The sequence below is a fragment of the Adiantum capillus-veneris genome, chromosome 17 (assembly GCF_014529385.1).
Source record: "Adiantum capillus-veneris isolate H3 chromosome 17, ASM1452938v2, whole genome shotgun sequence".
Lineage (NCBI taxonomy): Eukaryota > Viridiplantae > Streptophyta > Polypodiopsida > Polypodiales > Pteridaceae > Adiantum > Adiantum capillus-veneris.
Window position 1 is genome coordinate 150776650 of NC_140947.1, and position 139767 is coordinate 150916416.

At 42.2% G+C, this 139767-nt stretch overlaps 1 protein-coding gene and 1 pseudogene across 3 annotated transcripts; one reads left to right on the top strand and one right to left on the bottom strand.

Moving 5' to 3' along the window:
* Positions 1–10104: 10104 nt before the first annotated feature.
* On the bottom strand, positions 10105–12021 carry LOC147438322 (scarecrow-like protein 9; annotated as a pseudogene).
* Positions 12022–12954: 933 nt separating this feature from the next.
* LOC147438323 (uncharacterized) lies at positions 12955–69074 on the top strand. 3 transcript variants are annotated; one of them, XM_086487607.1, is made up of 19 exons: positions 12955–13187; positions 47871–47981; positions 48066–48230; positions 48302–48364; positions 48756–48845; positions 48955–49069; positions 49151–49260; positions 49349–49446; positions 49586–49621; positions 49733–49853; positions 49934–50173; positions 50308–50403; positions 50483–50548; positions 50666–50704; positions 50787–50921; positions 67029–67405; positions 67507–67600; positions 68458–68628; positions 68723–69074. In XM_086487607.1, the coding sequence occupies exons 2-19, from the start codon at positions 47871–47873 to the stop codon at positions 68819–68821; spliced, it is 2226 nt and encodes a 741-aa protein (XP_086343733.1). In that variant the 5' UTR covers positions 12955–13187; the 3' UTR covers positions 68822–69074. The 3 variants fall into 3 exon arrangements, with proteins under 3 accessions (XP_086343733.1, XP_086343732.1, XP_086343734.1); XM_086487606.1 differs by having other exon boundaries at positions 48955–49260; XM_086487608.1 differs by having other exon boundaries at positions 48143–48230; positions 48955–49260.
* Positions 69075–139767: the final 70693 nt, after the last annotated feature.

A 139767-nucleotide genomic window follows, 5' to 3' on the forward strand; every position in this document is an offset into this window, starting at 1 on the left:
TGAAGGACATGGATTCCAACAAATTGCCATGATCCTTTAAACAGTAAACAACATTTTTTGAATGGTGGGGTCATTAATCACATTTAGATCACAAGTGCATACATGCTTGCTTAAATCACCAAAATCTTTAAACAAAGTGTTATACTTATCACAAGCAAAATGAGGGATAATATTGTATCTCGGAAAGTCATTGTTGTAAACTAGACTTCTGACCGGCTGATGATATGTCCAGCCAACGAATACATTATCCAATAATTTATGGTTGCCAAAAAGTAAGTCAAAACACTCAGAATATTGCCTTGGGTGAAAACCAATAAGTTCATTTTGGAACAGACAATGTATGTAAAGATCCGATGTAAAGGTCTTCTTTGAGAGCCGCTCCTTCCACAAGGGCCAAAAATTACCTGCAAGGTACATATGATTACAAGTCAAGGAGGTGGCGGATGGGAGTAACTCTTCCTCTTCCCCTAGTAAAGCTACGAGACCTTCCTCTATTAAAGCTAGAAGAAGTACTAGGTGTAAGGAAAGAATTGAATGAGTTACGGTTCGGTCTTTTCAGTGAGGGAGAATCATCATCATCAATGCACGGCTTGAGTAGACCATTAATGATTTTTAACACCTTTGTAATTAGCATAGGTAGTGAGATACGTGCCCGGTTCTTCATATTTGAGTTCCTTAAGAATATCAAGCATGAGGCCTTGAAAGATGTTAAAAGCAATTTGAGCAATAACAAGCTCCTTGACTTGCCAACCCAAACAGGAGCAAATAGGAGAAAGATGAAAATCTACAAATTTCTTTGGGAAGAGCTTTTCTAGGTGATTGAGAATATACTAGATCACATAGTCAAACCACATGATACTAGAATCACAAAATGCTTTAGGGTCCACACATTTACATGCACGCTTAGGTAAGGCCGAAAAACATTCCAAATAGATTCAGTGTAGAAGTCTAGATTTCTTTTGGCAAACTCCATATTTTCTTTTCTACGAATATATAAACATGCATTAGATGAACACTAAGAACGGTCAACAAAGTTGAGGATGAAGGGAGCCTTAATGAGTTTTCCTTTGTCCAAGAGTTTTCCTCCTTTTAAAACCTTGCGTCTACAATCCTCTAGAGTGGAAGCAGGGAGATTGGCCAGATACACCCATGTTTCATTGAGAATAGGTGCCAAAAAGTATTTATTGGGGGGACCCAAAGCTGACGGCCACACCAAAAGACTCCACCTCAATTTGTCATACAAGTCAGAAAAGGGAAAACTTTAGAAACTTTAGGCACCATTTCCAACAGGTTGGAGTCACTGAGAGAGAAAAGGTTGTTTTGAAACTGACCGCTTCCAAAGTACCACTATCTCTCCAAAAGATACCCCCAATTTGTGGGATGGCAGGAATAGTAGGGGTACTAATAAAAGTTTGGATTAAGTCCGTATAACTTCTTAAGAAAGTTTGATAAGTCTGCCCCTGATGAAGAGAACTAGGCTACCTCTTGGTTGCATTGTAAAGAAAGTATAGGCGATTGAGCAATGTACTGGGAGATCATAGCTACACCATCCTTATTATCCCTGTCTAAAGTGGCCAAGATTTTGACACAATCATTAAAAGACATCATGTGAAAAATAGAAGACTGCTTATCCAAAGCTAAAGCCGATTCATAAATAAGTTGTGATGCTTCCAAGCTTCTTATACATCTCACGGCAAGGGAAGTTGCCAGAGAAACAGGTTCAAAGGATAACTCTAGGCCTTGAGAAAGAGCAAGGGCTTGTAACAAATGATTTAAAGAGTTAGAAAGAGTTTACTTAAGGTAGGTAGCTAAGGGCAAGGGCTTTTTTTGGGGGGCGATCTTTTAAGTACAATCTATTTTTTTCTAAAATTCTTGCGTGCCTTTCCGGGTTCGAGACGACTCTCACGTGAGCCATCAATTTATAATGAGTGTGATCTTGAAAGATTATATTAAAATCAAGGTTAGTAATGTTGGATAAACTTGCAACCCTAAAACCGGAAAAGTCATGGGACTATGATAGCCGCGAGCAGGTATCCACAATTATAGTCTAAGAGGGACCACCTAGCACCAGCCAACCTAAACAAGAATTATAGATAGTGGGTCCAAATTAGCTCTATAATCCAAACAAGTCTCTAAAGCCAACGTCCTAGTTCTCTCAGAAAACTAGGATAGCCTTGTGTGTAGGACGTGTGTGTTGCTGTTTTACTTTAATAAATAAACACTAATGAACATAAGAGTTCAAAAGACAGTTGGCTTTAGACAAGTGACTAGGGTAGCACAAAAACAACTCTGTCTTATAATTATTCTTGTAAATTGCTCATTCCAGTGCATAACTATAAAGGATGATTTGTGTTGTTTGCTCCATAAATTAGAAAGAGTCTGGTACATGAAGGACGGACAAGAGCTAAGTCAAAAAAAATTCAATAAAGGAGTGAGTCCTCACCTGCATCTGTTCAAACAATACAACAAATATGTTAGCCTTGAATGCATTTAACAGTTGTCAATAGTCTATATCAGTTGTTATTCATGTCCAAATTACAAACCTTTTAACTTAAAACCATTGTCCAAAGTAATCATTAATTCCAATTAGTATTAAAAAAAGTGTATTTGTTCTTTTAGTGTTCATTTTAAGATCCTGTAGTAAAAAAGGTCATCACTCCTTCAAGACCTAGGCGGATTTTTGTAGTTGGTATAGATAAGGTTATTACATATTCTAATTTTTTAAGAAAAAACCCTTAAATTGCTATATACATACATATCATTCTGATCAAAGGCCACCACCCCTTCCGATCCAAGTGAATTAATCCCAATATGAGCCAAAAAAAAGTACCTTTTCAATAGTCCTACCAAATGTATAATTTATCATGCAGCCATAATTAGTCCAAAAACACATCAAGGCCAAGCTAGAGCTCGCAGTCCTATTCATACTTCCTCTATCTCACAAATTCAACCCCTTATTTTGCGTTTTTTCTCCATAAAATTAGCTCGATTTTGGTAGAGGCTTCAACCACATATATGAATACCAAGTCATTATGCCCAATCGAGGTCCCTTATTTTGGAAACTAAAAAAATGTAGTACTCCCATCAGATAACCAGCTACTATAGCGATGCTATGCGCTACATGTAAGATGAAAGCCTTCTTTATATAGGTCGTTCAGCCAAAAAAGAAACCCATGTAGGTGATATGAGAACCCTCACTAAGCACCTACAAGATTAAAAAAACCCAAAACCATAGTATGCAGTAAAACCATTAGCCAATTGTACAACGTGCAGCAGGGTTAAAAAAACAATAATACCACCAATATGCCAACCTAACCAAAGACCCTTGGGCAAGGAACCATCCCCTTTGGTGTTGCAACCCACCTAATACCAATGCTCATATAGCCAGTACCTGAATGTGGCATCAGAAAAACACAAATCAATGTATGACGTCTTAGATGGTGCAACTTACTTCAAAGTACCACTAGAAAATTGCAACCAGTGTAAGACGCCTTAAATGGTGATGGTATACAAAATCGTGGGCCTATCTCTAGCATTTACAGGCTCCATCAAGCCCACATGTGAAGGGCATGGATTCCAACAAATTGCCATGAGCCTTTAAACAGTAAACAATATTTTTTGAATGGTGGGGTTATCATTTAGATCACAAGTGTGTACATGCTTGCCTAAATCACCAAAATCTTCAAACAAAGTGTTATACTTATCACAAGCACAATCAGGGATAATATTGTGTCTCGAAAAGTCATTGTTGTAAACTAGACTTCTAATCGGCTAATGATATGTCCAAGCAACAAATACATTATCCAATAATTTATGGTTGCCAAAAAGTAAGTCAAAACACTCACATAATATTGCCTTGGGTGAAAACCAATAAGTTCATTTTGGAACAGACAATGTATGTAAAGATCCAATGTAGAGGTCTTCTTTGAGAGCCACTTCCTTCCACAAGGGCCAAAAATTACATGCAAGGTACATATGATTACAAGTCAAGGAGGTGGTGGATGGGAGTAACTCTTCCTCTTCCCCTAGTAAAGCTACGAGACCTTCCTCTATTAAAGCTAGAAGAAGTACTAGGTGTAAGGAAAGATGTGAATGAGTTATTGGGGGTAGTTAAAGAGTTCAGTCTTTTCAGTGAGGGAGAATCATCATCATCGATGCACGTCTTGAGTAGACCATTAATGATTTTAACACCTTTGTAAGTAGCATAGGTAAAGTAGCGAGATATGTGCTCGGTTCTTCAGATTTGAGTTCCCGAAGAATATCAAGCATGAGGCCTTGAAAGATGCTAAAAGCAATTTGAGCAATAACAAGTTGCTTGGCCTGCCCACCCAACCCATAGTAAATAAGGGGGAGATGGAAATCTACAGGTTTCTTCAAGAAGAGATTTTCCAGGTGATTGAGAATATACCAGATCGCATGGTCAAACCACATGACACTAGAATCACAAAATGCTTTAGGGTCAACACATTTGCATACACACTTTAGGTAAGGCTGGGAAACATTCCAAATAGATTTAGTGTAGAAGTCTAGATTTCTTTTGGCCAACACTATATTTCCTTTCGTACAAATATATAAACATGCATTAAATGAACACTTAGAATGGTCAACAAAGTTGAGGCTGAAGGGAGCCTTAATGAGTTTTCCTTTGTCCAAGAGTTGTCCTCCTTTTAAAACCTTGAGTCTGCAATCCTCCACAATGGAAGCAGGGAGGTTGGCCAGATACACCCATGTTTCACTAAGGATAGGTGCCAAAAAGGCTTTGTCAGGGAGGACCCAAAGTTGATGGTCCACACAAAAAGACTCCACCTCAATTTGTTTGACAGCTAAAAAAGGGACTTTAAAAAACTTTAGGCACCATTTCGAACAGGTTTCAGAGTGAAAAGATTGTTTTGAAACTCCTTGACCGCTTCTAAAGTAGCACTATCTCTGCAAAAGATATCCCGAGTTTGTGGGATAGCAGGAGTGGTGGGGGTACTAATAAAAGTTGGATTAAGGCCACATAACTTCTTAAGAAAGTTTGATAACTCTACCCCTGATGAAGAGAACGGCGCTACCTCTTGATTGTATTGTAAAGAAAGTATAGGCAATTTAGCAATGTACTTAGGAGATCATAGCTACACCATCCTTACTATCCATGTCTAAGTGGCCAAGATTTTGACACCGTCATTAAAAGATAGCATGTGCAAAATAGAAGACTTCTTACCTGAAGCTAAAGTCGATTCATAAATAAGTTGTGATGCTTCCAAGCTGCTAATACATCTCAAGACAAGGAAAGCTACCACAGAAAGAGGTTCAGAGAATAATTCCAGACCTTGAGAAAGAGCAAGGGCCTGTAACAAATGATTTGACGAGTTAGAAAGATTTTACGTAGGGTAGGTAGTTACAATGCTCTTGCCCTTTTGGGCAAGCAAGGGCCTAGTTCTAAGGACAAGGGATTTTTTTGGGGGTGATCTTTTAAGTAAATTCTTTTTTTTCTTCTAAAATTCTTGCATGCTTCTCCGGGTCCGGGATGACTCTCATGCGCTGCCAATTTATAATGAGTGCGATCCTAAAAGATTATATAAAAATCAAGGTTAGTAGTAACGTTAGATAAACTTGCAACCCTTTAACCGGCAAAGTTAGGAGACTATGATAGCTGTGAGCAGGTATCTATAATTATAGTGTAAGAGGGGCCACCTAGCACCATCCAACCTAAACACGAATTATAGACAATGGGTCCAAATTAGCTCTATAATCCAAACAAGTCTCTAAAGCCAATGTCTTGTTTCTCCTGAAAACTAGGATAGCCTTGTGTGTAGGACGTGTGTGTAGCTATTTTACTTTAATAAATAAACACAAATGAACTTAACAATTCAAAAGACAGCTTGCTTTAGACAAGTGACCAAGGGTAACACAAAAACGACTCATCTTAGAATTATTTTTGTACATTGCTATGAGAATGAGGTCTCATTCTAGTGTATAAGTATAAAGGATGATTTGTGTTGTTTGCTCCATAAAGTAGAAAGAGGCTGGTACATGAAGGATGGACAACAGCTAGGCCAAAAAAATTCCAAGAAAGGAGAGAGTCTTCACCTGCATCCATTCAAACAAGACAACGAATATGTTAGCCTTGAATGCATTTTACAGGTTGTCAATGGACTATATTGGTTGTTATTCTATGTCCAGATTATGACCTTGTTAACTTAAAACCATTGCCCATAGTAATCGTTAATTCCAGTTATGTCAAAAAATTATGTATTTATTGTTTTAGTGTTCATTTAGGTGCATGTAGTCAAAAGGTCATCACTCTTTATAGACCTAGGTAGATTTTTGTAGTTGTTATAGATAAGGTTATTATATAACCCCATTAGAAAAAAAAAACGTAGCTATATACATACATATCATTCTGATCGGAAGGCCACCACCCCTTTTGATCCAAGTAAATTACTCCCAATATGAGCCCAAAAAAAAAAAGTACCTTTTCAACAATGCTACCAGACTGTATAATTTTTTATAAAGTAGCCAAAATTAGTCCAAAAACACATCAAGACCAAGCAAGAGCTCGCGGTCCTATTCATACTGCCTCTATCCCAGAAACTCAAGCCCTGTTTTTTTGTGTGGTTTGCTCCATAAAATTAGCTCAAGTTTGGCATAGGCTTCAACCACACATATGAATACCAAATCATTATGCCCAAATGAGGTCCCTTCTTTTGGAAACTAAAAAAATGTAGTACCCATCAAAAAACCAACTACTGTAGCGATGTCGTGTGTTGCATGTAAGGCAAAAAACCTCTATATATAGCTCCTTTAGCAAAAAAAAAAAACCCCTGTAGATGATGTGAGAACCATCACTAAGCGCCTACAAGATTAAAAAACCCAAAACCATAACATGCAGTAATTACATTAGCCCATTGTACAACGTGAAGCAAGGTTTAAAAAAACAGTAATTCCACTAGTATGCCAATGTAGCTAGAACCCCTTGGGCAAGGAATCATCCCCTAGGTGTTGTAACCCACCTAATACCAATGATCATACAACGAGTATCTCAATGTGTCATAAAAAAAACGCAAACCAATGTATGTCGTCTTAGATGGTGCAACTTACCTCAAAGTACCACAAAAAAAACACAAACCAATGTAAGCCGCGTATACAAAAATAGGGGCCTATCTCCAACATGTTGAGACTCCATCAAGCCCACATTTGAAGGGCATGGATTATAACAAATTTCCAGGAGCCTTTGAATAGTAAACGATAGCAATCGAGCAGAGGTTTTTCTAAAACTCTTTTACTTTTAACGGTATGCACCAATTAATAGTGATGAATACATCCATAAATTCTAATAAACCAATGGTTTGTGTGTCCCTAACTATAACACCTAAACTCTTAAGTAAAGCAAAACAGGTGTTGAAAACCCCGACAAAGTATGCCTTTCGAAAGAGTGAAATATTGTGATCAAAGCGCTACATCGCATAACGAAACCAAGGCAAGTAGTTCCACAAACCTGCAAAGGTTGCTCTGTGAGTTCCATATCCACACAGTAAGCGGCAATGAGCACACCCCTTTCTTTCAAATACACACACTAAAACACAATCAAGGGTAAGTGTAGGGCAAAAAGTGCCCACACCTCTTTAAATCGAAGCAGGTTGAGGTTGAAGCATCATGATGAGCCATGATCAATATCTCCCATCATTACTTGCACGATCCGATAGGGCACCATTCCATATGGGTCACAAATGTGAGCGTCTCAGTGAGGCTAGGAGTATGTAGTTTTAGGTTAAGGTGCACTGGGCAACCTGAGAGCAGGATATGCGGCAGAGGGGGAGCGAGGGGGGAGAGACGACAAAAGGGGCGTGAAGCGGACATTGGTAGAAGGAGGAGAATTAAACCTCCACGTTTAACCTTATCGTCACGAGGTTACATTTACTATGCACCCTCTATAAGGGTAACTTCCCACGAGGAAAATGTATAAGAGGTAACCAAGTGCAAAAAGCAAAAAACTAGCCACCTTTGAGTGGGTACGTGTGCCCACAGACCCTTGCCGGTCAAGGAAAAAGAAAGAAAACGAGATTAGTTCCAGAGTGATTCTAGCCGTAAAGAGGGTGAGCGAGTGCAAGAGTGACTTTTGTGTTCCATAAGGTGAATTGGGGTCAATTCATTAAGGAAAAAGACCATGTTTTAACCAATGAGGGCATGTAGCAATAGTAGTGTGCGTGTGCGTGCGTGTGCGTGTGTGTGTGTGTGTGTGCATGTTTGTTTTGGGTGAGTGAGTGGAGCATGGTTTTGTGTTCTTTGTTGTTTTATTTGTAGTCTCAAGACTTGCTTTTGGGTGTGTGTATGTGGGAGTGTGAAGTTTGTATTTTGAGTATGGTTTTTCGTTTGCTTTTTTGGTTTTGGTTTTGTGTTTTTTGTTTCTTTTTGTTTGCTATTATTGTTTTTGTTTTGGGTTTTCTTGTTTTTCAGTTGTGATTGTGCTTTCTTATTTGTTTGCTTTGTGGCACTCTTCTCTCTCTACGAGGTTTTCTAGGATCTTATATGGTGGTCTTGAGAGTTCCTTCACTACCTTCTTGGAGTTCCCTCCGCCTTTAGGAAGTGGATTGTCCTCTATACTAGATGATATCTTGTTAGTATGCATCTCCTCTTAGGTGTCGTCTACGAGTTGCATACGGCATGATTCCATAGAGGGAGACAAAGCAAGTGTACTCCCATTGAGTAGGGGGCTATTAGGCTGTTGGGCTATCGAGATTTGTTGAGGTTGTTCTCTTGGATGGTTGATTCTAGCTAAAAGGGAAGGGGAGCGTGCCCACACACAACAAGAAGGAAGGTAGGGGTTTTGCTAGAGGGGGAGGAGGAGCCATAGGGACATAGAGTGATGAAATGTAGACAATGTAACAAAAGGCCGTAGATGAATTTAGACCTTAGGTAGCACTTTACTTTGAACAAGCCATGCTAGTGGGTTTTTGAAACAAATGCTCACATAACCACGAGGTAAATAGTGGTGAAGACAAACCTTGTTACAACCCTGTTGGCTTCAATTGTAGCCCCTTGTTGGTCTTCTTACGGTCTCTTATGGTAGATTTCTAAGTGATGCCACTTGATTCTTCTCTATCATCTTTACCATCGACTAATCCCTCCCTTTTGTTTTTCCACAGCCCTTGGTTTTAGATAGTATCAGTTTGCGGGCTTTGCCTGTCATTGAGCTACTGCCATGGTAGCCGTTCGTTACTCCACATCACTGCTAGTAGCTATTTGGTGGTCTCGGTCTTTGGTATGTAGTTGATGAGTGAGCTTTTGGTGGTATCTTTCATAGGCTATTGTCATCTTCTTTCCTCTTAGCTTGCCATGGCACTTTTAACTCTCTTTAGGAGAGAGGTTTTCTCTTAGCTTTTTAGCTTTTAGTTTGCCCATGTGGCCAGTTGTATACAATTTTGAGATGTTGCCTTTGATCATGCTTCGTAAGCAGTTTTGCACTTTCCCTTAATTGACGTCATGAGGGGCTCTTGAGGGGCTTTGCAAGTAATAGAATTCAGCCCCTTCTCCTTGCGTGCATGTGCACACACACACACACACACACACACACACACACACACACACACACACACACAGAGAGAGAGAGAGAGAGAGAGAGAGAGAGAGAGAGAGAGAGAGAGAGAGAGAGAGAGAGAGAGAGAGAGAGAGAGAGAGAGAGAGAGAGAGATCACATTGTACGAACGAGTGCGAGGGAAGAGAAGAGACGGTTTTACCTTTATGTCTCAAGGCTCTTCTAGTGCATACTGTAAGGAGAAAAAACGAGACAAAGCCCCTTTAAAAAAAAGACACCAAACAAAAAAAACAAGCCTAATATTAGAAAAGAAGAGGCGGATGTCACTTTTACTAACTACGTGTATCCGTCTCACTGACACTTTTTAGAGCACTCTTAAGCGAGAGACACATAGTAGGCAAGGCACTACAATAGTAGGTAGATTAGAAACAGAGCAGGTCTGCACCTAGCTTAATTGCCAAGAGGAGCACATGAGAATGTTAAGTAACAAACCATTAGTAAAGTTCTTGTGTGTTGGGTTGGGGCTAGGTATGCAGGCAGAAAGTTGTTCCCATAAGTCGTGTTGGGATCCCGTATGTAGAGGCAAACTAATGGGACTGGAGGCGAGGTAGGCATGAACATGCAAAACACTCGGGTGCGATCAATGCGATGGATCTGATAAGAGTGTGTAACATGTAGCATAGGACCCGCGGCGTCTTCCCTTCTAGCAAACCTTCGCATGCCACTACACTCACAATGGCCTTGCCTAAAACCTCACTCTCAAACCAACCTACCTTGATTTTTCCTTCCGATGAAAGTGTCAAGCACGTAAAAAATACAGGTAAAGTGAAAGAGAGCCTCCTTGAAGCAAGCTGAATAGAAGGAAGTACTGTAGGCAGCAGACACAACACCCTTTTATGAACACATCCATGTAGGTGTCACATAAGTTCTTAAATCCAGTTAGCCTTATGGGTCGTGGATCCAATATGACGTCCATCATAAACTGCAAAAAGGATGTAGCTGTAGCCACAAATACCTCCCCTCGAAACCTCTTTGAGCTCACAAAATCTTGCTAGTATTTCTTCCCCGACATCCCAACCCATGGACTAAATGGAAGGGAACCTTGAACAATGATGCACACTTTGCTAAACGTTGACCGGTTTCCTCCACTGTCACAAAGTAGCATCAGTTTGGGCATGGGACATTGAATAATGTGCGATCACAAGTGCAACTACCTAAACTTGCAGACAAACAAATGAATATACAGAAGCAAAAGAATCACAATTTTGATTTTGATAACCTTGACATGGAAAGACACATCCACACACAAATATTTGTATTTCCATTGATAATCGTTCCTATAAATATATTATAGGAGTTCAAGTTGTGAACTCAAGGTGGGCTCATCTAGAAGACACTTAGGGGGGCACATGCAGCTCGATAGTGCTTGGTCAGCTAAAAAGGCCCAAGGAACCCACCTCTTTTTTGTTAGCATCCCCAACGTCTCTTGAATGATCCTAACGTTTAGTCACGAACGACCCATTCACTATCGCACCAACGCAGAAGAAGACCTCTATGCACACAATCTTGTAGCCTTTTAGACCTTCAAATTTCTTAGTACTTGAGTCCTTCGGCTCCTCTACTAGCCAACACACTAGCTTCATCCAAGCCGACAACATTGTGCGCACATGTGTGGAGAGAATTCACTTTATTGACGGAGACTGTGATGTCCACATCACATTACAAAGCATGTTGTAGGAACCCAAGCAATGCTTTCTAAGATCTATTTGTACATGCCACATGTATGATTCGTGTACTGTGTTTTCTCTTTTTGCTTCATGTACTATTTTCCATTAGTATACAATGTCTGTTGTTAATTTTTTTGTCCTTCCAGTAGAGGGATGTCAAATAGAAGATGAAAGATTGATGTGTTGTCTGTAGAAGTGGGAAAAACGATGTGTGTGTGTGTGTGTGTGTGTGTGTGAGAGAGAGAGAGAGAGAGAGAGAGAGAGAGAGAGAGAGAGAGAGAGAGAGAGAGAGAGAGAGAGAGAGAGAGAGAGAGAGAGAGAGAGAGAGAGAGAGAGAGATCCATCTACTAGGAGCTATTAGACTGCCTTCTATCAAATGTCTAGAATCCCCAAGCCCAAAGCAAAGAAGAACACACACACAAGGGCCCGTAAGCCCACACACCAGTCCACTGTATATACACTACTGAAACCTGGAAATTTTGAGCGTAATCAAGCCCAAACAAATCTAAAAATTTAGTCCTTATATCTTGCCTGCACCAATGTGCATTTGATGAAATTTTGATGCCAAAACAACTCGCATCCAGAGATAGCGCTCGCGGTATCCACTTCCAATTATGTCATGCATGAGTAACTATGTGTGCATTTGTATGGAAGAGAGTTCCTCCTTCATAGTGTTCAAACAGGTTGTGTTAGCGGAGATGAAGTAAATAGCAATGTATTTTGTCGTTGGGAACATACCTGCCATCCATCAACATAGCTAAAGTTTGAATTCAACATACATTAACGATGTAAAAGTCTTGCATTGGAAAAAATATGATGAAAAAGGTCATCCTCGGACACCAGAGATGAGCATATTGCAACTCCAACACCAGGGTACAAAAAAGGACAGACGGGGGAAAGACACATCCCTATGTATTATATAAATGGGTGAGAACGGTGCCACCTCCCAGCCATATTTGTGTATTGTCGTGTTTCCCATGTATTCATTGGATTTTCATGACTTTTTTTTTTTGCTTCCTTTTTCAATTGTGATATTTGGGCAGAAGCATGCGTGCACATATTACATCGACTTGTATATCTGTTAAATGATGACACGATGACTAGAGCTACAAACAACAAATGCACAACACGGAAAAAGCACTCATTCATAAGAGCGGCTTGTATACCAAGTTGTGAAACTCCCATAAAGGATTAATATCTCGATGCAGGATGAACACAACTCGCCTCCCCATAACTCAAAAAAGAAGAATATGCATATGAAAGAACGAACAACAAACAAACAAAGGAAGGCATTGCAAGTAGTAGCCTCTTTATAGTTTGAAATAGACAAGTTGTCACAAAACTGGAAACAAGGTTGTAAGGTAGTCAACAACAACATAACGATTTGCCAAAACTTGTGCAACAACATCGTACTCCAGAATCATACTACTCGTCTTTCATTTGTATGCTGGCATCCTTGATAGTTTCTTTAGTCTCATACATCCGAGCTAGTATAAATTTCAGCATACTCTTGTACATGTACACCCTACACTGTTTCATAAATATGGCCTCTATGATCACAACTCATGTATCTTGTTCAAGCTGTAAAACTATACCTAAAACAAGATATGTCGTTATCTCCCCTAAAAGAGAGAGATGCGGCAGCTACGTGTACCTTGATCGACTTTGAAGTGACGTGGCAGTCCACCTCGGCTCTTCATTTCAACCCCTACTTCAACCCTTTATTTTCATTGCCACACGCAGACAATCGGACACGCAGCAGCTTAAGCTTCCCCGCTAACGTTTTTCTTCAGCGCCCACCTTGTCAATATCCTTGCGCAAAGCTCTGGGCCGCCCTCTTGCGATCGAGCGTTTTAGGAAATCAATTGGGTCACTGTTGCGCGCATCTAGCTCATGAAGGCGATGCTCTCCTTACCAAAGCAGCGCTTTTCAACATATTTTGAGTAAGTTCAGACGTCTAATTTAGTGTTTGCCTTGATGTCGATGCAGACAGTGGTTAAGTCCAAAAAGCTAAGTAGCATACAATTTCAGGCTGTGTAATCTGGCAGGGAAGGGGCTATACATTTTCTCGCTTTTTGTGTGCTATCTCTGCATTTAAAGAGCGCTGAAATATGGTTTCTAGCATTATGCACTTAAAATGCAAACAAGGCCTCTGGCTGTTGGTGCAGCATGGTAGGGGTATGCTTGCTAGAGGGGCTGTTATGTTTCAACAATTATGGAAATCTTGGCTAGTGTCCAGCTGCTACATCAGCATGTAATCTCTATGTCAACTGACCATTGAGTCTAGTGAACATCCTGTTTGTCTTACTTCATGTTTTTAATGCATACTTATGATTTATTAACGCTTTTCTTCATCATGTGGCTATGTTGTTGTTGCTGGCCACTTTGCCTTTTCTTGAAAGGTTTGATCAGAGGCTTGCAGATTTTGTTTACTGAAAGCATTTGAACGATCTAGTGGAGGACAATGATTTAAGTGCTACGCGACCACTTTTTTAATCAAAGGATTGTAGATGTCATTTACTGGAGCAAACTTTGAGTGAAGAAGTGAACTTGAGTTTTGATATCACTCCATACTGGCATTTCACAACCTCAAATGTCCCCCATTAACAGGAGGTCATAAAGTCAACATACAACTAAGGGCTAGAATGCAATGCAATGTTTTCCCTGTATTGCTCTCAAAGCTGTACGTTGGGCAGCTTGGAGAGGTACACTGTACACAATAAATTTAAAGAAGAAGTTTCAGGCATCACAAAGGTAGTACAAATTGTGCTCACTTGGTGGAAACGTGGCTCTTTGTTGAATTTTGAGATTGATTAGTACAGTATGAAGTTTCTGAGAAATTGATCAAGAAGTATCTCTTATATAGCCACTTGGTACATAGTGAATAGGAGGTTGGGCCATAGGTGCACACACTTGTTTATGTTAGGTGGCTAGCATTTTTTGTCAAAATAGCACAATGTTGAAGCACATATGGGATAAACACGCCGTCACAGACAATTGCCAGAGAGAGAGAGAGAGAGAGAGAGAGAGAGAGAGAGAGAGAGAGAGAGAGAGAGAGAGAGAGAGAGAGAGAGAGAGAGAGAGAGATGAAATGAAATGTTATATTAACGTCTTCAAAGGGCCAAAGTGACCTATGAGACCAGAAAGTTACAATGTGGTGGATCTGATACAAAGTCAGAGTAACAAGATGACAAAATAACAGAATGACAAAATAAAATACTATGGAATCCTAAACTGCTAGGTGTGAACTAAGCAGCTAGCTGGATCCACAGTAGATCCAACATCGGTCGCTGGCAGATCTCATCAATCTCCTCTAGCTTACGTAGGATGGTTTTGTGACAAGGCCCAGATACATGGACACCCACTTGTCTCATGGGACACGATGTGCTATTGGCCAGATACGCACATCTTCACACTAGCTGCGGATCGAGACGCACATCTTCACACCAGCTGCGGATCGAGACTGGGAGATACAACGGAGTACCAGCAGAGGCCAGGACATGTCCCTTGTGTGACATCGAGCCTGAGACAAAGTTGCACTACACATGCCATTGCCCCGTCTACTACGAGATACGAGGTCGCTTCCATTGCTTGTTTAGAGAGGGCTTTTGACCATTCTCTAGAGTCATGCGGTACGAGGATCAGAGATGCCTGGGTTTGTTTTTGCTAGAGCTGCGCAGACACAGAGAGAGCCTGATGAGAGGAGAGGCTAGCCAGTCTCAGAGACAGATCACAGACTTCTTTAGAGCTGCCACTGGACACTTGGAGGAGTTACGAGAGAACGAGAGAGAGAGAGAGAGAGAGAGAGAGAGAGAGAGAGAGAGAGAGAGAGAGAGAGAGAGAGAGAGAGAGAGAGAGAGAGAGAGAGAGAGAGAATTGGCGAGTCAAGCTTGAGATTGCACCAATTAACTATAGTTGGATTTTTGCCAGCAGGACACAGTTTTCACCACGATAGGCAGCATCACGCTTTGGACCATGTGGAAGGCTCGATGTGCCCACATTCTGGGCTCACAGTCCTCCCCTACATCCACCATTTTGACAGCCATTTGGACTGAGCTGCTGCATGCTCTTCGCAAACAGAGTGATTCATCAATTGGCTTCTCTACTCAAATGAAGTTGCCGAAACGCAGCTGAACTACATTATGTCAAATATGAAAATCGCCTGCATCAAAAGTCCCATCTTGCTTAGCTTCTTGCTCTACCAAATTCAAGGAGTTATATTGAGGGGTGGAGCTAGTCGATGACGCTTTACTAAATCAGGATTGAGAGGATGCTTCAGAGCGCTTGGAGAGACAATGGAGCATGAGGATCAGCAGTTGGAGCAGCCTAGGATCAGCGTGAGGTGCCCGAGGATAGGCCAGTTTAGTAGCTTCTTGATTCTTTGGAGATTTAGTCGCACGTGCCCCTTACAACAAACATTAGGGAGACTAGGATAGTGAGTCTCCTCATGTAGCTGAGGAGTTAGATTATTTAGTAGGTTTTGCATCACCGGTAGAATCCAAATGCCTTTTTATTTATGTATTTTCCTCCTCACTTCTTTGCTTGTGGTCCATGGAGATTTCTAGAGGACACTTCCTAAACTTATTGAAGCCGATTGAGGGGCCTAAAATTTAACTGAAGACTTAGGGCTCAGGATCAAATCCGTACCCTAACAACTTGCAGATCAGTGGCCGAGGGGCCTAAAACCCTTTAAAGACTTCTCAAAGACAAATTAGCATAAAAATTGATGATGTGGTAGCATGTATGAACATTCTCAAAACATCCTCAACAAATCTCCCAGTTTTGTAGAGTTTTCAATAGTTTCTTAACTTACATTTTGCCACCTCTCTTGCCTCAAGTTGTCATGTGACACATCCAACCCTATGTGTCCGTGGACAAGCTACAGCATGATCAGGGTTCAGTACAGCATGATCAGGGTTCAGTCAGTCCAGTCAGTCTAGATTTAGCAGTGATCTGGCACTTTTGTGAGTCTATTTGTAGACCGTGCATGCCCAGTCACTTAGCATAGATGCATATCCTCTGGTTGCACACAGCATGATCATCAATATTTCCTTCAGAATCCATCAGATTCAGTTAGGGGATTTTTCCAATGCATTTAGCCTATTTTCCCTATTTTTGGTATTTTTCACTTATTATTTTTAAGTGACTTCCCAACAAAAGTAGGTAGGGCAATTTTGCTAAGTTAATATATAAGCAAACCCAAGTTAGCACTTTCTGGCAGAAGAGGCAGCAGGAGCACATGCTCAACAGGCACCTTCTCAGCAGAACCCCAGCAGTACCCCCAGCGTTTTTGGTCTCCATCCTAGCTACACCCTCAGCACCCTAGCGTTTTTTGTTCCTAGCAGTTTTCCACCGCATCAAGCACCAAGCCTTGGCGTTTCCAGCTTTCCCAAGATCGCCACATACTTTGCCTCTGTGGTGGAAGATGACGTAGAATTTTGGAGACATGATCTCCATGACATGATTGCTCCAGCAAAAAGAAAAACGTAGTTGGACGTGGATCTTCGATTATTTAGAGTAGGGGAGCCGAGAGAGATTTTGGAGGGAGCTTTTGAGGAAGCTTTTCATGGAAAATGGACTAGTTGGTAAATTTATTGAAAAAGCTTCCTCGACCAGATCCTTAGCGGTTGCATCAACATGCACTAACGCCAGCAGCAGTCCCAGATTTTGCTAGCGTTTTTCAGATGCAACAGCGTTTTCATTTTCAGCCATAAATGCAGCAGATGCAGCAGCGTTTTCAGCATTCCCCACAGTAGCAGATTCAGCCCTTGAAGCATTGCAGAAGACCCCCATTTTCAGCCCTTGAAAACGCAGCCAAAACAGTCATTTTCAGCCACCCAAAACAGCCCAAAGATTAGCAGATTTTTAGTAGATAGAAGACCACAGATTTCAGCCATAAAGTCGTCGTCGTCATCACCGGCATAGTCCCAGATTGCATCAGTCCATTGCATCGTCATTGTACCACTTTGTGCAATCAATAAGTAGACCACTCTCGCCGACGAGAGTGGGGCCTTCGGAGGAGGGTTTTACGTCCCTGGTGTCGTATCTCTCTTCTCTCTATCTCTCAGTCTCATACACTCGCACGCACAGTGTCCATTCACTTTGTTTGTGATCATAGCACCTTCCATTAAGAACAAAAGGAACCTTGAGCACAGTTGGGAGCACTCATCTTGAGCAAAGCGCAAACAATCATTCCGCTGCACCTAAGACAAGTAGTTCCTCCTTCTTGGGCACTAGCAAGCACAAGAGCCTCTTGACAATTTACTCAGCCGTGGATTCCGATCTGGGCAGTTTTCAGGAACATGGTTCAATCACTTGATGTGTACCCAGTGCAACCGCCTTTGCCATCGCTATTGCCACCATCTCTCCCACCTCCACCCGGATACAATGATTGGAGTGCTTATGGTTTCTACTATTATTATCTACATCCTCGCTTTGCGGCGAATCAACCAAAGGACTTCAAGGATGGTGGATCTAAGATTTTTTTTTTAAAACCTTTTCCTCTGTGAAAAATAGGAAGAACGCCTCACAGTTCCTGCTGCAATTTGATACCATTTATGCCTTGGGGAGCTACACAGAAGAATCCAAGATTACTTGAGCGACGGGATTTCTCATAGATAATGTTATGCAGTGGTGGAGTTCAATAGCTATCAAGCCGCATGCTCCAAGGACTTGGCGAGCTCCCAAAGATATTTATGCTTGGAGCCACATGACATCCCTATTTGAAGTACAACATTTGACAAAATGAGGTAATGTGAAAATGCTTGCCAGGAAACAATGGAAGACTAAAACCAAAGGTTCCTCGCCGTTTACCTTCCGGTGTCTTTCTTCAAGCTCATCACCTTGGAGAACCAATACGAGCTCTATACCATTGGATCGCCATCACCTCTTGTAACAAACTTGGACACCCCAAGTTTGGAATCTGTTGCGACATGAGAGAGAGAGATTTACTTAAAACCTTTATAAAATTCAATCACAAGTCAATTGAGTCGACACGGCCCGATGTAGTTCCGTGTCTCGAATTAGACGTAGCTAAACCGAAAGCCTCAAGGTAAAGTTCACAAATTTGAGGAGTATCTGCTAGGTCCTCCTCCGTCCACTTCACATTCAACACTGAATAGTTCTTAAATTTCACTAAGAACTGCCGAATCACTTTATCTTCTACTTTTCTTTCCTTATGAGCCAAAATCTATTCTTGAACGAGTAGCGCCTTGCTCTCTTCCACTTCGGGTTGCTCATCAGGCTCCCCATCAAAACTGGCACCTCACCCTTAACGGGTTTCAACAGCTTCACATGAAATGCATTGTGAATCTTCCAAGTATTTGGGAACTTGAGTTTGAAGGATACATCATTTATCTCTTCTTTAATCTGGAAAGGGCCATAATACCTCATGCTAAGCTTTGGAAAAAGCCGCTCCTTTCCCTTTCGTTTCCTTAGGTGTGCATCTTCCTTCAACTTCAAGTCGCGTCGATGTTGATCCGCTGCCTTCGTTTGCTGTGCTTGAGACTTCTCTAGAGCCTCGCAAACCTTGACAAACGCAGTGTCCAGGTCCCTCGTATTGATCCGATTCAAAAATCTTGCCTTTAGTGCTTAGGAAGGGAGGGACCTTCTTAGCACCTTCGATTACCTCGAATGGCGCCTTACCCATCGAGGAGTGAACCGTGTTATTGTAGGCAAATTCCACCAAAGGCAAATATTTTTCCCATTGAGTCTTCTGATTAGAGATGTAAGACTTGCATAAACCCAAAACCACTGAATTGGCTATCTCAGATTGCCCATTTGTTTGTGGGTGGAAAGATGACGAGAACTACAACTGCGTGTCAATGTTCTCCCAAATAGCCTTCCAAAACAAACTCGTGAATTGGGGATCTCTATCAGAGACTATGGTCTCAGACATGCCATGTAACCGAAATATCTGAGCAATGAACAATCTCGCTAAATGACCAGGCTTGATTGTTTTCTTACTGGAATGAAGTGAGCTTGCTTGCTAAATCTGTCAATGACACTCCAAATGCCATCATGCCCACTTTGAGTCTTCGGGAGATCAAACATGAAATCCATTGCAATGTAGGGGCAGGTGGGAATGGGTAAAGGCTGTAGTAGTCCTTGTGCCTTATGCTTGTGAAACTTGACCTTTTGGCATACTAAACAACTGCGAACAAAGTCGTCCACATCCTTTTTGAGTTTCGACCAATAGAAGTAACTCTCCACACCCTTCAACGTAGTATCGATGTCGCGGTGACCCGTAATAGGTGGACAATGGCACTCTGTCAAGACCTTTTCCCTCAAAGGCTGTGTAACACATAACATCCGTAAAAGGATTCAAACTTGACTGACTGTCCACCCTCTTTAATTCCTTAGTCTTCTTGCCCTTGTCTTCGAGAAAAGCATATTGGTTGGCTCTGTAAAGGTGTTTCTTCTTTGCATAAAACATGTGATCATCGGAGTCCAAACTGGAGGATGATGACTCCGCAGTAGAACTACCGGGTCGGGGTCTTCTCGTATTTGCCGCCTTCTTGTTCTTTCCAAAATTTTGATTCTTGCTTCGCTTCTTACCCTTTCTGTCCTCTTACTCTTTCTGTCCTCCTCGCTCTCGCTGGAGTTGGAAGAGGAAGAGCTATCCGAACTGTTAGAAGAAAAAGAAGAACTGGTTAGTCCTTCGAAACGTACATGCGTCTTCTATTTCCGTGCAGTTGCAAAAGAAGATCGACGGCCCAAGTAATTGGGGTAGTCAATCCCCTTGTTGCGCTTCTGCAATTGTTTCTTTGATGGCTTCTTTGCGTCTAGAAGTTGATTGATTCGTTTTTTGATGACATCATCAAGTTCATCTTCAGTAAACATCCTTGGGGTAGGAGGTTGCTTGAGGACCGGTTTTATGGGTGACTCAATGGCTTTCTGCCAATGAGTATGTACTTCATCCATGGGGTGCTGGGTCAAAAATTTTGCATATTGTGGATCCTTTGCAAATTAAAGCATCGGCTTTGCACACTCATCAACCTGCTGTTAAGGTTACATCTCCATAGGTGGTACTCCATTGGCCGAGGTGGCCCGTACTCGTGCTTTACTAATCCACTGGAATTCTGCCTCCTGTTCCCGAGGTGGCAGGAGTCGTCGTTTGATTCTTGCCTTAATCCATGTGTGCCACGAGAAAGGGATCGGATTTCCTGGTAGATGAGAAATCGACTGACCTCTGATACCATTGTAACAAACTTGGAGAGCCCAAGTCTGGAATCTAGTCACAAACTGTCGACGTGTCAAAGCCCTGAAGAATGGAACCAACTGGCAGAAGAAGAAGCAACAGAAGAAGAAGAAGTCCTACCAACTTATGGGACCTCGTTTGTTGGGGCCCAAGAGACATAAAGGAATTAAAAATAAACCTGGACTCTCACTTGCGTAGAAACTGATGACATGGTAGTTCTACGGAAAACCTGAAATTTTGCCGAGAGTGCCAACGTGGCAGATTTTCGCAAAACGCATTGTCAGTGCTGACGTGGCAGTTGTACGTAATTCTGTGATTTGCGTTGGCAGCTTTTTGGTATTGCTTTTGGACCAAAAGCTTTTGAGTTTGAAGGTTTTTCATATAAACTGCTTTTGGAGCCTAGGGCCTTTAAATATGAGGCCATGGGCTCATTCTCTGGCGAGCTTCCTGTAGAAAATGCAGAGTCTGGAGTACCGGCTTGTATAGTGTTGATGCAAATATAAAGAAATGCCGAAAGGGGCGCCAAGGTTTGGTGCCTCTACTCTTCGGGGTGGAATTCCGCCTCCGTGTTGCGTGTCGTCTCTCTCTCTCTCTCTCTCTCTCTCTCTCTTTCTCAGTTCAGTTGTTATTGAAGTGCTAAAAGTCTGTTCAGTCTGTTCTTTTCTATTGGCACGTAGTGCTCGTCTTGTGACAGTGGTATCAGAGCATCAGGCTTGTGCTTTTCTGAAAGCATAACGGTCCTACAAAAGAGTAGACAGAGCAAACCAGCGGCTACTAGAAATTGATATTTGAAGTATCTTTGTGTCCCGACCCCGGACTTATTAGCCACTCCCACCCTTACTTCATCGCGCATCGGGCGGGCTTTTGTCTTCGTCGCTCTGTCTTACAGGGCATAAGCCATAAAGTACCCAAGACATGGAATTCATGGATTCAACAGAATATTTGCAGTTTCTGTTTGACGAGCTTCACGACATTCTTTTGCATCCTCAACAGAATCTTCCGACGTTGCAAAGTTTTCAACAATTTTTGAACTACATGTTACCCCCTCTGATGCCACAGGTGGTACCTCCTTTGGCACCAGAAAGTACGAGAGCTTCCAACCAGCAACCTTCTCAACCATCTTTTCCGATCGGGGAGGGGAGTCTTCAGCAATATGGTGCAACCATTTGACCCTGATCCACTGCAACCGCCTTTGCCACCACCACCACCTCCACCTCCACCACCACCACCACCACCACCACCACCACCACCACCAAGCTACAACGGCTGGAGCCCATATGGATACCCTTATTATCCATATGCGGGATATGCGCCTAACCAACCCAAAGGTTTCAAGGATGGCGGCATGATAGTCAAATTTTTCACTTTTTCCGGGGTGAAAGATCGGAAGAAAGCATTGCAGTTCCTACAACAATTCGACAATATCTATGCTTTGGGGAACTATATAGAAGAATCCAAGATTTATCGAGCAGCAAGATTTCTTAAAGATAATGAATGCTATGCAATGGTGGAGTTCAATCGTGGCACAACCGTATGCTCCAAGGACTTGGCAAGCTTTCAAGACAGTTTTTGCAGGCAGTTACATGACTTCCATGTTTGAAGTCCAGATTTTGGCAGAGTGGGGCAACTTGAAAATGCTTGCCACCGAAACCATGGACGACTATAATCGAAGGTTTCTCGACGTGTACCTTCTCGAAGTTCATTTTCTTCGAGGACCAGTGCGAGTGCTACACCATTGGACTACCATCATCATTGCAGGAATATTGTCTTTCCAAGCAAGTCTCTACCATGCAAGAGCTTATGGACCATGCTGCGGTCGGCTACAAAATGATGAAGGGAACGCTAGAGTTTACCACAGAAGAACCTCCGACCACTAACCACAACTCCTGCCAACAAAGAACAAATTCTCGAGAGTCTCGTGAAAGCCAACCGCAAAGGCCTCGTTTGACGCCTCAACAACGAGATACCTTACTACAAGAAGGCCGATGTTTTGGATGCTTTCAAACAGGACATAACTATTTGGGTTGTGCCTAACGCACTGACAGCGAAGACGACGCCTGTGCCGACGGTCGACAGAAACCCAGGACCTTCTCTAGCCAAATGAGCTAAGCCGACCATTGTATTAGTACCTGACATCTATGGCATACGCCTTGAAAGTACAAATGAATTGTGTCAAGGATATGGCAAAGTCAACGGTTTGAAAGCCCTAATATTCTTTGACCCAGGAGATACAGAGAACTTCATCCACCTAGAATTCTTGAAGCAGATGCACTTTGATTATGATGCGGAGGGTGGAGAAATTGAAGCTGAGCTAGCCACAGGGCAAACTTAGAAAGTGGTACCGCTCATTGGTGCTCTTCTAGTGACTATCCAAGATTATTATGGACAAGCCGATTTCCACATTATGAAGCTGGGCAACTGTGACGTTGTCTTGGGCATGCCTTGGCAGAAAATACCGTGAAGTCCTAGCGATTAGGAAATCGGGTCTTCAATGAAGGGGTAAATAGTAGCCTCAGGTTTTAGGCTAAGAAACATACGCGTGTCAGTGCGAGCACAGGAATGAGATTGGTTCCTTAGAACAACAGTAACCCTAAGGACTGAATTATTTTTACGGACTTAGGATAAGTCAATTAAATTATTTAAATGGTTTGTGCTGGACCAAATGGCCGGACAAGTGCGAAAGGTGATGCCAGAGCAGTGTCGGTATGGCATTGTGCTGTGGAGCAGCTAACATTTCATTGTAGCATCTGTGTGTGCGCAGTTGTGAGTGAATTTGCACATTTCATTAATAGCCTAATGACTTTTAAATGTGAAAGTTGAATGGTTTTAAAATTATTAAGTAAGTGTGCCAAGTGGCACACTTACCAATGCAAAACTAGCTCTCACTCTCACTCTCACCCTCTCGCTCTTCCTAGCGTCCCCTCTTCCTATTGGCTTGATAAGAGCACCCCTTCCCCCATTTCTCAATGTTGGTAGTGCTCCTACCTCCCCTATTGTGAGTATGCTCTACGCATTGGAGCCCTCCATGGAAGCTTGAGAGCAGCCCCTTGCGACATATGTGGTGGCCTCGTGCTCCCATTGTCTAGAACAAGGGTTCTCATAGCCATAGCCAACTTTTGGTGAAGTTTCATCGCGAGAGGTTGCAGTAGGCACTCTCTTCGTAGAGTGTGGTGTCTGTAAATTCTCTGTTTTCAGTCTCTAATCATCTCTTTTAGGGTGAGTTTCAACAAAATACACATAGAATCTAGTTCTTCTCTACCTACACTACGTGTACACAAAGTTTGGTGCGATTTCATCGCGAAAAAGGTCTCTATTTCGGCATTGGAAGGTGCTCAGGTAACATTTTCAAGTTATTTACAGAAAATTACAGCAAGCATGTGTGCGTGCATTTTGCGTGTTTCTCCCTTGTTTTTATTGCAGGAATGATTATGCAGAAAGGGACACTATTAGCGGAACGTAGACTCTCATTTTCGAGAGCTTCCGTTCAGTTTTGTGGAAGATAGACTCATTTTCGAGAGCTTCTCAAAATCTCATAGCAGAGGGAAAATCCTCTTAGTATTCAGAGAGTAGCTTTCACACTCTCTCAGTCAGAAGCAGAAAAGAAAGAATAGAGGACGGGCTATTGCCCCGGTCCTGGGCTTGTAAAGATTCTCCCTTAGTAATAAAGATAATCTCTTTAATGGGGGGGGGGGGGGGGGGGGACCATCCCATCTTCTGGTCCCCAATGAAGTGTCAAGCTCTCTCTCTCTCTCTCTCTCTCTCTCTCTCTCTCTCTCTCTAATTCTCTTGAGTATTTGAAATACAATTAAAAGTGAGTTTACGCTTCCGTATTTCTGTGACAATGGTATTAGAGCAAGGTCATCTCTCTCTATCTTAAGGGATTGACGACTCTTGGCAGACTAGAGAAATGGAAGGACGCGAGATAGAGTTCTTTATCCTTCAATAGCCGGTGGCAGAGTTGCAAAAAGCTCTCTCCCATCCAGAAGTCCCGAAGATTCTCCATACCCTCGAGAAAAGGAAGGAGAAAGTGCCGATGGGATCGGGGGAAATTCGGCAGAACCCAAAGACGCAAGAACCAAAGAAAGATCCTTTAATTGGAACCTACGGCATGCACGAGAGGCAGAGGAAACCTCCAGAACATCATGTGTGGTTTAATCGAAAGGTTCAAGAGCAGGATCCTCCTGATTCTCCTCAATTTTCTTTTATGAAGGATCTGGATGACATAGTCGCTCCAGAAGACATGTTTCTTGACGATCCGTCGCAGCAGGAAGTGCATTCAAGGGAAAGGACTCCTGTCCACAAGGAATCTAAGCATAGAAAGGAGGAGCATCATAAGAGGAAGCACCACAAGCAGAAAACATTCAAGTCAGGTGACAAAGATGTAAAATTCGACACCTACAATGGACGGCGTGATAATGACAAGGCTTTGGCTTTCATCCGCCAATTTCAAGTTGCATTTGCAGAAGGGAACTTTTAAGAAAGATCTAAGCTTTGCCATGTCAGTATGTACCTGAAAGGCACCGCCAGTAGTTGGTGGTTAACCCTGATCCTAGAAAAATGCAAACCCCAAGATTGGATTGCTTTCACGAAGGAGTTCTATGCACAGTTCCTTCCTCTGGACTATGAGGAAGAGGTAAAGAAAGAATGGGATCGACTCTCACAGTCAGAGAACGAAACTTTGCCACGCTATGTGGATAGGTTTTGGGACGTTCTCTTGAAAGGCACTCCATTCAAGAAGAATGAAGATTCGGAGAGAATGCGCAAGTTTGAAGCAAGATTGCATGAAGCCTTGCAAAAGTCTATGAAGCTTTACCCTCGAGGTAACTTGCAGATACCTATGGAATCAGCTCGCATAGGTGATGGAATACATGACAAGGGTACTCCCAGGAAGATAGAACAAAGCACCTATCATGCCAAGCAGAAAGCTCTCCATGAACAATCTACCTCTACTTCTTCTTCTCAAAAGAAGAAAAGAACTGCCTTCGATGCGGAAGCAAAGCCAAATCAGCCCAAGAAAGGGAAATATCTCTCTCCTGCTGAATTGAGAACCTACATTAGCGAAGGAAGATGCTTCAAGTGTGAACAACTTGGACATATGAAGGGTGATCGCCCTACCAAAACCCCGCAACCACCTTCCTCCAATGCAGTCCGAGATGTACAAGGGAATACAACCAAGATGGAAAAGAAAGAGCTCTTCTCAAAGCATGGGGTAGCATCAACAACCAACGGGCTCTCATTTTGTTTGATCTTGGCAGTACAGACAATTTTATCTCTACAAAGCTAGCGGATGACCTGAATTTACAGCCCAACCGTTTTGGAGTTTCTATTCAAGCACAATCTGCTTTCAAAGGCCAGAACTCAAGTTCTACTCCAATCGTAGGGAAGCTGAATTTGAAGGTCGACAGCTACAAAGATCAAGAGTCTTTCTTACTAGCTTCACTTGAAGGGTGTGATGTCATCTTGGGAATGCCTTGGCACTACAATATGCATCCCATTCCTGACTATGTTCAAAAAACTTTATCCTTTGATCATAAAGGAAAGCAATATATCGTACTTGTAGATGCAGGCGATTGGCATATTCCCATCTTCAATCACATTGCAATCACGAAAGTAATGAAAAAGTGTGTTTCAACGTACTAATTTTTTGCAAGAGAGAGATGTTTCTGCTTCACAACTTTCTTCCTCTTTAGAGCAAAAAAGATTTAAGTTATTAGAAAGTTTTAAAGATTGTTTTGCAGACGAACTTCCAAATGAACTCCCACCTTCTCGACCTGAGGATCATACAATTGATTTGATCCCAAGAAGTTCTCCTCCAAATCAGCCCCCTTATCGAGTTAGTCTAATGTAGCAAGAGGAAATCCTCAAGCAGGTCAACGAACTTTTGGAGAAGGGCTTAATAAGGCCTAGTACTTCTCCATATTGTTCACCTGTTTTGCTAGTACGAAAAAAGGATGGCACATTCCGCATGTGTATAGAGTAAAGATCTTTAAACAAGATCACAATCAAGAATCGATTCCCAATCCCTCGGATTGATGACATTCTTGATAAGTTACAAGGAGCAAGTGTCGTTAGTCGTGTAGACTTGAAGAGCGGGTATCATCAAATCCACATAGCTCCTCAGGATGTGCAGAAGACGTCATTTAGAACAACCTTCGGGTTGTGTGAAAAGCAAATGAGATGGGCCAACTTTCTTTTATTGTTCAATTTTCAAATTTTACATACTTCTGGAACAAAGAATGCGGTTGCAGATGCTCTCTCCGGTCGTCCAAAGATCAATGCAATGACAACTATCTATCATGAGGAACTAGAATCTCTTAGTGAGATGTATCCTCAAGATACAGACTTCGCTACAATTTGGGCAAATCTTCAAGCTGGTCTTACTAATGCACTAGCCACATTCAACATCATTCTTTCACTGATATAGAAGATATACAGGCGTTTTCTTTGATGACGTCTTAATCTTCTCAGAGACGGAAGAAGAACACTATAAGCATCTCGCATTAGTGTTTGAAGAATTACGCAAACACAAATTATTGGTGAATGCTAAGAAGAGTGAGTTCTTTCTAAAAGAAATTCGCTATTTGGGCCATATAGTATCTCACAACCAGGTGAGAATGGACCCTGATAAGTTTGTAGAATCGCCTACGTCAACTACAGTACATGACGTACGAAGTTTTCTCGGCCTCTGTTCCTATTATCGGCGTTTCATTCGAGCCTTTGCCGCCATAGCGGGTCCTCTCCATGATCTGACAAAGAAGCGGATTCCATTCCATTGGGGGCTTGAACAATAACAAGCTTTTGAAAAGCTTAAGTATCTACTTAGTCACGAACCTGTTCTCACCGTCCCTGACCTTCGCAAATGTACTGTGATGCATCTGGAGATTGTGTAGGAGCAGTTTTGAACCTAGAGGGTCACGCCATAGCCTACGAAAGTCGACGCCGTATAGATGCAGAATTGCATGCTTCCATATATGAGAAAGAGCTAATGGCAATAATTCATGCTCTTTCCATTTGGAAGCATTATCTGTTAGGAGCTGATTTTATAATCAAGACAGATCATTAGAGTCTTTGCTACTTTCTCACACAAAGAAAGTTATCAGAAAAGCAAATGAGATGGGCCAACTTTCTTTTATTGTTCAATTTTCAAATTTTACATACTTCTGGAACAAAGAATGCGGTTGCAGATGCTCTCTCCGGTCGTCCAAAGATCAATGCAATGACAACTATCTATCATGAGGAACTAGAATCTCTCAGTGAGATGTATCCTCAAGATACAGACTTCGCTACAATTTGGGCAAATCTTCAAGCTGGTCTCAAGGCCAACTTATTCCATTAGGGATAATACGCTCTATCGTTAACAAGCAATATGCATAGCTCAGCCCTTATGACAAAAGGTGATGGATGAAGCACATAATTCTCTTTATGCCGGACATCGGAAAAATTGCTTCTACCACTAGTGCCCTCGAAAGATATTTCTTTTGGCCAACACTCCGTGCGGACATTTAAAAATATGTACGCGAGTGTTTAGTCTGCCAAAAAGTGAAATATGACAAACATAAAGTTTATGGCAAGCTTTAGCCACTTCTGTGTCTAACACGCCATGGAAAAGTATTGCCATGGATTTTATTACGGATCTTCCTAGATCCAAGAATGGAAATGATGCAATCTGGACTATAGTAGACAGATTCAATAAGCGAGCACATTTCCTTCAAGGTAAGAAGACGATCAAGGCTGATCACATGGCTCGAATATTTCTAGCCCATATTTTTAAACACCATGGATTGCCAAAGACTATTGTCAGTGATAGAGATCCTCGCATGACTAGTTTATTTTGGCAAGCATTGTTGGAGAACTTGGGAACCAAGCTTGATTTTTCATCAGCTTATCATCCTCGAACAGATGGTCAAAGCGAAATCGCCAATGCCACTGTTTTAGACCTCCTCAAGTGCTATGTTTCGGAAAGACAATCCGAATGGGAACAGTACTTACCGTTAGTTGAGTTTGCGTATAATAATACCATACATTCCTCAACTGGTAAAGCTCCCTTTGACATTATTTATGGGAAGCAACTCTTACTTCCTATTATGGTCACCAAAGAAAACATCTTTGTCGCAGATGAATTTGTGCGCAATATTGATACTGCCTATCAACAAGTAAAGCAAGCAATCCTTCGTACTCAAGAGCAACAGAAGAGAAAAGCAGACAAGCACAGAAGGAATCTCAATCTTGAAAAAGGACAATATGTCCTACTAAAGTTTGAGAAAGCTAGATTGAAAAAGCGGGTTGAAAAAGGAAAAGTTGTTAAACTTTCCTATAGATTTTACGGTCCTTTCAAGATTATAGATAAAGTCAATTAAGTGACTTTTAGATTGGATTTGCCTTCTCATTGGTGCATCCATAATGCTTTTTATATCAGTTTTCTCCGACCATATGTTGGACCTCCTCCAGTGGCGCCAGTACAAGAAGATCCTCCAGAAGTCGAAGAGATTGAGGAAATCCTTCAACCTGAACAGATAATACATCACTCTCCCCGAGCCTACATCGAAAGTATTTAGTCAAGTTCAAGAATTACACCCCTTTAGATGCAAAGTGGATGACTGAGTTCGATCTCCAGGACTATCCAGACATCTTGCACAGTTATGTTGACGCTCTACAGTTGAGGTAAACTGTTTAGAACCAAGAGGGATGTAACTATGTGAGACTTTGTAAATAATTAATTTATTTACAAGGAAATAATTATCTAATTAGTTGTGTGCACATCAGAATTGATCTAGCAGTTCTGGGGTCTTAGGTGTGCCCAAATTTAGGCCAGAGCACCTCAGGGAGACCCTAGCAAAAAATACCCTGAAGCCCTAGTGATTGGGAAATCGGGTCTTCAATGAAGGAGTAAATAGTAAGCCTCAGATTTCAGGCTAAGAAATATATGCGCGTTAGTGCAAGCACAGGAATGAGATGGGGTCCTTAGAACAACACTAACCCTAAGGCCTGAATTATTTTTACGGCCTTAGGATAAGTCAATTAAATTATTTTAAATGGTTTGTGTTGGACCAAATGGCCGGACAAGTGCGAACAGGTAATGCTAGAGCAGTGTCGGTACGGCATTGTGCTGGGGAGCAGCTAACATTTCATTAGTAGCATATGTGTGTGTGCACTTGTGAGTTAATTTGCACATTTCATTAATAGCCTAGCGACTTTTAAATGTGAAAGTTGAATGGTTTTAAAATTATTAAGTAAGTGTGCCACTTGGCACACTTACCAATGCAAAACTAGCTCTCTCACTCTCACCCTCTCTCTCTTCGTAGCGGCCCCTCTTCCTGCTGGCTTGATAAGAGCACCCCCTCCCCCATTTCTCAGTGCTGGTAGTGCTCCTATCTCCCCTATTGTAAGTATGCTCTACGCATTGGAGCCCTCCATGGAAGCTTGAGAGCAACCCCTTGCGACATATGTGGTGGCCTCGTGCTCGCATTGTCTAGAACAAGGGTTCTCATAGCCATAGCCAGCTTTTGGTGAAGTTTCATTGCGAGAAGTTGCAGTAGGTACTCTCTTCGTAGAGTGTGGTGGCTATAAATTCTCTGTTTTCAGCTCTGAATCATCTCTCTAAGAGTGAATTTCAGCAAAATACACAGAGAATCTAGTTCTTCTCTACCTACACTACGTGTACACAAAGTTTGGTGCGATTTCATCGCAAAAAAGGTCTCTATTTCGGCATTGGAAGGTGCTCAGGTAACATTTTCAGGTTATGTGCAGAAAATTACAGCAAGCATGTGTGCATGCATTTTGCGTGTTTCTCCCTTGTTTTTATTGCAGGAATGATTATACATAAAGGGACACAGTTATCGGAAGGTAGACACAGTCAGAAGTAGAAAAGAAAGAATAGAGGACGGGCTATTGCCCCGTTGCTGTGCTTGTAAAGATTCTCCCTTAGTAATAAAGATAATCTCTTTATGGGGGGGATCAACCCATCTTCTGGTCTCTCTCTAATTCTCTTGAGTATTTGAAATACAATTAAAAGTGAGTTTAAGCTTCCGTATTTTTGTGAGAGCATGACAATAATGATGCGACTATCTAGGTTTGGAACCGAACCATCACCGTGATGCAGAAGGGTAAGCCAGTCGTCCTCAGAGTTTGGTTGTCCGAACAAAACCTTGAATGAACTATCTAGTTGTTTTTATAGTTAGATACTTTTGAACTTTGTTTGAGAAAGTATTGTTTGAAACTTCGTTTGAAATGGATGGTATCTGTTTTAAAGTTGTATCGGTGCCAATTTGAATTTTCTGACTGGTTTTAATATTGGTTTCAATGATTGGTGATTTTTACTCTCGACTGGAGTAGTGAGAAACAATGTTTGAGAATGCTTGTTATACCATGGCCCGGACCCTTGTGGTTATTTGTGGAGGGAGTATTGAATGATTGAAAGGTGTTGTTTTTACTAATGGTCCGTACGTGGATGGTTATTTGCGGGGGGAGTATTAAGAAGTTTGAGCAGTCCTTACTATCAACACCTCCAAAGGACGCAAGCTGCGGTTTGGGGGGCGTTTGGTTGTAAAAGGCCTGAGGATGTTAGTGGGGATGTCGTGGTATTTAGTCAATACTATGCATGAGGTAGCTGATGGTTATATTGTCTTGTGGGTGACTACCATGGGTCTATACCTTGTGTCACAAGGCGGGCACCACGTGCCAATAGAAAAGAACAGACTGAACAGACTTTTAGCACTTCAATAACAACTGAACTGAAAAAGAGAGATGACACGTGACATGGAGTGGCGGAATTCCACCCCAAGAGTATTGGCCCCAAACCTTGGCGCCCCTTTCCGTATTTCTTTATATTGCATCATCAAAGTACAAGCTGGTACTCCAGACTCTGCACATTCTCCAGGAAGCATGCCAGAGAATGAGCCCTAGCCTCATATTTAAAGACCCTTGGCCTAAAAAGCAGTTACAGTAAAAAGCTTTTAAAACTCAAAAGCTTTTGGTCCAAAAGCAAAGCCAAATAGCTGCCAGTGCAAATCACGGAAATGCGTACAGCTTGCCACGTCATCATGCCATCGCAATTTTTGGAAATCTGCCACGTTGCAGTTTTAGGGTTAGGGTTTTCAGAATTAGGGTGCAGGTTTTAGGGTTAGGGTTTTCAAAATTAGGGTTCAGCAGCTAGGGTTTTTGTAATTAGGGTTTCAACAGTTAGGAATTAGGGTTTTTGGTAGAAATTAGGGTTAGGGTTTTCTGCTCTCGGGCAACCACGTCATCAATTTATGACACTTCTTCTGTTACTTGTTCTTCTTAGGGTTAGGCCCCTCGGCCACATCTGTAAATTGGCTCCATTCTTTAGGCAAGAGAGCTTTCTCTTTTTTTTTTTAGCTTTGCTTTATTCACTCAAGAGAGAGCTTGTGAGAGCCAGAGAGCTTTTGCTTTATTTTTTGGCAAGGCTTTTGATTGTGAAGCTTTTGGGCTCTGCTTTTAGCATCCCTTGTAAATTCATAAAATAGTGGTTTGGGCTCTCACTTCTCAGAGCATCTGGATGCAGAGTCTGAGAGTGAGTCCCGACCACTCGCTCGTACTTTGAGTTGCAAATTAATACAAAAAGAAATATCGAAAGGGGCGCCAGTCTTTGGGGCCAATATCCCTAGGCATGGAACTCCGCCAGGCCAATGTCGAATCAATTGTGAACTCTGAACTGTTTTGAAGCGTATTCTTGTGGTGTCGCGGTAGAATCTCGATTTGGAGTGTCCAAGTCTGTCATAGTGGTATCAGAGCACCACCGATTTCTCTTGTACGGGAAATCCGATCTTTTTTACGTGACACTTATGGCTTCAGACAGAGATCAGTCGACTTCCTCTGCATCCGGAGATGCGGGAAGAGATCACAACGAAGATTCATGCGAGGAGTACAGCCCGCCTTGGCCTACTAAGACGGAGCTCGAAGAGATGGAGCGTTGACGATTGATCTGCGATGCAACAAAGATGATGTGAAATTTTGTGAAGGACCCGAAATTTGCAAAATTTATGAGCCAGACCTCCTTTGATAAGGTGCATTCACAAGGGTGGCAGACCATAGGACCACCCCTCAAACTGGTACTGAAGAAACCTCCTACTCCAAGGTTGTATACAGAGCAAGAAGTGGTTGATGCACGAATTGCTCAGCTTTTTGACTCGCAGAATAAAGTAGAAAAGCACGACAAAAAGCAGAAGAAAGGAACTGACTTCCTGGGTTATTTGGGTCGTCAGTCTACATTTGCGTCGGCAACAAAACAGAAGAAGCGAGTACCATTTGAAGGAGTACCCAGTTCTTCTTCTTCTTCTTCTGACAGTTCTTCTAGCTCCTCTGACTCGAGTGAAGAAGACAAAAAAAGTAAAAAGCGAAGCAAAAAGCAAAGCTTCGGAAACGGCAAGAGAAGGCAAAGAAGCCTAAATCTCGCCCAATGATTGACAGTTCTACAGAGGACTCGTCTCTAGATAGTTCGGACTCTGACGACAGCAGCTTCTACGCAAAGAAGAATTTTGATAAAGCCAACCAGTATGACTTTCTGGAAGATAAAAGCAAGAAAGTCCGAGAGTTCAAAGAAGGTGGACAGTCAATTAAATTTGACACGTTTTCTGGTTATAGAGATGCCTCGAAGGCTTTGTCTTTTGTATTCCAGTTTGACATAACTTTCTCAGGAGGGCGTTACTCAAAGCACTCCAATATTCGGAGAGCTGTCTCTTACTCTAAGGGAAATGCTCAAACTTGGTGGTCCACGCTTCTATTAAACAAGACAGCGCCAATTAAATGGCTGAAATTTAAAAGGCTTTTTATTTCTTCTTGGCTGACTCGAGAGTACGAACGCGACGTACGAACTGCTTGGAACCATCTTCGGATGACCAAGAAGGATACAATGGACACTTATTGCGAGAGATTCTGGAGCTCTTTTCTACCCGCCTCTTCATTTAAGAATATCTCGTTTAAAGAACAGATTGAGCGTTTTACCTTGGGTCTTCCTACAGAGATCCGAGATCACTGCTTTGAACAAAAGTCAGCTTCCATTCATGAGCTGATGAGTCATGCGAAACGGGGTTTTGCCATTTACTCAGGCTGTTTGACCTACCCCACCGATGAAATCATGACGCAAAGGACCGAACAGACTTCGAAAAATGAAAGTAGAAAGAGGAAGAGAAACCCGGAAAAGAAAGAAAAGGATGCACGACCCAAACTCACTCCTCAAGAGAGAGCTCTTTACATCAAGGAGGGGAAGTGCTTTGGATGCGGAGAAACTGGGCACATCTCCGCAAAGTGCCCTAAGAAGGCACTTGAAAGAATAGAACGACAAGGACAAAGAAAGGCTTGAGAGTTCGAGAGCAGCTGAGGAACGTGGACGAAAAGGCAAGATGAAAACAGGACTAGTTCCAGATTGCGTGGGTACCGATCCCAACACTTTGGACGAGAGTACAGATCTTTGCCGAGCTTGGGGCAAAGTGAAAGACCAAGAAGCCCTATCTTCTCTGATGGAGGAGCCAAGGACAATGTCATATCACGGGAATTGGCGGCGCGGCTCGAGATCACTCCCGATCGGATGGGACCACTTGCGGATGCAGTTGTAGCGGCACCTGGCAGGGACGTAGCCATTACACGTGTCATTGGCAAACTTCGGTTGCATTGTCAGAGGTATTTGGGGCATGAGGACTTATATATAATGCCTTTGGAAGGTTGTGATGTCCTCTTGGGAATTCCCTAGTACCACAAGAACAACGTTGTGGTCGACTATTGGGTGAGGAAAGCGACATTGACCACAGAGAAGGACAGAACCATTGTGCTGGATAGTAAACTTAAGGGCGAGTCTGTCCCTATTGTATCTGCTTCGGCCATTTCAAAATTAATGAAATCCAGTCTGTTTGTTTAGTCGATCTTTATGAAAGAGGTGAGTGATGAGGATAGGACAAATATGTCTGAACTTGATAAAGAACGCCAAGATTTTCTCCACTCTCATGCCGATTGCTTCTCAGAGGGCCTGCCAGGCAAGTTATCACCCGCTTGTCTTGAAGATCATACCATTGATCTAATACTTGGTAGCACACCCCCGAACCGGCCACCTTACTGTGTGAGCCGAGCCCAAAACGAAGAGATTATGAACCAAGTGAAAGCTCTCATGGAAAAGGGTCTTGTCCAGCCTAGTACTTCACCGTATTGCTGTCTAGTGTTGTTGGTTTTGAAGAAAGACGGATCTTGGAGAATATGCATCGATTATAGAGCTCTCAACAAAATCATTATCAAGAACAGATTTTCGATTCTAGGATCGATGATATACTCGATAGATTACAGGGATTCTCTCGTTTCGACAGGATCGATTTGAAAAGCGGATATCATCAGATCCGAATCACGCCGGGAGATGTCTACAAGATAGGCTTTCGGACGACTTTTGGGTTATTTGAGTTTTTGGTGATGCCTTTTGGCCTAACCAATACTCTTGCGACATTTAATCGGATGATGGACAGGATTTTTCGAGAGTACAGACTAGTTGTTGGCACTTTCTTTGACGACATGATTGTTTTCTCCGAGGATAAGGCAGAGCATAGAGAACATCTGCTTCAGGTCTTTCAGGCATTACGAGATCACAAGTTGGTGATTAATGCGAAGAAAATTGAATTTTTCCTACCAAAGATACACTTTTTGGGACACATTGTCTCAGCAGCGGGAGAGCAGAGGCACCCGGCAAAGATAGAGACTATTTCTGATTGGCCCGATTTGAAGAATGTCCCATGAAGTTATAAGCTTCTTGGGATTGTGTTCGTACTACAAGCGGTCATTAGAAAGTTTGCAGAGGTTGCTTCCCCTTTGCATATCGTGACACAGAAAGGAGTCTCTTTCTCGTGGCGACTCACAGAAGTGACTGCCTTTCAGACATTGAAAGGGAAATTGACTATAGGACCAATTTTCACTTTGCCGAACTTGCAGAAGTCATTTGAAGTATATTGTGATGCTTGTGGTCGTAGTTTGGGTGCGGTCTTAATGCAAGAAGGCCATGTCATTGCCTATAAGAGCCGATTGTTTTCAAGGCCGGATTTGACAACACAGATTTATGAGAAAGAGCTTTTGGCAGTTATCCATGCTCTTACTCAGTGGTGGCATTACCTACTCGGAGTAGATTTTACTGTCTTTACAGAGCATCAAAGTTTACACTACTTCTTATCACAGAAGCAACTATGGGAAAAGCAGATGCGGTGGGCGAACATCTTGTCACAGTTTCACCTCTAGATTGTCCATGTGAAGGGATAGAAGAATTTGGTGGCAGATGCTTTGTCTTTAGATTTATTGAAGTCTTACATCTCGGATCAGAAGACTCAATGGGAAAAGTATCTACCTTTGGTGGAATTTTCCTACAATAACACGATACACTCTTCGATGGGGAAGGCGCCATTTAAGATTATTGATGGTGCTGCGAAGGTTCCACCCTTTCTAAGCATGAAAGACAAGATTTTTGAAGCCGATGAGTACACGCGAGACTTGGACACGGCTTTTGCCAAGGTCCGCGAGGCTTTGCAAAAATCTTAGGAAAGACAGAAAAAGACAGCAGACCGCCATCGTCGCGATTTGAAATTGAAGGAGAATGATTGGGTGCTCTTACATTTTGGCAAGGCACGCCCGAGAAAGAAAAACGGAAAGGAGCGGTTTTCTTGAAAGTTTAGCATGAGATAGTGTGTGGACCTTTCCAGATTTTCTGAAAAGATAAATGATGTCTCTTTTGGACTGAAGCTACCCGAAACTTGGAGGATTCACAATGCTTTTCATGTGAGTCTCTTGAAGCCTTTTTTCCTTTCTGCCCAAGGATGGGGAACCTGATGAGCAACCCGAAGTGGAAGAAAACGAGGAGATCCTTGTTCCAAAACAGATATTGGCACATAACGACAGAAAGACTAAGGGTAAAGTGAGAAGGCGGTTCTTGGTTAAATTCAAGAACTATCCTGCTTTGGATGCGAAGTGGATAGAGGAGGACCTAGCAGATACTCCTCAGATTGTGAAACTTTACCTTGAAGGTTTTGGTTTAGCATAGTCTATTCCAAATGGAATCCCGAATTCAGCTTGGTTGGATATCTGGTGCAGTGGGTATGCACAAGAGGGGAGTTACTCCGCTCCTTTATGAACAGATGCCTTGATTTTTGATACTAGAGTCACAGATGTCTCTTTGATCTTCAGGGATACTGAGAGCTGACAGTATTCTGTTGTATAACTTTATGAACTGGAATTCCCGAACATGATACTGGCTTGTTCTTGACTTGTTTAAGTGAAGGAACTAATAGACGAAATGAGTGGAGCATTTTTTTCTGAATGATCTCGATAGACATGGGTGCAATAGGGATTAGTTTATCTAGCATCTACGAGGTCCTGAGTTGATCTAGATGCGATTGCTAATTGTATTGCCAATAAATCATGGTCTGAGATCCGAATGAATGTTGAATTTGATTTGTCATGTGATGTTTTGTGATGTCAAGTGATGTCCTGTGATGTGATTGTCGATTGGTACATGTGCTAGATGTGTGTTCCTAGCGCATCAGTACTAACAGTCAATGTCTGCTAAGATAGTTCATGGCTTTTGTCTGTTTTGCAGGCGTAATCGAGGGTGATTACGATGCTTTCAAGAGGGGGTTGTGTCACAAACTGGTGACTTGGCTGCTGGCTCCCCAATACACACACACTCCTTTTGGTAGATAGTCTCGCTTGTTGGAATGCTGACGTGATCAGGGCAGAACGTTGACGTGTCACTGTTGACGTGGCATAGCTGTACGGTAGGCCGTCGGCAGCCCCGTGCCGCAAAATGCGGCGCGATTCACAGCAGCAGTACGGAAAAGCAGATGTTTGCGTGGCTAGTTTTTTGGGCTACTGCTTTATTCTACGCAAGAGGAAGAAAGAGAGAGAGAGCTTTGCCTCTTCTTTTAGCTTTGATTTATTTTCTCAAGAGAGAGCTTGTGAGAGACAGAGAGCTTTTGCTTTATTTTATGGCAAGGCTTTTGATTTTGAAGCTTTTGGGCTTTGTTTTTAGCATCCCTCGTAAATCTATAAAATAGTGATTTGGGCTCTCACTTCTCAGAGCATATGGACGCAGAGTCTGAGAGTGAGTCCCGATTACTTGCTTGTACTTTGAGTTGCAGATTAATACTAAAAGAAATACCGAGAGGGGCGCTTTCTCTAGGGCCAATATCTCTAGGCACGGAACTCCGTCGGGCCAATGTCGAATCAATTGTGAACTGTGAAGTGTGAACTGTTTTGAAGTGTATTCTTGTGGTGTCGTGGTAGAATCTCGACTTGGGAGTGTGCAAGTCTGTTACATGGCCTCTGCTGGTACTCTGCTGTATCTCCCAGTCTCAGTCCGCAGCTGGTGAGAGGATGTGCGTATCTGGCTAATAGCACATCGTATTACATGAGACAGGTGGGTGTCCATGTATCTAGGTCTCGTCACAAAACCGTCCTCCGTAAGCTGGAGAAGATGCTCTCTGTAGAAAGCCATCTTCGTGCTTAGTTCCTGTGCTGGCTGTATCCATGTCCTCCTGGTGTCTAGCTGAGTCAAGTCTTGGCGGATGAGCCTGGTGATCTCGGATTGTGTAAGAGCGAGAGATGGTGCATCCATTGAGTACTGGAAGGGTGGCAACCTGTCTATGCTAAATCCATGCGCGTGAAACCATGATGTCATCTCTCCATACAAGCATGCTGTATCTCCCTGCCTGGCTAACTGTGAAGAGGACTCAAGTGCAAGGTGGGCATATCTGTCTCTGGGAAGTTCCCACATGCGGTGTATGAAGGAGACTGATCTGGTGAGCGCCTCAACCACTAGCAGGGGGGGGGGGGGGGGGGGGGGGGGGGGGGGCTAGCTGTGCTCGGGTAATGGCATTGGTACTGAAGCCTTGGCTCTAATGAGCCGCGAAATCATAGAGACCAGAGGTTTCTCCATGCTCCCCCATCCATCAGTGCGACCCGACCTCCGTGATGATCCAATGAAGGTCCCCATATCTCAGCTCCATAGAGCAATGTAGAAGCCACCAAAGTGTCAAAGAGCCAGAGCTTTGTCCAAGGCTCCTGAAAGTGAACCTGTGAACACATCCTCTCCAATCTACCAATGCTGCATGGGCTCTAGTCAATCTGGTCTCTGCTGCTCTCCTCAGTGAAAATGCAGGTCCGCTAAAAACCACTTCAAGGTAAGTGTAAGCATCTCTATACTCCACAGGCTCATGGTCGTATGTGAATGTAGGTGCTCACCTCCTGATCCACTGTAGGGTGGTATTAAACACCATAACCTTGGTTTTACCAAGGTTGACAGACAAACCATTTTCGCGGGCAAACCTGTGCAAAGCATCCAAGTGACGTTGCATCCCCTCTTGAGAGTCTGAGATCAACACAATATCATCGGCATATAACAATAGTGGAATCCATGTCCCTGCAAGCTGTGCACCTCTATCACCATCGCTCTCAATGTAGTTAGAAACCTCATCTACATACATATTGAAAAGAGTAGGAGAGAGGGGCAGCCCTGCTTCACCCCAATAGTGGAGTGAACCGGTGTAGATAGACCCTCAGAGGTGCGTACATGCCCTACTACTGATCTGTACAATGCCATGATCCCCCAAATGAGCTCTGTGGGTACTCCCATCTCCTGTAATCTGCACATCAATCTAGCTCTGGGTACTTTGTCTAAGGCTTTGCGGAAGTCCACAAAGCTACAATAGATCCGTCTCCCATGAGATCTGGCCTCCTCAATGATGGCCCTGAGTGTCAAGATATGGTGAAGGGTAGAAAAACCTCTCCTGAACCCTGCCTGCCTAGCTGCACGCATTCCTTCACTCTGTTTATCTACTCAGCTACTGCTCAAGAATGGATGCGTACAACTGTGCCAGTGTGTGTCCAATGATGATAGTGCAATAATTCCAGGCTCCATAGGGTCTCCTGACTTGAAGATAAGAATAATCGTAGATAGGCTCCAAGTATCAGGCAAGCTCTCACACATGGCACAGTTAAACATAACTGCTAGAAGCTCTGCTAGCAGGTCTCTGGCATGCATGAAATGCTCAACCACTAAGCCATCATGATCATATGCTCTCCTGATCCTCATCCTGTCAATGGCCTTCTTCACCATCTCAACGGTGAAAAAAGCACATGTGTGTGGGCATGGATCGGGGGCGTCGGGAAGGGGTGGCTGTCCAGGTACTGTGTACAAGGATAACGTGTACTGACCCCATGTTTGAGTAGAGGTAATGGCAGGGGAGGGGAGGGGGGGGGGGGGGGACTGTTCATGAAAGAGCCGCCACGCCTCACTCGAGTCCTGGCTCAAGAATAGCTGGTATAGATCTTGCTCTAGTGGAGCCAAAAATGCCCTCTTCTTCCACCTCATTATGCGTCAGAAGTCAATCTGTGACTGTCTGTGAGTGATGTCCCCTAAAAGCACCTCCCTCTGAGGTCTAGCTCTAGTCCGGATCATACCAGCTGTTCTGAGGCATGCTCCCTGAACGGTGTCTCTGCGCAGGCTGGGTGTGTGGGTATGCTTCTGCTGCGCCATCATGTAATGTGTGTGTCAATATAGTAGTAAGCTCCTCTAGAGGGTGCCCTTGCTCCTCGGTGGATAGGCGTCTCTAGATCCTGTATATGTATATAGAATCCGTCTCCCGCGTGAAGGTGTAGCGAGTAGGGGCTGCTACCGGTGGTTTGTGTGCTACATTGAACTGGAAGGAGATGGTCAACGACACAAGAGCATGATCCATTGCCACCCCAATTGGTCTGGGCCCAAGTGTGAGATCCTGAATACTAGAGATGAGACTCGGCTGTGCCATGACATAATCCAGTGTGCTGGCTCCATGTCTGTGTGGAAAGCATGTGAAACCTGCCGCAACGGGAAATCTCTGTAGGCCATTCAAGATGGCGAGTTCATGTGCAGTACCCATGCTTATCAAGTGTCGCCCATACTAAGTATATTCCGCATCCTGTGATAGTCTGGACAGGCTCGTCTCTACAACATCTAGCTCTCTCAGCATCTCCTCTGAAGTATCATAAAATACTGTCTGGTGATGGGCAATCCTAGCGTTGAAGTCCCCTAGAATGATAATGTCACCATCTCTAGAGAACTTCCATATGTCATCATCCAAAATATAAAAGGGGGACTGTCCTCTGGGTGATGCATAGACTGACGTACTCGAGGGGAAGTAGCAAATAGCAATGTAAAGATATCTGCTTGTCTCTGCTCTCAATCTCACCCACATGTACCTAGCCTGCTCATCCCTGCGGGCTATATGTATCAATGGCTGCAACTCCTCTCTAAATAACACTGCCACCCCCCCTAAGCTCCGTCCTCTGTGCTTTGATCGCGTCTCTTGTCTGCAAGTTGTCTCCCATCGGTATTCATTGATGTGATGCATAGATTGCCCACGGGCCTGAATGTTGATGTGTCTCAGAGTAGAAGATGATGTCTCTTCTAGTAAAACTATCCTCAAAAGCACCTACATCAAGACGCGTAGATCCATTACGATTCCATGCGGCAACTTGGAGTGTGGTCCCATAAGTCTCGCACCGTCATGTGGAGCGTCGCTCCAGTATTACCACTCTTCCATCACAGTAAAAGGCAATCTTGCCTTTCCCCCTTGGCGCTCTAATCTCCGGCATTACCTCCTGCATATGAGTGATCTGCGAGAGGGTAATATCATCCCCGAGAAAAATGCTTGTCGGCTTTTCTTCAAATAGACCTTTTTCGCTTCCATGGAGGGAAAATGAAGAATGAGTGCCCTTTCTTTCGAGGTTTCCCCATTGCTTCTATTTTTCTTGTTGCCCACTCTCCAAGCTCTTGTGTGCATCGGCTCATGAACCCCCATCAAAGCCTGAGTTCTTTTACCTCTTCGTCCACATTATCTTTGTCTTTAAGGCCGCAAATTCTCACATGTAAAGCGTGCACACGTCTTCTTTGCTCCTCCTCTAGTGTAAGATTAATAATAGTGGGTGTGGACGTGGACATTATTTCCTTGTCTCTTCCTTTCTTGGCCACCTCGATCCATTTCTCGTTCTCGGCTTCATCCGCCTTTGTTGAGTCTTTGTAACAACATCTAGCCAAGAAGTCGTCATCTCTTTGTGTTTCTCTTCTCCCTCTTTGATGGCCCGTACTTGCTCCTTGATCGTGTTGATTTCTTCGATTACTGAGGGTTGCAGTTCTCCCTCTTTAAGTGTGTTTGTTGATCGTGCTTCAGCGAGATCTATCTTGAGAGATGCAATCTCTTCAATCTGAGCTGTCACACTTCCAGTGCATTTATCTTGCTATCTTGGATCAACACGCGTCCTTCGAGCATTTTTATTGTGCCCAATACGTTGCGGTTCATCTTGGTGATGGTCTCTGTCATTTCCTCTTTGTACTTTTGAATGGCATCCTCTAAGGGGTCGGTCTTATCATTCTGCTTCCCCATGCTTAATCGCTGCCAAGAAAACGAGAGCCACTATGTGCACATATATTTCCACACTATGCATACATTTCCTCCCGCATCATACATACATTTTGCGTACCCTTGCAATTTCTGCAAAAAAGACTGCAATCTGAATTTTCTTGAATTTTCTGAATTTTCTGAATTTCTTCAGTTTCTGCCTGCAAACTCTGAGATTTCTGAGAATTTGAAAATGGAAATTTCTGGAAATTCCCTGCAGTGTGATTTCTGAGAGTTGTGAAAATTTGTAATTTTCAAAATTCCCTGTTGCAGGTTGATTGTCGGACCTCTACCTGCCGGGGGGAGGGGGGAGTACAGGTGCAGCATGAGGGGGAGGGCGGGGCTGGCTGGGTGAGTGGGGAGCGCGACAGGGTGTGGTAGGGGATGCAGTGCGAGAGAGCCTACAACCACTGGGCGAGGGGGAGGGCGGGGCTGGCTGGGCGCGCGCGAGAGAGAGAGAGAGAGAGAGAGAGAGAGAGAGAGAGAGAGAGAGAGAGAGAGAGAGAGAGAAATGAAATGTTATATTAACGTCTTCAAAAGGCCAAAGTGACCTATGAGACCAGAAAATTACAATGTGGTGGATCTGATACAAAGTCAGAGTAACAAGATGACAAAATAAAATACTATGGAATCCTAGACTGCTGAGTGTGGACTAAGCCGCTAAAACAGCTAGCTGGGATAACTAGATCACAGGAGATCCAGCATCGGTCGCTTGTGGATCTCATCAATCTCCTCCATGGTCAGTAGTTTGACCGGGCGTCGTGCATGTCGAGCCAAAGTGACCCGGATCCTCTGCTGCAGCCTTTGTCGATGTTGTGTAGTCCTCCGCAGTCGTGGGCGTCTGGATCTCCCCAGCTTAGTTGCTCGGTCGATCAGTATGCCTCTGGTGTAAAGCGACGAGCTCTGCTGTGGTAGTAACTACTCTGGGTGTCCAGTGGCAGCTCTAAAGAAGTCTGTGATATGTCTCTGAGACTGGCTAGTGTTTCCTCTCATAAAGCTCTCTCTGTGTTTGCGTAGCTCGAGCAAAAACAAACCCAGGCATCTCTGATCCTTATACCGCATGCCAAAGCCCTCTCTGAACAAGCAATGGAAGCGGCCTCGTATCTCGTAGTAGATGGGGCAATGGCATGTGTAGTGCAACTCTGTCTCAGGCTCGATGTCACACAGGGGGCATGTCATGGCCTCTGCTGGTATTCCGCTTTATCTCCCAGTCTTGATCCGCTGCTGGTGTGAAGATGTGCGTATCTGGCCAATAGCACATCGTATTCCATGAGACAAGTGAGTGTCCATGTATCTGGGCCTCGTCACAAAACCATCCTCCGTAAGGTGGAGGAGATGCTCTCTGTAGAAAGCCATCTTCGTGCCTAGCTCCTGTACTGGCTGTATCCATGTCCTCTTGGTGTCTAGCTGAGTCAAGTCCTGGCGAATGAGCCTGGTGATCTCGGATTGTGTAAGAGTCATAGAGGGCGCATCCAGTGAGTACTGGAAAGGAGGCAATCTGTCTATGCTGAACCCATGCGCCTGAAACCATGACGACAGCTCCCCATACCAGCATGCTGTATCTCCCTGCACGGCTAATTGTCGAGAGGACTCAAGTGCAAGGCGTGCATATCTATCTCTGGGAAGTTCCCACATGCGGTGTATGAAGGAGACAGATCTAGTGAGCGCCTCAACCACCAGTGGGAAGGTAGCTAGCTCTGCTCCTATAATAGCACGTGGTATTGAAGTAATAGATCCGTCTCCCACGCGATCTAACCTCCTCAATGATGGCTCGAGTGTCAAGATATGGTCAAGAGTAGAAAAACCCCTCCTGAAACCTGCCTGCCCGGCTGCGCACCTCTCCTCTCTCTCTGCCCATCTACTCAGCTGCTTCTCAAGAATAGATGCGTACAACCGTGCCAATGTGTGTCCAATCATGATAGTGCGATAGTTCCTAGGCTCCATAGGGTCTCCCGACTTGAAGATAGGGACAATAGTAGATAGGCTCCAGGTATCAGGCAAGCTCTCACACATGCCACGGTTAAACATAACTGTTAGAAGCTCTGCTAGTAAATCTCTGGCATGCATGAAATGCTCAGCCACTAAGCCATATGTGTGTGGGCATGGATCGGGGGGGTCGAGAAGGGGGGGCTGCTCAAGAACTGTGTACAAAGATGATGCATACTGGTCCCAGGCCTATGTAGAATTGATGGCAGGGGGGGGGGGGGGGGGGGGGGGGGCGGCTCATGAAAGAGCCTGCACGCCTCACGTGAGTCCTGACTCAAGAATAGCTGGTATAGATCTTGCTCTAGGCGAGCCAAAAATGCCCTCTTCTTCCGCTGCACTGGGCGTTGGAAGTCAATCTGTGAGTGCCTATGAGTGTTCCTCCCCAAAAGCACCTCTCTCTGAAGTCTAGCTCTAGTGTGCCGGCATTCCTCATCATACCAACTGTTTTGGGGCATGCTCCCTAAACGGCGTCTTTGCTCAGGCTGGGTGTGTGGGTATGCCTTTGCTGCTGCATCATGTAGTGTCTGTGTCAGTATAGTAGTAAGCTCCTCCAGGGGTCGCCCTGGCTCCTCTGTGACAGGCGTCTGTAGATCCCATCTATGTATACAAAGTCCGTCTCCCACATGAAGGTGTAGTGAGTAGGGGCTGCTGCTTGTAGCCTGTGTGCTACACTAAACTGAAAAGAAATGGTTAGCGATACAAGAGCATGATCCACTGCAACACCAACAGGTCTGGGTCCAACCTTGAGGTCCTGGATACTAGAGATGAGGCTCGGTTGTGCCATGACATAGTCCACTGTGCTGGCTCCATGTCTGTGTGGGAAGCATGTGAAGCGTCCTAAAGCAGGAAACCTCTGTATGCCATTCAAGATGGCCAGTCCATGTGCGGTGTCCATGTCTATCAGGTGTTGTCCATATTCAGTATATTCCGCATCGTGTGATAGTCTGGACAGGCCCGTCTCTACAACATCAGCTCTCTCAGCATCTCCGCTGAAGTATTGTAAAACACTGTCTGGTGATGGGCAATCCTAGCATTGAAGTCCCCTAGAATGATAATGTCACCATCTCTAGAGAACTCCCATATGTCATCATCCAAACTAGAAAAGGGGGACTGTCCTTTGGGTTATGCATAGACCGATGTAGTCGGGGGAATGTAGAGATATCTGCCTGTCTCTGCTTTCAATCTCACTCACATGTACCTAGCCTGCTCATCCCTGCGGGCTATATGTATCAATGGCTACAAATCCTCTCTAAATAACACTGCCACTCCCCCCGAGCCCCTTCCTCTGTGCTCTGAGTGTGTCTCCTGTCTGTAAGCTGTCTCCCATCTGTATCCACTGATGTGAGGTGTGTCTCAGAGTAAAAGATGATGTCTCTTCTAGTAAAGCTATCCTCAGAAGCACCTACATCAAGACGCATGGATCCATTACAGTTCCAGGCCGCCACTTTGAGTGTGGTCCCATAAGTCTCGCACCGTCATGTGGAGCGTCGCTCGAGTATTACTACTCTTCCATCTCGGTAAAAGGCAATCTTGCCTTTCCCCCTTGCCGCTCTAATCTCCGCCATTACTTCCTGCATATGAGCGATCTGCGAGAGAGTAAGATCATCGCCGAGAAAAATGCCCGTCACTTTAAGAGTTCGCCTTTTCTTCAAGAAGGACTTCTTCGCTTCCATGGAGGGAAAACGGAGGATGAGTGCCCTTTCTTTTGAGGTTTCCCCACTGCTTCCATTTTTCATCATGTTGCCCACTCTCCAGGCTCTTGTGTGCGTCGGCTCATGAACCCCCATCAAGGCCATGAGTTCTTTCACCTCTTCGTCCACATTGCCTTTGTCTTTAAGACCGCAAATTCTCACATGTAAAGCGCGCACACGTCTTCTTTGCTCTTCCTCTAGTGTCTAATTAATGATAGTGGGTGTGGATGTGGACGTTATCTCCTTGCCTTTTCCTTTCTTGGCCACCTCAATCCATTTCTCGGCTTCATCCGCCTTCTGTTGAGTTTTTGTAAGAACATCCACCCAAGAAGTCGTCATCTCTTTGTGTTGCTCTTCTTCCTTTTTGATGGCCCGTACTTGCTCCTTGATAGTGTTGATTTCTTCGATTACTGAGGGTTGCAATTCGCCCTCTTCCAGTGTGTTTCTTGATCGTGCTTCGGCGAGATCTTTTTTGAGTGACGCAATCTCTTCGTCCTGAGCCGTCACTCGGTCTTCAAGTGCGCTTATCTTGCTTTCTTGGATCAGGACGCGTCCTTCGAGCATATTTATTGTGCCCAATAGATTGCGGTTTATCTTGGTAATAGTCTTCGTCATTTCCTCTTTGCACTTTTGAATGGCATCCTGTAGGGGGGTCGGCTTTATCGCTCAGCTTCCTCATGCTCAATCAGTGTCCGAAAAAGAGCCACTAAGCGCACATATGCATCCACACTATGCATACATTGTCTCCCGCATCAAGCATTCCACGGCGGGTAAAGATACAACCACAGCCCACTGTGGGCGTCATCCTTAAAGCCAAAAGCCAAAATAATGGAGGGCCTTGCGCCCAATGTCTTGTCTAACGCTGTCCTGCATACACCACAAATACAAACCTGTCCAAGCTGTCCCACACAACGAAAACAGCCCTGGGTCTGCTCCTGTTCTAGCACCTATAGTACTAGAATCGGCCTTTTTGATTTTGTGATTTTCCTTTTTGCTTTTCGGTGGGCAGTGCTTTCCGCAAGGAGAATTGAAGCAAAGCAAAAATTAAAAATTAAATAAGAGCAAGCAAATTAATTAATTTGTGTTTTAGTCAAGGTGGAGGCCACGGGCGAGGGCGATGGGAAGAGGACGAGGATAGGTTCAATGTTGAGAGAGAGAGAGAGAGAGAGAGAGAGAGAGAGAGAGAGAGAGAGAGATCTCAACGTCTTCTAGACTCTAGAGGCCGAACTTGGCCTATGAGACAAAACCATGTACATGTGTGTATCCTTTGGGTATCCAAAAAATGATAAAAGTGCTGAAAAAGAACTGAACTAAAGTGATACAAGACCAGAGATGAGGTGGTATAGTGCTGTAGTAATCAGATAAGAGGTGGGGTAATACATGTACGAGTATATTGAGGGGATGGAGCTCTATCTCTAGTAGATGTGAAACTATATGCTCAGGGGGCACAATGATGAGATGCAGTCTAGCTCCATCCGGTAGAAAACTAAGGGTGTAGGATATCATGCATAGGAGGGTAGGGTGTGAAGAGCTCCTGTAGTATGGCAGTTGGGTCGGAGAAGACTCGCTGTATCTCTCTTTGTCTGGCCTGCTCATGCTTTGTTCGAATCTGGTAGATCTTCCTCTTGTGTGCTCGTCGAGCATGATATCCCTCTGCTCTGGGTGGTCTCCTGGCTCGGATCACATCTGCCTGCTGGAGAGCGACCCCTCTCTGTGTAGTGGTGCTGGAGTCACTCAATGAAAGAAACCTGTAAGTTGGGACTGTCTACTCCCACTGGTTGACTGTAGTATCAGGTCTCTATGTCTCTTAAGGAGAAAGCGCCCAAGCTGTCTCTGGTCTGTGGACTCCATAAGCTCTCTGAGTGTAGGTTGCCGTGAAAACAGGGCAGGGTAGTGGCAGTGAAACATGTAAACATCCATGTATCTAGGCCTCTGGAAGAAGCCATCCTCTTAAGTAGTCAAGAACTGATCCTTGTAGCAGTACATCTTCGGTGGAAGAGGCTGTCTCAGAGTGATCCATGTCTAAGGACCTACAAAGGCCAACTTGACCTATAGGACAGATCATGTATCGCTGTCTACTGTATTGACTTTGAACCGATCATATTATTAACTTCATTTGTCCTTTTGAATTGGTGTGTTCATAATAAATTACATCAATTTGCAGTGGATGGCAAAGGTAGGTCCACAGTTAGCGTATTGATACAATTTATATGGGTTTAATTGCCCTTTTTATGATTAAGGCTTCGTTGTTTGGGTCCCATCCAATGTTTAATTTGTCATGCACCAGGATTTCATTTTTATTACAAGTAGCATCATTGTCTACCACTTATTTTTGTGTAGATGATGGCTGGAATGCACCGTGTGGGCAGTGCAAACAATGTGGCAAATTCAACGCGGCCCCGAAAAGAACGTCGTCTAACTTATGTTCTCTGTGATTCACAGGGGCCCAAGGTTTTTAGCAAAAAATCTATTGTGCAAATGCATGGGTTTATTTTATTGAGTAGCATCTAATTATTTGTTACTTCTCTTTTGCAGCATTGTTCTGGTATAAACTGCCTAACAGCTAAATCCCTTCCTGCTTCTGATGGTGGAAACATTGTTTCTGTATTTAGTGGTAGCCGTGATGGTACTGTTAAAAGGTGGGAAAGCAGAGATAAAGCAACCATTTGCACTGGAACATTTGAGTCTCATGTTGACTGGGTACGTTTTTTTGGACAGTTTGTCCACTTTAGCCAACCGATATAGCCTCACCTTATGTCTATTCTTTTCAGGTAAATGATGTTGTTTTGTCTGGCGAAACATTAGTTTCTTGCTCATCAGATACTACAATCAAGGTATTAAAGCTTTATTCTCCATTCCAGATCCTGGTCTGAGTTACATGCAATTTGTGTAATTTGGTTGGCATGCGGATTCTGGTTTGCAAGGCTAGTTTATCCCAGGCCCAAATTATTCATTTCAAGTTTTCAACTGAAATGGAAGATAATGGGGTTTTTCTGCTTAATTTGAGTTGATGAATCATGGTGGGTTAAAACTTATCTAATGGGTGTGCAATTTGAAAGAGCCCAAGGGGTTTTAACCTGCAAAAGAAGCACACCTTTAATACACGGAAATCGTTACTGTCCTTTTATGATGGTTTATAAGTGGGCTGGCCATTAAGGAAGTACAAAAGAGCTCTTGACTGAACTATTGAAAGCAGGCTGTTTTATCCAGTTTTTTGTTGTTTAGACTTGGGGAGCTTATTCAGACGATGTGCACTGTTTAAAGACATTTCATCAGCACTCTGATTATGTCATATCCTTGGCAGCAGCAAAGCATGTGAGCAAGTTGGTTAACTTTACTCCATCTGTACTTAAAAATATCGGGCTCTTGCCTTTAAAACTGTGTGATAATGAGCATGGATGTGGTTTTTGTGCATGCATTATAGAGCAATTTAGTTGCATCAGCTGGACTTGGCGGTGAAGTGTTTGTATGGGATCTTGATGCTGCAAATTTGCCGCTATCAAAGGCAACCGTTGAAGGGAACGGATGTGAAACAAATGGTAGCTCTGTGACTTCAGCCCTACTGACAGCTGGGGACTGCTCTAATGTGACGGGCTATAATGCTGCTGTGCCAAATGCAGGGGTCCCACAGGGCTATACCCCAATAACAGCCAAGGGACATAAAGAATCAGTTTATGCATTGGCTATGAATGATACAGCTACCATTTTGGTCTCTGGAGGCACTGAGAAGGTTGGATATCAATACGCTGTGTACCATTTTTTTCTGGATTATGCTCTCCTTGGCAATCATTTGTTCGTCACTGTTATTTATGTGATAGGCAGTCCGAGTGTGGGATCCTAGAAGTGGAGCAAAGACAATGAAACTAAAAGGACACACAGACAATATAAGGGCCCTTCTGCTGGATCCTACTGGCAGGTAGATTGGTTAGAGAGGCTCTGTTGATATGCTATGGGAAACATGATGTGCATTCTTTTGTAGAAGTTCTGTTTTGACAGGGTCTTTTGATTTTGTCCTGTTTGTCTTACAGACAGTTGTGATTTGTGCTTTTGCGCAGGTTTTGCTTGTCAGGATCTTCAGATTCAATGATCAGGTATGCAGTAAGTGTCAAGGATTTTTTATGTAAACATTGTGCGCTGGCATTGGGTACACATGTGTGTGCCTGAGTTTTTCTGCTGTATTGACATCATAACATAAACTACAGGCTATGGGATCTGGGACAGCAGCGATGTGTGCATTCATATGCTGTCCATACTGATTCTGTTTGGGCCCTTGCAACCACTACTTCATTCACCCATGTTTATAGTGGTGGGCGTGATCTTGCAGTAAGTTTGGCTGATTGTTGGATTGTTTTTCAAGGACTGCCCTAGGTGTTTCTTGATCACAGACTGTATTGCGATTACAGGTCTATTTGACAGATTTGTCATCCCGCGAGAGCTTGCTTGTGTGCTCAGAGGAGCATCCTATCCTTTCTTTAGCCTTAGAAGGTGATGAATGGTTGTGGGTTGCGACATCAGACTCTTCGTTTAATAAATGGCCTACCAAGGAGCGGAGCTCTGCCAAAAACTTGTCAAGGGCAAGCTCTTTTGTGGCTGGAACTCTACCATTTGCCAGAGCAAGGGCTTGCCTCGAAAACTCACCCCCTGTAAGTAAAGTTTTTGCTCATTTGCCGTTAGTTTGCCTTGTCTCTCTAAATAAATATGCTAAGATCGCCAACCCAATTGAAAGAACTTCACATTTCAAAAAATTTCTCTGAATTCATGGTGGATAATACCTCAGACTCCATTAAACACAACACCGACATGTACTGTGCCTGGAACACCAGCAATTGTTCGGCACACGGTTCTTAATGACAAGCGTCATGTTTTGACCAAGGTTTGGCTCTCTAAAATTGTTAAATCACAATTTATAATCAAGCCATCTGAACCTTGTTGTTTTTTGTGCAAAAGAACAGGATGCTGCAGGAATTGTAAAGCTTTGGGAAATAACCAAAGGAGCTGTGATTGATGATTTTGGCGAGGTGAATTTATCTCTAGCTGGCTCTGAACAATTTGATTGCATAATGTAGGAGCTCTAGCATTATTATCTTGAAGCCTTAGTTCTTGAATGGATTATATTTACCTTATTGTTCTGATAGGTTTCATTTGAGGACAAGGAGAAAGAGTTGTTTGAGATGGTATGAATTGTGTTCTCATAACATCAGTCTAGAGTACTTGGTTTCATGGGCCCAAGTATTATAGTTAATTTTCTGCTATCAGGTCAGTATACCTTCATGGTTTACAATAGATACACGCTTGGGTAGCATCTCTGTGCATCTCGAAACACCTCAGTGCTTCTCAGCGGAAATGTATGCTGTCGATCTTCAAGTTCCAGGAGCTTCAGAGGAACAAAAGGTGTGGACTGCTTCAAACTTTAATGTTCTTTATAGAAAGGATGAAGTTTACACATTGAGCTGAAGAAGCGGCAAAAGGTCATGTCTTGCTGTTACTTTATAGGAAAAGGCCATCAAAATTCCTCTCTTTTTACTATAGACCGCACTACTGCCTCAGAAGAGAAAAATTATCACTGTCGAGAAAAAGTTTTCTTCCAGAAGAATAATATGTAATATATGTTTAGGTTCACTAGAATGAACACCAAATGTTATAATTCATTTTTTCAAGTGTAGATTCAATACTGCTTTGTCTAAAATTTTTACCATGGGTTCTTTGTTAAATGCATGAGCTTTTGCTTTGATTTTGGGCTAGTTGGAGTCTGGTTTGAAAGATTAACAAGGCTCGCTTTAACAGACAATCACAAACCATCCTCATACAACATTACAGGACAAATCTCTTAATCTTCAATAAGCATATTAAGGTTAGCATTGGCATGTGACGGACCAAACTGTAGAATGGTGTTCATTTTGTGATGCCAGGTTTAAGATGCTTGGTGAAGAGGTTTAAGATTGATTTTCTACTTTTCTAACAAACAAATATGCTGCTCATACCCTGGAACCATAGAGGGGCACCGCGTGCCAACTGAAAAGATGGAGTGGCGGAGCTCCACTCCCAGATGCTCTGGCCTCAAAATCCTGGCACCTCGTTTCAAGTGATTTGCACAAGGTACAACTGTTGGGGAGAGAACTCTCTGCAAGTCTGAGCAGTCAGAATCCCAGAGATCTTCCCCAAGGTTCATATTTTGAGGCTGTAGGCTTGCGTCCAAAAGCATCTAACACAAAAAATTGACGTCCAAATTGCGTAAGCAATGCCATGTTAGCAGCCCTTAAAACACGAAGCAAATTACGGGATGTCAGTACGGCCTGCAATGTCATCATCTGCCACGTCAGCACTTTTGTGACATGCCCCTTGTCACAACTTGGTGACATGGCATGACACTAGCTAACCAGAAGAGTGTCCGAATAGGCAGCGGGTGATGCAATGAAGACAAGAACTGGCCTCCGATCCGATGTACATATCAACTCTGATCTGTCTCAACTCTTATAAGATCCTCGGACACTTGTAATGCTACATACATGAACAAGGAAACTGTGGAGAAGAGAGATCACTGAGGTAGAAAGAGATAGGACATCTGTGTGTGTGTGTGTGTGTGTGAGAGAGAGAGAGAGAGAGAGAGAGAGAGAGAGAGAGAGAGAGAGAGAGAGAGAGAGAGAGAGAGAGAGAGAGAGAGAGAGAGAGAGAGAGAGAGAGAGAGAGAGAGAAATGAAATGAAATGAAATGAAATGTTATATTAACGTCTTCAAAAGGCCAAAGTGACCTATGAGACCAGAAAGTTACAATGTGGTGGATCTGATACAAAGTCAGAGTCAGAGTAACAAGATGACAACAATGACAAACATGAAATGACAAATGTCACAATAAAATACTGAGAGAGAGAGAGAGAGAGAGAGAGAGAGAGAGAGAGAGAGAGAGAGAGAGAGAGAGAGAGAGAGAGAGAGAGAGAGAGAGAAAGAAAGAAAGAAAGAAAAGAAAGGTTTTTAACGTCTATGTCAGGCCGAAATCGGCCTATGAGACAAATCAAATGTACAAGGTGTGTATGTCATCCGTCTATCGGAAAGACAAATGAAATGAAACAAAACTGATACAAAACTGAACTGAATGTAGGTAGTGGGGTATCTGAGGAGGGATGGAGCTCTATCTCTAGGGGTATATGCATGTCTATATGCTCAAGGTAGTACAATCATGAGAATGCATCAAGCTATCTAGCTCCATCCTGTACTAATGGGGGGATGTAAGAGAGAGAGAGAGAGAGAGAGAGAGAGAGAGAGAGAGAGAGAGAGAGAGAGAGAGAGAGAGAGAGAGAGAGAGAGAGAGAAATGAAATGAAATGTTATATTAACGTCTTCAAAAGGCCATAGTGACCTATGAGACCAGAAAGTTACAAGGTGGTGGATCTGATACAAAGTCAGAGTAACGAAAATAACCTAACAACAGTACAAAACAAAGATATATACTATGGGATCCGAGACTGTATGTGAGCTAAGCAAAACTGGGCGGCTTATCACAAAAAATCTAGCATCGGTCGTTGGCGAATGTCATCAATTTCCTCCATGGTTAGTAGTCTGACAGGGCGTCGTGCATGCCTGGCCAGCGTGCTCCGAATCTTTTGACGTAGCCTCCGTCGGTGCTGTGTAGTCCTTCGCAGTCGTGGGCGCCTGGATTTCCCCAGTTCAATCGCTCGGTCGATCAATGTGCCTCTGGTGTGAGACAAGGGGGAGCTCTGCTGTGGGAGTGGCTCTTGCGGCTGTCTCGTGTCTGCTCTGAAGAAGTTTGTGATCCGTCTTTGAGACTGGCTAGCCCTGCCATTCATCAGGCTCTCTCTGTGTTTGCGCAGCTCGAGCAAGAACAAACCTAGGCATCTCTGATCTTCGTATCCCATTACTCTTGAGAGTGGTCCAAAACCCTCTCTGAACAAGCAATGGAAGCGGCCTCGTATCTCGTAGTAGGCCGGGCAGCAGCATGTATAATGCAGCTCTGTCTGAGGTTCCATGTCACACAAGGGGCATGTCCTGGCCTCTGTTGGTACTCCGCTGTATCTCCCAGTTTGAATCCGCAGCTGGTGAGACGATGTGCGTATGGAGAGATCTCTTCTGGGGAATTGCTTTTCGAGAACGGAGTTGCGTTTCGAGCGTCGAGACTTTGAAGGTAACGATTTTCATGTTCTGATCTTTGAGTATTTGATTGCAGGTGTACTTCCTCTTCGTGAGGGAGTAGGAGCAAAGGAAGGCATGAGCCTTTGCAGGAGAAAAGCGCTCTGAGGAACTAGAGCCAAATCAGCCCAAGGGTTTCGTACCCGAGTTTGGGAAGTAGATCCACGGATCAGAGAGAGGTAGTCTCTCAAGTTGTGATCCGGAAGTTGGGATTCCCAAGTAAGGACTTCGTGTCCGAGAAAGCAGAGTTGTTCTGCGGGAAGCGGACTCTGGAAAGAGAGTTGGAAAAGAGTTGCAGGGATGCCATGCCCCGAGTCTGGAAGGTGAGATCCAAAGGCGAGAACCTTGATTCTCGAGGAATTGGAATAAGGAACGGAAGTTCCTTGGAATAGGGTTTTGCCCTAGGAATCGGAAGCTGAGGCTTCCGAGAACCATCAAGTCTTATTCTAGAACGAACGTGGTAATACGTTCGGTTCAAGTGCTTGTATAGACTTCTCCTCAGTAATAAAGATACTATTACAGGGGGGGACCAACCCATCTTTTGGTCCCCAGTACTGTGTCGATCTTCTCACTCTCTATCTCTCTCTCTATTTATTTCTCTCTATATCCTCTGGCTTCAGTAATAAGTGATAAATCCTATTTATCCGAATGTATTTTATATTGTTATGCGCTCCCGTTTGTGACAGTGGTATCAGAGCATGGTCTCCTCTCTTTCTCTGTAAAGGAGGACGACTCTGGGCAGATACGGGAAGAAGCCATGACAAGCCAAGAGAGAAGTAAGCAGGCGGAAACCTAAGTCCTGCAGGAAAAGCTCGCAGAGTTGGGAATTTTTTTTTTTTTTCTCTCTGCAAGAAGTCGACACAAGACTTGGGATTCTCTGAGAAGGCGACAAGAGCATGATGCTCAAGAACGTAGAAAATCCAAGGAGCGGAATGCTCAAGATCCTTAAGAATCCTCAAAATATTCATGAACATCAAACCATAACCATAGCCAAGAAATCCCGTCATTTCGGGAAGGATATGAAGAAGGTCTCTAGACCTAGGAACACTCCAGTGACCAGTCAAGTTTGATACTTTTGACGGAAGGGAAGATGTCCTGAAAGCTACTGCTTTCATTCGACAGTTTGAAGTTGCCTTTGCAAACGGCAATTTTTTAGAAGCGTCGAAGATGAGGCATGTGATTAAACACCTCAAGGGGATTGCAAGTACTTGGTGGTATACCAAAGCTCTGCAAGGAACTTACAACAAGACTTGGATTCAATTCAAGACTGAATTTTTTGACAAATTTTTTTACTCTATGCTTTGAAGAAGGCATCCAAGAAGATTGGGATCAGTTTGCCCAATAGGAACACGAGTGAGTCAAAGCAAGTAGTGGTTCACTCTTGCCAAGGTAGCTCCATTCTTGATCCTCTCTGAGGAAGGAAAGATGAACAAATTTAACGAAGGACTTTTGCCCGAATTTGTAAACCCATCTGCAAGATACTTTGTAGCAGATGGTGGAGTCAGCAATACAAAGCTGAAAGTGTACACCTTAGTGTACATAGAATCCAATCCCCGTGGTGGGACGGGAAACATTGAACACAGAAAGTTTGGAGTAAGGGAATTAAATCTAACTCCTGAGTTCTTGAATAGAAGACCCTTGAACTTTAAGTGAGAGGCAGGTTTTTAATCAAAGTTACATCTTTGAGGAAATCATAAAGTGCATTATGCTTGTTTACTCTTTTGCACGAGGTATGGTTGTGTCTAACCAGGACAATCACTCTCGAGTGTTTATGAGAGTAAGGTTGAGTCAGAACATTGTTTATACGATGAACTGCTTTGCTTAACCATCCGGAAGGTCCATGATTGATCTGGTATCCGGTAGTTCTCCAGCAAATTACCTGCTATTGCGGGTAGAGAATTATGAAGGAACCATTCTGAGTTTTCAAGCAAAGAAAAGCTTTCATGAAGCTTGAGTACTCTTTAAGCCCACACCCCCTACCCGGTAAGGGAAGACATGGTAGATCCACGGATCGGAGAGAGGTAGTTTCTCAAGTTGTGATCCGGAAGTTGGGATTCCCAAGTAAGGACTTCGTGTCCGAGAAAGCAGAGTTGTTCTGCGGGAAGAGGACTCTGGAAAGAGAGTTGGAAAAGAGTTGCAGGGATGCCATGCCCTGAGTCTGGAAGGTGAGATTTAGAGGCAAGAACCTTGATTCTCGAGGAATTGGAATAAGGAACGGAAGTTCCTTGGAATAGGGTTTTGCCCTAGGAATCGGAAGCTGAGGCTTCCGAGAACCATCAAGTCTTATTCTAGAACGAACGTGGTAATACTTTTGGTTCAAGTGCTTGTATAGACTTAAAGATACTATTACGGGGGGGGGACCAGCCCATCTTCTGGTCCCCAGTACTGTGTCGATCTTCTCACTCTCTATCTCTCTCTCTATTTATTTCTCTCTATATCCTCTGGCTTCAGTAATAAGTGATAAATCCTATTTATCCGAATGTATTTTATATTGTTATGCGCTCCCGTTTGTGACAGAGTGGGAGCCCAATCCACCTATTTATTGATTACAAGGGATGCCCAAAAGCAGAGCCCCAAAAGCTATCTTTTGAAAGCTTTGAAAAATAAAGCAAATAATCCCCCAAAAGCTCTTCAGCCTTGCGTAGAAAATCAGCCCACGCAAAAGCTTGAATTCCGTTTAGCTTTACCAGCGTGAAAAGCAGGATCCGTACAACCAGCCATGCCAGCCTTGTCAGCAGATTTTCCGTCGCAAATCATGAGGGTCCGTACACTGCCACGTCAGCTGTGTTAGTGGATTTTCCGAGATTGTTTTCCGGCCAGCTTAGGTGTGTCCGGTTTGCTACCCACTGGATGTGATGTGTCTAGGGCTATGCCACATCACTGGTTTGTGATAAAAGTGGATGGAGGAGGACCTAGCAGATACTCCTTAGATATTGGAACTTCACCTTGAGGCTTTTGGTGTAGCTGCATCTATTCCGAGAGATCCCGCAGATCAGCAAGGTTGAATCTGGTGTAGACGAGATTGCACAAGAGGGGAGTTACTTTGCTCCTTTGTCGGATATTACCGAGATGGAATAAAGTCACTGATTTCCCTTTGGATTTCAGGGTACTGATATGCTAACACTATTCTGCTTTATGACTTTATGAATAAAGTACTTTAAAATGGGAATTCTCGAAAATGAATCTGATTTATGTATGCTCTCTCATGTGATTTTGTTTGAGTGCAGGTTTGAAAGACGAAATGACTGCAACATTTCGGTCGTGGGATTCTATGGACACGATCGCAATAAGAATAAGTTAATCCAACATCAGTGAGGTCCAATGTGGATCTAGATGCGATTGCTAAACATGTTGCCGAGAGATCATTGTCCTAGATCTCAATGGATTTTATATTATTTGATTTGAATGTGATGTGGATGTTCAGTGAGTGTCGTCTTTGTGCAAGTGCTGGATTTGTGTTGTCTAGTGCGTCAGTACTTAAGAGTCACTGTCTACTGAATTGGTTTATGGCTTATGTCTGATTTTGCAACGGTAATCGAGGACGATTACAATTCTTTCAAGAGGGGGGTATGTCACAAAATGATGATGTGGCATGGCCACTCGGACAAATCCTCGACAGAAAAAAATGAGTTAAAAGTTATTCCAGCTTATGACTACTTTCCATCAGGGCCCAAGGGACACTAGAGAAATAAAATATGCCAATTGCGTAGAAGGTGCTGACGTGGCAGACTGTACAAACAGCCCTGTGTTTTACATTGATTGTTGATGTGGCAACGTACAAAAATTCCGCAAATTCCGCTAGCATCTTGGAGCGCCAGTTTTTAGGTCAAGATGCTTTTGAGTTGAATCTTTTCTTGTAATTGCTTTTGAGACGCCAAGGGCCTACAGATATGGTACCTAGAGGGCCTATTGTACTCAGATTTTTTGACGAGCAGTGAGCAAAGAGGACCCTCGGATTTTGTAACTTTGCTCAAGTATTAATATAAAAATAAATACTGAAAGGGCGCCAGACTTTGGGGCCAATACCTATGGGCATGGAACTATGTCGGCCGTGTCCAGTCTATTAATTTGTGATAAAGTTTGTGAAGTGTTTAAGTGATTCTCTTATATGTCGTGCGAGATTGCCGACTTAGGGTGTCCAAGTCTATATTACATGCCGAGTGGCCTATTTTTTCCCACCTAGTTCCAATCAATGGAATAGATCACTGCCGAGGGGCCTAAAACCTAGAAGAAGAAGTAGAAACAGAAGGAATGTCTGACCAACTGACAGATCAGCGGCCGAGGGGCCTAAAACCCTAAAAGTAAAGAAAACTTGTTTAAAGAGCTTGAAAGTGGCCGAAACGAAGCCAGACTAGTTTATGTGTTTTATGCTTTGGGCCTTTAAATATGAACCTTGGGGGCCCTCTCTGGCACTCTTGAGCGCGCAGGTTACAGAGGAGGTGCTCCCCGACTGTTGTACTTTGCGAATTAGCAATAGTAAAGAAATACCGAAAGAGGTGCTAGCGTTGGGGCCAGTGCTCTCTTGGGGCGGAACTCCGCCGCTCCCCGTGTCGTCTCGTGCATCGCTTTCAATTCAGTTGTTATTTGAAGTGCTTAAAGTTGTTCAGTATGTTCTTTTTCGTTGGCACGTGGTGCTCGTCCTCGTGACAGTTGTATCAGAGCTTCAAGTGTGTGCTTTTCTGAAAGCACCTATCAAAGAGCAGATAGAGTAAGATGGTGCTTCTAGATTTTATGGAAAATTTTATGAAAGAAGCTTTGTGTCTGACCCCGGACTTATCAGCCACTCCCACCTTTACTCTATTGCGCATCGGGCGCGTTCCCGTCTTCATTGCTCTGTCCTATAGGGCCATAAAGATCACTTGCAAGAAAAGGATCCAAGATTTTTTTGTGAGCCGTTGTTTTTCTTAGAGACAGTGCCATATAGTGGTGGATGTCTACAGCTACCAAGCCGCACACTCCAAGGACTTCGCAAGCCTTCAAGAAGTTGCATGCCTTCAGATATCTTCCTTCGGAGTGCAACTTCTGGTAGAGAGGGGTATCCCAGAATGCTTACAACTTGAAATTTCTCGACATCTCTCAGTTGGTGTCTCTTCTCAAGCTGGTAACCTTGGAGGTCCGGTGTGATCGCTGTCACGGGACTGTGACAACCACTATATATATTTGTTGGTTTCTTTTCCTTAATTTTTATTTAATTTTTGGGAACCTCTTGTTAAAATCACAAATGTCAGACATTGCATGTCAAGTGTGAAATGGCCGTTGGCCAAGAGTCTCACCGGCAGGAGTCAAGGCTAGTCAGCCACGAGATGGTTGGGCCGATCAACAATGGAATCTCACTAGTAAAGAAGTGGCTAGGCTCGGTTAAAGTCATTTAGGCCCCTCTGTAGGACTTTATAAGTTGGTGGGTACTAGGAATTAAATCTAAAGGGAGCAAACTGGACACATGGTAGTAGGAGAGCAACTTGCAGGTCAACTCTCTCCGGAAGGTCTCATCCAAGAGGGGGCGCCCATTTTTGAGGCTGGAGGCTGATTTTGAGTTATTGTGCTACATAGAGTGTGTGAGTAGTGGGTGCAGGTGATCACAGCTTTAATAGAAAGCTTGCCTTCTCCCTTGTCTCATGCAGCGCAATGATTTGCTCTGGCGCATCTCTCTCTCCCCTTTGCACGTATGGTAATGCCCCACTAGTAGGGCTTCTCAGATGACCATGTACAGTTTTGGGGCCTTTATGTGTGTTTGCCAAGCCAAGAGCCTTCTGTACAGGAGTCGGATTAGCTAATTGCTAATCCCCTACAGGTTCGTACAGTTCCATCGTTAAGGAATGCGAAAACGGAGAGTTTTCTTGGGTGAAAACTTGTCCAATTTACAAGGGAACAGTCCCATTGCGTGTGGGAGTACCTAAGACACGCGTAGACGTGTTTGCTCCGCTCAAAATGATACGAAACAAGGAATTACAGCCTGCTGTGTTTTTTTGCAGGTTTAGGGTTTCGCACCTAAACTGCAAGGTAATGCCAGGGGAGCGTGGGAAAAGCCTTGGGTGCTTGTATAGGCTGAAATTTATTGCAGGTTTAGGGTTTTGGCCAGTTTTGATGACTACAAGGTGTCGTTGTCTGCTTGGAAGCACTCTACTTTCCAAGCCGTGGTTTGTTTGAAGTGTAATTCCTAGTCACAAGCTCATTCGTGAAGTTCCTTTGTGTTGTAAAGTTCAAGTGATGTTAATCAGTGTAAAGATTGGGTGAAAGCCAAAGTCTATTGCCCTATGGGTTGGTTTCAATTGTTATGTCTTGTCACTACCATCACCGCCAAAGGAACAGTGTCTGTCCAAGAGCTGATGGACCATGTTGTGGTCGGCTACGACCTTATGGAAGGAACCTACCTGTAATTTTTTGTGTAAGTTTCAGGTTGGAAAGTCACTCGACTTTTCGAGCTCGACTGATGTCAAGTTGCTTTTGAAGTTTGAATCTGTTTGGGAAATTGTTTGGTGATCTTATTGGAAATTGTTTGAAATGGGTGATATCAGTTTTGAACTTGTATTGGTGTCGATTTGAATTGTTTGACTCTGGTTTTAATTCTGGTTACAATGATTGGTGATTTACTCCCGTATGGAGTAGTTAGAAATGTTGTTTGGGTATTGTCTGAACCTTGGAACGACGCAGATGGGATGTCTGGGGAGCGTTTTGTTGTGTGCTGGAAAACTCCGCACGACGCAGACGGGATGTCTGGGGAGGGTTTGGTTGTATGCTTGAACCTCCAAACGACGTAGGTTGCGGTCTGGGAGGCGTTTGGTTGTAAAAGGCCTCTGTATCTCCCGGCCTAGACTTTTTTAAGGTTATGCAGGAGGAGTGATGAGGGAGTCGTTGAACAACTCATGGCTCGGATGTGGATGGTTATTTGTGGGGGGAGTGTTCATCGGCGACTTTATGTTTCTATGTCTTGTAACATCTATATGTGAGCTTTTGTGTTGCATTGTGATGTGCAACCACTGAAAATATTCCTTATTGGATGAGATTCTTTTGGGAAGCCAACAACCCAGAAAATCAAGAGTTGAGATTTGGAATGAGGATATACCCCTTATCGCAAGAGATTCTTCTTGGAAGCCAACGACCGAGGAAATCAAGAGCTCCGATTTGGAATGAGAAAATTGATTGTCTCTCAGAGTGTCCCTCAAAAAATTTTGAGCTAACTTGGGTTGTTTTGCATATATGCTATGATCGAGGACGATCACTTTCTTTCAAGAAGGGGGGATGTCACAAATTGCTGACGTGTCAAGTTACTAAAGAATGGAGCCAACCTGTAGCACTGATCGAGGGGCCTAAACCCTAAGAAGAAGCAAAGATGTTTTACCAACTTATAAAGCCTTGCCGAGTAGCCTATTTTTAAAGAAGAGTTCCCACCAAGTTCCAACCAATGAAATAGATCCTGGCCGAGGGGCGAAGAAGAAACAGAAGGAATCCTCAATCAACTCACACATCAGTGGTTGAGGGGCCTAAAAACCCTAAAAGTTAAAGAAAACTTATTTAAAAGCGCCCGAAAGTGGTTGAAACAAAGTCAAACAAGTTTATGACCTCAAAATATGAAGATGTGGCACTTGTACGGACATCCGAGAATTTGCGGCGGATTTTCAGGGAAATCCAGAAATTTTAGGAAAGATATGGAAAGGGGCGCCAGACTTTGGGGTCAATATCTCTGGGCATGGAACTATGCCGAACCATGTCGTCTCTCTGAATTGTGATGAAGTTTATTAAGTGGTTTTCAATTCCTCTCACATGTGTCGTGCCAGATTCTCAACTTGGGGTGTCCAAGTCTGTTATACAAGAGCCTCTTGCACAGGTACCGGATTAGCTAACTGCTAATCCCAAACAGGTATAGGTTGATTTAGAGAGATTCCTCGTGAGAAATCTCGTCTAAATCAAAGGGCAGTTAGCCCTACAGGTGCGAGGACGCAAGGGCTACCTACAAGTGCAGTCGGCACGCAAATCTTAGCCAAAACAGAGAATTACAGATTGCTATAATTTTTGCAGGTTTAGGGTTTTGACCTTGTTTTGTGCCTAAAGGTCCTAGGAGCTTCAAGGTAGCTAGGGAACCGCCAAATAGGTGTTCTGTGAGGCCTTCTACTATTGTCATGCTGTCGAAATTGGGGGAATTTTCAAGCCAATAGAAGTGGGACAACTCGTAGAAGTCTACAAGTTTTTTCCAAGTTCAATTGGAATAAAGAAATACCGAAAGGGGTGCCAACCTTTGGGGCCAACAGTGTGTTGTTGTCTACGTGGGAGCGCTCTAGCTACCAAGTCGTGAAGTGTTTGAAGTGATAATTTCAAGTTACAGGTTTATTCGTGAAGTTACTTTGTGTCGTAAAGTATAAGTAAAGTCAAGCAACTTATAGATCGGGTGAAAGCTAAAGTTTATCGCCTTTAAATGAGGCTACAAGCCAGTTTCAAAGGATGTGGATGAATTTTTACGCACTTGTTTGGTGTGTCAAAAGGTCAAGTTTGACAGGGACAAATCTATAGGACTCCTATAGCCTTTATCTATTCCAAACCAACCTAGGAGAATATAGCAATGGATTTCATCTTCGATCTTCCAAAGACTTAAGAGTCCGCGTGATGGTAGTTGGATCTTCATCGACATATTTAGTGAGCAAACTCGCTTCACATCGGTAAAGAAGATAGTGAAAGCCAATCACTTGGCCAAAGTGTTTGTCTTGTAGATTTTCCGATTACATGGCATGCCTATATCTGTAGTGTCGGATAGAGACCCCAGATTCACAAGCTTCTAATGGAGGGTAGTGTAGAAGAATATAGGCACTCAACTTAAATTCTCATCCTCGTTTCATCCACAGATAGGTGGCAATCAGGGAGAGCCAACCTTGTGGTTTTGGACTTGTTGAAGTCCTATATCTGTGATCTCAAGACTTACTTAGAGATATTTTTCCTAGTGGAGTTTTCTTACAACAGCAACATTCAGACATCTATGGGGAAGGTGCCATTTGAGATTCTCGAGGGTGTCAGAAAGGTCCTATTGATTCTAGGCACCAAGGACATGATCTTTGAAGCAGATCAATACACGTGGGATCTAGATATTGCTTTTGCCAAGGTAAGGGAGGCTTAGCAGAAGTCTCAAGCACGGCATAAGAAGGCAGCAGACGAGCATCGACGTGACTTGCAGTTGAAGAAGAATGATTGGGTGCTACTTTGGTTTTTGTAATGGGAGGGCACCACGTGCCTACTAAAAAGAAGAGACTAGAAAAGACTTTTAGCACTTAAAAACAACTTAAGCAGAGAAAGAGCAAGAGAATCCACGTGAGAGACACAGAGTTTTGGAGTTCCACTCCCAGAGTGCACTGGCTCCAAAACCTGTTGGAAATAGGGTTGCAGGGAAGCACTCATAGATTGGAGAACATGAAGAAGCTCAAGGCACACAATAGAGAGTAGTATTACTTAGTGTTCAATGGAAAGATAAGTTAGCCCTAGAATGATGGATGTATATACAATGCATGGGGAAAAAAACCTCCTAGCGAGGGAAAAAATGCCTTGGCGGTTCTAAATGTGTTGACACACATCACTATTTTTTTGTCGTATAGCGGACATGCAAACTTCACATTGTGAAGTTTTCGTTCGGGTTACGACCAGTTGATATTGTGCTAATTCTTTCTATCTTTTGTGGTGCGTATGCCCTATCAACTACCTCATTTTTGTACTAATTTTTCCGATTTAATGCTTCTATTAGTGCTAGGCTTCATTATGGCTGAGTCTGCCCTTGATCTCCAGAGTCATGATAGAAACTCAGTACGTTGAACTTTGTGTTGATGTATGCTCGTGTGTGTGTGTGTGTGGTGTTGTGTTTGGGAGCATATGTTAGTACCTAGTTCTACACCCACTATTGGGCACTGACGACATTAGTGGGGATGTCGTGGTATTTAGTCAATACTATCCATGATGAAGCTGATGGTTATATTGTCTTGTGGGTGACTACCTTGGGTCTATACCTTGCACTTTCCTTTATGGGTGAATCTGGGCTTATCCTGGATTCATCTAGGTATATTTTTTAGTCGTATAGCGGACATGCAAACTTCACATTGTGAAGTTTTAGTTCGGGTTACGACCAGTTGATATTGTGCTAATTCTTTCTATCTTTTGTGGTGCGTATGCCCTATCAACTACCTCATTTTTGTACTAATTTTTCCGATTTAATGCTTGTATTAGTGCTAGGCTTCATTATGGCAGAGTCTGCCCTTGATCTCCGGAGTCATGATAGAAACTCAGTACGTTGAACTTTGTGTTGATGTATGCTCGTGTGTGTGTGTGTGTGGTGTTGTGTTTGGGAGCATATGTTAGTACCTAGTTCTACACCCACTATTGGGCACTGACGACGTTAGTGGGGATGTCGTGGTATTTAGTCAATACTATCCATGATGAAGCTGATGGTTATATTGTCTTGTGGGTGACTACCATGGGTCTATACCTTGCACTTTCCTTTATCGGTGAAGCTGGGCTTATCCTGGATTCATCTAGGTATATTAGTCCACATATGTATGGTGGTAACAAAACCCTTCGGTATTTCTTCATATTGCTTCAACTGGTTACACCTTCAGGGCTCTGCTCTGGTTTTCCTCAAATCTTTAAAACTAGAGTGAGACCCCCCTTCTCATATTCAAAGGACCATGGCCTTGAAAAGCATGATTTTGAAAAGCATGATTTTGAAAAGCTAACTCATCCAAAATCTTAAGAGCAAAATTTGGCGCCTAGAGGGCTGCGAGGGCAAAACACGAGTTGTACGTATAACACTGCTATGTCAGCATATTTTTTTTGTGATTTTCAAGCTGGTCCACGTCAGCCTCTCTACGCAATTTTGGAGGTTGTTCTTCTTTAGGTTTTAGGCCCCTCAGCCATAAACTGCAAGTTGGTAAGGTCCTTTGGATTTTAGGCCTCCCGGCCAAGCTCTGGAAGTTTGGTATGGTTAGGATTTTAGAGTCCCAACCCTCTTGGTCTCAGTGAAGTTCCAATCAGATTCTTTAGTTTGATAACCCAAGGGTCAATCCGAGGGTCATCCAATAATTGAGTGATCTCGTCCATATCAGAGCTCTTGATATGCTGGCGTAGCAAAGGCAGCCATCACGTTCAGTCCACGCTAGTCGGGGTGTCTCTATGCACTTGATTCATATGCTTCACAAATTACGATGCAACTCAGATGATTACAGATGCAAGCACAATACAGAGAGACATAAACTCATGAATACGTCCCTCTAGAACCAAAGTCCAGGCCATGAGATACCAGAGATGTGGATAATAGGGGTAGGCATACGGGGCCCGGGATCCAACGGTTATACCTAAGTGGTGGCGGTGGGTGAGGTGGTGGCAAAGGTGGTTGCACCGGGTAGATAGAAGTCAGATGGTTGGACGATGTTCGTGAAAATTTCCCCGATCAGAATAGAGAGTGAGTGGGTTTTCGAGAGGAATCCCTTGCACTTTTTAGTGCCAGAGGAGGAAAAACCTGGGGCAACAGAGGTGGCAACATATAGTTCAGAAACTGCTGGAAGCTTTGCTTGGGATTGCCTTGGCATCATCAGGTATGATGCTATTATTGCCATATGACAAAGACTCATTACACTCCAACTGAATAGAGAACAAGTCACAGTGCGAGTCAGATGGATGGAGGACACATCCACTTGAACTCGTTTCTAGTACTAAAAATTGAAGGACACTTTGTTTGGGTAGAATGTTTGAAATTGTCTGAACTTTTTAGATCTGGTTTGGATGTGTTTGGAACTTGCTTGGTACTGTATGAATGGGTCAGCAAGCATGCTTATTTTGTACTAGTGAAGGCTGATCATTTGCAAAGCTGTTTGTCTCGCACATCATTTTGTTGCATGGGATGCCTACATCTACCATTTTGGATAGAGATCCCTGCTTCACCAGTTTGTTTTAGTTGGTAGTCTGTGAGAATTGTGGGTACTATACTCAAATTCCTGTCTTCATTTCATCCACAGACCGATGGACAGTTAAAGATAACCAACTCGGTTGATTAAAACTTGTTAAAGCTGTATCTCTGAACTAAGTCTTAGTGGGAGCGGTATTTGCCATTGCTGGAGTTCGCTTACAACCATTTTCCACACCCTCCCAATTGGGGAACCATACTACCGGATTTGTCCGAGCCCGATTGAAGTATGATTGGGAGGGTCTAGTGTTTTACTACATTCTACGGTTTTGTGCCCCTTTGTAGTGTTTTTAAGTGTTATATGTAGGTCAATTTTAGTATGCCGTATGGAATCTGACATATGGAATCCTCGGGGGGTCTGATCTGTACTTATTTGGTACTTCCGTCGAAGTATGTTGTAAGCATAGTTTTACCCGTCTTTGCTTACCGTCTGAGTCCGATGTATGGTTGACGTATGGAAGAACTATGCTTACAACATACTTCGACGGGGAGGCACCATTCAAGATTGTTGAAAATGGTGATGTCTATACCTAAAGGGCAAGGGTCTATGTGTGTCTATAGGGCACAATTACAAGCCTTACGGACTAGATTATTTGTAAAAACCCCTAGTGACATGAGTGGGAGAGGCAAGAGATCCGGCTCAACACTAAGGGGGGGACTAAAGATTTGGCTGAGGACCAAAAGAAATGCTAATGAGCATAGATTTATGAACCTATCGTTGTAAAAATTGGAATGTCCTTTATATGTATGACCTTCACACTCATGATGCCAAATGTAACACTCATTGGGGGTGTTGAAGCACAAAAGGTGCAAGTGTAACTGAAAGCGTGAAAGAGGCTGGTAGGAAAAATCCCACATGTAAAGCATACAAGCCTATGTCGTATAAAAGGAGGCCTTATTGTCAATGCAAGCCAAGCAAGTCATTTCAAGCATCAAGTGCTCTTGAGTCCATCAAGTAAGTTGAGTTTCTTAGTACTCCTTTTTTTCCATTATGTTGTATATTGGCTATTTCGATCCTCCATAGTTACACCCAGTGCCCACCCCACCCAAGAACCCCATCTCAATCTGCCACCCAAAAAGGTAAATATGGCAAGCAAAACCATGGAAAAAGAAACAGCAAACAAAGAAAACAGGAGAAAACAAACAGCAACAAAACTCTCACTCACACAGAGAGAATAGGAGAAACAACACTAAATCAAAAAACAAGAAACTCCTTTTATCATAATAAGCCAATTGTTATGCATCTTGTACTGTTTGCAACTTTCAGTAGAGCTTTCTCCTTTTGAATGATCAGGGTGTCTTTGCACCAGATTTGCTGAAACTTTTTGTAAGCCTCCTTTAGTGTTCACAAATGACCAAAAAAAAGAAGATCATGTTAGATATGATAGTCAGTTGTAAGTTGACTTGACACTATTGTCAAATTTTGCAGTTGAATCTAGGTCAAGAGACACTTCGTGGACTATTCTCACATTGTCTGATACATAGACGGCAGAAACCAGGAGCGTTACCTATTGCAAACGGAGACCTACAATCCAGTCGTGAGGTTGGAAATGGTAACCATACCAATGGGAAAGCATCAGCAAACTTGGTATCACAAGCGACCCTGGAAAGTGGCAATCCAATTGTTTATCCAGCCTTTGACTTCTCAGCAGGCTCGTCTCCTTCAATCATTTCTGAGGGCTCTCAAGGAGGTCCTTGGCGAAAAAAGTTGTGGTTGCTTGTGGAAACTGACGATGAAAAAAATCTTCCGTCATGGTGTTTGGATTGTTTGCTGCATGGAAGGCTTCCTCCTAGGGAAAATACGAAGTATGTGGTGCTTTTTTCATATCCTTATTATTCTAAACTGTGCTTGAATGCAGTGGTATTTGTGGTGCAGCAAATAACTAGTTTGTGCCCTGTCAAAATAGGTGCAGTTTCTATTTACATCCTTATGAGGGATCCATTGCCCCTGTGATAACGCAGGGGAAGCTGAGTGCCCCTCGTATACTGCGAATCAACAAGGTACATTTTTACCTATCTATTTGGCATTGACATAATGAGCATGTATAATGACACCAAATCAAAATTTAAGAGAGCTGAAAGTGAGGCCTTTACTACAGGGAAGATTTAGTCCAGTTTACATTATCCTCTACTGACTTCATTCGACTCCATCAAAGTTTATTGATCTGGGGTCCCAGTTTCTGCAGTCATTTGTCCTAAGATAGGATTCTGAAGGTGCTCCTAGAACCCAGGCAGGGCTTTGTCTTCGAAGGTTGGGCATGAAGAACTGTGTTATATCTTGGGTACTGACATCGCAAATGATGGCTAGGGGGCTAGGTAGACAATGGCTATCAAATTCATTAAATGACTTTGTTTGTTGAAGTGCAGCTCATGAGTTGTATAATGGCACAAGGGCCTGTCAATTTTACTCCATAAACTTGGTCTCGACACTGTACCCACTATCACTAAGCTGGTTCAGTATTTCCACGACACTGTTAAAATTTTGAATGCGAGCAACATGAAAACCCTGTTAGCAACATGAGCAATTAGTTTAACACAGCAGGTGATGCAATAGGACTCAGGAGAACTTTCAAGCTACCGGAACATTTGGTGCTTGGGTTTGGGTATCGTAGAAGTACTACGCAGGCTCTTGCAGAACATGTTAAGGACCCATTGAAGAGGTGGGTAAAACGTATTAGAGGGAATTTAGACAAAGCAGTTTTTCTCAGGAGTGCCAGAACAGGCACCAAATCATGTGTACTAAGTGTGGTAGTTATATGAAGGTTTTAATCTGAAAGAGTCTGGACTGCTTTTATTAACCCGCTTTTTTGTTACGCTTTGTCAATTTTGTCATAACAAAACCCCTGGGCATTTTGCAGGTAATCAACTATGTTTTGGAGAGGCTTGTACTCGAGCGAACACCAGAGGAAACTTCTGCATCACAAAGTAGCAGCCAGCATCACACTGTGAACGGTGTGAGTTCTAGGAGTAGTATGAGGACTTGGCAGCTTGGAACGAGGCCTGAAGTTGAAATTTTGTGCAATCAGCAGGTAATTTGCACTGGACACTTAGTTGTTGAGAGAGGGATGATGAACGATAAGCAGCTTGATCATCTTTCACATCTAATCAATGTTGAATTGACAGCTCCTTCGTCCTGAAATGAGCTTGGCAACTGTCCGACAGTACATTTGGAAGAAGCCTGATGATCTATATTTGTACTACAGAGTTACTTCAAGCAAATGATACGCTTGGGTGCCTTTTTCTCTCTTATTCATCACAAAGGAAGGTAGCTTCCATTGTCATGTCTCCCCTAATAGCAGGTTGCAAGTTTATCGAAGGGGATCTGATGTTGGCACTTTGAGTATATGTATACCAACACCCCCATTGTGATTGTCGCCTTGGGGAGGGTTATGGAGACGTTTGTTGTATAATGGCTAGGACATCCAAGTGTTTTTTGTACAGAGCAGGTTATGCCATAGTTTTTATAGTTAAAGTCTCTCTCTCTCTCTCTCTCTCTCTCTCTCTCTCTCAGCCACAATGTGGGCTCTCCATTGCATTTCTCATCAGCACAATCCTTCATCAATGAGAATCACTTATCAGGCATATACACATCACATGTATCTTTGATCTCATAGGTCATATTTGACCTCGGAGGACACTAATTAAATCTCTCTCTCTCTCTCTCTCTCTCTCTCTCTCTCTCTCTCTCTCAAATTGAGCTAGACAGACAAGAAGAAGTGGGTTGCTACAATTGTGAAAAAATAAAATTGTGAGGCCCGCTTTGCTTTCAATTGGCTTAAATAGAAATATGAACTCTCAAGTTCTCCCTTATTTTGCAAAAAGATCCTCTTGTTTTGTAAAAGTTGAAAGTACACATATCGTTACCTTTTCAATTGCTGATGGTAAGGCTATTCGATGAGCATTGTATCACAAGGGTCTTTGATGAAGCTTGAGAGATGGAAATGATGGCGGTGCATAGAGATTTGCACAGATCTCAAGAGGGATGGATGGCTCACAAAATGTCAGCGGCATTGACTTCCTCGTTCCTTGGTTTGGCCTTGAACTAGGGCCCTTTGAGTGGGTTTGGTTGTCCAACACTCACACTTCACCACATGATCATGCACATGCAAAAGTAAACTTGGATGCCTTCCTATGGATGGCTGACCTCACGAAAACCATGCTTGTGTTCGACACTGTCAACTCCACAACTTTTATTCTCATTGTTTGAGCAACCATCTTTCATTGCTACATTAACACGGTCACGAATGCTACAAGCTAAACCTAAACTTTACTCATGATAGTCCCTGTGGCATTAATGATGCATCTTAATTGTTTCATAGTTACACCCTTGTTATGTTGTCACCAAGGAAGCCACACACACATATGCTCACATGTGCACACACGGAGGTTTATCATCCCTTTTGCTATAAGGTGGTTCCTACCGTACCCCTCTTCCATGTCACTATTTGTCATCGACACTAGTCTACCAAGGATATGGCAAAAGATAGTGATGACAATCATTACAGATAGGGCCATGTTGCATGACTTACACAAGCAAAACTTGAGTTGAACTTGCAAACAGACTCATCCTCTATGCAAAAGCTCAACACTAACATTCTGTTGCTTTTGTCATAAATGAATGGGCCACATCCCTTGATGAATGTGGCCCTTCAATCCCTCGTTTCCAAAAAGGTGGTATTTAGTGCTGAGGAGGGTAATTGTCATTTTATTGTTGTGCTATGACCATATTGTAAATAGAAGCTTTGATGAGCTCCTATTTGGTTCATGCTTGTGTGCTAAGTGCTATGGTTGTGGGGTGCAAAACAATAAGGTTTTTATTTGATGATGAGAAAATGAATCATCGGTTGAAGTTGCAAGTTTTCACATCCATCATCTTAAGCTCTCTTCATACCTTAGTTATTGAGGTGAACCACTATTTGATGCATCTTTGACAAGCTAAAATTGCAAAGTCCTAGCAAGAAATCCAATCGCGCTTGAACTTTTGTGGGATAAGTTTTAGTGGAGAATCCAACAAATCTTTTGCATTTTCCCCAAAAACCAAGAGGGTTGTAAGTGTCCTTTTTCTCTTGTTAGAATTTTTTTTTCCAAGTCTTGTTGAGCTACAATTTTTGGCATTGAAAGTTGGTTAAAGTTAAATTTTACGCATTAAAATTACCAAATCTCGCATTGATTTGGAGCTCCCCCTTGAGGGAGCTTGGTAAAAAGCAGCACTACACTACCTCTTACACCCACACAACCTTTTACCCCATATGCCATCCGCTTCCTTAAGTCCACAATCATTCCGTTGTTATTGCTTTTCTATCGCCCTCTACATGTCCCTGATGCGTCTAAACGTTGTTGGCCTTGCTAGTGCTGCTAAACCGCAACCTCTTGGCTTTGCGCAACCTGTCCTTGCCCGTAGTCCCCATCCACTTCAATTTCCCACAACCTTTGGTAGGCGTGCTTACCCTCCATCCCCACCTGCTTAAATTTGACAAGATGTTGTCGGAAAACTAAGGGTGAATACTTTTTCCATTGATCTCTTTGATCTACTTACATAACACAGGCTTTGAGTAGATCGATAACAGTGTAATTTTATCTCATTTTGGTATCAGAGCCAAGTTCTCTTTTCTTGCCTAAGAATAATTCCTTGAGTAATCTATGAAAGGTTGGAGTTGTTCATTGCAATAAGGTAAGTGGGACTAGGATTTATTATCTCAATTGGCATTCTTGTTACCATATACATGTAGTAGTGATGTGTGTGAACACATTAGGACCGTTGGGGCATTTTTTCCCTCTTTAGGAGGTTTTTTCCCCGTGCATTGTATATACGCCCATCACTCTAGGACTATCTATCTTTCCATTGCACACTAAGTAACACACTCTCATTTTGTGTGCCGAGAGTTTCCTTCGTCTTCTCCAAGCTGTGCGCGTTTCTTTGCAACCCTAATTCCAACAATCGGTATCAGAGCAGGTGCTGTCCTCCCAAGCTTAGTCACCAACAGCTCCATCACATGCCTTCTCACTTTCTTCGATTTCTGTGTGAGCGTTGGCTAACGTTCGCAGGTCGACAAAAATTTCGAGAATGCTCGTAGAGCTTAGTCTGCTCAGATTTCTGATTCGGGCTCATTTCAGCTTCCATTTCCAGTTCAGACAGGTTTGCACAGGCAATTTCGTCATTTTGTGCAGAATTTTTGTCAGTGCCATTTTATGCATAACAGGTCCTATACAGTCTAGTGTGGGTTGTGCTATATAAGAGTAAAGCACATTGTATGTAGAGCGTGAGGGTGATGTACTTCTCATTGTGGTGCTTTATGTAGATGATTTGTTGATCACTAGAACAAATGAGAGACACATTGTTGAATTTAAAGCTGATTTGAATGCTACTTTCAAGATGAAAGATTTGGGGTTGTTGTATCATTACTTGGGCATACAGTTTAAGCAGTGTGATGGTGGTACTGCCTTGTGTCAGAAAAGTTACATTAAAACATTGCTATTATGTAAGTTTGGACTTGAGGATTGCAAACCTATTGCCACTCCCATGGAAACAAGTTTAAAATTGATTCTTCATGATGCTAGTGATCTCGCAGATGTCATTCCTTACCAAATTGTTGTTGGATGTCACATATATGTATGCAACACAAGGCCAGATATTCAGTTTGCAGTCTCACAGGTCAGCAGACTTATGCATATCCCAGGGTCTAAGCATTGGCAGGCTATCAAGAGGATTTTTCGCTACCTTAGTGGCACTTTATATATTGGCTTGTTTTATCCCAAGGGGAGATTATTGCTGCCAGACTTACATGCTTTTTCGGACTAGATTGGGCTAGTTGTTTCGACACACAAGTGTCCACAAGTGGTTTTTGTTTCATGCTTGGCAGTTCATGTACATCATGGTTGAGCAAGAAGCAACCTACTATGGCCACTTCTAGTTGTGAGGCTGAGTACAGGGCAGTCTTCACTGCTACGGTTGAGTGTGTATGGCTTAGACGCCTTATGGCTAATTTGGGTGTTGGACAAGATACTGCCAACACTATCTACACTGACAGTGAGAGCGCATTGGCAGTTGCGAGGAACCTAGTTTTTCATGCTCGTACAAAGCACATTGAGGTGCATTACCACTATGTCAAGGAGAGGCTCTTAGCAGGAGAGATCAGCTTGGCTTATGTGCCAACACAGGACAACCTTGCAAATCTTTTCACAAAGGCATTGTCTCGTGAGAAGCTCGAAGCTTTACTCAAAGCTTTGGGCTTACTCCCCTTTGTGGACTGATCATATCCTCAGGGCTTTGCACTTCCCTTACTCATGTGCCAGCTCTCGTTCACCGCATCACTCCAGGGGGGATTTGTTACCATCATATACATGTAGTAGCGATGTGTGAACACACTAGGACCGCCGGGGCATTTTTTCCCTCTTTAGGAGGTTTTTTCCCCCGTGCATTGTATATACACCCATCACTCTAGGGCTATCTATCTTTCCATTGCACACTAAATAACACACTCGTATTCTGTGTGCATTGAGCTTCCTTCGTCTTCTCCAAGCTGTGTGCGTTTCTCTACAATCCTAATTCCAACAATTCTTGCTTGCAGGGTATGAGGGGACACCATCGAAAACTATGGTCTCAATAATGGAGTCTTTTTAGACCATTAATGATTGAGCTATTAGCCACTTGCTATAAACTCCTGCCAGCTTCGCATTGTCAAACCGACTCCTCTACTCTTTGCAATTAACAATATTCTAAACCACAGGTGTAGTTACTTGGGTGCTTATACTCAAGGATAAAGAGGATTAGTAGCCAAGGTTTTGGAAGTGCTAAGGAAAGAGCTATCATACACATACAAAGAACTCTAATCATGGCACAACATAATCAAGAGAATATAATGAATATTGACAACATGGATTTAGCACATGGTGTAACCACTGATGATGGTCGAAGAGTTATCAACTATCTTGTTGGCAAGCTTGAGATAGGGGATGTGATGAAAGGAGATAAAGATTTCAAAGGGCAAGAGTCTTGAGTCACTCCATTGATTGGGAAGTTAAGGCTCCATGTGCAAAGAAGATTTCTTCATCTCCCCACTCAAGCATGAAGATGTTATCCTAGGAGCACCATGGTTTAATCACATGGTTGTCACTATGAAGTTTCCTGAAAGAAGAGACTTATTCTCCTATAGGGGCAAGGATTTAGCACTTGATGTAAATAGTGTGGGTCACACTATACCACTCATACAGACTCAAGCTTTAGACAAAGTAACGAAAAGTTCTCTTTCTTGTTACATGGTTTTTTTCAAAGGTTCTAAGAAAGATGCATGTGTTCCTAATGAGATTGAAAATGAAACTAAAGAGGGACTAGAATCGCCTAGTTTTCTAAATGAGTTTCAAGATTTGTTTATGAATGAAATTCCGAGAAAGTTACCTCCCAAAAGAGGACAAGATTATCATACCCTAGCACTTTTGCCTGGTAGTTCACCTCGTAACAAGCCTCCTTATTGGAGTCTCACCAGCTCAATGAGAGGAGATTATGAAGCAAGTGAATGAGCTTGTGGAAAAAGGGATGGTCAGACCCAGTCCATCTCCATTTTGTTAACCAATTCTACTAGTACAAAAGAAGGATGGTACTTGTAGAATGTGTTTGGACTATCAGCCACTTAATCAGATAACCATAAAGTATAGATTTCATATTCTCAAGATAGAGGATCTATTTGATAAGCTACAAGGGTCTTCCTAATTTAGTAGGATAGATCTCAAAAGTGGCTAGCACCAGATAAGGATTATGCATGAAGTTATTCATAAGACGGCCTTTTGTACAACATTCGGTCAAATTGAATCCCTAATACTCCCTTCTGGGCTTGCCAATGCGCTAGCTACCTTCAGTAGAATGATGGAGAGGCTCTTTAGACCTCATGCATACGAGCATTTAATTGATCAATTAATTTTCCATATTCAGTGCATCGTCAATTTTTGTAATCTCTGCAAAATTGAACTGTGTGTGTGTGTGTGTGTGTGTGTGTGTGTGTGTGTGTGTGTGTGTGTGTGTGTGTGTGTGTGTGTGTGTGTGTGTGTGTGTGTGTGTGGCTTTTGTACATTAGATACTTGATAATCTTTTTCTTTAAGTCACACCACCTTTTGTGAGTGAATCTTGGTGGGAACCTCCTAATTTTAGGGGGCAAGGAAGGCAAACCCCAAAAGAGGGCACTCTCACACATTCACAGCCTGCCCACTCACTGACCGAATTCAAGTAAGTGCCAAAGCAATTTTAGATGCTTTTGGATCTACTTGACATCAACCAACATCTATGTGCCCTCTGCCAAATGTGGTGCCAAGGTCTATGCTGTCTAAAGCTCACATCTTGCCAACTATTGGCGACAATCTACTAGACCTTTGTGCTACAATCTACACACTCAAGAGCTCCCAAGCATTTTTCAAGTTTACCATTCCCATTCTTTGCATTTGGAAACACATCCAAGTGGTGACCGCTTCATTTCATCCTCTCTAGTTGAGACAACCTTGGTTGCTTTCTCATTATTGAAGCACTAAAGCGTTGCCCAAAGTTTGTGCTCTCAAGCCCCACCAAGCTAGCACCTACAATCCATAGCTCACCCTTCCTCAAGCACCTACCTCCTACTATTGATTAGCCTCGCGACACTTGGCAAGCAACCCCTCTGCATCCTACCCCACTTGCATGTATGGGTTCTCACGACTATGGTGGGCCTTGATCCCATGTGTCTTGCCACGTGTGGATGCCATGAGCTCTGTTTCAATTCTTCTTCTTTTTTGTTCCGTTAGTGGAGCACTTCCCACAAGCTCTCACTCAATAGCCGTGCCCTCCTCTTACAAGGCCTCAAGAATCTTGTGCCTCAAATCGTGATCTTACAAAGAAGTTCTTTCCATGGCCACTTTGAGCTCAAAAGGGTGGATTTGAGCTCATAGGCTTGCAGGTCTAGATGGACGCATCGACTGGCTAGCTTGCAACCCCCTTTTTTGTGACTACACCGACTGATAACTGCAGCAACTGGCCTCCAGCAAAACGAGTCAACCGCAACCTTTTGTTTCCTACCGACCTTCCAGTTGGCTAGTTTACCCAAGGGTAGCTTCCCACTGGCCAAGCATTTCAAAGCTAGCCTTGCCCAAGGCTTGATTCCCACCGACTGCCTCCACACCTAGAAGCCTCTTTGAGCTCAAATTAGAGGGGCTTCCTACTACTGCAAAACTGCCATGGCTTTCAAGCCTATCAAGGGGAATCTCTCACGAGCCTCACCCAACAAGGGCCATTACTCAGGGGGGCTTTCCCATAGCATCCACCAAGGGCTTTCAAACACCAAAGAAATGTATGTAAAAACCCCATTAGATTCACACCATGCATCTGCACACATATATCCTCATTTTTCACAAAGTCTTTGCATTCACCCTTTGCATTAGACACAAAGCACAATCACTTTTGGATTCACAAAGATGACAAAACTTGTACAAAGGAACAGACACTACCCGACACTGGGTAAGACCATCCTCACTTGCATACATTTGTACAAAATCTGGCACACGTGCCATGCTGACATTGGCATCCACTCTGAAGATTTTGATTACACAAAGCATCACTTTGCTGCTGACATCAGCAAAGCACAACACAAAGTACTTTGAAGATTTGGAGTAGGACTTTACCTTTAATCTCCAACATTAGACAATCCCCATTTGTATTTGACCTACCACCTAGTTGCCTATCATTCTCTAGGGGAGGTGTATTTTTTGCCTATACCCTTCTGTTAAATTCTCAAGGGATAGGCATCTTTAATTCTACGCCCAATTGACAATTCTCTGGGGAGGATGTTTGACTTTCATTCTACACCTTGCTGTTAAATTCTCCAGGGAAGGATACCTTTGTACTTCTGGGTGCTACTATGATACATATAGGGAGGATTGTTGGGGGTGTGTGACACATCCGCACCACCAACTAGTGAGAACCCTCTCTACATTGGAAGCCTACACTTTTGGCATCATTGCTTACATCAGAGAAGATGCTCTCTCCCAGCTCTATAAAAGAAACCTAAGCTACACACTTTGTATCCAACTATTAGCCATCATTCTAAGCCTACTTTGTACTCATGATTTGCACCTAGTTCATTATCAATCTACTTATGATTTGATATCTACATTAGTGTGCTCTCTCTCTATAATCTCTTGTAATTAACCTAATAATCACATTATGAATGGCTCATTAATGTTTCCACCATAATCACATTCCCTTTCAAGGAGATTTTCAAGCTACTTTCAAATAGTAATGCAATGAAGGATCACATCTATAATGTGGAGATTCAATGAGAAACTTTTTAAGTTTCCCTGACTTTGTAGAGTGTGAAAGGAAAGCCTTATCTTGCTTGCAAGCACCTACACTTTGTGTTTCTTTGTGTATTAGGCTTGACCCAAAATGAGCACGTGTTCATTCATCAGCCTATACTAAGGAGAAAACAATGAGGTCCACATGCACGAGCCAGTTCATATCTATGGCAATGCCAATCTATTGGTTACGTGAAAATGTATTGCACCCTTGCTTCAACTGCCCCCTTTGTCCCTTAGAGAGCAATAACACTTTATCCATCGCAAATCATTTATTACATTAGCACTCACTTTGTTGATGAGCAATGTGACACTTCAGCTCGTTGTGCATGCAGGGTTTGAGGACAAACATGTAGAGCAGGATAGCTCTTTGAGTGCACAACAGCCAGCAGTAGTGGTGACGGATTTTGAGGCTTTTCCAATCAGGGAGCAGAGTAGTCAATCACATGTACGAGATGGTGCAGTCTAAGTGTCTTTGCAGACATGTCCTTTTGCAAATGAGCTTCAAGATGTGCATGACATGTCTGTAAATGTGCAGTTAGAGCGGTCATGCTCTAACAAGACACAGCGGATCATCATTCTTAGGACAGAGATGCCTCCTACCACGAAGATGAATGATATGGAGTTCTTTGGATGCAGTGCGATGTGTGTGTGCAAGAAGGGGAGACGTTAGCCGAGGTTGCACGGTGTTAGGAAATATGACGTAGCTAAATAGATATTTGAGTAGATTACTTAATGGAGAGAGATAGATTTCACACACAAGAGATTATAGAGTAGAGAGAGAGAGAGAGAGAGAGAGAGAGAGTACACATAATATACGTGGTTCACCCAATGTGGGCTATGTCCATGAGAAAGCAGCCACTCAATGGCTTTAGTACTTCAAAACTAGAAGTAGTTTACAAAGGGATTATACCCTTAATAGAGCTCCCGCTTTGCTTCACTCTCACCACCTCACACCCACCTTGTTGCATCAACTTCACACTATGAAATGTGTGTAGAAATGGCCTCCTTTTATAGGCCAAAAGGACTGCCCTCTCTCATGAGAGGCAGCCATGTGTAACCGCCCTTGTGTAGATAAGTCCAAATCGGACCCTCCAATCCGCCCAAGTGTGGCCGCCCTTGAGAATACAAGTCTGCTTTTGAATTCGGCCACCGGCCATTGACTACCGGCCACCGGCCAACCGATCGGTCGTTTTCCAACCACTTTTCGGCCGTTGTCCAATCATAATATTCCGGCGAAAAGGAATATTCCGACGAAAATTTTGGCGAAAAGGAATATTTCATCGAGATTGGCCGTGAAAATTTTGGTTTCCGGCGAGTGATTTTCCTTCACGCATGATGGCTTCTCCTCATAATGAGGGCCTTACAAATGTGCGTTTTTACCACAAAAAATTACAAGGGGTAAATCAGGCTCCATACTTAAGACACGGATTTCATCAGCCTTCGGGACTCTCATGTACAACTTCTTAGTGTCGAGACCCAACATAGCAGCTACAATGGGAGCATTTGCAGTTAGGGTTGTCAGTTTTTCGATGATTGACCCTAGCATGAGGCATCATGGAGCAATGCAAGACATTACAGGATACCTGCAGGGTATGAATGTTGATTCTAGCAAGGATATATGCTTTCGCACACTACCAGAGCCTACACACTGGCATACATTGGCTTCGAGAGAGCCAGTGGGCTTAGGTTGAGACGAGTTTCCTCCCTTACCTATTGTACATACTACTAGGTCCTATTGTTGGGGTAAAGACGGTGTGCCTCTTACCCCAATCGGACACGCTAGAGGCATTCAAACGCCCATACTTGTACACACCTTATTACTTACTAGACAGAGGAATAAGGGGCTCTCTCACACACACATTGTGTGAAGCTTCTCCACCCACATCATGCTCTCTCTCTCTCTCTCTCTCTCTCTCTCTCTCTTTCACACACACACACACACACACACACACACACACACTCCATTCGCGTAGTCACAGAAATATTGGAACAAGAGTTTGCACCTCTAAGAAGGAGCTTTTTTCCCACTTTTTAGCTCATTTCTTGTTATGGTACTATTGGGAAAAAACAAAATCATTGGATTTTCTTTTATCCCAAGCAAAAAACACTCATATATAGTAAAATCATTTTTGTCAATTGTGGAGGGAACAAGTGATGCTACTATAGATAATCTATCAAGACATATTCTGCAATGACTTTACCATGGCCAAAGATAAAATTGAGAAACTACGTATAAGGGGTTATTTGTGTGTCATTGGATGCAAAACTAGAAAAAAGGAAAGAATGGTAAATTCCATCAAAAACTCAAAAAACTTTCGGAAGCATGAACCTAAAACCAAAACCAATCAAAATTGGATGAGGAGATTTTATTCCTAACGATCGAATAATAAACGGAGAAAATAATGTAGAATCACAAACAAAACAAAATAAAGATGGTACCCAATAAACTAATAAAGGGAAAAATGGGTCATAATTCAACTCTACCCGGTTTCAAAACCTTGAATGAATAATGCCTAATACCAGGAGATATGGGGTAGATCATGCAAGAAAAGTATGCTTTGCACATTTCCAAAAAGTAGAACCCCAATTGTGTCTAGGTTCACCCTAATGAAGGTGGCTTGGGAAAATTTTGGTACATTGTGCATCATTATGGAGCTCATAATTACTCTTATTGTGCTTGAAAAATCCTAGCTACGTGTGTGTGTGTATGTGTGTGTGTGTGTGTGTGTGTGCGCACGTGCGCGTGCGCGTGCGAGCACCTTAGTGGTGGGATCCACCTACTAGATATATAAGATATCCTTATTTTGGTCAACCCCTCTGGAATGGAGTAGCACCCCTTTCTTTTTGGCTTCAAATGAGTTTCTAGATACCATCTTTGACCAACAATCTATGGTCTAGCCCTACTTTCACAGTCAACACCATGAGGCATCTAACATCTCTCCCCGCTATTGCATGTGCACCATTAATAGCCCATTCTCAACCTATAGTTCATGCGCATCATCACCAGGCTAGACTACCTTCACCCACTTGATGCCAAGTACCCTTAGTCCGTGCATGCCTTGCCTATGTCTGCTCACAATGTATATATATCTTTTGTTTTGATGCACGAACTGATTCAAACCTGGTTAATATAAGGTCAAGGCATAAGTAATGTCTTTAGTAATACCAATAAAGATCCCATTCAAGGCATCATGCAATATTGTGCTCCCATCCCAAGTGGCACAAGGCTACAAGCTAGCCCATGCTACCCTTGGATTTTTCTTGCAAGTTGCATTGCATCATCCTTGTTGGAGCCCACACATCATTGCTTGATACACAGACCACTTTCATCACTTGAAAATACATGACCCCTTACATGTGCTCGTCAACACCCAATTTCAAATTCACTTGCATTGTTCTTGCTCTTTAACACCTACAATTTGATTGAAGTTGTTGCCTCCCTGCTTGACGACACTGGAAGTTGCCCCTCATACTACAACTCACTATCTACTAGCCCACGCTCATATGGCTACCCTCGGCTGCTTGTTGTTGCTCGACTAGCACTCATTATCATCTATGCTACCATTTTTTACTACGTGGGCTGGCCCACACACTGCAGCCTATAAAACTCTTGGCAATATTTCTTATTGGAATTTACTTTCAAGAGGGAGTTCCCACGACAGCTCTCAACTCTACTTCGGCTCCGTAAGAGCCCTTACCCCGCGAGCCTCAATCCTCATCCCTTATCCATTGGATGCCAAGCCTCACTACTCAGCTCCATTGGAGTTAAATTTTGTTCCGCCACATAATCCCTTGGCCTCATAAAATTCTTGCTATATTTGGCACTAAGACCTCGGGTCCATATTGACAAAGCAACAAGAAGCACTTCAAAGCACATCGACCACTAAACGAGTTGTGACAAAGGAGTTCAAAATTTCATTCAATTACTCTAAGCTACAAGCATTCAAGGTATTCAAGGCATTAAAGCATGAGCATTCAAGTATTCAAGCTTTGGGTATAATTGTAATATGTGTAACCAAATGAGTCATCAAATCTCCCAAATTTGCACCCATGAGCACTTGTAAGCAAATGTCTTCAAGGGAGATAGACATTGCCTATCCCAATGACATGGTAAGACCCTCCTAATTTAGTTTTGTATCTCTAGGATGGATATGTATCAAACCAAACCCAGTTCAAAGTCAAGTGAAACCACATGTGCATCATCAATTAAAGAATACCTTTGGATTTCAGAAAGAAAGGAAAATTAAAGCATGAAAGATGAGGCCACCAACAAAGTTTCCAATAGAAAGTGATGACCCACATCTTGTCAAATAGCCTCTAACTACAAATGTCATCCTAAAGTATGGATCTCATCATCAACTTGTTCCCTTTGCTTAAAACATGCCAAAACTTCCCAGCCATGCCCACTATTGGACATATATTAAAATAACTGCACTCAAAGGGACTACACTACAATCATGATTAATACATGTAGACCAATGCTCCACCATGCATAATAGTATTACTGGATAGCAGTTAGAGTTGTCATACATGTCACTCAAAACGCTATGGCAAGCATGACATCCCACAACTAGTAATCTAGTCATCAATTTTTTATTAGTGGTAGAGGAGGCGGATGCTATGGTTGCGGCATCACCAATGCTTCCACACTTGCTTGCAACCGTCAAGCACTCATACCTCCCTGCTCTCTTGGTGCTTCAACATCTGCTACAAGGTCACCATTTAATCTAGCTTTGTCCCAATTCTCATCAACATAGAACCAAAAAAAAAAGGTAAAAGGTTACAAAGAAGACCTACATAGGCTACTTCTAAATCCTAGAACATAATGTGTTTTGCATGTACCTTTGATGTGTGAAAGTATATGCATTATCCCTATTGCCATAATTACTTTCCACCTCCACAAAGAGCTCCCCACTTCCCAACCTAAACTCACACATGACTCTTAAGTTCTACCTACTATGACATTGTTTTAACACTTAAAATAATGGTTTGTTTCATATTCCCATAACAAAGTTTCTTTAGAATAGTTTCTTGAAAGCACCATTGCAAACATTCTTTGTCAAACAAACATCTTTAAACATGAAACAAGATACTATCAGCTAAACAACCATGACTCCCCTATTTTGTATATGAGCTTGTGAGGGAGTGAAATAGGGTTTCTCTTAATCAAAATGGTGTGTGGGCTTCAATATGAAAGCTCTTAAATCTCCGCAAAATCAAAAAATGATTGACGTGAAGTTGGAAGCTCGTGATTTCCTTTCAATAATTTGATTTTATGACTATGTAATTATGGGTGAGGCTACAAGATTCCATAAAAGACATTTAGGTTTTGAATGGGATTTGTGCTTATATGAGAGTTGAGGTATCATAGTTTAAACTTAAGTGTTTTTAAGTACTCTTTTTAAGTAAAATTGGTTGTGAACTTGTGATCCTTTCATTACAAACTTGCTTACAAAAACAAGCAGATTCCAAGCACAATAGGAAAGAGGGTTTGTGACTTTTCTATCACGAACGCTCTTGACTTTAAGCCATCTTTAGGAAGAGGGTTGGTAAATTTCACAAACACTTTTTCACAAAGTGTATGTGACTCTCATCACAAACTCTCACAGCCAAAGGTTTTGCACCTTCCCAGCTAGGCTGCACAACTTCCAACAACGTATATGTTGTGTATGCTCTCTCTCTCTCTCTCTCTCTCTCTCTCTCTCTCTCTCTCTCTCTCTCTCTCTCTCTCTCTCTCTCTCTCTCTATCGTGTATGTTGTATCTCTCTCCCTTTTGTACATCACTCTAATCGCTACTTACTAATCACTTAATCTTGACAACATTCTCACTTGGAGATGAGTAGAATTAAAGTGGGGTGCCAAGTTTGCATCTTCCTGCCTCTACCTTCTGCTCTAACACCCTAGATGACCTTGCTTTATCAGCAAAGTGTGTTGGGTGTGAGTATAGATACAATGTCAATAAAATTGACATATTGGTGGTGCTACCCTCCAAGCACACGTATCACGCAATGTGCTTTGCAACCTTGTGTGCCTATAGGGATTGATGAGTGGTTTGCAACTACTCTAGGGTCGATTCCAAGACATGCTTAGTCAAGTGTGGTATGAACGGATGGTAAGAGCTTTACAATATACTGGTTTCATTTTTTTTGTCTATATGAAACATACCATTATGCTACATACCACAACCACTATGCTACATACTAGCTAACACTAGTCTATATGGTAGATAACAATTATAGTATCATATCGAGCAGTGTCACCATGATATCTAGCATAGGTATGATGTTAGATATCAATGCCACCATTCTAGTTAGAAGTGTCATATGATTATGCTAGATACATGTGCCACCGTGCTAGTTAGCAATGATATATCTTTCTTATGCTAGATATTAGTGCCACCATGCTATTTAGCAGTGTCATATGCTTTATGCTAGATAAAGGTGTAGGATTAAGGTGGATAGGTTAGTGTTCCATTCATGGCATAAGCATGATTAGATAGAGTTAGCTTAGGGCTTGAAATTAGGCACACATTACAATAGAGTATAGTTAGCTTAGGGCTTGAAATTAGGCACAGATTACAATAGATAGAGTTAACTTAGGGCTTGAAATTAGGCACACATTGCAAAAATAGACTTACTTTTTATTCAACATAATGTACCTTTAAAGGATTGTAAGAGGTTCTTCACATGGGTTATTGACACATGACTTTTCTAGGTGGAAGAAGTTATTCACACAAGAGATGCAACAAAAGTCCGTATCCCAACAATCCTCCTCTATGTGGGTTTTGGTTGCATATCCCTCATACAAGATTATCCTCCCCTCAAAACACACTAGGGTGAGACACACAAAAGAGAAGCCTCCCCTTGAACACAAATATGCCTCCCCTAGACACAAAATATGAGGGTGTAGGCTCACACATGAGCCTCCCCTGGCACAAATAGAGGGTAAGGTACAACTAAAAGAATGCTCAAAGTATATCATCATATACAAAGCCAATATTGTTGTCGTTTTCTTCGTCAGAATCTTCAATGGTGGCGAGGTTGATTTTTGCTTTTGCTTTATCTTTGAAATGCTCTTTATGATTGGTAACCTATGAAGATTTATCTTTGAGTCTGCAACACTTTGTAGCATGGTTGTTTTTTTCACAAATACGACAAGGGTTGATTTCATAGAAATCCTTTGAAAGATGATTTGTTCTTCCATAGTGTTTGCACGTTAAGTTCCTTTTGTGATTTCGTTGTAGCGGTTGAATGAGACTACAAAAGCACCATTTGTCAGTTGTTGATTTCCTTTGAGTTTTTTTTCGTGCTCTTGAAGAGAGTTTATTACATCTTCAATTTTAGGGATTGGTTCTTTCTCTTTAAGCATTGTTACAATTTGACCAAAATATACATCTGATACTGCTTTGAGAAGCACAACTATTTGGTCTTCAGTATCTACAATGAATTTATTATATGTCAGTTGTGTGCAATACTTTTGAGCCTGTTGACTAGAGATGACACATCTTCTCCAGGCTCTGATACAAGTTGTAGGGTTAAGGTGGATAGGTTAGTGTGCCATGCATGGCATAATCATGATTAAAATAGAGTTAGCTTAGGGCTTGAAATTGGGCACACATTACAATAGAGTATAGTTGCAAAAATACACTTACTTTTTATTCACCATAATGTGCCTTTATATAGGCTTATACAAAGAGAAAACCTTTTGACACATGAATATAAAATGCGGTTGCCTATGCACAAACAAGATATGGCTACCTATGCACAAATACAAGTGGTTGTGCTTTATACAAAAATTGTAAGAGATTCTTCACATGGGTGATTGACACATGACTTTTTTAGGTGGAAGAGGTTGTTCACACAAGAGATGCAACAAAAGTCCGTGTCATAAAATATAATATCTAACTTTGCCAAATGATTTTCTCATATTAAATTGATCATTTAATATGGGAAGATAAAAGGGGAACAAGAGTTAGGATATAGATATGTGCTTCTAGACATATCTCAACAGAGGACCAAAAGCAAAAATGGTTGCATCTCAATAGGGTAAAGGAGACGGTCTACCATAGAGAAATGTGCAATAAGTGCTTTTAGATTTACCTCAGAGCAAGGGACCAAGAGGAGAGATGGTTACATTTCAATAGGGGTCCAAGAGGAGAGATGGTTACATTTCAATAGGGGTCCAAGAGGAGGTAGTCTATCAAAGAGCAACGTGCATTTAATGGAACTTAAAAGACCTTAGGGTTACCTTCATTAAAGACCTCCAAAAGTTAGTGTTAAAAATTCCTTTGACCTTAGGCAAGCTAGAGCTGACCTTAAGGTGGGAATCCTACCCAAGCATGAGATGCTTGTTGGCTTATTAACTAAAGTTCTTAAAGTGTTTGTGGGAACATTGCCCAAAGCTTGAGGTGATTTTTATGCTTCAATGACTAAGATTCTTGAAATGTTCAATTTAAAGATAATCTCTCAAGAGGCATAAACTGTTTCCATGCTTGAAAGACTAGGTGCTTGAAGTGTTCAATTCAAACAAAATGACTTAAGAAGCATAAAAGGCACATGTCAAAATCCTTCCACATGTGGCCCTCATGATGTGCTTGAATCCTATTGGATAGGCTTTAAAGGGGTCCAATGAGAATTTAGATGCATAAAATAAATAATTAAGTTCTTTCTCTCAAAGAAAAGAAGAGAACACATGTCCAAATGATATAATTAAATAAGAGAGAGAGAGGGGGGGGGGTGGACCAAGCATGAGAGGGAGGGGGTATACTCTCCCACACAAACAAACACACACACACACACACTCATTGTGTGAAGTGCAAAGTGAAAAGTGCAAGAGCTCCATCTCCTTCTCCAATCTTCTTGAGAAGTGGAGAGCCTACACCAACAATCTTGGCTATGGAATGCAACTCCAACTAAGAGCCATGCTTCAATGCTTAAGATTTTCGTCTTCTTCATCTTCATTACTATGCTATTATGCTATGCTAAGTAAGAAGAGTGATGATAAGTGAGGAACTATTTCTTTCTCCTATGAATGATTCTTCTTCCTCTTCCCTATCCTCATTCTCCACTAGCTCTCTCCACCTTCGAAGGTGTTTGAGGCCTTAGGACTAAGGCCTTGGATAGTTAATGCTTTTTGCAAAGTTTATGTTATGCTCGTGATGCATGAAGCTTTCCGTCTTCATAGCATCACCAAGGTCACAAGGAACACAAAGATTGTATTGTACCAAGTCTCTCTTGATGGGAGAATCTATAATACAAACGCCTTTTGGAGGAGCTCCAAGCAAATCCGGTCCTCAACTATTGTCATGTCCTCTAATACTCTCTCTCTCTTGCAAAAGTATTGTTCGTGCCAAGTTAATTAAGTACTATGTTCATGTTGCTACCATCTTTTGCTATGTTAGACCCACCCCACTACTCTCTATAATTAACCAATTCGAACCGTGGGTGTAGATGTTTAAGTGCTTATTTTCAAAGGCTAAAAGGAGTAGACTCTAAGGTTTTGAATTGCCAAAGAATACACTAAGTGAACACATAAGTATAATTAGCATGGCTAACCAAGAGAGTAGAATGAACATTGATAACTTTGATTTTTCACATGAAAGTGTTAATGATGATTCCCCCATGTTTATCAATTATCTTTGTTACTAGGTTGCATCAAGCTATGGGCAACTGTACTTTGCAAGACAAAGTTACTCAACAACTCGGTGCTTATGGGATTTCCCTTCCTCTCCAAGAGGAGAGAGAGAGAGCTTAGGAGGTCTCTTAATGAGACTCCGGAAAGAAGACTCTCTCTCATAAGAGAGGAGGAATCCAAAGAACGAGAAAGAAGAAAATCCCTAAGTTTCTCTAAATATGTGGCTTCATGAAGACGGCGGTCTAGACTATCGATCTAAACTATCTCCAACTCCTCTCACAAGGAAACGGTCAACACAAAGTCCTTCTTTTCATCACTCCAAAAGGGAAGAGAGGAAACAAAGGAAGAAAAGGTCAAGAAAGAGGTCACCCACTTCCCCTTCTTCTTCACCTTCCTCTTCTTCAAACGAAAGCTATGGCTATTCTCCTAGAGAATACAAGAGGGGAGGACATCGTAAATCATACCCTGCATGGCAAAGATCACAAAAGCTGAAGAAGTTCAAAGAGGGAGGAAAGAGTATCTCTTTTCTCCCCTACGATGGCATCTTTGGTGCCATCAACAAAGTATTGGCCTTCATCCAACAAATTGATGTGGCCTTTGGAGATGAGGGCTTCACAGTGTCCTCCAAGGTACACCATGTAGCTATGCACTTCCAGAAATCTGCTCGTCAATGGTGGGCTAGCCTTCGTGGCAATGGCAAGGCCCCAAAGACATGGAAAACTCTACGAGTTTCCATCATGAAGCAATTCCTTGCAAGCGATACAAAGGACAAAGTGATTATCGAATGGCGGAGCTTGAAGCTGCTCTTCAACGAGTCTATCCACAAATATGTAGACAAGCTTTGGGATTTACATCTCAAAGCTACAGTCTTTCAAAAGATAGACTTCTCCGAACAAAAGCAACAATTTTGTGCGGTATTACTTGAAGAAATGGCTGAGTATGTCAACTCACAACGGCCTAGCACTATCACCGAAGCCATCCACCACACTATGGTTGCTTCAAGGATCGATTTCCAACAAGGGGCGAGAAGAAATTTCAAGCTCGTGGAAAAGAAGGATTGAAATGAAGCTAAAAGGAATGGCAATGCTCAAAACTCTTCCCAAGGCAACACCAATACCAATCACAAGGCCAAGGAGAAAGGCTTACAAAGGTAAATATAAGCTCCCTCCCAAAGAATTAGAGGCCTTTCATAAAGACCATAAATGCTTTGAAGTGCACGGAATAAGGACATGGTTATCGTTTTCTTGCTCCAAAAGAAATGTACGCAATGACACTCCTAGAGCTTCCATGGTTGAAGCTCCAAAAGAGGATACTCATTGCAAAGACTCATCTCTCTCCTATGCTTGGGGAAAGGTAAGGGAACATGATGCCTTCATCTTGTTTGACCCTGGCTCTACTCACAACCTCATATCAACAGAGTTGGCCACCTAGTTGGGCATTCAAACTTTTGAGATGGGAGATACTATAACTGTTGCCACAGCTCTCAAGGGATAGCAAGCCTCCATTACTCCCTTGATTCGGAAGTTGAGGCTTCATGTCCAAAGCTACGTCGACAAAGAAGACTCTCTTTTTTATCTCTCCTCTCCAACATGAGGATGTTATCCTGGGGGGCACACCATGGTTCCATCGCATGGTTGCCAACATGAAGTTCCCTGAAAGGGGAATCTATTTCACCTACAGGGAAAAGAGCATGTACATAGATGCTAATGAGTCGGGGAACACCATATCCCTGGTAAATACACTTGCTTTTGATAAGTCAATGAAAAGCTCTATTTTTGTGTATATGATTTTTGTTAGAGAATCTGTAAATGATTCTAATGTTTTCACAACAAGTAACAATAAAGGAATCAAGAGGAATTAGAATTATTTGATTTCCTAAATGGATTCCAAGATGTTTTCATTGATGGCATCCCTAGTGAGCTACCTCCAAAACGAGGGATGATGACCATGCAATAGAGCTTCTACTAGGAAGCTCACCGCCTAATAAACCTCCTTATTGAGTTTCACAAGCTCAACAAGAGGAGATCATGAGGCAAGTGCATGAATTGGTGGAAAAAGGGATGGTGAGGCCTAGCTCCTCTTCATTCCGTTCACAAGTATTTTTAGTGCAAAAGAAAGATGGCACATATCACATGTGTGTTGACTATAGAGCATTAAATAGGATCACTATATAAAAAGATTTCTTGTGTCGCGGGGACTAGAAGATCTATTTGATAAGTTACAAGTTTTGGCCTGACAAATGCTCCAGCCGCATTCAAACTCACGATGGAAAAAAATATTCAGACCACTCAAATTCTCTTGAGGAGTACAAGTGACACCTCTGAGTAATCTTTCAAGTTGTGAGAGAGAGTAAGCTTTTCATTAATCAAAAGAGAAGTGAATTTTTTTTCTACAAGAGATTCAATATTCAGGTCACATTATCTCTCAAGATGGTATCCGTATGGATCCATCAAAGTTGAAGGTAATAAAGGCATGACCTAATCCAAGGAATCTACATGAGCTAAGAAGCTTTATTGGTATGTCTCTATACTATAGACGCTTCATAGCAAAATTCTCTCAAATAGCAGGACCATTGCGTGACTTAACTAAGAAGAATGTTAAGTACTCATGGACTGCTAAAGAACAAAATACATTTGACAAGCTCAAAGAGATGCTTACCTCTCAATCAATCCTCATGCTTCAGGATCTCTCAAAGCCATTTGAGGTCCAATGGGATCCTTGTGGTTATTGCCTTGGAGCAGTCTTGCTTCAAGAAGGGCATGCCATAGCATATGAGAGCCGAAGGCTCAATGCCGATGAACAGGTCTTGGGCATATATGAAAAAGAGCTTTTAGTTGTTCTACATGCCCTAGACACATGGAAGGACTACCTCTTGGGAACTCCATTCATGCTACGAATGGATCACAAAGCCTCAAGAAATTCATGACGCAAACCAAGCTCTCCGTCAAAAAAATGAGGTGGAAAAATTTTCTTTCGCAATTTAAATTTCATATTGCTCACATTGCTGGCAAGCACAATCAAGTGGTCGATGGACTTTCACAACAACCAAGGGTAAATGTGGTGTCTATAGCAACTCACAATGATCTATCTTTTATGATAGATGAGTATGCTATTGACCAAGACTTTAAGTAGGTAATTACAGCCTTTGCATTAGGGAAGAAAAAAAGAACCATTCACCTTGAAGGATGGTTATATTCCAAACGGAAATAGGCTATGTGTTACTCATCAATACAATAAGAATTCATGTATGAATCCCATGCTTCTCCTATGCGGGGATTCCATAATCTACTCTTCAAGGAGTAGAAATGTATTTTTGTTGGAAAAACATGAAAAGTAAACATACAAGAGTATGTTTCAAAATGCGTGGTATACCAAAAATTGAAATTTGATTGAGGGAAGCAACTTGGATTGTTTCAATTGACAGGCTTAGCAAGAAGACACACTCTATGCCTGTCAAAAAGACTATTAAGGCACATCAAATGACAACCCTCTTTAGATCTCAAATTTTCAAGTATCATGACTTGCCAACATTCATAGTGTCGGACAAAGATCTTAGAATGACCACTAATTTTTAGAAGGGTCTCTTTGAGAATCTAGAAAGTAGATTAAATTTCTCTTTTGGTCTATCATCCACAAACGGATGACCAAAGTGAAAATGCATTTTAAATTAACAATGTTTTTGTCTTATAAGACTTATTCTCTTTCTTTTATTGTGCACAAAATTTAAGAAGTATGGATGCTTAGGATCATGTTTGTGGTGACAATGTCTCCCAAACACCAAGTAGAACTTGTCACTCTACTTTGGAAGTATGATATGGACTAAAGAGCAGACATGCTTGACAGCTAAGTCTCTCGAGCACCATATGGATTAGTCATCCATTCTGCAATGATGTCATAGGGTAAAAAGGGATCCTCTACCCGCTAAAAAACATAAACTAATGATTAGGTTTTATCTTCTCTACCTCATAGTCGAGGACGACCATGATTTCAAGAGAGAGGTAATGTCATAAAATATAATACCTAACTTTACCAAATGATTTTCTCATATTAAACTGATCAATTAATATGGGAAGATAAAAGAGGAACAAGAGTTAGGATATAGATATGTGCTTCTAAACCTATCTCAATAGGGGACCAAAAGCAGAAATGGTTGCATCTCAATAGGGGTCCAAAAAGAGACGGTCTACCAAAGAGCAATGTGCAATAAGTGCTTTTAGATTTATCTCAGCATGGGACCAAGAGGAGAGATGGTTACGTCTCAATAGGGGTCCAAAAGGAGGTAGTCTATCAATGAGCAAGGTGCATCTAATGGAGTTTAGAAGACCTTAGGGTTAGCTTTATTAAAGATCTCCAAAAGTTAGCGTTAAAAAATCCTTTGACCTTAGGCAAGCTAGGGCTGACCTTGAGGTGGAAATCCTACCCAAGCATGAGATGCTTGTCGGCTTGCTAACTAAAGTTCTTAAAGTGTTTGTGGAAATCTTGCCCAAAGCTTGAGGTGATTTTTATGCTTAAATGACTAAGGTTCTTGAAATGTTCAATTCAAAGATGATCTCTCAAGAGGCATAAACGGTTTCCATGCTTAAAAGACTAGGTGCTTGAAGTGTTCAATTCAAACAAAATGACTTAAGAAGCATAAAAGGCACATGTCAAAATCCTCCACATATGGCCCTCATGATGTGCTTGAATCCTATTGGATAGGCTTTAAAGGGGTCCAATGAGAATTTAGATGCATAAAATAAATAATTAAGTTCTTTCTCTCAAAGAAAAGAAGAGAACACATGTCCAAATGATATAATTAAATAAGAGAGAGAGAGGGGGGGGGGGAGGTGTATACTCTCCCACACACACACACACACACACACACACACACACACACACTCATTGTGTGAAGTGCAAAGTGAAAAGTGCAAGAGCTCCATCTCCTTCTCCAAGCTTGTTGAGAAGTGGAGAGCCTACACCAACAATCTTGGCTATGGAATGCAAATCCAACCAAGAGCCGTGCTTCAATGCTTAAGCTTGCCATCTTCTTCATCTTCATTACTATGCTATTATGCTATGCTAAGCAAGAAGAGTGATGATAAGTGAGGAACTATTTCTTTCTCCTATGAATGATTCTTCTTCCTCTTCCCTACCCTCATTCCCTGCTAGCTCTCTCCACCTTCGAAGGTGTTTGAGGCCTTGGGACTGAGGCTTGGGATAGTTAATGCTTTTTGCAAAGTTTATGTTATGCTCATGATGCATGAAGCTTTCCATCTTCATAGCATCACCAAGGTCACAACGAACACAAAGATTGTATTGTACCAAGTCTCTCTTGATGGGAGAATGTATAATAAAAATGCCTTTTGGAGGGGGGACCACCAGCTCCAAGCAATTCGGTCCTCAACTATTATCATGTTCTCTAATACTCTCTCTCTTGTAAAAGTATTGCTCATGCCAAGTTAATTAAGTACTATGTTCATATTGCTATCATTAATTAAGTTCACCCTCTATGTTCTCAAAGTGATCTCACAAAAATGCTCACTTTAATTCTCTTAATTTCGCTATTCTAAAAGTTCATAGGCCATTTCCATTACAGCCCGCATCCCAACAATAAGTGTGCCACCATGCTAGTTAGTAGTGTCATATGTTAGTTAGCACTCCAATTTTGTAATTAGCATTGTCATTGTGCTTCTTATCAAAGTATGCTAGATGACATCGTCACCATGCTAGTTAGCACTCCAGTTTAGACATTCACACACGCTGGTTAAGTTCACACAAAGCAAGTGTGCGCTACTTTAGACATGTGGCCTAGCTAAGCTTAGTAAACAAAGACTAGAGTCAACTTGCCAAATGAGGAAGGACTAATCTAACCTTAGTCTATAGCTTTTCTCTTTCATTTAAAAAAACCATAAAGTTACCTTAATATTAATTAGCTTAGGTACAAGACCTTTGTACAAACCTTGGAGGCTTATGAAGCTGACCCAGGGGCTACAATCTACCTACTAATTTAGGAAGTCCTAAATTAGGATAAAATTTGGCAAAAATAAAACTCACCCTTTGGGCTTTAAAGTTTTCACCTCCTGTGCAAAACCTTAGCATAGTGCTTTAGAGGTGCCGCCAAGCTGCTCCCAAAACTTACAAAATTTAGAAATTTTGTGGCAAGTTAGAATTTCACCCTAAGGCTTCCCAAACTTCATACTTAGAGTCTACAGCGTTATTCTAATGACTTAATCTTAGCACAATCACTTACTATTTTTAGACTCATACAATTCCTCTCAATCATCTCCTTTGTCCTATACCTTTTATCAAGGCTACCTTGGATACATTTATCCTTCTTTAACATGTACCTATGACTTAGATAATTAATTAGCAATTAGCCTTTCTCTTTTAAGGACTTTCCTCTTTTGGTCCCAAGCCTTGATTGGTTGGTCCATTAGCACTTAATCAATTTCACTTGTTCTCTTTTTATTTTTGCTGGACTTGTTCTCTTCCTGGACTCCAGCTAAAAAATCTCTTATTTACCATCAAACTCGAGGGGTTCTTCAATTACCGGTTCTTTGGGTGGCTCGCCCTTATAAGGTTTCAATAGGCTCACACGAAAAGCTTATGAATGAGTCAAGCTTGTACTTGGTAACGTTAACTTGTATGTTGTTTCATTGATTGGCTTGAGAATTTGAAATGGGCCATAATATCTTTTTGCTAGCTTAGCATAATATTTTTGGTGACCCGTTGGGTATCTTTGTGTTCCCTTGCCTGTAGTGTGACTTAGACGTGCTTTTGGAAACTTGAGCAATACCCAATCAATTTCTTTGAAGGTCAAGGCTTGTTGAAGCTTATCAACAACAACCTTTTGCTTCTATTTTGTGATGGATATAACTTCTTTAATCTTTTGAAAAGATTCTTTAAGATCTCTACTATACTCATCAACAGCAAATATGTTCCCAAGTGTCTTGAATATCAATGGGAGTTGGGGTCTTCCTTCAATTACTTCAAAGGGTGCTTTTCCAATAGAAGTATGGACAATGTTATTGTATGCATACTGGTAAATACTCTTTCCACAAATCTCTTTAATATAGTTCTTTAACTTAGGCTTTAAGTCGATAAGTGATAGTTGAATTTGCTATCTCACTTTGGCCATCCGTTTGTGGGTGATAGTTCAAGGAGAAATTCAACTTAGTATCCAAGTTCTCAAAAAGCCCTTCCAAAAAATACTGGTCATTCTTGGATCTCTATCAGATACTATAGACGTTGGTGAGCCATGGTACTTAAAGACCAGTGAGATAAAGAGGGTTTCCATATGGTGTGCTTTAATATTCTTTTTGATCGATATGAAATGTGATTGCTTGCCAAACCGATCTACTATTGTCCATACTGCAGTGTTCCAATGTATGGACTTGGGTAATCCAAAGATGAAATCCATGGATATACTTTCCCATGGGGAATCAGGTATAGGCAATGGTTGAAGCAAGCTAGGCTACTTCCCTTTATCATACTTTGTCTTTTGACATACAGTACATATGGCAACATAATCCGGTATGTTTGCCTTCATTGTTGGCCTATAGAAGTACATCTCTATTCCCCTGAGAGTAGCTTGAATCCCTCTATGTCTCGCATAAGGTGGAATATGAGATTCATACATAACCTTTCATGTAGATTATGTGTAATGCATAGCCTATTTCCATAGAGAAGATAACCATCTTGTACATTGTCGAGCTTACTAATAGGTCAATAATGATTAAGCCATAGGCAAGTCTTGAAAGACTCCATCATTAAGACCATAGTTCTCGATGGTGTCCCCCGCTTCCTATAAACAGGCATACCAACCAAGTTAAAAAATTACAATCACACTTACCCTATTGCAATGAACAACTTCAATATTTCATAAATGACTCGAGGACCTCTCTTCTTAGGCAAGAAAAGAGAAACCTCAACTCTGATACCAATGTCAGAGTATCTAATACTTACTTTTAGATTCAACGGAGTTTAACTATGAAAGGAGAGAGTTTTTCTTTAAGAGATAGATAGTAAGGAGAACATAGTTTATGCTAGGCTGATTTCTTTACAAAAACACACATTTAAAACACTTTGACCATGCACATAATTCAAAGAGAATAACTAATTAAGATTGACAACTCAATGAGGACCGGATTTGCTTGGAGCTAGTCCCCCCTCTTGAAACACTTGTATCATAATCCTTTCAAGAGAGATCTTTCTTACAAAACATGTTTGTGCTCTTGCGGAGCCTTTCATGGTATAATCCTCCTTCCCAAACCCTAAACACCCTAGCGGGGAGAAAGGAACTGCGGGGAAAGAGGAAGATGAAGGTGGAAAGAAGTACTTTTCAAGCAAGAGAATGGATCCTTTGAATACGCTTGCTCATGGTCAAGCTCTTATCATAGCATAGTATAATAGAATATTTGCATCCATAGCCAAGAGCTTGAGCATAGACTTTGTCCCTAGAGCTCCCATGAGAGAGAGAGAGAGAGAGAGAGAGAGAGAGAGAGAGAGAGAGAGCTTGCTTTGCATATCTTGGGCACTAGAGAGAGTGTGTGAGAGGAGCAAGAAGAAGCCAAAAATCCCCACAAGCCCTCCCTTTTATGCCTTGTCCCCTCTTGCGTTGCATGCTAGAGCTCGCCCCCACTTCTATTGGACTCTTCTTGGCAAGTGCACACACTCATATACACTTGTTAAGTTCACACAAAGCAAGTGTGTGCTACTTTAGACATGTGGCCTAGCTAAGCTTAGTAAACAAAGACTAGAGTCAACTTACTAAATGAGGAAGGTCTGATCTAACCTTAGTCTATAGCTTTTCCCTTTCATTTAATAAAACCATAAACTTATCTTTTAATTAATTAGCTCGGGTGCAAGCCCTGTGCACAAACCTTGGAGGCTGACCCGAAGCTACAGCCTACCTGCTGATTTAGGACCCGATAAATTAGGATAAAGTTGCTCCCAAAACCTACTAAATTTATTTCACCCCAAGGCTTCCAAAAATTCTCACTTAGAGTGTAAAGAGTTATTCTAATGACTTAAGCTTAGCACAATCCCTTTTTATTTTTAGACTCCTATAATTGCTCTTGATAATCTCCTTTGTCATGTACCTTTGATCGAGGCTTTCCTTTTTTTGTCCCAAGCCTTGAACGGTTGGTCCATTAGCACTTAAATCAATTTCACTTGCTCTCTTTTTAGTTTCCTTGGACTTAAGTGGCCAATCTAAGTTGGAAAATACTTTTAGAAGGTTAGAAATTAACAATCTGTGTCTTTATTCTCTAAAATTGGGATCGAACACAATATGGTTACACAAGTCTACAACTTCAAGCACAAGCCAAGGAAAACCGTGAAGAATTATGCTAGTCAAGTGAGAGAATATATATCTAGATGCCTACAAAGAGAATCCTTGAGCATGAAAGAATTGTCTCGCTCTCCATAGAAGTGATGCCAAACAAAAAGTTTCATGCAAGCTTGTATAGCATAAACCATATCATTGTAGATGCTTGTATACATGATGCCATAGGTTTTGGACATAATTTTGAAATCTATGAAGAAAATTTCTAAGAAGCCAATGCAAAGAGTGATAGAAGCAAAGTTGCTATACCAACTTAAGTTGTCCCAGTGGTAAGGTTTACCCAGCTGACTAGGGATCTCCTTAATGGAAACCTCCTATGGCCCTACAACCTAAGTGGTGTGCCAAAGAGGTTGTGGATCAACCATTGAATTACTTTGGATAGCCAAGGTCATGGGCTCAAGAGGGTTCTACGTAAGTAGGGAGATGTTAATAGTTCAATCATTGATTACATCACAACTTGAGCATCATATGATTTCATGGTCCATACAAATCACCCAAGCTCTCATTGCTTAGGTCCCTTCGGAGTTTGATTTGAGGCATAATGGGAGGGTGTAGCTTCTCATCCGTCTTCTTCACCGCCTAAAGTTTGAATCCAAATTCATCTTGATACTTATAATCTAATGGTGGGCTACTAGACACACCAACTTGAGTGCTAGCATGGAATATTCATTGTCTAGGGTCTCATCTAGCCTTTTAATACTATCGTCTTGCAAGAAGTGCACAAGAGCATGTTCTTCAAAAAAATTGGCTTTTGGCTCATTAGGTCTTCTTGGTGAATTGTTTCCTAGTTCTATGGCTTGTGCAATTTCTTTTTTGCCTATAGAAAAATCTCAAATTTGTGGTTTTTTTGTCATAATCTAGAGGTGGGCTATTAGACACCAACTTGTTTGCTAGCATGGAATCATCATTATTTAGCATGGACTCGATGGATTTTCACAGAGATGCGCAGAGTTGGCTTGAGCAGGAGACTGGAGGACCGCTTCGCTGCGAGTCTGCTCCAATCCTAGGAGCAACTGCAGTGAGGCCTAGAGCAGACAGCCCCTTGTTTGAAACCCCATGGTTAGCACTCAGAGAGGCCACTTGGTTGGTAGTCGGCCTCATGTTTCCAGGGGTCCCATGGCAGAGGGTCCAGCACGCTCTCTAGGTGACTAAGTCAGTTACAGTTTTCAGGCTTGTCAGAGGAGCTTCAGGGCATTCAGTCTACGGGGCATGAGAGGAGTGCAGAGCATGTGTCCTGTAGGACATCTCAGAGGCAGTACCAGCTCAGTGGCTCACACCTCTTGAGTTAGCAGCACCGAGATGGATGGGAGCCTTCACGCAACTGGAGGTTCTCATCTCAGTTCGGGCTTGCTCAGAGACTATACCCTCCCTGTTTTTCGAGCTAGAGAGTAAGGGACACTTACACTGAGTTGCAGTAGAGGCCTCGCAAGTGGCAGAGTGTTGTTTTTAGAGGATTCACGTGGTGGGAATCTATGAGAGGACTTGTGCCATAGATCCTGACCCAGCAGCTCTTGAGACTGGCCACTCGAGACTGTGGGCTTGTGAGAGTTGTCCACTGGCACGAGTACAGTGGGATCCTGGAGAGTGGCTATGGAGGGACTCTTTCTCCTCTATAGATCATCCAGGTGTCCCTTTCTTTCAGTACACTGTTCGACTGGGACGTCACATACTAGCAGCGGAAAGAGAGGCTCGTCCTGTTGCAGCACCTCATTGGCAGGAGGAGGGTCTCACAGCTGATTTCTTGGCAGCTTTTTGGGGGAGGTCGTGGGACTCCAGACAGTCGAGACAAGTCACTTTGTTCGAGTGGTTAGTTGCACACATAGCTACAGCAGTTGAGAGCTGGCTTGTACATAGTGGTCTCTCGGCCACATGTGCAGCTTGTGACCATCTTGTGGAGGGTCAGTGTCACTGTCTTTGGGATTGTCCTTTGGCACAGCATGTGTGGCTTCGTGTCCTTTGGCTGATGCCAGCCCTTTCCACAGCTAGGCAGTACACTTGGGGGGCAGCTGCTTGGTCCACTCTCACGGGCCCGACACTTCAATTTGAGTTATATTCCACCAGCAGGATGATAGTGATGCAGGGGGGTCGACCTACACTCCAGCCTGCTACAAAGCTTACTCCATAGGAGTGGTGCACAGAGAGAGAGAGAGAGAGAGAGAGAGAGAGAGAGAGAGAGAGAGAGAGAGAGAGAGAGAGAGGAGTGTTGGGAGCTCATCAATGGCCTAACACTCTAGTTCATTTGGCGGGCTCGTTGCTTCCGCATCTTCGAGGCTCACCCTGTACCACCAGCAGAGAGTGTTCAGGATCTTTGGCTAGATCTAATCCATACTCTCAGAGGACAGTTTGAGAGACTCCAGGGCAGTTTCGACTGCATACAGGAGTGCAGAGAGGCTTTCCTTCAACTCTGGCATCCTGGGTCTTTTTTCTCCATGGTCCAGGGTGTGCTCAGATGGCACTACTGTCCACCTGTGTGGCTTTTCACTCCGCCCATCTCTTGATTTAGCCTCATTGTACCATATGTTGTTTTTTCATTGGGAGAGTCTCCCCATCATGATTGTTGTAGCCCTCTCTTGTAGAGGAGGTTGTAGCCCTATGGGCAGTTTCATTAACTAATAGAAGGATCTTTTTCTGGGGGGGGGGGGGGGGGGGGGGGGGGGGGGGGGAGATGTGCACTAGATCATGTTCTCCAAAAAAAATTGCTTTTGGCTCATTAAGTATTCTTGAAAAATTGTCCTAGTTTTATGGCTTGTGCATTCTTTCTTTGTATAGAAAAAATTATTTGAGATTCAATTTGTGGGTCTTTTCCACTACGTTCAACATGGAAATAAAATTTGTGGGGTATTTGCCACTTTATTCAACATGACAATTCTATTCTAGTTGGGTTTAAGAGATTTCTTAGGAGCATACGATGATATTGAGGAGTATTTCTAAAAATTTATAGAGGCTCCAAGAGAGTTGTTGGCCAAAGGTTCACGGTCTTCATCAATGTAGACAAGGCCTTGTTCTACATGCCAAAATTGTACTATGGTAGGGTGGCTCTATCAACTTGAGTAGACATTGCTCAAGACTTTATTAATGGTCATCCTCAAATTAGAAGTATTGTGTACCAATCATGTCCTCATAGAAGTTATCATCATCTTCTACAATTGGTTGCACTTCCATTAGTGAGATCAAACTGTCTAGCTCCAAATTAGCTTGCTTTTGGTGAGATATGGCCATAAAAATGTACATAACAATTATTAACCATTTACATCATATCAACTGCAACAATAGTGATTTCTTGGTTGGATATGGTCATTTAGAGCGGAAGAATGTTAGCCATTGTGCAGGCACAAACCACTTTTTGTGCTTGAAGTTTGATCGAGAGCAAGTAGACATGCTTAAACTACTCATGATAAAGCTATTGCTTATGGTTGAGCTTCATCCTTTGAAGGTTGCAACTCTGGTTGCAAGATTTCTAAATGTAGTTGAATTGCTACCTAAAATTCTTTGCATTCATACCCAAGATGTTACTCTACCCATCCGTGAAGAGATTTGTTACATTTTTAGTGCCCTAGGTTGTCGTTTTACAAAGGGTCAAACTCACGGTCGTGAATTGCCAAGAATCCGATTTCAATGAGCCCAAAGGAGAGCTACTCAATGTTGACAAACTAGCAATTGTAGAGCTCTTCTTCTCAATGGGGTGTGTAGAATTGGCACTCTAGTCAAACATACTTTGAAGGCGATGGTATTGGGGGTTGACCACATTGACCTAGTCTTGTACACCTACTTAAGGGTGAGTCGCCACACAAACAAAGATGTGCAAACAATGGATGTCAATATGGATGTGATGTGGTGCATAGCAGTCACAATAGAATTTCTTTTCTTTGTATTTGAATATCTTGCTTTATCTCAAGCCAACTTAATCAAAAAAATATCCCCTTCGAGTAAAAATATCAAATTTTCTTAAACATACCCAAAAAATGTAGAAATTAGGGACACATTTTTAGTGCAATTTAAACTCCTATTTGTTGCTTTTAATCATTATTTGTGCAAACTAGCTTGGTTTGCAAGTATTTGGTTTTTGTATACACATAATTCAATTGAACCAATTAGAACACGATATCAATTTTTGCAACCCATGTTCAATACTGTGATTCAATCTGAAAAATGATGCACAAAATTTCTAAAATTGGACTAGAAAAATTACATGCATACACAAGAAAAGGTTGTGTGGTCATTGTAGGGTGTCATAGGCCTAGGATACACATTCTCTAAATTGTCAATCTTAGGAGCATGGCAAACCATCTAGAGCATGGAAACATCTCACATTGTGAGAGTTGGTTGGAATGGGAAAATGACCTATTGGAGAGGTGCCATGCTAAGCACTCCCGTAGTTTCTCTCAACACCTACTCTCAGTCTCACACACAAACACCAGTTGCCTATACTTTCTCTAACCACACACAGTCCTAGTAGTTTAATTCAAATGGACACACTATTAGGCTCAAACTACATAAATAGACTCAATTTTGTGACAAATTAAGTGCTCACATTAAATAATCCCATCTACATACTCATTAATCTCAAAATATTTCAATGCAAATTTGGCATCATAATGATGTGAAAAATGCAATTAGTCAAATGTATCCATGTGTCCCTGATTTTCCCAAAGGGTTGTCAACCCATTGCACAATTATTTCTTTTGTATTCAAAGCATTTTTGTACAAATTTAGTTGGAATGAATATTCATAGGTCGAATATCGTAAGATTAGCTATCTCACCTTTCCAAAAATTACTGGTCATTCTAAGATATCTATCTGACACGATGGATGTTGGTAATCCATGGTGTTTGAAAATCTGTCATATGAAGAGAGTTGCCATTTGGTGTGCCTTCGATGAATGAAGTGTGCTTGTTTGCTAAACCTATCAACTATTGTCCATATTCCTGTATTCCCATGGATAGACTTGGGTAATCCAAAGATGAAATCCATGGATATACTCTCCCATGGTGAATTTGGGATAGGCAATGGCTGGAGTAATCCAGGTTGCTTTCCTCTATCATATTTGGTCTTTTGGCATACTACTAACGTTCTATTGGTAGTAGTCCTGCTATTTGAGAGAATTTTGCTATGAAGCGTCTATAGTATGCGCACATACCAATATAGCTTCTTAGCTCATGTAGATTCCTTGGGTTAGGCCATTCTTTTATTACCTCTAACTTTGATGGATCCATACCGATACCATCTTGAGAGATAATATGACCTAGGTATTGAATCTCTTGAAGGAAAAATTTGCTTTTCTTTTGTTCGAGGAAAAGCTTGTTCTCCCCCAATGCTTGAAAAATCACTTGGAGATGTTGCTTATGTTCCTCCAAAGACTTGGAGTAGATGATGATATCATCAACGAACACTCCAGTGAATTTACGATAAGGTCTAAAAATTTTCTCCATTAGACGATTGAACGTAGCTGGTGCATTAGTCAAGCCAAAAGGCATGACTAGATATTCATAAAGACCAAAAGTTGAGCAAAACGCGGTCTTTAGGATATTTTCATCCAGTATCCTTATTTGATGATAGCCACTTTTAAGGTCGATTCTATTGAAGTAGGTAGAGCCTCGTAGCTTATCAAACGAATCTTCTACCCGAGGCACGGGAAATCTATTTTTGATAGTGATATGATTTAGTGATCGGTAGTGCACACACATACTGTATGTACCATCTTTATTTTGCACTACAAGGACTGGAGAACAAAAGGGAGAGGAACTAGGACTCACCATCCCTTTGTATACCAATTCCTATACTTGCCTCATGACCTCCTCTTGTTGAGCTTGAGACACTCGATAAGGAGGCCTGTTAGGCGGTGAGCTTTCTGGAAGGAGCTCAATTCGATGGTCATCATCCCCTTGTTTTGGAGGTAAGTCCATAGGGATATCATCGATGAACACATCTTGGAATCCTTTTAGAAAATTAGACAAGTCTAACTCTTCTTGATTCCTACCTTTTACTTTTGAGTAAACATTAGGATCTTTTAGAGACTCTTTGACAAAAATCATGTACGCAGAAATTGAGCTCGTCATTGACTTATCAAAAGCAGGAGGATTTACAACTGGAATAGTGCGACCATGCTCACTAGCATCTCTATAGATTTTCTTTCCCCTGTAGGTGAAGTAGATTCTACTTTCAAGGAACTTCATATTGGCAGCCATGCGATCAAACCATGGTGCCCCTAGGATAGCATCCTCATGTTGGAGAGGAGAGATGAAAAAGTCTTCTTTGTCGACATAGCGTTGGACATGAAGCCTCAACTTCCCCATCAAGGGAGTAATGGAGGCTTGTTGTCCCTTGAAAGCTGTGTCAACCGTTACCATATCTCCCATCTCAAAATCTTGAATGCCCAACTTGGTGGCCAACTCCATTGATATAAAGTTGTGAATAGAGCTAGGGTCAAACAAGATGAAGGCATACTCTCTTACCTTTCCCCAAGCATAGGAAAGTGATGATCCTTTGCAATGAGCATCCTCTTTTAAAGCTTCAATGGTGGAAGCCCTAGGAGTCTCATTGCGAGCATTCTTTTTGGGGCAAGAACGATAGCCATGTCCTTGCTCCCCACACTTGAAACACTTATGGTCCTTGTGAACAGCTTCAAGCTCTTCAGGAGAGAGTTTGTTTTTGCCTTTGTAAACTCCCTTATCCTTGGACTGATTGTTGTTATTGTTGTTGGTAGTGCCTTGGGAAGAATTTTGAGCATTGGTTTTCCTCTTTGCATCATTTTTGTCTTTGTTTTCCATGGGCTTGACATTCCGTCTAGCCCCTTGATGGAAATTGATGTGTGAAGCAACCATGGTGTGATGGATTACTTCGCTAATAGTACCAGGCTATTGAGAGTTGATGTATTCGGCCATCTCTTCAGGTAATCCCGCACAAAATTGTTGTCTTTGGTCAGCAAAGTCTATCTTTTGAAAGACAGTAGCCTTGAGATGTAAATCCCAAAACTTGTCTACATACTTGTGGATAGACTCATGAGAGAGAAGCTTTAGACCGTTCCATTTGGTAAGCACTTTGTCCTTTGCATCGCTTGCAAGGAATTGCTTCATGATGAAAACTAATAGAGTTTTCCATGTCTTCGGGGCTTTGCCATTGCCATGAAGGCTAGCCCACCATTGACGAGCTGATTTTTGGAAATGCATAGCTACATGGCGTAGCTTAGAGGACTCTGTGAAGCCCTCGTCTCTAAAGGCCCCATCAAATTGCTGGATGAAGGCCAGTGTCATTAGCACCAAAAGTGCCATCATAGGTGAGAAAAGAGATACTCTTTTCTCCCTCCTTGAACTTCTTTAGCTTTTGGTACCTTCGCCATGCAGGATATGATTTACGATGTCCTCCCCTCTTGTATTATTTAGGAGAATAGCCATAGCTTTTGTCGGAAGAGGAGGAAGGTGAAGAAGAAGAAGAAGATGGTGACCTCTTTCTAGTCTTTTTCTTCCTTTGTTTCCTCTCTTCCCTTCAGAATGACAAGGAGAAGGACTGTGTGTTGATCTTTTCCTCTTGGGAGGAGTGGGCGATCGTCTAGACTGTCGTCTTCATGGAGCCACATCTTTAGAGGAACTTAATGTTTCATTGCTTTCTTGCTCTTTGGATTCCTCCTCTTGAATGGGAGAGAGTCTTATTTTGGGGGTCTCTTCAAGAGGACTCCTAAGCTCTCTGTCCTCTTGGAGAGGAAGGGAAATTCCATAAGCACAAAGTTGTTGAGTAACTTCAGCTTGCAAAGCAGGGTTGCCCATAGCTTGTTGCAAGCTAGTAATGAGATAATTGACAAACATGGGGGCATCATCATTAGCACCTTTATGTGCAAAATCAAAGCTATCAATGTTCATTCTACTCTCTTGATTATTGTCAGCCATGTTAACATAATTTATGTATGTACTTAGTGTATGCTTTGGCAATTCAAAACTTTAGTTGCCACTCCTCTTAGCCTTAAAAAATTGGCTCTTAAGTATCTACACCCACGGCTCGAAGTGGTTAATTATAGAGAGTAATGGAGTAGGTCTAACATAGCAGAGTTGCCGATGGCTAGCTCCTTTCAGACTTCTTATGGCTCAATAATGGTAAAGTTGTAGGCAAGTCTAAAAAAACTCCATTATTAAGTCCAAATCTCCCGAGGTGTGCACCATATCCCACATAGTAGGCTCAACAAAACCGATACTAGATCCCAGTTCCACTTACCCTAATATAATTAACAACATCAACCATTTATAGGCTACTTAAGGACCTCTGTTATTAAGCAAGAAAAGAGAAACCAAATGCTCTGATACCAATGTAATGGAATTGGCCTATTAACTTAAGAGTAGCAGAAATTTAATGAGAGTACTTTTGAGAAATTACTTTGTGAGCATAGCGGGTGAACATAATTGATAATAAAAACATAGGCATAGCAATTAGTTAACTTGGCATGAACAATACTTTTGCAACAGAGAGAATTTACAGTTGAGGATCGGATTTATGTGGAGCTGGTCCCCCCTCCAATAGCCATTTGTATTATGATTTCTCCCATTAAGAGAGACTTGTTACAATACAATCTTTGTATTCCTTGTGACCCAGGTGATGCAATGAAAATGGAAAGCTTCATGCATCACAAGCATAACATAAACTTTGAAGAAAGCTTTAACTATCCCAAGCCTCAGTCCCAAGACCTCAAACACCTTCGAAGGTGGAGAGAGCTAGCAGGGAATGAGGGTAGGGAAGAGGAAAAAGAAACATTTTATAGGAGAAAGAATTATATAGCATACATAATAGCATAGTAATGAATATGGAGAAGATGGCAAGCTCAAGCATTGAAGCATGGCTCTTGGTTGGATTTGCACTCCATAGCCAAGAGTGTTGGTGTAGGCTCTCAACTCTTTAAGGAACTTGGAGAAGGAGATGGAGCTCTTGCACTTTGCATAGCACACAATGAGAGTGTGTGTGAGTGTGTGTGGGTGAGTATACCCCCTAAGTAACCCCCTAGCTTGCTTGGGGTGACCCCCCTCTTGTAGCGCATGCTTGAAGCTCATTGGACCCTCCACGCCTAGCCAATCACAAGCAGGAGGCATTACAAGCAACAAGGGTTTACTTGGAACAAGTGTCCCCCTTTCCCCTTTGAGAGAGAGGACTTGATAAATGCCAAAACAATTAGATAAGTCAAGTAATTTATCATTGGACCCCTTTTAAGCGTGGCCAATAGGATTCAAGCACCTCATGAAGGTAGCATGGGTAGGAGCTTGACATGTGTCCTTGCTGCCTCTTAAGGCTTGGGGTTACCTTGAGTGTGTGTGGGTGTGTTCTCTCACTAGCCCCTACAATATGGGCTCACCCCCTCTTATGTAGGGCTCCTTTTGACTTTAGGTGCTCAAGCAACTTACTCATCAAGCATGACAAAGCACTTCTAGCTTGGGGGTGTTCCCACAAGCTTCTCAAGCAAGCATAACAAAGCACCTCAAGCACCTTAGTCATCCAGCAGGACAAGGACCTCAAGCACCTTAATCATCCAGCAGGACAAGCACCTCAAGCACCTTAATCAAGCACGACAAGTACCTCAAGCATGACAAGAACCTCAAGCATGACAAGCACCTCGAGCTGGGTTGGGTCCCCACTTCAAGCACATCCCTAGCTTACCTAAGGTCAAAGGACTTTTACGCACATTATTGGAGGTCTTTAATGAAGCTAACCCTCATGTCTTATGCCCCATTGGTTAGCCTTGCTCTTTGATAGACCATTTCTCATTTGGGCCCCTTTACCATTGGCCCTGTGTTGAAATAGACCTATAAGCACATGTCTATATCTTAACCTCTGTTCCCATTTATTCTCTCACATTAAGTGATCAGTTTAATATGAGAAAATCATTTGGGTTGGTTAGATATTAGATTTTATGACAAGGTGAAACCCAATCTACATGTAAATTCTCATTAATGAATTTGCTTTTTTTTTTTAATTTTCCTCTTTGATCTTCTTAGTAAAAGTCTCATTTTAGGTGTAAGGCCTTTTTCTCAATGGTTTAGCATCATCTCTTATAGGAATTATATGTTGGTGCATCTCTGGATCCACCCCCTTCACGGCTTTGTAAGACCAAGCAAATACATCTCAGTATTCAATACGTCTTTGTATTTTTTTACGGGTTTAATTCGTATCTCTTCTTATTCAAGGAATATGTATGTAGCAATATATGTTGTCTGAGGATCTTTATTGGGATCAACAAGATCTATTTTCTTAGCATATTCTAAACCATCATAAGATTTCCCACGTTCCTTCAACTCTTTCATGGGTTATAACATCACAATCCTTCTATATTGAAGTATATACTTTTTATTATGGGATGATACACTCATTCTAGTACTCAGTGTATCCTTCTCATAGTCCATCTCAATTTTCTAGACCTCTTTTAGTGTCTTTATCAATTCCCTATATTTGACCCTTCGTTTAGTTTTTGACAATTTGGGTTCAATCTCAACCTCAATTATCCTTTTGGGTTTCTTTTTGGGCTTCGTTTTCTTGTTTGATTTTGTGCACGCTTTTCTTACATATAATAAGTACACCCCATTGTTTTGTCTTTAAAACAATCTTTTGCCTTAACTAGCATCAAATAAAGAGTTTTGTCCTTCATCATAGGCATGGAGCATATGCACATTTGTTCAATCTTGTGTTTCTTTCTATCGTGTTTTTGTCCATTGTGTCATTTGTTTGAAAAAAAAATAAAAAATTCTGTCCCATTTTTTGCCAACAAGCGTACTCTTGACCTCTCTTTCTCACAATTTGCACCACTAGAAATGACTTGATTCCGTTCTATCTCATTCGGAGCATCATAAAAAGTAAATTTATCCTCTTGATGTTGCTCCAATAAGTCTTTGATGAATATTTTTATATATATAGATATTTGTTGTTTTTGTATCTTAGAAATTTGTATCCCCTTTTCTGGTCACTCTCGTATAAATGGGATCCTTCACACTCGAGCTTTCCCAAATCTCTCTTACTATGGACACATTTTGAATTGGGAATATATCATACTCTTTCTAGTAGACAAATCGAGGTAAGAGTGGTTTCATTTACACGTATCCAATGTTGCCATAATTTGATTCCATTCATATGGCTCAAATATGTGTTCAGAAAATGGCTCTGGAATGTACATTTTGTCTTCTACTTTTTGTGCTAAAATGCAATCCTCCCTCATCAAGCTACTATGGTTCAAAGCACCACACATCCAAAGATGTGGTCTTGACTTCAACCAAGAAGGTAGTCTTTGGATAGAAGTCTTTGACACATTTCTAAAGGAGTGATTTTCATATGATTAAACCTTCTCTAAGGTACATGTAGCGGTATCATAAATGGTATCCCTAATATGACATCATAATTGGATTTTTTTCCAAAATTCACTATTGCAAACCTATGTTGGTAGTCAATGCCACAAGAAATGACCTAGAAATCCTAGGATCTTTTCACTTGTCCGTCTAGAAGTTGTAGGTCCATAAGTGTTTTTTGATAGCAGGTTTTTCCCAAAATTCCCACTTTCTTTGGTGGCAATGGAAATTCTAGTCCCACTGAGTAGAAAGCCATGCATTTCATACCAAAAAGTTCCACAAGCAAAGTGGTGTTCTCATCTTCACCCTCACAATAGTCATCCCCACCTTGTTGACTAGGAGTTGACAAGCTTTCAAGAAAAAAATTGCACCCGAAGCTACATGAAGGAGTACGAGCGGAAGTGCGACGCGAGAGAGAGTGCAAGAAGAAGAGCACGACGATATGGTGAACTCGCTCTACTGTAATGTGTAGATCATAGTGAGTTCTTATTAGGTTTTTACAAAAGAATATGTGTACATATTCTTTTGTAAAAAGAATATGTGTACATACCTGGCGGCCCGCCCACTTACCTGGGCGACCACATTGGGCTTTATACCCCAACAACCTCCCACTTAAAGTCCAATGTGGTACTTTAAGTGTGAGAGAAGCTACTATACAAGCTAATATACAAGAGATGTAGAGAAGTGATGTACTACCCTACACCTAACTGCTTGCGAAAATGCGCAAAGCTCTCTGAGGGAAGTCCTTTTGTAAGTAGATCAGCAGGATTTTCTGTGGTGTGAACTTTGACAAGCTGAAGTTGCTTATCGTCGAGCATTTCCCTGATGAAATGATACTTCACATCCACATGCTTTGTCTTTGAGTGATAAACTGGATTGCGAGCCAATTGTATAGTGTTGAAGATGATGAAACAGGAAACAGAAGGAAGACAGCAACTCAGAGTAGGAAGAAGATGGAGAAGGAGAAGACACAGAGCTTGTGTACGAGATCTCTGTAGTCTCTCTCTCTGTATTGGAATATTAATATATAAACTCAGAGCTACAAAGCTTATATGAAACCCTAAGAGATAAGGTGTCCTTTCACACCGAATGTCCAGGGGGAAAAACCCAGTGGGAGAAAAGTGCCCCTGGTGAAGCGCGTATACACACTAACACTACTACATGTCTACAAATCCCCCCTGTAGTGATAGTGTGAATCCGTACAAGGTAGCAGATCATCATGTGTATAAGAGTAAGCCCAAAGCTTTTCGGAAAGCTTCAAACTTTTCTCGTGATAACGCCTTCGTAAATAGATATGCAATGTTCTCCTGTGTAGGACAGTAAGTTAGTGTGATCTCCCCTGCATGTAGCCTTTCCCTGACATAGTGGTAGTGAACCTCTATGTGCTTTGTTCTTGCATGAAATACTGGATTCCTTGCAACTGCCATAGCACTCTGACTATCAGTGAAAATGGTAGTGGGTGCCTGTTGACACTCACAAAGATCTGCCAATAACCTGTGTATCCATACACAATCAACTGTTGCCGTGAAAGCTGCCTTGTACTCAGCTTCACAAGTTGATGTAGCCACTGTGGGTTGCTTCTTGCTTAGCCAAGATATACATGCATTTCCCAAGAAAAAACAATTGCCACTTGTGGAATGTCGTGTGTCAAAATCACCAGCCCAATCTGAATCGCTGTAACCAAGAAGCTGCATAGAACTGTGCTTTCCATACATATCCCCCCTTGGAAAGAACATGGCAAGATTAGGGGTACCTGAAAGGTAACGAAGTATGCGCTTCACAGCCTGCCAATGATGCATACCTGGGCTGTGCATAAATCTGCTTGCTTGTGAAACCCCAAATTGAATGTCTGGACGAGTGTTGCCTGCCAAATATATCAAGCAACCAACCGCTGCTGCATAAGTATGTACATCAAAAGGTTCTCCAGCATCGTGCATGCTCAACTTTGATCCAGTTTCTACGGGTGTAGAGATTGGCTTACAATTTTGCATACCAAACTTGTCCAAAATTTTATGCAAATATTTTGCCTGCAACATGTATATGCCATCCTCTGATTGCACAAACTGAATACCCAAGTAATAATGTAGCAAACCAAGATCAGACATCTCAAAGGTTTTTCTCAAAGCATCTTTAAACGCTTCAATTTCATCTGCAGTATTGCCTGTAAGAAGCATATCATCCACATAAAGTGTTAGCATAATGAGAACTCCATCTCTCTTTTTGACATACAAAGTACTTTCTGCTGGACTATTCTGAAATCCCTGGCCAATCAAATAAGTATGTATCTTCTCATACCATGCTCTTGGAGCCTGTTTGAGACCATACAAAGCTTTACGCAATCTACATACCTTTTGCTCTTGACCTTTTACAACAAAACCACTTGGTTGACTTACATAAACTTCTTCCTGCAAATCACCATTCAAAAAAGCAGTCTTGATATCCAACTGATGCACTTTCCAACCATGATGAGCAGCAATTGCAACTAGTGATCTAACTGTGGACGCACGAGAAGTAGGAGCAAAGGTTTCATCATAATCTATGCCTTTCTGTTGCGCATAGCCTTTTGCCACAAGCCTTGCTTTGTACCTATCAACAGTACCATCTTGTTTCCTTTTTACCTTAAAAACCCACTTTGTACCAATAGGCTTTTTACCTGTAGGCAAGTCCACTAGATCCCATGTATGATTCTTATGAATAGAATCAATTTCTTGCTCCATAGCATCTTTCCACTGAACACACTCTAAAGCTTGTTCAAATGAATCAGGCTCATCTGCATCACAAAGAGTGCTAAAGCAAGCCAAATCTACTTGCTCTCTGCCAAAAGTAGTACCAGCACGTGTTTTCCGTGGCAGCGGTACATCCAACTTGCTATCCTGCAAAGTTTTCTGAACCCATTTAGGCAAGGTTCTTTCTTCCCTGAGAACTTCTTGCTCTTCACGCACAATTTCCTCTACATCATGAGGTGTCACATGCTGATCAAAAGATTGATCAAGATTATCAACCTGTTGTGATTCTTGATTCTCCACAAAAGAAGGAAGCAAACCTTCAAATACATCATGTGTCTGCATATGAGGTACATCAAAAGCAGCCATAGGTTGAGCAGTAGTTTCTGCAAAAACTACATCACGACTTTCAAAAATCTTGTTTGTAGCAGGATTGTAAAGTCTATAACCTTTACTTCCACTACTGTACCCCACAAATATACATTTGATTGCCTTATCATCAAGCTTCCCACGTAACTGCTGAGGGATGTGAGCATAAGCAAGACAACCAAAAACACGAAGATAACTGACTGAAGGTTTTTTGTCATACCAAGCTTCATATGCAGTAATGGTCTTCAAGGCACGAGCAGGACACCTGTTCAAAACATGTGCTGCACAAGCAACTGCCTCCATCCATAGTTTATGAGGCAAACTCTTAGCCTTGATCATACATCTAGCCGTCTCCATTAAAGACATGTTCTTCCTTTCTGCAACACCATTCTGTTGTGGTGTGTATGGCATAGTGCATTGGTGTTTAATGCCTTTCTTTCCCAAAAAATCCTTAAATGCACCTGACATGTATTCACCTCCTCGATCGGTACGAAGAGTCCGTACTTTGCAACCTGTTTCATTTTCAACCATGGCGACATAATGTTGAAAAACTGCAAACACATCTGACTTTGCTTTGAGTGGATACACCCAACAAAACCTGGAAAAGTCATCAATGAAGGTCACAAAATAAAGGGTGTTTCCCAAAGATGGCGTCCTCATAGGACCACATACATCACTGTGTACAAGCTGCAACTTTCGTGTCGCTCTAACTGAACCATCCTGCGAAAATGCAAATCTGTGCATCTTTCCAAGAACGCAACCTTCACATACATGTCTTGGTGGCATCTCCAATAAAGACAAATCATGCACCATATTATGACGTTGTAAAGTCATCAAACTGCCATAACCAACATGCCCAAATCTAGCATGCCACAACTCAGCATCCTGCATGGCCTGAGTCTTTGTTTCTGCAATACATACCTGAATCTGCTTTTCATAACGATCTAGCACAAATAGTCCATTTTCCAGCGTACCTGTAGTGATAAGAGAATAACCATTCTCTCGATCTCGTACAACACATCTGTCATCCTCAAAAATGACCCAAAGACCATTTTTTGCAAGAGAGGATACAGACAACAAATTCTTCTTGATCCCTGGAACATATAAGACATCTGGCAAGCATAAATCTGAACCATCTGAAATGGTAATCAAAATCTTACCAACGCCTTTGATTGGATAAGAAGCATTATTTGCACATGTCACCTTCTTTCCTGCTGGAGCTGCATCCAATGAACAAAACAAATCCTTCCTTGAAGTAATATGCCTGGATGCACCACTATCAAAGTACCAAATCATTTGTGTCTTGTCAACACTGTAAGCAAAAAAATTTGAACATACTACAAAAGCATAAGAATCCTGCACAAAGTTTGCAGACTCTTCTTTAGCTGTAGAAGAATCACCAGAAGCTGAAACAACCAAACTTGACTCTTTCTTCTTTTCTTTAGCAATTCGCTTTTTACACTCACTAATGTAGTGACCAGGTTTCTTGCAATAGTGACATTTACCTTTCTTCTTGGACTTGTCGGAATCACCTTTAGACTTCTCTGAAGATTGTCCTGCACTAGACTTGGAGTAATGAGCACTCTCTTTACCCCTGTTTTTGTTTTGTACAACAAGAGCATGATCCATACCATCCACCTGTAAAGACTTGTTCTTACGTGATTGATCCTCCTGCAATAGCAAAGCCACTAACTCTTCAAAATGAAGAGGGTCAGGATTAGCTCGCAAAGACAGAGTCAAAGAAGTCTAAAAAGTCAAATAAGATGGTGGTAGTGAATTGAGTGTTTTGGAAACCAAGTCCTTCTCTGGAATCACTTCATCAATGCTAAGCAATTGCTCTTTAAGATCCCTGATTTTTGTAAGATGCTCGACAATATCGTCACTTTCGTCCATCTGTATTTTGTCAAGTTGTTTCTTCAAAAACTCTATTCTGGCAGCATTTCTTCCTCCAAACATAGCTTGCAGAGTGTTCCAAGCATCCTCAGAAGTTCTGCAAGATCTGATATGTGGTGTGATTGTCCTCTTTATGGTTAAGGCAATCACAGCCATAGCCTGTGCATCTTTAGTATCCCATCTCTTTTGCTCTGGAGTGACTTGTGAGGGTCCTGCACCAACAGCTGCACCACGACCAGGCGTGGCAAGTGCAATGCTACCTGGACGAACTTCATCTCCAGATACATAATCCCACAATCCTTTACCAACCAAAACATTTTTTGCCATAAAAGACCAAAGAGAATAGTTGGTACCATCCAATTTGTCTTCGGCTGTAAACGCACCAAAAATCTCTTTCTCCGTAGATTGAGCCATACTGTAGATGCACACAAGAGAGCAAAAGAACCTCCAAGAGATTCACAAATCTCCTCTCCAATCCAAGCAAAACTCTACACAAAATCTCAGCACAAAGCTAAAACAAGCTGCTTCCCAAAATAACTGTTTACCTGAAGAAAATCTGTCAAAAAGCACACCCTCTTGATCTAAACGCCTCCGAAAAGTAACTTCTGCTACGCTGCTCAGAACAAAATTCTGAGGGCTCGAACGGCTTCGAAAGGGGGGTAAAAGCACAGGTCACCTGCTCAGAATACTCCCGGAACGTCGAGGATGCTCCCACGAACAAATTTTCCGAAAACTGCCTGAAAACTGTGATTGTGCGCGCGGACGCGAAAACGCAAGTAGAGGCTCTGGAAATCACCTTGCTCTGATACCAATTGTTGAAGATGATGAAACAGGAAACAGAAGGAAGACAGCAACTCAGAGTAGGAAGAAGATGGAGAAGGAGAAGACACAGAGCTTGTGTACGAGATCTCTGTAGTCTCTCTCTCTGTATTGGAATAATAATATATAAACTCAGAGCTACAAAGCTTATATGAAACCCTAAGAGATAAGGTGTCCTTTCACACCGGATGTCCAGGGGGAAAAACCCAGTGGGAGAAAAGTGCCCCTGGTGAAGCGCGTATACACACTAACACTACTACATGTCTACATATAGCACTTTGACTATCACAATATAACACAGGCATCTCTTCTTTGATTCCCAAATCTGTTACTAGTTGATTAAGCCAAATTGATTCTTTGCATGCCTCTGATGCTGCAACATATTCAGCCTCTGTAGTAGACTGAGTAACACAATCTTGTAATCTAGAACGCCATGATACTGCTCCACCAGCCAATGTAAAGACATACCCTGACATAGACCTTCGGTTGTCTAAGGCACCTGCATAATCTGAGTCCCATAGCATATACGCATACTCTTTGTAGCTCCTGACTCCCATAGCATATACGCATACTCTTTGTAGCTTTCTAGTATCTCAATATTCCTTTCACTGCCTCCCAATGTTTCTTGCCTGGGTTTGACATGTATCGACTTACTACTCCCACTGCAAATGCAATGTCTGGGCGAGTAGCAATCATTGCATACATCAAACTACCCACTGCAGACGCATATGGAATCTTATCCATTTCAGCCTGTTCTTCCTCAGACACAGGACAATCTTGTTTGCTAAGTTTCACATATGGTGGCAATGTGGAACACTCAGTGCCTTTCCCTTCTCCATATTGAAACGTTGCAAAACCTTGTCAATATACTCTGTTTGAGATAACCAAATCAACTTCTTTGATCTGTCTCTCTCAATGCGCATACCAAGTATATGACTTGCCTCACCCATGTCTTTCATGTCAAACGATTTTGCCATCTTTGACTTCAAAGCTGAAATTTCTTCCAAGTGCTCGCCAACAATCAACATGTCATCCACATACAAAATAAGGATCAGCCAACGACCATCCTTAGCCTTCTTTGTATATAGACAGTGGTCGAACTCACTACGTTTGTAGCCTTGAGAAAGCATAAACTTGTGGAATTTATGGTACCATGCCCTCGGTGATTGTTTTAAGCCATAAAGACTCTTTAACAACTGGCATACCCAATCTTCCTTGCCTTTCTCAACAAACCCTTCTGGCTGCTGCATGTAAATTTCCACATCTAAATCACCATGCAAGAACGCTGTCTTGACATCCATTTGGTGCAACACCAAATCTAATATGGCAACCAATGCAAGAAAGCATCTCAATGTAGTCATCTTGACCACCGGAGAGAAGACTTCATCAAAGTCACTGCCTTGTTCTTGCTTAAAGCCCTTGGCAACAAGCCTTGCTTTGTACTTTGGCTGACTATCATGAGCGGTGATCTTATACCTGTAAACCCATTTACAAGGTAGAGCCTTTTTGCCCTGTGGTAATTTAACTAGCTTCCATGTCTTGTTTTTATGCAGAGCTGTCATCTCTGACTGCATGGCCAATTGCCAATTCCCGGAGTCCTTCATTTGCACTGCTTCCTTGTAACATGAAGGCTCATTGCAATCAGTCAACATGACATAGTTCATAGATGGAACAAACCTATCAGGAGGTCGCATGACACGTCCAGATCTACGCACAATAGGTGGCTCAGGCTCAGCCACAACCTGTGGTTCCAATCTATCCTGTCCTTGCTCCTCTTGAGCCCTGACATTTTGTCTTGCACGTGCAGGTCCATCTTCTTGGAAGACAACTCTTCTAATCTCCTCAACCCTCTCTGGTTTAGAATGATATTTGGATTCATTAAAGTGAACATCATTGCTGCGGACAACCTTTCTGGATTCGGGATCCCAAAGTCTGTACCCCATCTCACCAGAATTACCATAGCCTAGAAAGATGCACTTTCTACTCTTTGGCTCAAGTTTGTTCCTAAATTCCTTTGGAACGTGAGTATATGCCTCACAGCCAAAGACTCTGAGATGCTTGTATGAGGGCATTTTGCCTGACCATACCATCTCTGGCACTGAATCCTTCTGCAAAACCTTGCTAGGAGATCTATTTACAAGATGAACACCTGTTGATACAGCTTCAACCCAAAACCCATTTGGCAGTTGTGCATTAGACAACATACTTCTGACCTTCTCTTGTATGGTCCTATTCATCCTCTCAGCAACACCATTTTGAGGAGGATTGTAAGGAGCAGTAAGTTCACGTTTTATACCTTTTGACTCACAAAAGTCCTGAAAGGCCTTTGAAACATACTCTCCACCATTGTCAGTGCGTAAGCATTTAAGCTTCTTGCCACTCTGATTCTCCACAAGTGTCACAAACGTTTTGAAAACACTAAATGCTTCATCCTTGTGCTTGAGAAAGTAAACCCATACTTTCCTCGAGTAATCATCTATAAATGTCATAAAGTAAGAAGCTCCTCCTACAGATAGGTTAGGCATAGGTCCACACAAATCACTATGAACAAGTGCCAACTGTGTATCTCTTCTACTGCTTCTATGCTTATGTGGCTGCTGTGTTTGCTTACCATACAGACAATGTTCATAGAATTCAAAATCATTAAATGAAAAGCCAGGCAAATAACTAGAACGAGACAAGATTTCCATTCCCTTCTTGGACATATGTCCTAACCGGCTATGCCACAAAGAAACGTTCGACTGCTCGGTTACATTGATTACATTTTTAGAGACATTTGATACATAAATCATGTAAAGTCCTCCAGACTTTACTCCATGTGCTACTGTCATAGAACCCTTGGATATCTTCCACATGTTCTGTCCAAAAGTGGTGACGTAGCCAACATCATCAAGTAAACCTGTGCTGATCAAGCTCTTTGTAATTGTGGGAACATGTCTCACATTCTTTAGTGTGAAAGAAGAGCCATTCTAAAACTTCAATTGAACATCTCCAACACCTAAGATCTCACATGTCTGCCCATTGCCTAGCCGAACATGATCTTTAGTGGTCACATAAGAAGTAAACCACTCCTTGTTTGGAGACACATGAAGTGATGCCCCTGAGTCTATAATCCAGTCACTCACTGCATTTCCATCAGATGCTGTAAGAAGAGCTAAGTCCATTGTATTCTTCAAGAAGTAGATGTCTCCTGACACTAGATTGTCATCCTCTGCAACAGTGTTTGTCACATTTATTTCTTGAATCTTCACTGAGGACTTGTTCTTCTCACCATGGTCTTCAGCTTTCTCTTTGCCTTTTTCTGCTTTCCATTCTCTGCAGTCTCTTTTCATGTGACCCTTCTTGCCACAATGGTAGCATTCTATGTCACTCTTGCCTTTAGCACTGCGGGACTTGCTACGAGACTGATTCCTCTTTCCACCTTTGTACTTTTCTTTGGTCCTTCCCCTGACAACTAAGGTTGTTCCTTTGCCTTTGTCCATTGTCTTTCTATTGGTTTCTTCAGTAAGCAGACTTCCTTCTACACCTGCTATGTTCAAACCATCTGGAGGTGCAAAATTACTCAAAGCTGTGCGAAAAGTGTCCCAACTTTCCGGCAATGTGATCAACAGGAACATAGCTCTAACAGGTTCATCAAACTTGACACCTTGAGCTGACAACTGACTGTAGATTGTGTTGAATTCTTTCATATGATTGGACATAGGTGTCCCTTCTTTCATCTTCAAGTCAACAAGCTTCTTAAGCCAGTATACCTGTGAAGCTGCACTCTGCTTCTCATAAAGATCACTCAGCTTTAACCATGCTTGATAAGCCGACATCTTGTCTGCTACATTGAAGTAAACGCTTTCTGCCAAAGTCAGCATAATGGTAGAAAGTGCCAATTCATCCATTTCGCTCCATTCATCTTCGTCCATATCTTCTGGTTTTATCCCCTTGAGCTTTATAGGTTTTATCTGCTTCTTTTGTACCAACACGTGCCAAATCTGCTTCTTCCACAATGGGAAATTGGTTCCATCCAGCTTCTTGATATTGTAAAGAGCAGTGTCCTGTGATCCAGCCATAGCTACACTTCACAGTGATTTACTTTCCTAGGAAAAATTCGGCAGAGTTTCCCCTGTAAACTGACCTCTGAACCAATATCAACCTGTCAAATGAACCAAGAAAGCTTCAGATTCTCCATAAATTTTGGCAGAGTCTCCTTCGTAAAATGGCTCTGGTGAAACTAAAAAAAAAGACCAAAAAACAGCTCAAAAAACACTGTCTCTCTGACACTGTAAGCTGCAGGTAAACCTGTCCTGCACCTGTACAGTCTCTCACTGTCCTGTAAGCATAGACTGCGACAATGCCTCAACAGCAGTAAAGCAAAGATGCAATCCCAACCGTCTAACTCACAGTCAATACATCCTAGCTGCCTATCTAAGGGTGCTCGAGGGATCGCTCCAAGACCTGTATCACCGAAAGGATCTCAACATTCGAGAATCCCCCAGCTCAATAAAACCTCACTCGACCCTCAACAAAGGCTGCAATAAATCTGACAGTACATAGACTTCCCACAAAGTCATACATCCACAAATTTCCCACTGTATGCTGTAACCGCTGCGGCGGTTGTTTGCTGCGTGACTCACAGCCAGAAAACCCTCAACAGACATACATCATCTCTGACAATACATCCCATGTGGAAGTACCTGCAATGTTAGGATGAAATCTGGAATATCAAGCAGCAAACACAAGCTACCTGATGAACTAGTGGATGTCGCCTACAGTCTGTGTGTAGATGCGCCCGTGTCGTATGTGACACTCCTCCAAGAACTGTGAGCCGTCCTTCGATGTGTAGACAGCCACAAATCAACACTCTGGGAGTGTCGATATCCTCAGCACCTGCAGTGGTAGGCCGAAAACCCCAAATTTGCAGAGTCGGATCTGCACCCGTCGAGACCACGTAGTCGAAAATGGCCTGAGCAGACCTTTGTCGAAGCCGAACGGTGGCCGAGATGACCTCAGAATGAAATTCTGACAACACCAAGCCCTTCGGGCTTACCCACGAGATTTGGGGCCGTGTCTTCGCCTGTCGAATTTCACTCCAATCTGAGTTGGTGACTCTAGCCTCCTGCAGTGCTGCCCCGAGCCTCGATCTGAGCTCTGATACCAGTTGAAGGAGTACGAGCGGAAGTGCGACGCGAGAGAGAGTGCGAGAAGAAGAGCACGACGATATGGTGAACTCGCTCTACTGTAATGTGTAGAGCATAGTGAGTTCTTATTAGGTTTTTACAAAAGAATATGTGTACATACTTGGCGGCCCGCCCACTTACCTGGGCGACCACATTGGGCTTTATACCCCAACACTACATGACCTCCCTATTTGAGGTATAAATTCTGGCAGAATGGGGTAACTTGAAAATGCTTGCCACAAAAACCATGGAAGACTACAACAAAAGGTTCTTTCTTTTTTCCTTCCAATGTCTTTCTTCAAGGTGATTCGCGTGGAGGACCAATGAAAATGCTATACAATCATCACCATTATAGGAATATTGTCTCTCTAAATAAGTATCTATCATCCAAGAACGCATGGACCATGTTGTGTTTGGTTAAAAACTTATGAAAGGAAAATTGGAATTTGTTAACAACCACTTGTAAAGAGAGCCAAAACTATGGTGGGACTTGTCCTCGACATTTACGGCATCACTTTGAAAGGTTCCAATGTACTATACAAAGCTTATGAAAAGATAAATGGCTTTAAGGCACTTATCTTCTTTGACCCAAGAGCGACTAAAAAATTAATCCATATCAAATTCGTGAAACAAATGGACTTTGAATATGATCAACTTACTGGAGAACTTGAAGCTAAGCTAGCCATTGGGAAAACTCAAAAAGTTGTGTCTCTCATTGATGCTCTTGTTTTTCTAGAGACAGTTTTTGTTTCATTTCATTGACATGCTCTTGAGTTGGACCCCTAGTTCCCATTTTTCCTAGACTCTTGTGCAAATCATTCCATAGGCTTGGTCTAAGTTTAAGAAGCTCTCCCAATCTTAAAGTGCATTTTATCTCCATGGACATGATTGAATGTAAGTTACCCATGTCCAAAATCTCCTTGGTTTTCACCACTTTGGTTACCTTGCAAACTAAGGATTCCTCTTCATGCTCACTTATATATGATGGCAAGGTTTTAGGAGTGTTTCCTTTTGAATTTTCAAATTTCTTTGAACCCCAACCCCATATGATCATTGCATGTCTACCTCCATGAGTGGATGGCCTAGGCACAACTCTTCAAATGGTGCAGACTCTAAAGTCTAATTACCATAAGTTTCATTTCTTACTGCAACTTATGGTAATTAGACATGTCTTCTACCACATGTGGAATCTTGTTTAGTTCATCCTCTGTATCATGCACAATAAGATCTCAAGCTCTTTTTCTTTCACGTCATCCACTTTTTTTTCTACCACACGTGGAATCCCGTCTAGTCTATCCTTTGTATCATACAAAATAAGGGTTGGTTCCCCTACGAGATCAGTTTCTTTTTCTTTCACTTCACTAATTTATGATTCTTCTTGTTTTGTTCCAACTAGTGTTAATGGTCCTTTCTTCTACACTTCCAGAAGTTCACCAACCTTTGATAAGCTTAAAGCTTAGATTTTTCTAACTTGAGGTTCAAGTAGTGTAACCTTTACCTTAGTATGGTTTTAGTGCAGCATTTATTGGCTCAAATACTTTGTCGATCAAAACTAAGACTCTCGCGTGGTCAATGGATTCCTCATTCTTATCTTGAATAGTGGACTTGGCCCTCTTCTCAAGTGTTCTTCCACTTTCATGGCTCTTTAGACAGGGACAAGTGTTCTATTGTTGCTAAAGGGTGTTCTTCGAAGGAAGGTGTTGGTTTTGATGAGACTTTTGCTCCCATTGCACTACTCACTACCATATGCTTTATGATTCCACTCATTACACATTATGGATGGCATGTATATCAACATACGTACATCAAGTCTACTTTCTTGAGTGGTGATTTAGAGGAGGAAGTTCATGTGTAACAACCCTTGGGTTTTTCATTGATTGTGAGGATCGTGTCTATTAGTTGAAGAAGCATTATTTATTGTATGGGCATCAATGACATAATATCTAAAAGAAGATAGTTATTTGATTGATTTGGGTTTTGAGCAAGCTCATGTCGATGCTAATCTATATGGTGAAATTTGTATCATTGTTGTATATGTCAATGATATTATCATCTCATGTTTAAAGGAGAATGTTGTTGGTTGGGTGAAAACTCAACTCATGTCTACCTTTGCTATGATAGACCTTAGTTTGTTGCAATATTTTTGTGCGTTTGGAAGTACTAGAGCCTCTTAATGGCATTTTCATCTCTCAAAACAAGTATGAGTAATTTTTTTTGCACAACTATAGTATGGACAACTAAACTCTCATCTCTTGTCTTATGGATCCACATTCCAATTTGTTGAAGGATGATAATACTCCTTTGGTGGATGCTACATAGAATGGCTAGCTTATTGGTTCTCAAGTTTATTACTACTACCTCATCTTCGACTTTGCCTCATCTCCACCCTTTGCTTCTTTTCATTCGCTTTCCCATTAAACATCTTCCAAGATTTGTGCTAAACAAACCGTTCTAGAATCATTTAGGCATACTTGCAAGTAATTTACAATAGGTTATAAAAGCTTGTGGGTTTAAACTTTCTATTTGAAAGTGTCACACTAGGCAACTATCCCTCCTATTCCCAATTCAAGTGATGGTATGTTTGTGCAATGGACATAAGTAACAACAATTTTCACATTAGAATTGTAATAGCATCCAATAAAAATTTAAGTGATATATATATATATATATATATATATATAGATATATATATATATATATATATATAGAGAGAGAGAGAGAGAGAGAGAGAGAGAGATTGGAATTCTACAAAAGGAGGCTAAGACTTACCGCCTTCAAACAAGCTTAACAAAAAGTCTTGTAAGATTGTAATGCACTTAAGCCGGTTCTTGCCAAACTTCTAGGGGAGAGGTTTGTTTATGATGAAGAAGGAGGCGAGTCAAAGCACCCAAACTAAGAAGTATCTAATTACACAAAAAATCAATAAAGATACAACCATTCCCTTTCACACGTGTGATTAGAAGAAGAACGACACAAAAACCAAAAAGTGTGAGATATCCAAACTAAGAAAAGGGCTGGCACTACACTAGCAACTTGCACCGCGTGTACATGTGCTTGCTAAAGAAAGCTAAAAATCCCACAAAAAGAAAGCACATGCACACTTTTGACACACAGAATCATGTCCATATGTACATATTTACAAAAAATGGGGTGTCCAAAATGCGTGCAACAATGTGTGTTCAAGGACTATTTGTAAAACCCATTAGTTGTGAAGTTTTCATCAATAAAAGGGATCATTTTTCTATTCAATCTATAACAACTTTTCCAATATCATGTTTTCAAAACCCTTCTATGTATGAAAATGTGAGAAAATATAAAATGAAATAATTCCTACTATTGAACCCATGTGATAGGCATTTTTTTATTGTAGTGACCCGCGAGAGTTGGCAATGGTTGTACTGAGGCACTTGGCTGGCTAGCAAAGGGGGTGTATTTCCTCCTTCATACCCATCGGGTATTTTGACAGGGTTGTTTTGATGTTTACAGTAGGAAGTGAATGGGGTGTACATAAGGGGCTCTTTATTTGGTAGTTTAAGGAAATTCTTAAGGCTTAAGCCAGGTTTGACCAAGGCTAGTAGAGTGGGGAAAAAGGCCTATGTCGAGCTTTTTTTTAAAAGCTATTTCTGTATTTTATCTTTTAAATAGACAATTTTTACCAAAAAGACAGGTGGATACCTTCATTTTATAATATGTATTTCAAAATTTTAAATTGTCTTTTTTTCACCCCTCCACTCTCTCTCTTTCATTGAAACCACTCTCACTCACTAAGGCTATTAAAGAAAGCACTTTTCAACCCTCCACCTATCAGAAAAGCATATTTTTCACATTCTCTCTTTGCACTCTCCCTCTCTCTAAAACTTGAGCTAACTCTCTCTCTCTCTCTCTCTCTCTCTCTCTCTCTCTCTCTCTCACCTCGGTGTATCAGTGTCACTTCCCTCTCCCAATCATTGAAGAGATATTCTTTGCTACTTACATTTGACAAAAAGTGGATATCTCCTAAGGTTGTAGATTTGCTCTCTCTCTCTCTCTCTCTCACGTTTCTACATCTCCACCCCCTAGCTTAGAGCAATGGGAGATTCTATTCTACTTATATGTAGTAGCATTTCTCTCTCTAGCACAACCATGAGCAACCATTTGAATTCAAAGGAGTCTAATCAGCATTCCCTCCCTCTCTTCTATCCACAACATCATCCAAATCTTATATCTTTGAGCTCTCTCTGGTCCTTTCCTCCATAGCCAACATCCTCTGGTTGTAGCTGATACATTGTGAATCACCATTACACCTTGTCTCTTTAATTAGCTTGCTCAAGCTTACTCTAAATGTCATTCAAGTCCCCTTTCATTTCATGACATTACTAATAGGTCAAGACGGTATCGTCCAAATGCTAATTTGGATTAAGAATATGCAACCGTATGAGTTGGCACATACAATCCCAATGATATAGATCAAGTACAAAGCATTGGGTAAAAAACAACCAATCTAAGAGTTGATGGTCATATTTACTCAAGCAATCGTCTCTAAACACCGCCACCATTTTGAAATGTCATTGAGCTATTACATTTTGAAGGTGATGGAAAAGAAGGCCTATTTGACTACTGCAGAAGATTTTATTCTGTATTTTTTTATGAAATGGAAGCAAGCAAGAAACTCTTTGTTGCATGTTCGACAATTCATTATCTTGGAATATTTTGGACGTGATGTGTTCAAAGTTCAAGAATCCCCTTCTTTTAAGGAACAAAGTTGAGGGTAGCAAATTCGAAGTGTATCCAATGGAGTGTGGAACAGCTAGGGTGTCCATGGTAGCTTCTTCATCGACTCGGTCTCACTATTTATGTCCACTATGAGTTGCAAAGAGGGTGTTAAAGTTATGGCATCTCAAGTGAAGTGCCCAATGTGATTCCAATATTTATTTTGGATTTCAGGTATTTATTTCAATTATTTGTCAAAGTTTGGGTAGGCCAATTTACTGGGGTGGCTATATATGCACACCTAACATTATCATCAATTCACTGCCAAGGTTGGTTGGTCCAGTAATCTCTCTCTCTCTCGCTCTCTCTCTCTCTCTCTCTCTCTCTCTCTCTCTCTCTCTCTCTCTCTCTCTCTCTCTCTCTCTCTCTCTCTCTCTCTCTCTCTCTCTCTCTCTCTCTCTCTCTCTCTCTCTCTCTCGTGTATTCTCCCCATTGCTCTACACTTCCGCATCGTCGACTTTGACACAACGTACTAGTGTTTGAACCAATGGGTCGGAGTTCAACGCACATACATAGATGGGAGGGAACCAATCAGACATATGTAAAACACTATGGATGACTGCACCAATCCATTGTTGTTGGTCACATGATGGACAGGATTTGTTCCAAAGTTCATTATCTTGGAGTATTTTGAACGTGATCTGTTCACAGATCACAATGGGGATTCTTAGACATAATATGCTTTGCACTTCAATTTTCTACAAGGCAACCGATGCTCAAGATGGCATTCTACTATGGTAAAAAGTTGGAGGTAACATATCCGAGGTGTATCCAACATGATCGGTGTTGCTGGGGTGTCCATGGTAGCTTTTTCATCGACTTGATCTCACTACTTATGGCCACTATGAGCTGTAGAGAGGGTGTTAAAGTTATGGCATCTCAAATGAACTGCCTAATGTGATTCCATTATTCATTTTGGCTTTTAGGTATTTATTTTTGATGGGTGGTCCATGGTAGCTTCTTCATCGACTTGGTCTCACTACTTATGTCCACTATGAGCTGTAGAGAGGGTGTTAAAGTGACCTACCCAATGTGATCCCATTATTGATTTTGGTCCTTTAGATATTTATTTTACTTATTTATCAATGTCTGTGTAGGGCAATTTACTTAGGTGGTTATAAATACAACCCATTGCCCCCATTGTGTAATCATCAGTTATTCATTACCAATGTCAGTTGGTTCATGAGACTCTCTCTCTCTCTCTCTCTCTCTCTCTCTCTCTCTCTCTCTCTCTCTCTCTCTCTCTCTCTCTCTCTCTCTCTCTCTCTCGTGCTTTATCCCTTTGGTCTCTATAGTTACACATCCTCGACTTTGACATATCTCCCACCAAGTGGACCTTTCCTCAGGGATTTGGTAGGGTCTCACACACACACACACACATTACATTGATTGACTCCAACTGCCTACAAGGTTGATAACCATATACACACTCATACACCCCTTGAAGGTGCCCTTTCATAAACATACGCACACACTGACTTTCAAAATGTTTTGGACTTTCATGACTGCATACAAGTTTGGCATATACATGAACACACCTACACCCCTCATAAATATCTTAATATACGTATACTAATGCTTGGAATTATGATGCTCATGGTGCTAGCAAAAATATCTGGTTTTCAAATACCAAATATTTGGTTTTAGGAAGTATGGATTAACTTGGACACCAGGATAGGCATGTCCCAGTGGCTTCTTTGACAAAATCCAGATTTTACATCATTTCTACATACTTTGCCTTCTTTAAGTAATGTTGACACCACCCGAAGCACCTATTTCTTTGCTTTTTCATTTTGCCAATAAATTCCACATGGCTTAGATTGTCTACAGGGTTTTTCTTTCACTCGTGTAGAGATTACTCTCGCATAATCTCTATCTCACATCACCTAAAGTGTTCTTGAGGTGGAGACACATATTCTCACACAGTTATGCAACTATGTATGCATGCTATGGTTTATGGTGCTTGCTCTATTTGACAAGTATTTTAGGCCTTGGACAATTCTAATCCTAAACAATATTTGTGTGGGTAACACATGCATAATAATCAATGCAGATTTGTTTCCAATGTGCATTGCATATAAGAACATGTTGGGATGAAGGAGCACTACTACATGTAAACATTTGCGCCATCTACACTTGATTCGGTCGCCCTTACTACTCTATCTTATTGTGCTATCTAAGGAGAGACCCTCTCTAGGGTACTGAGCACACACATACCAATGTACATGTACACACACATACACACTAATATTCGTGCAAGCACACACAACTACTACGACGAATTTTGGTGGTTGCGTTGCAACTAAGTTGTCTTCTCATAGATCTTCGATCATTGCTCTTCATCGATGTTGGGTTTATGGACTTTGGCCTAGCACCGACATCTGGCACATGAGAACCATCTCTTGTACAATAAACAGTCTAGTTAGCATGTAAGCATGTGAGGGCACATGGCTTAGCACATGTGGCAGATGATTTTCGCAAGAGTCCAAATGCCATCCCTTAACATGGCTTTTCGACATTTTATGGAGCCACTCTTGACCTTTGAAGAGTTGCCCCTTGACCCTTGGGAAAAGCTATATGCGACCCTTGTGAGGTGCATCTAGCCATATGAGCTACTATATAAGTAGAAAACTCTTCTACACATTCCCTCTAACCTCAACCTAATCATTGTATGCATGTATGTCATCAGATCATGATTAATCAAGTTGTGATTTGAGTCTCTACTCTCTCTCTCTCTCTCTCTCTCTCTCTCTCTCTCTCTAATTACTAGTGTAAGTATCAATGCTACGACCATGAATGCTAGTCTTGTTGATCCACCTAACCCAACAATCTCAATTGTAGTTTTTGAAAAAATAGCAACAAAACAAACGAAATGTTGATTTTTTTTTATAAAATTTGTTTACTTAGTATGCATGCAACATTGATATATTAACTTGGAAAGGTACGATGATGTCACTTGTTGGCATTATATATGTTCACTATTAATAAGATTCTTTTAAGAAACGACTAACCCAACTAGCAAATGGATACTAGGAAATTCAACTATAATAGAACTCCTTCATAGATATTGATTTAAAAATACTAGTTGATTTTAGTTTGATTGATAGTAATGTCATGTTGACTGTCACACACAGGAATCTATAAAATATTTGGTAATACCTCATATGTAGGCCTGTTCAAACAAGATACCTATGTAGAAGGTTTTTGAAAAACTATGGCCCCATCCAACATTATAATGCATGGATGTTTGGTCTATAAGAAGGAACTCTCATATTGACACTATTGTAAAAATGCTTGCTGGTTTTGATTGGATATGATATATCTACATTCAATGATTGTTGGTTGTATCATCATGTAAAAATTGTAAATACTTGGCTTATATTGTATATGAATACATAGAAAAGTGCAAGGATAGTCGTTACTATCTACAAACCTCGTGTGAGTGTCCCTAAGCAATAGAGAAATGAGGTTTTTTGGGTGGACATTCAACACAATCCAGCTATCGAAATTCTTATAGATTTTAGCAACACGTAGTATATCATTGTAGGGCACCTCAAATATGGCAGAATATGATGAGAAGAACATCATATAGCATAATAGTATAGGAAAATGGTTGATTATGCATAAGAATGCGAACCAATTTATGCTGCAGGTTTTTGAACACTTGATACTTGTTGGTTTGATTATAGCATGCATAGCATCAATATACATCTCATTTACAACCTATGGTTAAGCATCTATAGGTAAAGGTAATATCCACAAAAGTTCTTTCATAAAAGGGAAACCTTAAGAGGGGATCCCATTGAGTAACCAAAGGAGATTCTATCAAAATTTTGGTAGACTTTGGTGTAAACATAATAACCATGAAATGACCATATATGTGGTAGTGATGTGTGTGAACACACTTAGGACCGTCATGGTATTTTTTCCCTCACTATTAGGTTCCCCCCCTTTGCATTGTATATACGCCCGTCTCTCTAGGGCTATCTTATCTTTTTATTTGTGCACTAACCAATATACTCTCTATTGTGTGCCTTGAGCTTCTTCGTCTTTTCCAAGTTGTGTGTGCATCCCTGCAATCCTAATTCCAACAATTGGTATCAGAGCAGGTCACGTCCTCCTGATAATGTCGTGAGCACCCCTTCGCTCAGATTTTTCATTCAGGCTCATTTCAGCCGCTATTTCCACTACAAGAAAGAATGTGCATGCAATTTCGTCCTTTTGTGCAAATTTTTTCTCAATGCAATAGTTTGGAGAATAGGTTTTTTATAGTCCTCTTCGGGTTGTGCTATAGAGCATGTGTTAGTCCTACATCGTTTTTCCTCTTTTGGGGCAGCTTTTACATTAGGTGTAGTGGCTCGCTATGGTTCACAACAACACAGATGTTTTCAAAAGATTTGTTGTTGAGGATAAATTGGATAATTACTCAATGTGGGATTACATAATGACACGTGTTCTTGTCTCAAAGGACCTCTGAAATGTTGTGCAAGGTATTGATGTATGGTCACCTCCTGTGGATACATGCTCCATTAAGGAAGTTACAGGTTCTAGCAAATCTATTGTTGCTATAGTTGTTTTGTCTACAACTGAGCAATCTCGTTGGGATGTTAGAGATTTGCAGGCTCATGCATTGATTGCATTATTCGTGAATCACACTATTACTCCACATTTGCCAGCAAAACAAGCTTGGGATACTCTAGCAGGTCTAGGCGATTCGCAATGAGGTAAAACCTGTATTGCTTCGTAAAGAGCTAGAATCTAAGTCTGTGCAAGAGGAAGATGACATGGACTTTTTTCTGTTGGTATCAAGGATATCAATGCGTGACTCATTTGTGCAAGTAGTCATTGCTGACAGTTCACTTGTACAAACTATCCTAGATGCATTGCTAGACACTTACCAAACTTTTGCTAGTCCTTATAGAGTTATGACCCCGGACATTCAGAACACTAACCAACGAGCCGTAAGGTAATGCGGCAAGCTCTATGCTTGCCGCATTAGAGTACGGCTTGCCGGCCTTAGAGTACGGCTCGCCGATTACTACGACTTTCCGGCAAGCTCTATGCTTGCCGCATTACCTTACGGCTCGTCGGTTAGTGTTCTAAAGGTCCGCCTTGCGTCTTTCAGTGGTTTAGATTGTGTATTTAAGCATTGCGGACCTTCAGAGCACTAATCGGCGAGCCGTAAGGTAATGCGGCAAGCATTAGAGCTTGCCGGCAAGTCGTAGTAATCGACGAGCCGTACTCTAATGCCGGCAAGCCGTACTCTAATTCCGGCAAGCCCTACGACTTGCCGACAAGCTCTAATGCTTGCCGCATTACCTTATGGCTCGCCGATTAGTGCTCTAAAGGTCAGATACGACTTGCCGACAAGCTCTAATGCTTGCCGCATTACCTTACGGCTCGCCGATTAGTGCTCTAAAGGTCAGATACGACTTGCCGACAAGCTCTAATGCTTGCCGCATTACCTTACGGCTCACCGGTTAGTGCTCTGAAGGTCCGCAATGCGTAAATACACAATCTAGACCACTGAAAGATGCAAGGCGGACCTTCAGTGCACTAACCGGCGAGCCGTAAGGTCATGCGGCAAGCATTAGAGCTTGCTGCATTACCTTACGGCTCGCCGGTTAGTGCTCTGAAGGTCTTCCTTGCGTCCTTCAGTGGTTTAGATTGTGTATTTATGCATTGCGGACCTTCAGAGCACTAACCGGCGAGCCGTAAGGTCATGCGGCAAGCATTAGAGCTTGCCGCATTACCTTACGGCTCACCGGTTAGTGCTCTGAAGGTCTGCCTTGCGTCCTTCAGTGGTTTAGATTGTGTATTACGCAAGGCGGACCTTCAGAGCACTAACCTGCGAGCCGTAAGGTAATGCGGCAAGCATTAGAGCTTGTCGGCAAGTTGTAGGCACTTGGAGACGTGCCCATGTTCCCCGCATCTAGCTCGTCACCCAAGGCCTTCCCTTCCTACACCTCCCAATACATGAACCTCACCATTGCCACCGTAAATGTACAGAGAAGACCCTTTGTGTGTGTGTGTGTGTGTGTGTGTGTGTGTGTGTGTGTGTGTGAGAGAGAGAGAGAGAGAGCACGGTTGGCAGTGAGGCCCCGAGCCAGTAGCTTGGTGTTACCATATACATGTGGTAGTGATGTGTGTTAACACACTAGGACCGCCGGGGTATTTTTTCCCTCTTTAGGAGGTTTTCTCCCCCATGCATTGTATATACACCCATCGCTCTAGGGCTATCTATCTTTCCATTGCACACTAAGTAACACACTCTCTATTGTGTGCCTTGAGCTTCCTTCGTCTTCTCCAAGCTTTGTGCGTTTCTCTACAACCCTAATTCCAACAATTGGTATCAGAGCAGGTTACGTCCTCCCGGGCTTAGTCGCCAACAGCTCCAGACACTGCTCACTTTCTCCGATTACAGTGAGGTTTAGTGAGCGTTTGCAGGTCGACAAATATTTTGGGCGAGCTCATAGAGCTCAGTATGCTCAGATTTTTTATTTGGGCTCATTTCGGCCTCCGTTTCCACTACAAGCAGGTTTGCACAGGCATTTCGTCATTTTACGCAGAATTTCTGTCAGTGCCATTTTCTGCATAACAGGTGCCTTATAGTCTTCTGCGGTTTGTGCTATATAGCACGTGTTGTTCCCGCTTCGTTTCTCCTATTTTCGGGCAGTTTTCACAACAAGTGCAGCATTTACCATGGCTGACAACAACAACACAGATGTGTTCAAGATGTTTGCTGCTGAGGACAGGTTGGATGGGGACAATTACCTTATGTGGGCTTATATGATGCAGCACGTTCTTGTGTCAAACGGCGTCTGGAATATTGTGCAGGGCATTGATGTACATCCTGGTTCTGAGGATGCAGGCGATGTTGAGGATGTTGCAGGTCTTGCTGCAAGGATTGCTACTGTTAGAGTTGTTTTGCCTACGGCAGAACAAGCTCGTTGGGATATAAAGGATGTGCAGGCTCATGCATTGATTGCGTTGTCTGTGAAGCGCAACATTGTTCCTCACATCCGTTCGGCAAAATCTGCAAAAACAGGCTTGGGATATTTTGGCTGGTCTTTATGCAAGTCGCAATGAGGCTAAAATTGCTTTGCTGCGTAAAGAGCTGGAGTCGAAGATTATGCATGAGGAAGATGATATGGACACTTTCCTTGCTAGTGTCAAGGATATCAATGAGCAGCTTATTTTTGCAGGTGAAGTCATTTCAGACAGTTCCCTTGTGCAGACTGTTCTTGATGCCTTACCAGATTCTTATCAAACTTTTGCTAGTACTTGGAGACTTATGACCCAAGGAAATCGAGAAGTTGTCAAGTTTGATGCATTATGCACATAGCTGTTACAAGAGTCACTTTCCTGAAAAAACAGGACTAGACAGCGTGCAGTTGAACATGCTTTTATTGCTTCTCAAAGAAAGGGTGGTAACAACAATGCAGCCACTTCTTATGATTCTGCTGCGAGTGGCAAAACTAATGTTCCTAATGCTTCTGCTGGCAGCACTTTGTCTGACAATTCTTGTGATAAGGGCAAAAAGAAGATGCGTTGCCATTATTGTAAAGCTAATGATCACTTGATCAAGTCGTGTCCTAAGTTGAAGGCCAAAGAGGCTAAGAAGAAAGAGGGTGGTTCCACTACAAATGCAGCCATTGTTGAGTCTTCTGTGAAAGGAGACTGTAACGCTGATGTTGATGCAGAATGGGGCTTTAGTGCAGAGTGCACTTACAATCATGCTGTCCATGATGCATGCTTGTCAGTTGCTGCAGATTCACATGTGTGGTATTTCGATAGTGGTGCTACGAAGTACATTACCTCACATCGTGAATTGTTCACCTCTCTCGAGTCTGTCCCTCATGGGAATTCAGTCACTTGTGCCAACAATGCCTCTTACCCGGTTCAGGGAGTTGGAAAGATTGTGCTTACTGTTGCAAATGGCAGTTCCTTCACACTTGTTGATGCACTTTATGTACCTGGGATCAAGAAGAATCTCTTGTCTGTATCCGCACTTGCTAGACTTGGACTTGTAGTCAAATTTGTGGATGACAGATGTACAGTTCATGATCTCAGTTTTGGTGATGAAATTGTTGCATCTGGCCTTTTGTGCCGTGGGCTGTATAAGCTCACTTTGTATGACAAGTGTGGATAAAATTTTGCAAATGCTGTTGCAGATTTAAGGGCTATTTGAGACGCAAAACTTTGGCATGCATGTTTTGGTCATCTGAATTTTGCTAGTTTGCTGCGTTTGCAGAAATATGATATCGTTGTCTCTTTGCCGCCTCGTGAAGCACTGGTCAAACATGTTTGTGAAGGTTGTGTTTTAGGAAAGATGCAACGTTCTAAGTTTCCAAAGGATGGTTCAGTTCGGGCCACATGCAGGTTCCAGCTTGTGCATACTGATGTTTGTGGGCCCATGCAAACTCCGTCCTTGGGCAATTACCTATACTTCGTGACTTTCATTGATGATTACTCCAGGCATGGATGGGTATTTCCGCTTAAAGCGAAGTCCGAAGTTTTTATGTGCTTCGAACAATTTCTGGCTATGGTTGAAAATGTCTCGAAATGTACTATGGGCACCCTCCATTCCGATCAGGGGGGGGAGTATATGTCTCATGAATTTAATGCATTTCTGGCTAGTCGTGGGATAAAACACCAATGTATAGTGCCTTATACACCTCAGCAAAATGGTGTTGCTGAGAGAAAAAACAGGTCACTGACGGAAGTGGCACGATGTATGGTCAAAAGTCAAGCTTTGCCGCATTCTTTTTGGCTTGAGGCCATCATGTGTGCCACTTATGTACTTAACATGTGTCCTACGAAAGCTTTGCTGTCTATCACTTCATATGAAACATGGCACGATAGAAAGCCTTCTATTGAGCACATGCGTGTTTTTGGCTGTTTGGCAAATGCTTTGGTGGCACAAACACAACGTAGAAAATTGGATGATAAGGCTGTCAAATGTATTTTTGTTGGTTATAGTGTTGAAACCAACGGTTACAGGTTATATCATCCCCAAACAAAGCGTATTCTAGTTTCACGAGATGTAGTGTTTGTGGAAGATTCTGTTCAGCCCTTGTTGTCATGTACTAGAGACAGTAATGTAAGCTCCAGGACATTTATGACACTTTGTTGCCTCTTTTCAGTGGAGGAAATACGAATGTAATTTCCAATGAGGCAAATGTACAGCCTATGGGGGTTTCTGAAAATGTTATAGATCAGCCTATTACTGATGCAGATGTACATGAGGTACTTAATGAGGAAAGGGCTGAAAATGAGCAGGCTAGAGGTATGCCAAATGACTGGTGTACACTTTGCGTGACAGTAAATTGGATGCACCTTTGTCTAGTCGTACTCATTCAGGCTCTCGCCATGCATCAGATTGTTATGCTTTGGCTATGTCTAGCTTACATGATGTTGAGGAGCCTCTGTCTTTTGATGAAGCACAGAATTCAAAAAATTTGATGGCTGCCATGCGATCAGAATATGATGCACTTATAGAAAATGGCACATGGACTCTATGTGATTTGCCTCCTGGCAAAAAGGCCATTGGTACGAAGTGGGTTTACAAGTTGAAACGCAAGTTGGATGGTGAGATCAATCGTAATAAGGCTCGACTTGTTGCAAAGGGTTATGCACAGCAAAAAGGCATTGATTATGAAGAGACTTTTGCTCCCACTTGTCATATGACTACTGTGCATTTTCTATGTGCATTGGCAGCTCATTTTGGTTGGGATGTACATCAATCAGACATTGTTACTGCTTTCTTGAACGGTGACATATTTGAGGAAGTTTATATAACGCAGCGTTGCGGTTTTGTCGTAAAAGGACAAGAGGACAAAGTGTGCAGATGTAAGAAGGCTTTGTATGGGTTGAAGCAATCTCCTCATGCTTGGTATGAGAAAGCTGACACTCATTTGGTTAAACGAGGCTTTCGTAATAGTCCAACGGAAAGCACATTGTATGTAAAGCGTGAGGGTGATGTACTTCTCGTAGTGGTTCTTTATGTAGATGATTTGCTGATCACTGGACCAAATGAGAGACATGTTCCTGAATTTTAGGCTGATTTGAATGCTACTTTCAAGATGAAAGATTTGGGGCTATTTGTTGGAATTAGGGTTGCAGAGAAACGCACACAGCTTGGAGAAGACGAAGGAAGCAAAAGGCACACAATAGAGAGTGTGTTACTTAGTGTGCAATGGAAAGATAGATAGCCCTAGAGTGATGGGTGTATATACAATGCTCGGGGGAAAAAACCTCCTAAAGAGGGAAAAAATTCCCCGGCGGTCCTGGTGTGTTCGCACACATCACTACCACATGTATATGGTAACAAATCCCCCCTGGAGTGATGCGGTAAACGAGAGCTGGCACATGAGTAAAGGGAAGTTCCATGCCTTGAGGACATGATCAGTCCACAAAGGGGAGTAAGCCCAAAGCTTTGCGGAAAGCTTCAAGCTTCTCACGAGACAATGCCTTTGTGAAAAGATCTGCAAGGTTGTCCTGTGTTGGCACATACGCCAAGCTGATCTCACCTGATGAGAGCCTCTCCCTGACATAGTGATAATGCACCTCAATGTGCTTTGTGCGAGCATGAAAAACTGGGTTCCTCGCAACTGCCAATGCGCTTTGACTGTCAGTGTAGATAGTGTTGGCAGTGTCCTGTCCAACACCCAAATCAGCCATAAGGCGTGTGAGCCATACACACTCAACCGTAGCTGTGAAGACTGCCCTGTACTCAGCTTAACAACTCGAAGTGGCCACAATAAGTTACTTCTTGCTCAACCATGATATACATGAACTTCCAAGCATGAAACAAAAACCACTTGTGGACACTCGCGTGTCAAAACAACCAGCCCAATCTGAGTCCGAAAAAGCATGTAAGTCTGGCGGCAATGATCCCCCTTGGGATAAAACAAGCCAAGATGTAAAGTGCCACTAAGGTAGCGGAAAATCCTTTTGACAGCTTGCCAATGTTTAGACCCTAGGCTATGCATAAATCTGTTGACCAGTGAGACTGCAAACTGAATATCTGACCTCGTGTTGCATACATAAAGGAGGCAACAACCAACAGTCTGGTAAAGAGTGGCATCAGCAGGATCGCCAGCATCATGTAGACTCAATTTCAAACTTGTTTCCATGGGAGTGGCAATAGGTTTGCAATCCTCAAGTCCAAACTTACATAACAATGTCTCTATCTAACTTTAGTGACACAAGGCAATTCCACCATCACACTGCTTAAACTGTATACCCAAGTAATGATGCAACAGCCCCAAATCTTTCATCTTGAAAGTAGCATTCAAATCAGCCTTAAATTCAACAATATGTCTCTCATTTGGTCCAGTGATCAGCAAATCATCGACATAAAGAACCACAACGAGAAGTACATCATCCTCACACTTTACATACAATGTGCTTTCTGTTGGACTGTTACGAAAACCTTGTTTGTCCAAATGAGTGTAGCTTTCTCATACCAAGCATGAGGAGATTGCTTCAACCCATACAAAGCCTTCTTACATCTGCACACTTTGTCCTCTTGTCCTTTTATGACAAAACTGCGAGGCTGTGTTACATAAACTTCCTCAAATATGTCACCATTCAAGAAAGCAGCAACAATGTCTGATTGATGTACATCCCAACCAAAATGAGCTGCCAATGCACATAGAAAACGCACAGTAGTCATACGACAAGTGGGAGCAAAAGTCTCTTCATATTCTATGCCTTTTTGCTGTGCATAACCCTTTGCAACAAGTCGAGCCTTATGGCGATCAATCTCGCCATCCAGCTTGCGTTTCAACTTGTAACCCCACTTCGTACCAATGGCCTTTTTGCCAGGAGGCAAATCACATAAATTCCATGTGTCATTTTCTATGAGTGCATCATATTTTGATTGCATGGCAGCCATCCAATTTTCTGAATTCTGTGCTTCATCAAAAGACAGAGGCTCCTCAACATCATGTAAGCTAGACACAGCCAAAGCATAACAATCTGATGCATAAGATGCATGGCAAGATCCTGAACGAGTACGACTAGACAAAGGTGCATCCAATCTACTATCACACAAAGTGTGCACCAGCCATTTTGGCATATGTCTAGCCTGCTCATTTTCAGCCCTTTCCTCATCAAGTACCTCATGTACATCTGCATCAGTAATAGGCTGATCTATAACGTTTTCAGAAACCCCCGTAGGCTGTACATTTGCCTCATTGGAAATTACATTCGTATTTCCACCACTGAAAAGAGGCAACAAAGTGTCATAAATGTCCTGTGAGCTTACATTACTGTCTCTAGTACATGACAGCAAGGGCTGAACAGAATCTTCCACAAACACTACATCCCCGTGAAACCAGAATACGTTTTGTTTGCGGATGATACAACCTGTAACCTTTGCTTTCAACACTATAACCAACAAAAATACATTTGACAGCCTTATCATCCAATTTTCTGCGCTGTGTTTGTGGCACCAAAGCATATGCCACAGCCAAAAACACGCATGTGCTCAATAGAAGGCTTTCTATCATGCCATGCTTCATATGGAGTAATAGACTGCAAAGCTTTCTTAGGACACCTGTTAAGTACATAAGTGGCACACATGATGGCTTCAAGCCAAAAAGAATGTGGCAAAGCTTGACTTTTGACCATACATCGTGCCATTTCTGTCAATGACCTATTTTTCCTCTCAGCAACACCATTTTGCTGAGGTGTATAAGGCACTGTACATTGGTGTTTTAACCCACGACTAGCCAGAAAAGCATTAAATTCATGAGACATATACTCCCCCCCTCGATCAAAACGGGGGGTGCCCATAGTACATTTCGAGACATTTTCAGCCATAGCCATAAATTGTTTGAAGCACATAAAAACTTCGGAATTCGCTTTAAGCGGGAATACCCATGCATGCATGGAGTAATCATCAATGAAAGTCACGAAGTATAGGTAATTGCCCAAGGACGGAGTTTGCATGGGCCCACAAACATCACTATGCACAAGTTGCAACCTGCATGTGGCCCGAACTGAACCATTCTTTGGAAACTAACAACTATGCATCTTACCCAAAATACAACCTTCACAAACATGTTTGACAGGTGCTTCAAGAGGCGGCAAAGAAGCAACCATATCAGATTTCTGCAAACGCAGCAAACCGGCAAAATTCAGATGACCAAAATGTGCATGCCAAAGTTTTGCATCTGAAATAGCCCTTGAATCTGCAACAACATTTACAAAATTTTATCCACACTTGTCATACAAAGTGAGCTTATACAGCCCACGGCACAAAAGGCCAGATGCAACAATTTCATCACCAAAAATGAGATCATGAACTGTACATCTGTCATCCACAAATTTGACTACAAGTCCAAGTCTAGCAAGTGCGGATTCAGACAAGGGATTCTTCTTGATCCCAAATACATAGAGTGCATCAACAAGTGTAAAAGAACTTCCATTTGCAGCAGTAAGCACAATCTTTCCAACTCCCTGAACCGGATAAGAGGCATTGTTGGCACAAGTGACAGAATTCCCATGAGGGATAGACTCGAGAGAGGTAAACAATTCATGATGTGAGGTAATGTGCTTTGTAGCACCACTATCGAAATACCACACATGTGAATCTGCAGCAACTGACAAGCATGCATCATGGACATCAGGATTCTAAGTGCACTCTGCGCTAAAGCCCCATTCTACATCAACATCAGCATTACAGTTTCCTTTCACAGAAGACTCAACAATGGCTGCATTTGTAGGGGAACCAGCATTTGCAGTGGAACCGTCCTCTTTCTTCTTAGCCTCTTTGGCCTTCAACTTAGGACACGACTTGATCAAGTGATCATTAACTTTGCAATAATGGCAACGCATCTTCTTTTTGCCCTTATCACCAGAATTGCCAGACGAAGTGCTGCCAGCAGAAACATTAGGAACATAAGTTTTGCCACTCGCAGCAGAACCATAAGAAGTGGCTGCATTACTGTTACCACCCTTTCTTTGAGAAGCAATAAAAGCCTATTCAACTGCCTAGTCCTGTTTTTTCTGGAAAGCAACTCTTGCAACATCAATGTGCATAATGCATCAAACTTGACAACTTCTGGATTTCCTTGGGTCATAAGTCTCCAAGTACTAGCAAAAGTCTGGTAAGAATCTGGTAAGGCATCAAGAACAGTCTGCACAAGGGAACTGTCTAAAATGACTTCACCTGCAGAAATAAGTTGCTCATTGATATCCTTGACACTAGCAAGGAAAGTGTCCATATCATCTTCCTCATGGATAATCTTCAACTCCAGCTCTTTAAGCAGCAAAGCAATTTTAGCCTCATTGCGACTTGCATAAAGACCAGCCAAAATATCCCAAGCTTGTTTTGCAGATTTTGTTGAACGGATGTGAGGAACAACGGTGCGCTTCACAGACAACGCAATCAATGCATGAGGCTGCGCATCCTTAACATCCCAACGAGCTTGTTCTGCCGTAGGCAAAACAACTCTAACAACAGCAATCCTTGCAGCAAGACCTGCAACATCCTCAACATCGCCTACATCCTCAGAACCAAGACGTACATCAATGCCCTGCACAATATTCCAGACGCCCTTTGACACAAGAACGTGTTGCATCATATAAGCCCACATAGGATAATTGTCCCCATCCAACCTGTCCTCAACAGCAAACATCTTGAACACATCTGTGTTGTTGTTGTCAGCCATGGTAAATGTTGCACCTGATGTGAAAACTGCCCAAAAATAGGAGAAACGGAGCGGGAACAACACGTGCTATATAGCGCAAAACGTAGTAGACTGTAAGGCACTTGTTATGCAGAAAACGACACTGACAGAAACTCTGCACAAAATGACGAAATAGCCTGTGCAGCACTGTCTGTAGTGGAACCGGAGGCCCGAAATATTTGTCGACCTGCGAACGCTCGCCAAACCTCACTGTAATCAGAGAAAGTGAGCAGGTGTGTGCTGGAGCAGCTGGCGACTAAGCCCGGGAGGACGCAACCTGCTCTGATACCAATTGTTGGAATTAGGGTTGCAGAGAAACACACACAGCTTGGAGAAGACGAAGGAAGCTCAAGGCACACAATAGAGAGTGTGTTACTTAGTGTGCAATGGAAAGACAGATAGCCCTAGAGTGATGGGAGTATATACAATGCTTGGGGGAAAAAACCTCCTAAAGAGAGAAAAAATGCCCCGGCGGTCCTAGTGTGTTCACACACATCACTACCACATGTATATGGTAACACCGTTGCATCATTACTTGGGTATACAGTTTAAGCAGTGTGATGGTGGTATTGCCTTGTGTCAAAAAAGTTACATAGAGACATTGCTATGTAAGTTTGGACTTGAGGATTGCAAACCTATTGCCACTCCCATGGAAACAGATTTTGAAGTCGAGCCTACATGATGCTTGCGATCTTGCTGATGTCACTCTTTACCAAACTGCTATTGGCTGCCTCATTTATGTATGCAACACTAGGCCAGATATTCAGTTTGCAGTCTCACAGGTCAGCAGATTTATGCATAGCCCACGGTCTAAGCATTGACAGGATGTCAAGAGGATTTTCCGCTACCGTAGTGGCACTTTACATCTTGGCTTGTTTTATCCCAAGGGGGGATTATTGCCGCCAAACTTACATGCTTTTCCGAACTTTGATTGGGCTGGTTGTTTTGACACGCGAGTGTCCACAAGTGGTTTTTGTTTCATGCTTGGCAGTTCATGTATATCATGGTTGAGCAAGAAGCAACCTACTGTGGCCACTTCGAGTTGTGAGGTTGAGTACAGGGCAGTCTTCACAACTACGATTGAGTGTTTATGGCTCAGATGCCTTATGGATGATTTGGGTGTTGGACGGGACACTGCCAACACTATCTACACTGACAGTCAGAGCGCATTGGCAATTGCTAGGAACCCAGTTTTTCATGCTCGCACAAAGCACATTGAGGTGCATTACCACTATGTCAGGGAGAGGCTCTCAACAGGAGAGATCAGCTTGGCTTATGTGCCAACACAGGACAACCTTGCAGATCTTTTCACAAAGGCATTGTCTCGTGAGAAGCTTGAAGCTTTCCGCAAAGCTTTGCCAGCTCTCGTTCACCGCATCACTTCAGGGGGGATTTGTTACCATATACATGTGGTAGTGATGTGTGTGAACACACTAGGACCGCCATGGCATTTTTTTCCTCTTTAGGAGGTTTTTTCCCCCGTGCATTGTATATACGCCCATCACTCTAGGGCTATCTATCTTTCCATTGCACACTAAGTAATACACTCTCTATAATGTGCCTTGAGCTTCCTTCGTCTTCTCCAAGATGTGTGTGTTTCTCTGCAACCCTAATTCCAACACTTGGCAAACTTCCACAACTCCGCTACCGTATGACCCATGCCACCTGCCTACGCATCATCTTAAAATCGTGCACACATACTTCCGAAGTTCTCCTTAAAATTCATGTACAGATACTTCCAAAGTTCTCTAAAGTTACATACCAATGGGCACCATCTTTTTGGGGTGGGTGGACGTGTTTTACACACTTGCCTGCCCAAGTTGAATTCATTATTAATTAAAGGGGAAATTACCAAAATACCCCTCTAATTTGTGGAAATTCCCAAAGTACCCCTCAAATTTTAAAAAATCCCAATATACCCTTGCAACATATTGGGATGATTTGCCTGGATTTTTGCATATTATGATATGCATGACAAGAGGGAGTTCACCAATACACTCGTCTAAAAATGATAAAAATGATGAATAATTTCATCGGAAGAGCCCACAATACCATACAAAATCCCTCATCTCCTATTGAGGAAGAACCAATCTTTCTTTGAAGAGTTGCAAAAAAAATTGTCTTTAGAGATGTTTATGGCGTTAACGAGGGGAATTTAGGGTCAAATA

Bases quoted from the DNA above. Each gene is read 5' to 3' on its own strand.
- LOC147438323 (XM_086487606.1), top strand. From the start codon at position 47,871: ATGATGGCTGGAATGCACCGTGTGGGCAGTGCAAACAATGTGGCAAAT. The intron at 49,622-49,732 runs GTATGCAGTAAG...CATAAACTACAG, and splicing joins TCTTCAGATTCAATGATCAG to GCTATGGGATCTGGGACAGC. The intron at 50,174-50,307 runs GTAAGTAAAGTT...ATAATACCTCAG, and splicing joins GCCTCGAAAACTCACCCCCT to ACTCCATTAAACACAACACC.